Source organism: Gouania willdenowi, chromosome 21 (genome assembly GCF_900634775.1).
Source record: "Gouania willdenowi chromosome 21, fGouWil2.1, whole genome shotgun sequence".
Taxonomy (NCBI): Eukaryota; Metazoa; Chordata; class Actinopteri; order Blenniiformes; family Gobiesocidae; genus Gouania; species Gouania willdenowi.
The window spans coordinates 22777335-22907904 of record NC_041064.1 but is presented as its reverse complement, the minus strand read 5'-3'; the positions used below and the strand labels follow the sequence as shown (position 1 = coordinate 22907904).

Here is a 130570-nt window from a genome sequence, read left to right as displayed (position 1 = left end):
CACAAATTAGAAATGAAAACTCACAAAACCTTTGACAAAATACATTTATTTGTCAATATTTCATTTCAACCAACTCTCCATCATTTAGCTGTGGACATGTCTCATGTTGTAGGTGTTTGTCACAGATTTTGATGCCTTGATGACAGAGGCAGGGGGCTCCCACTTAAAACACTGTGGTCCAAGGCAGTGCTACCTTTACCTCAGCTCTTCTTGTCTGCAACAGAAAGGAGGTCATTAAAAATCTAATCATGCAAAAAATAATAAAACATCAAGTGATTTTTTGATTGAATGAATGTCTTAGCAACAGACTCAATGTCCATAGAAATACATTATTACATACACAAATAATCAAATAAGAACAGTTCAAATGAACATTAGATTAGACAAGGCATTTGTTTCATTTACTATGTATTTATGCTGATATAACCTACAACTGCAGTTCTGCTACTAGCAGGGTTCATAACACTGCTAGTAATAATAAGAGTTTTAATTATTTAAGTTATTGTCTAGCACAGACACACACATGTAGGAGTGGGCAATATGGGGAAAAAAAATCACGATCACAATACGATTTTTTTCATTCAAATCATTTAGACTATTTTAAAGTTATTTTAAAACAAACCAATTCACCTACATAAAATCATCACCCCAAAATGGAAAAAAGGAATAAAAGATCATTTAAGACAGGGTCATTTTCAAACATTTTTTTTTTTAAAATTGTATGTAAGCAATTTATCAAACTGGTTCTTATAGCCACACACAGTTTTTTATTTTTTTATTTTTATTTTTTACTTTGTTTAACTAAAGTGGTGCAGCATTAGCATTAGCAACACTTGCTACATAACAAGGCAGCATATCCTATTTGTTATTGAGGTAATACACTTGTATTAATAAAATCCACTTTAAGCAGTGTTTAAACGCCTCATTTCACACAATTTGGACAATAATATCCTTTACAAGATAAAATGTTAGTACTTTGGTTACATTAGGCCTGGGTGATATGGACCAATACTCATATCGCTATATTTTTTTCTCAAAATGGCAATAGGCGATATAAACCATTTATGTTTTTCCAATAGGTTTACAAGAAAAACAATAATGGGTCAAAGTCAGTGGAGCCACAGAGACCCTTTTATTAATCACTAGCAGCACAATAACAACATTTTGTGTCACTTTTGACTTTTTCCTTCATTAATACTGAAATGTGATTAAATTATGTAGTTTTGCTTTTTTCAGGGCAGCTCTCAGTTGCTGAAAGTCGTTTTTAAAGTAAATCACATTCAGAACACTGTCTCTTTAAGAAAGTCTAAGCTGCAGCTCTGCTACAGAGAAAGTTAGTTAGAGAAGAAAAACACATGCAGTGTTTTTTACACGAGTAAACTAACACAGCATTATAAACAGTGAACAAAATTGGGTCGTTACATACCATCTCAGACGGCTTCAGTTCTCTAGAAACACTTTCTGAAAGTATGTCAACGACCCGCCTTACGTTGCTTCTGACTGGTTCATTATCAGAATCAGAAATCAGAATCAGAAATGTTTTATTTGCCATGTACAGTTTTGAGGACAGTACAAGGAATTTGACTTGGTGGTTGGTGCACAAAACAAGCAACAAAAAGAAATAAAAGAAATAAAAACAACACAACAAAGAACAACCCAGCAACAATAATAATAATAATAATGATAAATATAAAGGATGAGGGATAAATAAAGGATAGATAGAGAATAAAGGATAAATAGGATAAATATAAATATATATATACAGTGCAGCAGGTATCAAGCTGGTGGAGGTGGTGATCGGGTGGGGGGGGGGGGGGGGGGGGGGGGGGGGTTCAGTGGGTGACTTGGGGTGTGTTCATGTGGATGGTGGCAGAGGGAAAGAAGCTGTTTTTGTGTCTGGAGGTTCTGGTCCTGATGGACCGAAACCTCCTACCAGAAGGGAGAGATTGAAACAGTTTATGACCGGGGTGGGTGGGGTCGGCCACAATCTTTCCTGCACGCCTCAAAATCCTGGAGGCGTACAGGTCCTGGAGGGAGGGCAGATTGCAGCCGATGACCTTCTCTGCAGAGTGGATGATACGCTGCAGTCTGGCCTTGTCCTTGGCCGTAGCTGCAGCGTACCAGATGGTGATGGAGGAGCAGAGGATGGACTGGATGATGGAGCTGTAGAAGTTCACCATCATCTTTGTTGGCAGACTGAACTTCTTCAGCTGCCGCAGAAAGTACATCCTCTGCTGAGCTTTTTTGATAAGGGAGCTGATGTTCAGCTCCCACTTGAGGTCCTGAGTGATGATGGTCCCCAGGAAGCAGAAGTACTCTACAGAGCTCACTGTAGAGTCTCCCAGGGTGAGGGGGGTGAGGGGGGCTGGGTTCTTCCTGAAGTCTGCTATCATCTCCACTGTCTTTAAAGCATTGAGCTCCAGGTTGTTCTGGCTGCACCAGGACACCAGCCGGTCTGTCTCCCACCTGTAGTCGGACTCGTCTCCATCAGCGATGAGACCGATGATGGTCGTGTCGTCTGCAAACTTCAGGAGTTTGACCGACTGGTGAGAGGAGGTGCAGCTGTTGGTGTACAGGGAGAAGAGCAGAGGAGAAAGAACACAGCCCTGAGGAGATCCAGTGCTGATGGTCCGGGGAGCAGAGATGGTTTTTCCCAGCTTCACGTGCTGCTTCCTGTCAGACAGGAAGTCTGTGATCCACCTGCAGGTGGAGTCTGGCACGTTCAGCTGGGAAAGCTTGTCCTGAAGGAGAGCTGGGATTATTGTATTAAAAGCAGAGCTGAAGTCCACAAACAGGATCCTGGCGTAGGAGCCTGGGGAGTCCAGGTGCTGGAGGATGAAGTGGAGAGCCAGGTTTACAGCATCGTCTACTGACCTGTTGGATCCATAGGCAAACTGCAGGGGGTCCAGGTGGGGGTCGGTGATGTCCTTGATGTGGGAGAGCATGAGGCGTTCAAAGGACTTCATGACCACAGATGTCAGAGCGATGGGTCTGTAGTCATTAAGTCCTGTGATCCTCAGCTTTTTAGGGACAGGAACGATGGTGGAGGCCTTAAAACAGGCTGGTACGGTGCATGTCTCCAGTGAGGTGTTAAAAATGTCTGTGAACACTGGAGACAGCTGATCAGCACAGTGCTTCAAGGTAGAGGGAGAGACAGAGTCCGGTCCACAAGCCTTACGGGGGTTTTGTCTCCTGAAAAGTCTATTCACATCTCTCTCTTTGATGGAGAAAGGTGTCTCTGTAGGAGGGGGGGAGGAGGGGGGGAAGATAGGGGAGAGAGCCTCTGTAGGCAGCTGGGGTGAAACTGTAGCTTTGATGTGGGGGGTGAAGGTGTTGGAGTGAGGCTGGTCAGAGGTGTGAGGGGGGTTGGAGTCAGGTCTGTCCCATTGTCTGTCAAATCTACAATAGAAGTTATTCAGACTGTTGGCCAGGCAGAGGTCGTTAGCAGCAGCAGGGGCTCTGGGCTTGTAGTTTGTAATTTGCCTGAGCCCTCTCCAGACAGAAGCCGAGTCATTTGCAGAGAACTGATGTTGTAACTTCTCTGAGTACAAACGTTTGGCTCTTCTCACCTCCTTTTCAAACGTGTACTTCGACTCTCTGTACCTGGCTCTGTCTCCACTCCTGAAAGCGACCTCTTTGTCTGCCCTCAGCCCTCTGAGCTTAGCTGTGAACCAGGGTTTGTCATTGTTATAACTCACCCTGGTCTTTGATGGAATGCAGCTGTCCTCACAGAAGCTGATGTAGGACGTCACAGCGTCTGTAAACTCATCCAGAGAACTGTTCGCAGACCTGAAAACATCCCAGTCAGTCCAGTCCAAACACTCCTGGAGTTTCTCCACTGCTTCACTGGTCCATTGTTTAGATTCCTTCACCACAGGTTTACAGAGCTTCAGCCTCTGTCTGTATGAAGGAATCAGATGGACCATCAGATGGTCCGATTGGCCCAGTGCAGCACGGGAAACGGCGTGATAAGCACTGGTTAGTGTGGTGTAACAGTGATCCAGTGTCTTCTCCTCTCTGGTCGGACATTTAATTAATTGTCTATATTTGGGGAGCTGGTGTGAGAGGTCCCCTTTATTAAAGTCACCAAGCACAATGATAAAAGAGTCCGGGTAGGTCCGCTCCATGCACAGGATCTGGTCGGCGAGTGTGCGCTGTGCCTCGCGCACATCAGCTGATGGTGGGATGTACACGCCAACCAGGATGAATGAAGCGAACTCACGGGGAGAATAGAAGGGTTTGCTGTTGATAATAAAGGATTCCAGGTGAGGAGAGCAGTGCTGGAGGATCACTGTCACGTCGTTACACCAGTTACTGTTCACATAAAAGCAGATTCCTCCACCTTTCTTCTTCCCGGTGAGCTCCGCGTCTCGGTCCGCTCTGTGAAGTTGGAAGCCGGACAGCTGCAGCGCAGAGTCCGGTACCGCTCCACACAGCCACGTTTCCGTGAAGCACAGAACAGAAGATGAGGAGAAGTCTCTGTTTCTACCTAACAGCAGCTGGAGTTCGTCCACTTTGTTACACAGTGAGCGCACGTTAGAGAGGAATATCCCCGGTAACGGTGTGCGCCGGCCGCGCTGGCGGAGGCGCACAAGCGCACCAGCTCTTTTTCCTCTCCTCCGGCGCTTCACTGCGTGAGCAAAGGTGAGCGCACCTTTGAGTAAAATGTCCAGTAAATCCACAGAGGAAGCGATGAAAGTGGGAAATAAATCTCTCGGGGTTGTTGCCCTGACATTCAAGAGCTCTTCTCTTGAATAAGAGAAGCCAGTTGCGGATTTTACAACAAAAACAAGACAAAAAAGTGCGCACCAACACACCACAGCAGCCATCCGCGGCGCCATCTTGCAAAGATTATTGTGTAATGCCTGCCATTACACAATAATGCCACAAGGAGACATGGATTGGTCTGGGATTGGTTATCTCGGTCAGTCAATCAGAGTTACTCAAGCTACAGCAAGTAATGAGGACCAAAGTTCATTATCATGAAAAAAATAAAAAGATTAATGAATGAAGAAATATAAGCATGACGAATGTCAAGTGTGGCATGTGGTGTGAGAATGCGTCAAATTGCGTGACTGTCACACTCAAAGCGTGAGGCTTGGCAGCTCTGAGAGTGGCACATGCCAAAGTTGGGTGTATCAAGAGTGACATGTGCTAGTGTGTGCTTTGCACCATCTTTAGAGATGGTTAAGCAAGTTTCTATTGTACTTTATGCTTTTGCACTCAGACAAGACCCTAAAGCTAATATGTAAAGTAGCCATTGTGTAGAGATGCTGGAGAGTCCAAGGTCACCTTTCGGCACAAGTTTGTCTTCAACCAAAGTTAGTTTTAATATTTCAAATTCTGAATATGTTGTGATAGAAATATAAAGGAATGTACACAGTTAAAGCAGTAACTGACTAAATATTTCAGTAGGTTTATTTTTCCAGTTCAATAAAATAATATGTAAATACATCGCTAAAAGCAATCAACACTAAACTATAAGTAATGTTGTGATGCATGAAGGCAGAGCTCCTTTCAAGATGCTAGAAATTAGAACCTTGGGCATTTATCTGGAGTATTTTTCCATTTTATGTGAAAGTAATTTTGGCCACTACAGTCTCATTAAATGCATCACTGGTTAATTAGTTTGAAAAAGGAGTTACGGTGGACACTAAAAAGAAGAGCGAGAGTGAAGCCTTTTGTACAGAAGGGTGAAATCTGCTGTGCCTTTCATAGACATATGAAGAGAAAATAGTAGAGAAAAAGATCCCATTGCTCAGACACAATGAAAATAAAAGCGAGCAGAAGGATTAGGTGTGTGCTTACAAGTGTGACAGAGTTTTTTGTTGTAATTAAATTGTTCTAAGTTACATCACAATGAGAGGTATCCCAAAGCCCCAGACATGCCTGTGCATTCACTTCTATCCCATCAAAGTCCAATGGAATACAATTACATTTGTGTTTGTAATGGAACAAATGTTGTTTTCTGACTATTTCACCAATAGTACATAAGTCTAGTATTGTGTTGGTCACTTTTTTACAGCCACAAAATAATGCATTCCTTCATTTATACTAAGGCTTTTCTATCCTCAACTCGATCAATGTGTGTTTGCTTCCTCTGACGCTGTTTCTCAGTTAACTAGATAACCTTAAAGTAAAGGTTCTGATCACTTTAAACCTGGAAGACCAAACACAAGCTGCAAATTTGAGATGGATACTTCAATCCAGGGCTGTCAAACTCATTTTCACCCAGGGGCCAAACACTATGGGATGTATACACAGTTCTGATAAGCATCCAAACATAAATGAAGCTTCAACACATTCATATATGGCTCCCCTGCCTCATGTCCATCTGTCTCTGCCCACTGTGTGTCTCCTTTGTGCCTTTAACAAACACTCTCATGCAGGCTGGCACGTGCTATCACAGCATGTTTTTGTCTATATTCCATCCTTCACCTATAGCCCCCTCCTCTCCTTCTTTTTCACACTGGTTTAATTGTCATTCAGGGTATGCTCCTTTGCCACGATCAATAAAAACATGAAGTACTCTGATCAGGTTTGTGATAGGAATGGATTCTCCTGCTAAGGGTGGCCTGTTGTCTCAATGATTGAAATAATCAGGCTGATTATCACATCCCTGTCTCGCCTGATTATTATTCCTTCGTTATTGCATATTTACAAGGTCAGCATGAAAGCACTGGTTTATCACACAATTTACAAAACAATGTTCCAGACCTTAATATTCCCTCTTCCACTTTGCCTAAAACCTATCAATTTTCACTTTACTGGTAAAGAAGTCTCTGTATTAGACAAGAAATGTACTAAATTGGAGCTTCGTTTCAGTTTGGCTGCTGGAGAACAAAGCCAAAACCAAAAAAAAAAACAGAAAAACGCTGTTTATCTGGTTTTTGTTTTTTCTGTGTTTCTGTTTTGGTTTTAAATCAGAAAAAACAAAACAACCACACTGTTTATTTGTTATTTTGATTTGGTTTTAAAACAGAATAACCAAAGAACGAAGGGTACACAGATTCATAATTCTATATAAACACAGCCACAAAAACAAAGTTAGCTAACATACCTTATGAAGTGGTCGCTACAGCATCTGCTCCTCCCGACACATTAGTAGGTTTAAAATCCACCTTTTACAGCGTTGTTCTGTGAGCTTTTTACATTTCTCACCCTTGTGATTGTAATCTTCGGTACTCTATAAAATCTCTTTTCCTTTTCTCGGTTAGAACGATTGGAGCAGCCGTAAAACGACACAAAATATAAGCATTTTGATGATTTCAGACGGCAGATTCTCAAGCTTCCTGCTCTCCATCTGAATTTAGTGCTCTTAGTGTACCAGCAATGTGAGTGGCGTCACGTGAATTAACAGAGCGGGCCATAGACATATACACATTGCAACAGCTCTAGGGTACGTTAGATAGCACAAACGTTAAACACTTACACCACAGTATATTATATCTATGGAGCAGACTCCCGTCCACTGTCAGTGAATGAACACATTCAGTTGATAGTCAATCAGATATCTTTGATTAATAAAAAGCTCCCCTGTAGTGGCCGGGAAGAGTGTGTGTGTGTGTGTGTTTGTGGGGGGTGCACAGTGGGTCAGCTGGGGGGCACTGCCCGCGAAATGCCCCCCCCCATGACGCCAACACTGGTTCTCAGTGATCATCAAAGCAATTTTCTTTTGCTATCCACACACTCTTGTTATTGTTTTTAGCCCAAAAATAAGAACTGCACATTACAGTAAAACACATGGCTATTTAAGCGGCTATTGTGATTGTAAGTCCGCCAAATGCTGCTTCACGGTGTGTGTTTATCACATCAGCAGGAGTGGAGTCAATCAGCTGCTTCAAACACTCACCAGAGCGTTAAGCTGCTTGGTCACTTTCTTCACTTCATCTCTACTAACTATAGGAATACTGCATTTAAGATGACAATTATTTGTTTTGTCCAACCACTGCATCGCATTGGGTCACAAACACGTCAGATCAAGTTAAAGGCGATACGAAGCGGTATAACAGGTACTAAAAATGGAACTGCTCCGGGTGCAAATCCACTGCTCCACAGGGATGGGTTAAATACAGAGAACAAATGTTGTGTATGTAGCTTTACATATTTGACAGTAAAGTATATATATATATATATATATATATTCTATATTAAACTGCAATGTTAGTTTTACTTGTGAGGTAGTTTGAGAGGGAGGAGCTCACATTCTTATAGGGTAGGATGAGCCAGGATTATCAGGAGGAGGCATTTCCACGTTGTGATGTCACATGCGAGAAAAATCCAACTAGCCCGTTTGTAGCTAACTTTTAACAAAATGTGGAATAACAAGAGCTTTTTCAACTTTGGCCCTCTGAATGAGACTAAAGGAATGTATATTACTATAGCAAAACCAATATTAGGGATGGGCGATTTTGACAAAAAATATTATCCCGGTAATTTCTGGTATTTATCACGATAACGATAAAAATCACAATAAATAAATAATATAAATAATAAATGTGAATACATCAACATTAGACACATTTAAAAAGGCTATAATAGTTGCTGACTCAAAGAGTTCATGAGCTGATATTTTATGGAATATATTAGTGCATGTGGGTCACTCTATTAGAGTTATTATATGTAATTAATTTATTTCCTCATTTGAAATAAAAACATTTTCTAAAAAAAAAGCACATGAAAAGCAAAAATAACTCCATTAGTGTTTTTACTGTTGCTGAATCTTGTTTCATTTATCTGATAATGAGTTACATAAAGTTATGATTGATAAATATTTCTCTGATTTCCTATAATTGAACCAGATCAAGCTGATGATTTAATCATTCAGTATATTTAGGTGTAAAAATCTCAATAGTTACATTAATCTAATGGGACCAGCTTTGTCTGTGAACACGTGAAATATAATTAAAAAATATTGCTTTTCACAAATTGGGACGGATTAATAGTGACATTAGTATTTATGCTAACATTTATTTTACACAACATGTGACATGTTAGTTTTTTTCCTTCCATGCAAGTGTTAAATCTGACCATAAACAAATCGGTGGCTGTCTGTGGTTTTATGACAGTAAGAAGTGTTCTTTTTATTTGGTCTGTTCCTTATTTGGAGTGGTTAGCATTAGCTCTGTGTGTCGGTGTGTTTGCTTAGCATAGTTAGCTTTAGTTGAGTTTCCAGTTCATAATTGTTGCTACAAGTTCAAATTGAGGGACAAATGGCCCGCGGCCCGCGCTAATTTCCGACATGGGAATTTATTGTTTATATCGTGGGATGACAAATTCTTACCCGTGAGAATGTTTTTGACAATAAATCATAAATGATCAAATATTGCACATTCCGAACCAATATAAAGGGATTTTTTTCATAATAGCACTCCTTTGAGATTTGTCGACCTTCGTTTTCTTTGTGTGCGTTGCAAATGTGAGATTTTAAGGGCTGATACCAATATTGGGTTTTTTAAAAGAGCTGATATCATGTGTATCTGCCGTTAACCAGTATAAGAAATGATATTATTGATATACAGAGCATATATACTGCACATGAACACTAATTCTTATAATATCCAAAATATGATTTAATATGCAAAACTCTACTAAATTAAAATAAGGAACTTTGATTGGTAACGCCATCAATATAATGACTCTAAAGTCACTGATTAAGGATGCTTTCACCCATATAGTCCGGTGGACTCTGTCACATCCTATATTTGGTTAACCTTCCTATGTATTCCAAAGGAAATCCTAAAACAATCTCCGCAGAAAAGTCATTAATAAGTCAAAATAACCCATAATCACACAATGCCACAACCTGCGCTAATGCGCTACATAAACACAGAGATGACTCCGCTCCGTCTCCACCAGTCAGCGCTCAGAGCACATCACATCACCGATAACTTACCAATAAAGATGTATAATATGTGATGATATGACAATATATACGCAGATAAAACAAAGCAGTCAAATGTGCAGCCATCGCTGATCATGTGAACAGTTTGGGGAAACAGATGAGTAAAATAAATGAATGATGTGGGAGACATACGGAAGGGAGTGAGGAAATGTGACATGTTTTTTTTTTTTGTGTGTGTGCTGATAAAGGCGACTCTGAAAATGGATGGATTGGCTTATGGATGAATTGATATGTGTGTGTTGCTGCTGGAGCACTGGGCTGTGAATGTGTGCTAATGTCTGTACCGTAACGAGAGGCACACAGCGGCAAAGCGGCTGCTGCTGCTGCGCTGTCACTGATGGAGTTGCTCCGTTACAATTGCGCTTCAATGTAAAGTTCTTTGTTTGCTTCTGGTTGCTCAAGCGAAGCATGGTGCGATCTTAACCATGTATGGTTAAAGATCGCACCATGCTTCGCTTGAGCCGAACCGAGACCTACATTTTTTAGAGGACCAGAAGTCGCTTGTTTGCGCCGCAGCAGAGTTTCAGTGACTTTTCACATATCGCAAAAAAACCGGAGTATCCGAACTTGACCGCAGTGTATCCGAGGAAGTGAAGCGTGGTGCGGTAAACGGTATTTATAGAATGCAATGTAATATACATTCAAACCAAATCAAAAAAGGCCAAACATAACCACATAGCAAACAAGTTAATACATCAACTGTACTTTTATTGATCCATTAATCAGCTGAGCTAAAGAACGATGACGATTAATGAGTGATAGCTAAAAATGGCCTGAATAAATCATCTGATGTTTGACGTTGGAGGTAAATGTTTGCATGACAACCATAATATTATGGCTTAGGGTTAAGAATTGGGGCACTTGTTGCTGCTGCGCCTCTAGTCATTGTAGTCTTTTTTAAAATTACAGGAAGATCTCCTCGGAGATATAGAATGAAAAGTGAATTCCAGTAATTGTCTATTAGGACCACCTTAGCCTACTTATCCTCAGCACGACCAGATGGTGTTCCAGGAAGCACGTATTACTGTATATTCAAACATCCTGTTTGAGGTCATACCCTCTATTTTTATCACCTTAGGTGGTCTCTTAAGGGTTCTGCTCTGATTAATCTACTGTACAAAATCAGTAAGAGCTCTAATTTGTTCAAAGAGACTGAATCCACATGATTCACCCACATCCGCTCATAGTGCCTGAGTGAACAATGTACTTTTGCTGTAATGTTGATTTTTGTGCATCGACTGTGTATCACTTCTCTTTGCTTCAGTACCTACGACGTGACTCATATAATATTTATCTCTGCAGGAAAATACGGAATCCCCATCTGAATAAAACATTATTATAACAATTGTAAGTGTACGTGCACAAGGTGAACTCGTTGCCACATTGTATTCCAGATTCTTGCTCAATGTTTCTTCTCCCTCCTCCTTTTACTTACTGCCTGATATTTCACCCACTAGCAAGTGTCTTAATGATCTTTTAGCCTGTGTTCCTAATGATACACGGTACATACTGTACCATATGTTTATGTCTCACTACAAACAGTTACTTTGACTGTCACGTGCATTCTTTAGATCAGTGTCTCTCAAAGTTTTTTGGCTCTAGTACCCCTTTCTCTTATTTCTGAATTCAAGTACCACCTTTTGTCATACTACAACATTTTGCTTAGAAAACTAAACACAACTGTAGAGCATAATGATGGAATTAACTTGAGAGAGGCATGAGATGACAGGAAATGATACCAATTATAGAAATAAATCTATTCAGAACCCACTAAATCAGTTTTTTTCAATCTTGGGGTCGGGACCCCGTGTGGGGTCACCTGGAGTTTAAATGGGGTTGCCTGAAATTTCTAAAAATAATTAAAAAAAGGTTTTGATTTTTTTTTTTCATTAAAACACAAATAAATATAAATTTAGTTAAACTAAAATGTAATAAAAACATATTTGAACTCAAACATGATTAAAAAGTATTTCTAGAAAAAAATTTTCTTTGGGGGTCACCAGAAATTCTCGATATCAAAATGGGGTCACGATCCAAAAAAGGTTAAAAACCGCTGCACTTAATACTGTTTTAGAACCACTGGTTTACGGAATCTCGTTTTGTAAATAAGCAGAAATAAACAGTATTTAGTGCAATGATTCCCAACCTTTTTTGAATCTTGACCCCATTTAGATATCAAAAATTTCTGGCGACCCCAAAAACATTTTTCAGACAACCCCATGGTTGAAAAACACTGATTTAGTGGCTCCTGAATAGATTTATTTTCATATTTTTTTTATTATTTTTGGTCATCTCACGCCTGGTGTGGGACCAAGACTGACACTTTATTTGTTATTATCCACTGTTTCTCTCTCAGAAGTAGCCCCTGTAGTGCCATTGCATACCCCTATTTGAGAAACACTGCATAGACAAGCTAGATGCTAATTTCATTAGAAGTTTAATAAAATAGGAGTCTGCAATATATGTACATATAAAAAGAAAATATCAAGATCACAAAATTCAACCCCCTGCTGTTTTCCTTCCCTCTGTCTCTGTTTATTCGCTCAGTGGTATGCTGCTCCAGACTTCAACCTGTTTGATCCATATGTCAAGCACCGCAAGCTACATCCTGAGCAGCCCTTCTACATCCTCCATCCCAGTTACATATGGCAAGTGTGGGATTTGGTTCAGAGCAACACTGAGGTGAACATCCAGCCACATCCTACTTCATCTGGCTTCCTGGGTGAGTACATGCATGAACATGTATATACAGTACAGTATATATCTCCTTACATCGAGCACACAGTGCTTCTGCAGCAACCGTCTTATCTTTCTGTTTGATTGACAGGGTTAAGGTCGAGGTTCTCATATGGTACAAACACACATGCACAAACTGAACCCTGATGGAGTGTGTTTTATCTTCAGTGAGCACAATGGCACTATCAGCATGCAGATTTGCATTACCAAGCAGCACATTTCAGCAGGAGCTGACTGAAGCTCATCTAGGCCATTTCTTTAAATCCCCACATGCTTTGTTTTTCTTCCACAATAATTTTCTTATCGCTTATTGAGTTTTTTGTAAAAGTTTTCCACGTAATCTAATGCATAGAAGTGTTTTTCCTTAATTTCTTTTATTTCTTCACCAGACAAGGAGGATAGTGATACCATCTTTCTCTGTAACACGTTAAATTTTGGCAGGTTCAGAATTTTTTGGTGTCAAATTCAATTAAATTCGATTAAACTTTATTTATGCATCACAAATTACAACAAAGTCATCTCAAAGCGCTATCAAAATATAAAATTCATAATAACAAAAAACCCCCCAACAAAATCAAGCATTGAACAAGCATTTAGCGACAGTGGGAAGAAACAACTCCCTTTTAACAGGAAGAAATCACCAGCAGAACCAGGTTCAGAGGTGGCAGCCATTTCGGAGTTATTATTATTATTATTATTATTATTATTATTATTATTATTATTATTATTATTATTATTATTATTATTATTATTATTTAATTGTACTACTACTGAAATAATGTTATTGCTATTCTTATAATTACCATTATATTCTCATATTCTTTTTTATTATTTTGTATTATAGTTAATGGTATTCTCATTGTATTATTAGTATTGCTATGTTATCATTATATTATTTTATCATTATTTAATATTGTTTATTATTAACAATATAGTCTTTTTTTAATCATATTATAGTTACTAGATTCTTATTTTTAACTTCTTTAGTAAATACGTTTCAAATTTTGAAATCACCAAAATCTAGACCAAACAAGACATGAGAGGGAGGAGCATCTGAGGGGCACGCATACTGATACTACATACTATTACTACAAAGAACTAACCCACAAACAAACTAACCTCTAACATGGTGTGGTGGTGGGAATCCAGCTGCAAAATTACTCACTCAGTGTGTTCCTGTGTTCCAGTCCCAAGCCTGTATAAATGGAGAGGGGCACCTTTAGTGTAAAACCCACCAGTTTCCTGTCTCTCTTCTCTATAGTCGTATGTACATGACATGTTTGTGTGTAATTAATTTTCCCGCTGGATTTTGTGTTTTTCCTTGCCGAGGGAGGGTCTAAAGATAGGGGATGCTCTGGTACATTTATTATTATTTTACCTAAGTCCAGCAAACAGTGGTGCAACCTTTATCTATATAGTCCCATTGAATTAAACCAGGGAAATCGCACACGCTATTTTACTTTGCACCCGCAACTATACCCCTTTATAACACTTCAGAGTATGTACACCTCTTTGTACATCCAACCTTCAAACACATACTCATTTGACCATAATTGACAACTTTACTTAAGCTCCTCCCACTATATGAATACATACTTCCGACGGGCACTGTACTAGTCGATCTATAAAATCAAACTAGGTGTGTGGGGCGAATATCTCCCCCTTATTCAACGGGTTCCAAATACCCAAAGTGCGTGCAGCTCTTATTTTGGAGTAATTTGGTGTAGCAAAACGTTAATTTTAAGATTATGGCCCTCTCAATAATGAGCACTGTATTGAGCGCGCTACTTTTGATTCCGGGTTCATGACGTCACTGTGTCGCAGTTTGTTTGGGTTTAAAAAAAAAAAGTATATATTAAAAACGTTTTTGTACTGATAAAAGTTATTTAAGTTAATATTTCACGATTAAAAACGTTTTTGTACTGATAAAAGTTATTTAAGTTAATATTTCATGGTTATTTAAATATATCCCCATGATCCCAAACTTCCTTTAAGTTGCGGATCACAGAGTCCACTTCCTAAAAAAAAAAAAAGTCCACTTCCTTTTTTTCTTTTACCGACAAGTTTCCCATTGTTTAAACCACATAACTATCCGTGTAATTGCTCACTCACGCGCTGTTTCACTAGAGTCGGTATATAACTCAACCCATTCAATACTCTATCTGGAAAACTGCAGATTCTCAGTGGTGCCGCGCATGGAAGTTAAGCTCTGAGCACTCGGTTTGAAGGTAAAGCATCTGCCGCGCGCATGCGCCTACTCCGACTTGAGACCTTTGCTAATATATCACTCACCCTTGTGCAGAACAAACGATAATCATTGTGGAGCCATGTTGTAGACCATCCACTCAAAAAAGTTATAATCCTCTGTCTGATGAAGCAGATAGTTTGTGATATGGTGCCGCTGCGCATAGTGATGGGTCTCCAGGAGGAGGAAATGAACTTTGTGATTTAAAGGAAGTTTGGGATCACGGCGATAATTTTAAATAACTATGAAATATTAACTTAAGTAACTTTTAGCCGTACAAAAACATTTTTTAATATTGACCTTTTTTGAACCCAAACAAACTGCGACACAGTGACGTCATGTGACCGGAAATAGCGCACTCAATACCGCGCTCATTACCGAGAGGGCTGTAATCTTAAAATGAACGTTTTGCAACACCAAATTACTCCGAAATAACGGATGCACACACTTGGGGTATTTGGAAGCCGTTGATTGAGTTTCAGGTCGAACTCATACCTCGTCGGGGAGATATTCTCTCCACACACACACACACACACACATGCACGTGCACACGCAGGCATTCTTTGCTTTTATAGATCGACTAGTACAGTACCCGTCAGAAGTATGTATTCATACAGTGGGAGGAGCTGAAGTAGCCAAATGAGTATGTGTTTGAAGGTTGAATGTACAAAGAGGTGTACATACTCTGTAAGCTGTAGTGTAATAAAGGGGTCTATTTGCAGGTGCAAAGTAAAATAGTGTGCAATTTCCCTGATTAAACTCTATGAAACATGCGCATGATAAATGTGTTTGTTGTTTTTTTTTTAACTAATTTAGATTTTTTTTGTTAGGTGTATTTTTCTGTAGTGTCTGTTTTTTGCAGTCGTGTATTTTTGTATCTTTCTGTTGTGTTTTTGTGCATTTTTTGTATAATTTTTGTTTTTGTTGCCATTGTAGTGTGACTCTGGAGTCATTTTGTGCATTTTTTTGTGTAAATATTTAGGTGTGTGTATTTATTGTATAAATATTTAGTTTTTTGTTGTATTTTTCTGTAATGTATGTTTTTTATGTCTATGTGGTTTTTTTTTTATTTTTTTATCTTTCAGTTGTCTTTTTGTGCATTTTTTGTTTTTGGTCGCTATTGTAGTGTGATTCTGGAGTCATTTTGTGTACTTTTGGTATAAATATTGTTTAGTTTTTTGTTTTATTTTACTCATTTGGTATATTTTTATTATAAATAAATCCCGTGTGTGTGTGTTTCAAATGGTCTATTCAGAGAGCTTCCGTGTTTGAGACACAACGATAGCATGGCGCACATGCACGCACATCAGCGACTCACATCAGACCCAATCAGTGAGACTTGAGAGCTTTGCTAGTATTTCAGTGAGAGTGCGGCTGCTCAGACGCCCCTCCCCTCTCTCCGGTCTAAACAGAGCAGGTTTCTCTGCCAATGTTTGTTTTTGCTTACTTGTGTTCTGCGTGCTGATTGGCTGGAAGGCTAGAAAAAGGGTGGGCATAAACGGAGAATGGGATTCACTTCCCACGGGTGTTGACGAGATAAATGACAGAGTAAGACTGTTCTGTTTGTGTTTTAATTGTTTGTTTTGGCTTTGGCAGGCCGCGGGCCGTAATTTGCCCACCTCTGGTCGAGAGTGTGGGTCTGGAAATAAAAGCAGTGAAATTTATTTTATTCTTTGACTGAGCCATCATTTTTAATCCTCTGGAATTGAATTTGTGACAGTCACATCGAGTAAAAAATGCTGCCAATAAAATCTACGACTTAAAAGGTGTTTTTTGATGGTAAATGCTCACGTCTTTTGTTCATTGGTGATATATGAAACATGACTGCAATTGTGAATGTAACTACTACAGCCTAGGTACTCTTTAAGGTAAAGCGCTTGTCTGACATTCTTCTTCAGTAATTATGGTTGGGAGCTAAATGTTTTCTGCCTTATATGTCATGATAATTCGGGAAGCTGCAAAGCCATTTAAAAGGTCAGGAACAGCTTTAGTAGCACACTAATGCATTTTTACGTGTTGGCTTGACATGCAATTGCTCAGATCTCATTCAAATACAATAAATAATCTGTGGAGATAAAAATCCACATGTAAATGAAATCCATGGGGGACTCCATGTACCACCGCTGGTATGACTGATGTGAGTGACTGGTGTGGATGAGTACTGGTTTCTGTTACTTCTGTAATGCACTTTGAGTCTCCTCAAAAAAGCGCTTTATAAATCCAAGCCATTATTAATATTAATATTATTATTAATAATATTTCTCACCACACTTTCAGAGATAAACTGAACCTCATGCCTCGGTCGGTCAGTGCTGGGCAGAAAGAATAGGTCTACACATTATTAGGCAGAAAGATATGAAATGGACACCAGCGAAATAAGCTACTGTACATCACTCAATTTGGGCATTTTTATGTCTCATCTTGATCCAATGAGGCCTTCATTTAAAACATTGTGCCTCAAAGTCTAAAAATAAAGGGTAAAACATCCAAATGGGATTTAAGAACTAAAGTAAACACAGGGATTCTGATTTAGACTGGACCGTTGCATGTAAAATGTCACCATAATCCTCAGAGGAGTTGCTTGGTTTTATTTTAGTTTTTCTACATAATGCTTTAGGGGCTAAAACGTAAAGATCAGCCTATTTTCGTCTCTGCTGACACAAGCATTCATCATCACCCCCATATGCTGTTGTCTGAATTGTCCCCATTATGTAAATGTATCTAATTTTAAAGGTTTAATGATGTCTCAATACAGATACTTGTATTGTGTCGGCTAGAAATGTTGCTATAGCAACCAGATAGGAACATTCCTGAATTAAGGGACATAGAACTGTGGTGGACTGTGGGAGGGGTAGGTTGTTTTGTGTGGTTGTGGCATACAGTGATTCACAGTGACACTACACTTTCAATTAGGAGCAACGTTGGCAGCTTTGCAAATACATTGGTGGTACTGTATTTACAAAGAAAAAAGATAGAAAAAAAGATTAACTATATGGGGGTCCACACGGTCATGAAATTCCTGGAAAAGTTATGGAATTTTAAAAAAACAATTTTCCAGCCTTTAAAAGTCATGGAATAATTTAATTGTTTTGAAATTGTTTTGGAAATACAGTATAGCCTATTTAATTTTAAAGTTTAAAATATATTGACCCCAAAGATGTTAAGTGTTATCTCTAAGTGAAAGTGCTGCATACTGGCAGCATCATTGAACAGGAATCGCGAGATCTCACAAATTCACGCAAATTCACTCTCCAGGTAAGTTAGTTTCCACGCCGCTGGGAGCATTAGTGGTCAGAATGGTATGTCATATTTTATATATATGTATATGTGTGAGAGTATTTCAAGACCAGCAAGATCTGCAAACTTTAAGTGCGTTCATATCAACAAATCCTGGAGCGCTTTAAACGCTGTAGGATTTGTTTTCCAGGGAAGTCAGCCTCGTTTTTGTGTGAACACACAAAGTCTAGATCAAGCATTCTCTCCCCAGTGCACAAGATGTTGTTTGTGTATGACTCACATTAAAGTTAGAAAACAATTATTATTCACTTTTAGACCCATTACTTCAAGTGCATGCATATAATGGGTTGTGTATCACTTTAAAGCAGACTGTGACTATTAAGACCTATTAAAATGAAAAAAGTAAGAACACATGCTGCATGAGTTTGAGCAGTGGTGCGAGTTTCAGTTGCAGCTCTGGAAGAGCTGGTTGAAAAGACTTACTGCAGTGTGAGATCCCAGCCACTGTTATGGTTTGAGTGGCAACCAGCAAGACTGGTTAATTAGATTTTTTAATTACTTTTTTGGCAATCCAGGCTCCATGTTTTTATCTCCAGCAGACTGGACTATTGTAATGGTCTTCTGACAGGAATCCCCCAAAAGAGCATCAAACATCTACAGCTGGTTCAGAACGCTGCAGCTAAGGTCTTAACCAGAACAAAGAGGTCAGAACACATTACTCCAGTTTTAAAGTCTTTACACTGGCTCCCAGTCAGCCTCAGAATAGATTTTAAAGTTCTGCTGCTGGTGTATAAATCTGTGAATGGGTTTGGTCCACAATACATCAGTGAGATGTTAGTCAGATATGAACCCAGCAGGTCTCTCAGATCTATGGACACAGGTCAGATAGTGGAGCCCAGAGCTCACAGTAGACATGGTGATGCAAAGAAGTGGAACAAACTCCCAGTAGAGCTGAGGGGTATTCCATAAAGCATGTTATGTTCAAACTCTGAGTATGTTCAGGCTCAAATGAGGGAAACTCTGAGTATTCCATTCCAAAAAGCGAGGTATGTTCTTCTCTGACTATGTTACCCGGGCAACATTGTCCGTGAACTAAACCTGGTCGCTGGCAGGTTTTATCAAAGAAACCCTGGGTTTCTACCTGGCTCCGCCCACCTGAACACAGTTTCTGAACGCTTTAATAGACTTTAACACTTTTCTCTGAAACACATTAGAAACATCACACACCACAGACGTGTTCACATCATTACTAATGTTGTGTTGCTTTACGTCTTTTTTTTTTTTTGTGATAATGGTAATTTTCTTTATAACATTGTAGATGTAGATGGTAAATGGACTTGGACTTGATTTTATATAGCGCTTTATCACCACACTGAAGCAGTCTCAAAGCGCTTTACACATCAGCTCATTCACCCAATCACTCTCACATTCACACACCAGTGGGACAGGACTGCCATGCAAGGCGCTAGTCAACCACTGGGAGCAACTTAGGGTTCAGTGTCTTGCCCAAGGACACTTCGACACATAGTCAGGTACTGGGATCGAACCCCCAACCTCTCGATCAAAAGACGACCCTCTACCACCTGAGCCACGGTCATTAAGTGAAAGTCACTGAGAGGTTGATCTGCATTAAAACATCTACTGACATCTGTAGTAAAGTTCTCTGGATAAAAACCAGTGGATAATATAAAGGCGGAGATGATAATTTAAATAAATCAACTTTTAAGGCTCGATTGTTGTTTTATATTGTTATACATTTAAGTCTGTAGATCATACATCTTTGAAGGTATGATGGTGCAGTGAAGCGTGACGCTGCTCTTGAAAGCGATGGGGCGTGAGTTTGCATCCCGCTTCAGTGTTTTTTTATGACATTTTTTAGGACATTGAGATGACTCTGGCGACAATATTACATTAAGAATCAATACAAATGATGTGATATGAAGCAGCAGCCACTGTCTTTATATCCAGTGTAACAGGAGGGCTCTCTATGCAGCCATCCTATGACACGTCTCCTCAGACGCACTTTATTCCTATTATTCACCGCTCGTCACTTCACTGAAGCAATAAAGTGATGAAGTGACTAAAAAAGTGTGACTAATTATGGGTGATATAAGCCACTATAGTCACTGAAGACTGAACACACCTTTAGAACAGGCTCATATTCATCAAACAACAGCTTATTTCACCCATCAGGGTGAATAAATCCCTGTCTTCCGTTTGGTTGTCATGGCAGTTTGAGTATTTTTTGATCCATTGATGATGGCTTTTTATCGCACACGTGCACGTAAGAAACCCAAGGTTTACATACTCAGGGTTGATTGACCCCTCTTCATACCAGCTGTAATGGAATCCGATACCCAGAGTTTCCCATCGCGGGGTATGTTGACCCAGAGTTTATGGATAGACTCAGAGTTTGTTAACCTGCCTTTATGGAATACCCCTCTGAAGTCAGAATCCAATGTGAACATTTTTAAATCAAAGTTAAAGACACTCTTTCTCTACTGCGTATGATTGAGAGGGAGATTTTTAATCGTTCTTGTTGAATTAATGTTTTTAATTGTTATTTATTTTATCTTTACTTTTTTCTGTTGTACTTTTTATTTATTGTAAAGCACATTGAATAGCCTTGTTTATGAAATGTGACATACAAATAAGTTTGCCTTGCCTCCTAACAGAATTCTGTATCAATGAGTACTTTTGATCCTTCTTGAAAAAAGTGGAATTGTAAACACTAGATATACGCTTGTCTATGTTCATGTCCTGAAAAAAGGATGTTGTCTTATTATTCTGTAACACCATGACGTTTCAAAACTGAAAACCAGAAAGCAGTGAAATCTCACTTCCTTATGGTCATTTATTTAATCATTAGAACAAATATGTAAGATCAGAGAGAACGTGCAATCTCTCCACTGAAAGTTTAGGGCCTCTTGGGCTGAAATCAGCAACCTTGACTTACAAGGAGGTTGCAGTGTGAAGTCCTCAGTGTTTTTATTTCTTCTTCTTCTGTCTGTTTCCTTTATTTCATTTCTTGATTTTTTTTTTTCTTTTTTGAATGATTGTTCGTCTTATAGTCTACCAATGACAACCCTCTGGGTAGCATCCTTCACCATCACATGAACAACTGCACACAGTTTTCAAACTGAGCTAAAACTGCAAAAACTAAGTGTTACAGTGCATGCTGGTAGAATCCCAGGAAGCTTACAAAATTAATGTATTTAATTGTTTTTTTTATCTGTGAAATGAAATGTGTTTTATAAAACTCACTATAGTGTCATGATTTCCAGTTTTTTTAGTTTTTGTAGGTTTGAATGCACTTCTTCAATTAACTATTAAGTTATTAATTGTATTTAATGTTAATGAATGCTTTTCAAAATAAACCAACATATAGATATATGATATAATATAAATAATAAAAAACACTGCTTTTAATCGCTAAACGGTGTGTTGTTTTTTTAAATACTTGAATCAAAAATGAAAACAAAGGGAAACCTGAATTATTTTTATGATCCCGCATTTTCAGCTGATTGCCTAATCCATGTACAGTCAGTTTTTCTTCGCCACAACAATGTTTAATCAAAATAAATTTACCCAAAAAAATACAATAAAAGCAGTCAACCAAAGTCTATTATAGCGTTTCTCTACAGCTCCAACATGCTCTGATCCTTATGTCAGGTGAGCTCCAGTCAAAGTGTCACAAAGTGCATTTGACTCAGCAGTCTTCTCAATCAATCATGCCATGAACACGTCCAGATTGTTTGCTTTATTCCAGAGTAGAATGTATTATTGATTCCTTCGATCAGCTCTTCAACTGTAGACAAATTTGACAGGCAAAACAAAACTCCTTTAAACTCTCAATTTTTCTCTTCTTCTGTCATAACAGCAGTATGAAGGACTTTTTTTGGTTGCGTGGATATTTTTTTTTTTTTAAGTGAATGTGCTACTTGCAGGAAAGAAAAAAACAATAAAAACAGGTTCATAAATTTAAAGGGTACCTGTACTAGTAACATATATAACATTAATCATGATTTTATATACAGTACCTCAAAGTACAATCCTCAGAGATGATTTGACTTCAAGTCGCTGATTTCGGTGCAGTTAACATTAGCTTCTACTAAGGCTGCAACAACGAATAGATAAAATTGTGCAGCGTTTCTGTGTTTGTGCGTGAGAGACACTTTTATTTCAGTTTAATCAGCTTAAATAGGTTTTAAATGTGCTTTATAGATAAACTGTTTAATAAAAAAATCTGATTCATTGATTAATTTATTGAACAATTAATTGATTATGAAAATAATTGTTAGTTGCAGCTCTAGCCTCTACCCGATTTTCTTTTTCATCTTTATTTAGGTTTTTGTGGCACTTTTCACCACATTTTTATTTAGTATTACGGACAACACAACGATGTGCGTATGAAGCTATTGTGAAGTTATTGTGAGCTCTTGTTGTGCATCGGAGCATGATGGAAATAATGCTGCGTGATATGTGTGAGTAGGAGAGAAAGTGGACTTCCCGGAGGACAAGCTAAGTCTGAAAGGATATTTAAGTGATATAAAAGACAAAAATGTGCTTGAGAAGTACCTGACGGCAGCACTGAATGCGTCAACAAGGCTTTTTCTATTGTTGGCTGCTCTACAAGGATCTATAAAGAAAGTTACCCAACTAAACTTCTAGCATTACACATGATCTTTTAATAGTTTGTAATTATTATTTACTGTACTACAAGGTACCCCTTAAGAGGATGAAACCACTGTGACTCTGTGAGTCCCTTCTTGCTAGTCATAAGAAAGAAGTTTCTGTGTAAATAAGATAAAAGTCAGACTTTAGCAGTTTATAGTATTTGACAGGATTTACAGCACTGTGGAAGATAACAGACCAAATGACTACATCAATTCACCAAACTACTAATAAAAGCACACATTTGCAGTTGACTATGGCACATTATCAAGTTAAAAAAATAAAAAATAAAATAATAATAATACAAATAATAATAAAAATAATAATAAGCAGGTGCTTTGTTTTGAGAAATTCTTCATTTTAAAAATGTAAAATTCTTTAAGGAACACACATTGAGCCACAACAATACGACCACTTATTGGTAGAAAATGAATCACAGTGGGACTGTCTTCCTTTCACCCATTCCCACTTTACATGTGCTACCTACCTGAGCATTCTGACATGCACAAGAATTTCAAAAGTAAACCAACCAATCTAAGGTTTTGGGGACCTCCTTATTGAGCCAATCAATCATTCTCTTACCTAAATAATTTTATGCCCAATGCTACAGCACACCCAATGGTGTAGCATAGCATAATCCTCAATAAAACAAGCAGTAGATGTTCAACTTACACAATAATAGATTGGTCCTAATGTTATGGTGTTTACGCGTATCTCTCTGGAAAAGCTTAAGTGAAAGTGCACATTGTAAATGAAATACAAGCCTATCAAATGTATAATTCTAAAACAAGTTTAATCCTCTCCTTTATAGACGGGAATTTTTAGAAATAAGAAGGGTTTATTCTCCTTAGAAAAAAAAGGGAGAAAATAAATTAAAAAAATGTGTTTTATTGGGATGATAAAATATAAACTAATCTCGCCCAAGAAAAACAGAAAAACCACCAAAAGTGATTGTGTCCTACATCAGGTTTTGGCACAAGATGTTGAATTATCACAAGGATGAGCACATTGGATGTTTACATTACATCTAACTCTGTGAACATTTAGTGTTTTTTGTGTCTCATAGATAGGCATCTCAAAAGTCAGGGGTCACCAATGTGTCCAACTTATGCTTAACCAATCACAGGAAGTTTATCCCAGTTTACAATGTGGAGAACTCAAATTTGATTGTCAATTTGTGAAATATTGATTTAAAAAAAACAAAAACAAAAAAAATCAGGGAATCACAGATTAGTATTTTTGACATGTCATTTAAGTATCTTTTAAAGAGTAACTAAACCTCTTTCTCCTGACCTGCCGCTAGGAGGGAAATCATCTTGATTGTGGGCGGGGCTCCTGCAGCAGTTAAGACACTCCCATTCTATACCATAAAATCTCCAATTAACGATCTATGCTATGCTAACTAGCTACTCATTACTCAATATACCTCTCTATTCACTCTTATCTCAATCCAACACTACTCACCACAGATTCTAGAGCCCACAGGTGCTAGTTTTTATAAAAGGGGAGGAGCTAACAGTGCTTGTATGTGATGCAAGAAAGATGGCTCCAAAATGTCACATGATCTTGTCAAAAATGACAAAATCATTGTAATAGCTGGGTTTCAACCCATAGAGGGCAGTCACTGACATTGTACAACAAAATACGCCACATTGAAATACTTTGACTAAAATGTTGAGAGTTGGACCAGGATCAATCAACAACACTACTTCATACCTAAATACATTTGTATTCAGCAGTTTTGGGGTTTAGTTACTCTTTAAGTTGGTAAAAAAAACAAAAAAAACAAAAAAAAAAAACAGCTTTGAATATCCTATATATCAGTAGAGTAATATTAATAAATAGTTTAAAGTGCTTTGTGAAGTCCAAAAGAATATTAGTGTAAAGAAAAGTATCTAGTTACTTTTGAGATGCCTGTTTCTAGAAGAAACACCTAATTCAGAAACTCAGAGGACATAAAAGGATTCTCCTTGTGAGGAACACGAGATCACACATCTAGTGAGTATCTAACAGCTGCGAGGCTTAGACCACATTCCACAGCTGCAAATGTAGCCGTGGAGCTCAGTTCACTCATGCCTCATGTTCATTCAGGGCGTGGCCTCAGGTGGGTTTGTGTTCTTGGTGCCCGCGTTGCTGGAGCCCTGGTTGAGTGTGTCCATGGAGATGTGGGCGGTGCAGGCCACGGTGTTGCTGTAGACGCGGCGGTTCAGATGAATCACTGTCGTCTTAGAGGGTATCGAGAGGTTGCCGTTCTCCGATGACCAGCGGTTGCAGTGAAACATCACCAGGAAACACCTATAAAACTGAGACAGGGAGAAGGATGACAACTCCTATCATGTCATTAAAAAGACCATACATCTTTTAGCATTAATGGAAATTCCCTAAGCTTGTTTTCCTCCCTCAGCACAAAGACGCATCCAGGAGGAACCTTATCATATGCCCTCAGTTCGGTTTAATTAGGTCATAATACTATGTGTTGATCTGTACCCCGAAGGGTACGCAATGGCCTTACAAGGGGTACTTGAGGAAGAGAGTGGAAAATTGACAAATGAAAGCAGTAAAAATAAGGGCTTTAAATGATAATCATACTAAATATTATCAGCAACTCACCAAATTACAACAAAAACACACAAAATAAGAGAAAAATACACTGAATAATAAAAATAAAAGGAAAACCACAATAAAATACACAAAATGACACCAAAAACACACGCACTAAGAGAGAAAAACACTTACTATTACCAGTAACACACAAAATGACAACAAAAACTCACAAAATGAGAGACAAATACACACTACAAAATACATGAAAATAACATACAAAAGGACATAAAAAACAACTACACAACACACACACTGAGGGAGAATACTTTAAAGAATGTCTAGTCGTACGGTTACCAAAGTAAATGTACGTAGCATCTTAGGGTTATGGTTAGGTTTAAGGTTAAGCTCTAGTCTTAGTCACCTGACCTAAAGTGGGCAATGTATGACCTATCACATGACCTAAACTGGCCAATGAGGGACACTGCGTAGAAATAGAATGTCGGTATTGATATGACAACCTATAGCCACTGCCTAATTTAAATAATACCAAAAACACACAAAAACTACAACAAAAACACACAAAATAGTGAAAAATATACTATATAATAAAAAGAACAAACAATACACACAAAATGACACAGAAAACACACAAAGTGATGATAGATATTATCTTGATTAGAAAATTAACTGATCATACAAGGTTCAGTCTTGGTCCCACATAAGGAGGGAGATCACCTATAGAAATCAATCATCAACTATAGAAATAAATCTATTCAGGAGGCACTAAATACTATTTTATTCCACTTATTTACAAAATGAGATTCTTTAGAATGAGTTTTTCACAGTATTCTGAGCAAAATGTTGTTTGTAGTTGGACATGATGGAGTACGAAGATTCAAAAGTAGGAGAAAGGGGGTTTCAGAGCTAAAAAGTGTGAGAACCACTGTGCTCAATGGATGTGATGAAATGGTCCACTAATAGTATGTCCTGCTTGTCTAGCAGAGTGTTTCCAACACCAAGAGGTTAAATTGACCTTCAAGATGATTAGTTGGAAAGATCCACCGGCTTCCTGATGGAGTTTAAGTGCACGTTCTCGCTTTTATCTCAATTACATGATGCATCGGAAGAAGTGTGTCAAAATGGTGTCTATCTTAAAGTCTCCGATCACCAAATTGAGTTTTTATTGATAAAAGTCTCACACTAGGAAATGACTTTAGTAGATTGCATGACAACAGAGGAGATGGGTAGTTTAGATGCAGGGCAACTGCCGACTCCTAATTTACTTTATTAAATTAATTTACTGAAACCACGAATAAGCTGTTATTAAGTCAGTGATACTCAACATGAGGCTCTTTAGGTCTTAATTTTAATTATTATTATATATTTATTATATTAAAACTTTAAACGAGGGAAACTTTTTAACCTCTTTTTACCTTTTTCTTCAGCCATTTTGCTACTTCCTTTGCTACGTCATTTTTTCAGATTTTAGCTCTTTCAGCCAATAAATATCCCCTTTTCCTAACTTTTGTCAATTTTTGCAAGTTCTTTTTGACACTTATCCAATTTTTGTTGATTCTCCAACCATTTTTAGCCGCTTTTCATCCAAATAAGCTACCTTTTCCCCAATAAATAACACTCTTTATTACATTTTGCCTTTTTGTTCCACACTTTTTCATTATTGTTAGCCACATTTTGCTCATTTAAGCTACCTTTTGCCATTACATACAACCTGTTTCCTCTTTTTTGTTTTTGTTTTTTTGCCACTCTTGACTACTTTTGGCCCATTTTAATCACTTTTCACTCTTTTCTTGCCACATTTTTGCCCCACCTGGGGCTCTTTGGCCCCCCCTCTTTCTGCTGGCCTGGCTGCATCTGCGAGCCCGGGGCTGTTCCTGGGTTTGCAGTGGCGGTTTTTTGCACATATACTGGTATACGATGCACTGGCACGCCTTGGGATGTGGGATAAAACTCATACTGGGCTTAACTTTAGACACGTTAATCTCAAATACCTGCTTTAGGTATAACCACTCACTCCTTCCCCCTGTCCACAGCCACCATCATTTTAGCTAAGTTTCACACTTGTCACCATACTGGCTTGATTACACAATATAATAAGCACAATATGTTCTAGAACTTCACATCTCACACTCACCCCGTAAAAAAGTATATTCTTCCCCACCCTTTCTATTTCCTACCTTGAGTCTCTCCTCCCTGCTCCCTCTCCCCCCCCCCCCCCCCCCCTCCCCCTCCTCCCCCCTCCCTCCACCTAGGTTTAACACTGCTCTCCCTTTTTATATCCTCCCTTTAATAAAATATTTCTTACCCTTCCTTAGGGAGGGCTCGTGGTGGTCACAATTAAGCAATAAAATAAACAAATTTATTTCATTGCAATAACAAAACATACTTTGCACTTCTTGTAGTTTTGACCTTTGACAGCATGAGCAGACAAGTGAAAAAAAAAAAAAAAAAAAAAAAAAAAGGAAAGGCGGCTTCCTCAAATGGCTGGCTGGGATTGGCTCGATCACCCTTCAATCAATCTAACTGGACTAATACATTTTCAACAATGAATCCCTCTGTAAAAAGTGAGGCGGATACATATCTGTTTTTATGAAAGTGCAGGTGTCACATTCCCCGCATCCCCCATGAGTGAGACGCCCCTGGTTAGATGTACAGTATTTGTCCGAAAAAGTGTGGCAACATTCAGGGCTGGTGCCCCTTAGTTACTAAATTATGATCAACTTAAATGATTTGTTTGCCTCATCCACTAATATTGGCTGTAATGGTACAAGAACACTATGAACAAGTACCAACATAAGAACAATTCTACATATTATATAAGAAAACTCATTGAACTTTAGGTTAGCAACAATCTTTAGTGATATAGCTCTTATTAAAATAATAGATACTGTATTATGTGAATAATTCCTTACTTCTGTATACGTGCAACATCTTTTGTGGATGTTTTCTATGTTGAATTGTAAAACCTGCTTCAAAATGTCTTGGAAATATTGAAAACATGCCATAATACAAATTGTGTAACACGTGCTGCAATTCTTGAAAAAAAAAATCCTATTTAAATAAAAAGATAGATTATTTAGACTATTTTAGACAGTGGTCCTCAACTACCAGGCTGTGGACTGGGACCAGCCCATAGACCATTAGAACCATGAGGCTGCGAAGAAAAAAATTGTTTTAAATAATACATTTTATTGCATTTTTATGTATGTTTTGTGATTGTTGTTATAAATTGTCTGCTTTTGCGATTGTCTCTTCTTCTTCTTTCTTGGTTATTGGCGTGTAGCAACCAAGATGAATAGGTGCATATTGCCACATGTACATGTTTTATTTCATTACTTTAAAGCTCTTATTGTTGCAGGGCCTTTATGTGCTGCATTAAGAAACATCCCCAGACAATTATAACAAACAAGTCTCTTTATCCACCCATCAATTTTCTGAGTCGCTTGTTTCTTTTTTCAGGGTCGCAGGGTTTTGTCTCTTTAATTGACTGCAGATGGTTAGACTCAAAGCAAGGCGCACAGACACTATTGAGGAGCGTATTTACTGGGCCAGAGACCCGCACACAAACCGTCCCTGATACACCACAAAAGTTTAATATTTGATGTGAAAATGAGGCCCCTGTTAACATAAAATGTCTTAATTGTGTCTCTGCTCACATTACAGGAATCATCCTGATGATGGCGCTCTGTGAGCAGGTTCATCTGTATGAATACATTCCTTCCATGAGGCAGACGAGCCTTTGCCACTACTTTGAGAAGCTTCGCCACATTGCATGTACACTGGGCAGCTACCATCCTCTCGTCTTTGAGAAGAGCCTGATCCAGCTGATCAACACGGGCCTGGAGAGCGATCTTCGGATCAAAGGGCGTGCCACTCTGCCGGGCTTCAGCACCGTTAACTGTGACTTCTGAGACATGAAATCCAAAAACTCAGACCTTTTCCGGTTGACCAAGGGAGAGGTGCAATAAAGCCCCTGCAAAGCAGGAGGCTGAAGTATCAAATTAGACCCTGAAGAAGATAAGCCATAGCCCTCCAGGGAGGGATCAACATGGAGGTTTATGAGAGAGCTTGTCTTTAATCAAAGAATGAATAAACATAGTTTACTTGACGAGAGACAGGTAGGTGCGACATTATTTTTACCGCCTTTTGACCATCGACCAGGGTTCCAACAGGTACTTGGAACAGATAACAGATGTAATTTTCCCAGGTTGCCATGTTACCACTGTTCACACACATGCAATACTAACAGTGTGTAAGACAGCTTTTACTCTTTGAAACCATGCACACTAATTTGGAACATTTATGACTAAAAACATACAATAAAAACATCTCATAAATCATAAAATCAGGACAAGAGTCTCTAAGACAAAAGAATGACAGATCTCTTTGGACTTTTGCAACGCTTGTTGTGACCGAGATTTGAACCAGCAGTCATAGGTGGCCACTTAATGGATTAACTGATAATAATTGTGCTGTCTTCCAACTAGATCCCCTTAGGTTCAGTATTTGTCCCCATAAATCATGTTAAATGAGGCTTTTGAAGTGTCTGCCTCAAATAATTTAATAAGAATATTGCTTCTAAAAGCCTAGTTTGGATTTTTTTCACACATTTCTACTGCTACTGCTTTGGGAGGACAAAAATTGTATGTATTTGCATGTATTTAGGACATGCATATTAAATTTGTAAATTATTTCTTAACAAAAAAGCTAATTTATATTGTTTTTGGTTGGTTTTTAAAAGCCACAGAAGACTAAAATATCATTTTGGGTGTACAGTCTATTTTTATCGGCAGCTCATGAACCACCAGCCTCCTTCTGTCTGATGTTTAGGTAAATCTTTACTGAATGTAATGGAACCCCCTCAATAGAATTGGTGCGCTCATGGGCGGCTCTTTGTAATTATGTAACATCCTCACCACTGCAAGCGTCTCATATTTTCTGAATCCTCTCATATCAGTCAGAAGCTTTGTGCAGCTCAGAGAGGCAGATGGTTTTAAAATGAGGAATTTGGGCCAGAAACCAGATTTCCTTTGTCTCCACATGGGATGATTTCTTCTGTTTACATGTCATCTGTGCCACAAACTGAACAGGTACAATGTGAATCATTTTTTTTGCTGCAGAAACATTGCCTCTAACAGTAGATATTAAAAAAAAGCCTGAAATGTGATCGGTTTCATTAACAATAGCCTACATCAGAAATACTGACTTCTGGCCAATGAAACACATTATTTGATTGTGTCTGATGCAGGGTAAATTATATTTTTCAATTACAATGATGTAAAAATGTTCCATGTGCAATTATAATTATGGTGATCTGGCATTTTTTCCAGTTCCACTTAAAATTACAATTATCATTTCCCCCTGAAAGGCAATTAGAATTACATTCTTAATTACTAAAGTTCAATTTAAATTAATCACAATTACCCAACCTGAAATAATTAACCCCAAAAATGTATCCTTCCTCTCGTGTTAGCTTTCTGTTAGCATCTCTAACGATAATAGGTCAGTCTGACCCATGTCTTAAATCAGCTGTAAAATACACTATAAAATATTATCTAATTTGTTTTTCATCTCTTGGTTACGATGTTAGGCTTCCTAATCAATGAAAATATTGGTATTCATATTTTTGATATGGTCATCTGAGCTTTTTAGTAGTGGGAAAACTTGATCTGAAACACATTAGGCATGTGTGAGCCATAGAACTGTAACATGGTTCCCCAGGTTTGCGCTTAATTCAATTGTAATTGACAGTTTTTAAAGAATTTCCATTCCAATTACAGTTACAAAGTCAATCATTTGAACCCAATTACAATTCAAGTACGATTACAACAACAATAGATTTTTTTCTATTAGAATTGCAATTATAATTACATCATAATTGATGTAATTATATTTTCATGCTCAAAAATACTTGAATATATGATTGATCTCTTCTTTAAATCGTATCTTTTGGAGCACATGAGACATGCAGGATTTTTGTCCTCCAGGTTCTGGAGTTCACCCTGTGTAGATAATGTTTGTAATCTGTGTCTCCATTAAACCATTTCTTAAATATTCTGAACCATCGTTGATCAAATGTACAAGCACTGCTGTTAATTACTGAGCATTTGAATCAGTTTTCTTGAGCTTAATTTAATGCTTCCACTTTGTTCAAGTGATCGTTGCATCAGTGATATTTTCCTCAAACTTCTAATGCAGAATGTGGGTGTATGCAGATTGAATAACCAGAGGCCGATGAATAATTCATTGAACGGCAGCGATACACGACAGAGGTAATTCACCACATTAATGTGAAATTGTGTTTATTGCTGTGAAAGCATTTCTCCCCCATGACGAGATATTGACGATGCAGTAATGAGCAACGATAAAGGATCTCTGCTGGAGACGCAGTGATGAACACTCATGTTTGTAATAGTTTTATGGCCTTGCCGACTCTGACAATTTGCCTTGACACATGTTGTGCAGACAAACAGGTCTAAGGTTTTATTTCCTGAAAAGACGTAGGGCCTCGTCTCCATGTATCCTGATATTTTTGACCCCCAACACACGGAGAACGTGTTTTGGCAGAGGCTGACTCGATTAGGTGCAAACATCACCTCCTATTATAAGTTTACCTCTATGATAGAAGGAGAGATTATGTGTTTGAACTGATCAGTGAAATGTTATAATCACCTCTGAATAAAGGGCACGGCCAACATTAGCAATTCATATTTACACAATTAAAATGTGATTATTTTGTTCAATAATTTCATCAAATATTTAGTTTTTGCTGTTTACGGAATGGGTTTATAAGTTGTTTTCTGTGATAAGATATGTAATAAATCCATGTTTATAAAATATCTGGATACGTGTGAGCGAGGCCAGAGTAAAGCCAGTATAGGTAGTAAATAATATAGCAATGTTTTAATGCTGAACAGGTTTCAGTGTTCTGTTTAAAACAATGAAGGTTTTCAGCTGTAAAGTGGGTTTACATTTCTGTGTTTTTGTGGTCTGTGATTGTAGCACAGTGAGTGTGCAAAGTAACATCCAGTCCCCCAGCATTCCTGTCAGAACAAGGTCCCAGTCTTGAACTGTCAGAACTGCCAGTCGACGCTATTGTCGTTATAATGTTATGTCAAGGCCTTTGTGCTTTGGGGTTTTCTTTCTCCTGCATGCTTGTGGGTCTCTTCCAGCTGCACTGCAGCTTTTAGCACTTACCTTGAAGCACTTTATTAATTGCAATGCTTTCTGGCAGCCTCATCTTTGCATCTTAAAATTGTGCCAAAGGTTACTATTTGGGGGTTTCTGTGGAGGTAAATGCAGGAGGAAGACTGGAGGTGCTTGAGTGTCTTTCTGGGATGGTCAGTGCTGATTTTGGTTTTTGCTCTTTTTGTCAAAGCCCAGTTTTATTTAGGAAAGACATTGTTGAATTGTTTGTTGGTGGTTGTGCTGCGTGGCCTCTAATCCCGGGAGATACTAAACCCGGAAACCGGAGACGTAGGCCAACGGAGACTGACTAAATTTTGCACCGTACTGCATATACAGGCTGTAATATCACCAAGTTCATCATTGTACCAGTTGTTCGATACAGTATATAATCTTTACCAGGGAGCAAATATTTATTCCTGGTTATTGTTTTCTGGAGTTTAATAGGAATTAATGTTATTTTACTATTGTGCATAGTTCCTTTTATGAACATATACTGTATGCTACATCTGAATGAGGTAATCTTTTAAATAATAATAATAAAAAATATTAAAAATACAACTGGTTTCCATGTGTTTCCAAGCAGTAGGTAAGTCGCCGGGAAATACGCCCCCCCCCCCCCACCCCCCACACTCTCTGTACCTTTGCTTTTTACTCTGCAGGCCTACTCTTTATACGTAATCTTTCTGTCTAGATGTGTACATTTCCTGCACCACACTGCCTCTGAAGGATTATTTAAATCTTCCTGTAGGATTCCTTGAAAGGGAGCAGAACAATAAGCATTGGGGGAAGTGAAGGTCATGTATTGCTCCCAGCAGCCTTAGGGTGTCCTCTTGATATTGATTTGTATGTGAAATCTTTTCTTGCCACACTTGAATGAACGTTTCTGAAAAAAAGATTCGTCTGACTCACCTGTTTGTTCATTAGTATGTAGATGAGAGGATTGATGACAGTGCTGCTCTTTGCCAGCAGTGAAGGGACCACGCTGGCCACTGGGCTGATTATGTTGGACGGACCAAATGTTGCCATCATGGCCACGACTCCGTAAGGCATCCAGCAGAGCATGTAGCAGGCTGCAGTGGTCAGGACCATGAAGAGGATGTGGTACTCTCTTCTCCTCGCTGCGGTTTTTCGAATCTTGCCAACCTGAGAATCAAGAAATGAAATTATTAATTTATTCAAGCTGTCGGCCAATGTCTACATTGTAAGTTTCAAACTCTGCGCACCGATACCTTGCAGTGATTTGTCACCTCCAAAACACTAACCAGAGGTCCAGTGGTGGAAAGTAATGAATTACATTTACTCTCATTACTGTAATTGAGTAGTTTTTTTTGTGTACTTATACTTTTATTTGATTACTTTTTAAAATCTGTAATTGTACTTTTACTTAAGCAAATTTGTTTCAAGTAACAGTACTTCGTTATATTTGAAATAGATTTCGTTACCGAGGAAAATAAATCCTGCACACGGACGGGAGTCTGGTACATTTATGCTATTGAACCTACCCTAGTGCTGTTGTTAGGATCAGCCAATAAAATGTGTATATGTCTATGGCCTGCTCTGTTGATTCACGTGATGTCACTCACATTGCCGTATCACGACAAAGTGAGAGCGCTAAATTCTGATGGAGAGCAGGAAACTTGAAAATCTGCCATGTGAAATCATCAAAATGCCCATGTTTTGTGGAGTTTCCGGCTGCTCCACTCGTTCTAACCGAGAAAAGGAAAAGAGATTTTATAGAATACTGAATATTGTCATTCACAAAGGTGAGAAATGTAAAAAGCTCACAGAACAACGCCATAAAAAGTGAATTTGAAACCTACGTCTGTGGTCGGGACGAGCAGAGTCTGCTGATGCCCGTGTCTGTAGCGTTCACTTGGTCAGAGGTATGTTAGCGAGCTAACTTTGTTTTGTGGCTGTGTTTATGTAGCATTAGGTTGTCGTTAAATGCTCATTTACTATTATTTACCACCTTTCTTTCACCTCTGCTGCACACTGTGCACATAAAGCTGAACACCCTCATGCTATTTCACTACATGTCATAAAGTACTATTCAGTAGTAGTATATATGTATGTGACAAACAAACCTCATGTATCTTTGACTATCAAGCTAATGTCGTTAAGATGTTTAGCAAGTTTGTTTGCATAATAGCCGTTACTGCTGAGGAGGTTGTGGACCCACCCGCTCAGAAGTGCGCAGATTTTGGTGGGTGGGCCGGGGGGGGTTGTGTGCGACTCAGAGCGGAGCGTTTTTGTGCCCCCCCCAAGTTTTCTCTGTTTTTTTCCTCCAAAATGAGAACAAAGAAACTGTTACTATGTTTGAAAAGTCACAAAAGAAAAGATTATTTGAATGGTTCCTGCAGAAATTGAAGTTGCAAATATTGTCTGTCCTATGCCACTTTTTTCAGGTAATTCTATAACCAACAGAATGCTATTTTAAATTTTTCATCATTTAAAAAGTGCTTAAAACACCAGAAAACATCACAATGTTGTGTTTTAAGGTATTTACTGTCAACCATATAGTAAGGAAAAGAAGAACATGATGTTTAAGAAGAATATTTCACGAAAAATTCACAACCAATTTCTTAAACAATACTTTGTTACTTCCTAGTAATGTTTGGTGTCAAAGTGTCCCATAATACATGATATTTCAAGACATGATGAAAAGATGATTTGAAGTCACGCGAGATGTTCTGTGAGTCACGTGACAGTTTGTGAAAATTCAACATGGCGGCCCGCTGCCTTGACTAGTTTACCAACTTTGTTTACTTGCACATATTAATGCTTGTTACCGTTAAATCCAAACCACCAACGAGAACCAACCATGTGCCCTCTCACCAGCCAAAGTGGAGGACCTCGAAGACTTCATCGACTGATTTTACGCTGAGTACGGGATGAAAACCGGACCTAAAATCGCGAGCACATCAGGTAAGGCTGCAAAACGCCAAAAAAAACGACTGTTCTACGGATACGTCAGATCTGGAGGCAGAGTCTCACACAGAGGTAATAAAATCTATAAATCTATAAATAAAATTAAAAATTAAAAAATAAATAATAAATAAAATCTATAAATAAGAGGCTGGGTGTGGTCGAATTACTGCACCAAGACTTTCAGGAAATGAAAACTAGCCTGGAATTTTTAAAACCCCTCACCACACACTTTATACACTTTTCTTAAACAGGAATGATCATTTCTCTCTTGTTTAAACACTCTCAAAGTTCAAACCTTCATAGATTTTAAAACATAAACCTGTTTTCAAACATACAGCACTTCAGAGTCACACAATCAGAGTCTTTGTTGATGATGACGTCAGGCCGGTCAACAAGGACAACCGGTCTGTTCACCCATTCAACCATAGAGTAGAAGCTTTGTGTGACCATTTGGAACTGTATGACATGGCCTTTATAACCGGGACCAGACTAGGAAGGATTAGGCGTGGAGGAGAATTAGCGAGGAGGTGGTATTAGCAGGTAAAAGTTCTCTCTGTAGCACTGAGCTAGGATAGCATTAGCCGCTAATCAAACTAGCTTTTTTCACTGGTGGTTTGTTAGAGGAGAAAAAAGAGAGCAGCTCCTCGCTTCAGCACGTAGTGAAACTCACCAAGTTAGATGTGTCGCTGGTGGGTGAACGTAGCATTAGTCAATCAGGACGCAGAACACAATGCGCGTTCATACGCCTTAAAAAAATACACCCAAAATTGCAAAAAAATCATCGAAAGGTGAACCGCGTTGTAGTGAGGGACTACTGTACTTAAGACAAGTATGTATTACTTTTAGATTGACATGTCTAACAAAGGCAAAAAGGGACACTAGTCAAACCTCTAGATCATGTGACTAGAGTCATCTGCAGAAGCCTCAACATGAGTGGAAAGGAACGAACACAATCAAACAAGATCTACTTCATACCCTTCGCACCAATGTTGATTAGCGCTAAAGACTGCAGTGGAAAGGTCCAGAATGTGAGTTGGGGGGACTCCAGGCCAAAGTCCCAAACTGTTAGAATTGGATTTGAGCATTTTTAAAAAGGTGCCATATCTTCACCTTGGTAGAAAAACCCAAAATGTCAAACAACATTTTACAATAAACTACCCTGAAATTAAAACAGTCAAACTTCATAACTTCATAAATGACTTATCTCATTTGTTTAAAACCAAATCAAAACAATATAATCTTCTTTATACCTCTAAAGACTTAATTAAGATACTAACAATCCAATTGTATGAAGTCACATAGATTAGCATTAATTGAAAAGCATTGCTCAGAAACAAAAATCACTGCTTCATTTCATTATTGATCTTTAGCCCAAAAGGAACGAGTTATTTTATTTCATTGAAAAAGTTCCAAAACTTACTTCAGTTAATTTAAAAAAATAATACGCCTGAGGCTTATCCAAAAATGGCAGTGTTGCCATTTTTCTAACCAGCTTAGATAAAAGAGACAACATCACTACCAGGAAACAGAATGTCACAAAATAAATCCCCTAAACAGCCTCTAAAAAGTGTGGTTTAAACTCAACAAGCCTTTATTCCAGTTTGAGTTTACCTTAAGAACATGTGCATCATAATATAATTTTTCTCAAAGATTTAGCAGGGATCTTCAAAGAATAAGTAGATTGAAAATGAGTTCAATGCAGTTTAACCAACTTGAGGCTTGATTCAGTATTTTAAACCTTGAGACAGAAATTGGAGAAAATACCCAGACACAAACAAAGTACAGTGATGCTGTCTAATACAGTAAGGAGTGCACAGAACTGCACATTGGAGAAAGTAACAAACCACTACACCCACACAGCAGAACCCACACCTCAGTGGAGAACTCTGTAAACCAGGAAAGACCATCCTTGGACAGAGGAGGGGGTTGAGACTCAATCTAACCAATCATTTATAATCCAATCATCTCCTTAGTCTCCAGATGATTTAACACCAATCTACCCGAGTCAACTGGGACTCTTTAGTACACTAATGAGTCACAGAGCTTCGGTGGTCCAGAACTGAAAAATCTTCCTTTATGAAACACCTTCCAGCAAATATTCAAGTCCTGTTGCCATCATACCACACATACGATAACCACTGTTTTATAAGATTGCCATAGCTCAAGTGGTAAACATTTAAGATTAAAATAAGGCATGTACATACATTTCAAAACTTGCTAAGGTTATTTAAACTCAAAGGACATGATTTATTTTTTTATTAGGTGAAATGTTATTTATTAAAAACCGAGCCCACCACCCTTTTCTCTGTGAGGCTACATTGCTTATAATGGCTTTATTAACAGACCCATTTCAGTATCCGGTGAGGGAAGATTAAAACAATATAACAGCTACCACAAAGCCAAAGTGTTCTAGAAATGGTGTGAGGAGCACAGAGATTAGTATCACCTGGCCTCAAGATTCTCCAGGACAGGGGTGTCAAACATAATCTAGTTCAAGAGCCAAAAAAGGGAATACAAGCAATTTCAACATTATTCTGCTTAATAAATCTATGCAAAGTAATGGAAGGTACATAATATATCCAGTCTTTAAATCTCCTTGAGTTTGTGACCAATTGTTATTTCCTTTGGGAAAATGTTGTTGAATAATTCTAATAAAAATGCAGGATTTTGAAAAAGATAAAGATTTCTTTCAACATTTTACAATTAAAAATGATTGCCATCATGTGATAAAAGCATGGGAAAACTGTACTTTCTTTGAGTTTATGTATTAGGAAGGGCTGAGATTTCTACAATTGAATTACTTGGCATTTTTGAACAATTTGTGTTTTTTCTGATTTCAACTTTATCCTGTGGGCCAAACTTTATGCTATAAGCGGCTGGATTTGGCCCCCGGACCTTGACTTTGACACTTATGCTGTTGGATCCCACAGCATTTCGAACTTTAGGCATCTACTGCCACCTTGGTGTCAGATGCCATTATTCGCATGATTAAAATTAATTATGTGCACTTTTTTGTCAATGTGATTAAATATGAATCAATTAAAGGCTTAGATTGTCTTGGTGATAAAAACACTAATACAAGGATTGGATTAGCTTCATTGAATTAGTCAGATTGTGATTTATAAAGCAATTTTAATTCATGTGGCTTAAAACACATTACTTAAATTCCATGTAATCACAGCAAATACCTGAGAGAGGAACTCCTTTTTGGCAGCAAAACAGTGCAGTTGTCAGTGCCTTGTTGAATCAAGAGGTTTTATCAACTTCCTGCCTAAAATGAATTAAGGCTGAACAAATGCATAATGAATGAACGCTGTCTTTCCAAGCAACTCTGATTCATGCATGTCTAGTCTGTTTACTGGGTGCAGATTTTCATGTTCCATCTGCATCAGTGTGCGCTGGGGCCTTGTGTCTTGGCTTTGCTAAGCTTTAACCTTCGTGTGTGTCTACTAGGGGAATTCCCAGCTCACTGGCTTCATCTGGAGAGAAAACACAGAATGATGAGTGAAAGGACATAATTCCAACCTCCTTTATTAATGCCCACACACAAGGCCATTTGATTCACATAAGTCGTGTTTTTTTCTAAAGTTTCTGAACACAAGAATGCATTTCCATAAGGTGTCGTCTAAATCTAAGAGATGTTCATGAGAAAAAGCAGAAAGAACAACACAAGGGGTCATTGCTTCAGTTTTGAAAGTCGCAAAAGTATTTTTTTTTTAAATGCTAGGTACCAGACTGCTGGGGATTCATTCCTGTTATATCCACGAACTTGCACTCTGCAGGAGCCGATGTGATGACTGCTTGCAACAAATTGTTTGTTGCGTTCAGTCTGGTCTTTGTCTCCATACTAAACCCCTTCAATCCGAGCTGATTTAGATTATAGCTACGATTACGTTTTTTGTCTGATGTAATGAAAAACAGCTTTCTGGGGTCTGTTTAATGTACATCTGCTTTAGTCAGAGTTCTTTCAGATGCAACCAGAAAATGAAAGTCAGCTGGTTTTCCCAGTTAATAAAGTTCTCATCGTGTGACACTGTTTCCTCTATTAGACACGCCTCCATTTTACTCCTAATATCTTTTAGTGCTTTCTCTAATTGATTATTGATTCCTTTATAAATATCAAGCTGGACATTTAAAGCTGATATCCGGAGTTTCTGATAAATCTATGTTTATGTATGATTCTTTTGGAATTCATAAAAATCCCTAACTAGTCTTTTACTGTGGTCTACCGCCGGTTGTCATTCATATACATTAATGTATATAAGACCCGCCTTCGTCCTATAGACCCCTATACAAATGGAAATGAGCACCATGATCGCCCAGCCAATAGGCTTCGACTTCGCGTTTTCGAGACTGTCAATCAAAGTGAAGCGGAACTGTGCACGAAAACAAGGCCAATATCGAAACTCCGGGATAGCAGCTTAAGGTTAGAGGTTTAAACAGGTTAGCATTTAGAAGTGATGTTACACATACTGTATTTAAATTAGTTTATGTTCCTGCTATCTTAGACTGCAAAGAAAGAGTAAAACCTACACAGGTCACTAATTTATCACATGGAATAAACACAGTATTAGAAAAAAGAAAAACAAGGTAGATCTTTCAGGGGCTTGAAATTCTACATAATTAGCATGTATCCATAGTTGCAAACTGTGTCTCATCGCCTGAAGGGCAGCAAAGAACAAGAATTTGATCATTTTCTATCTGATCACACACAGTGCTCTGTGATTCCTGATCAGCCCCTACAGTAGTTATAATGTAATTCTTCATATTTCAAAGCTGCTACTGTTTCATAAACTGTTAAAACCTAAAACTTAGTTTTTCTCTTTTTTTGGCAAACCAAATAACTGTAAATTGAGTCTGAAACTTAAAGGCAGCAATAGTTCACTCATGATGTTGGTAAAAGACTAGGATGAGTGAACAGTGATAGACACAGGCAAAGTTAAATCTGTAATTACTGAAATGTTTAAAGAGTCTGAAAAATGTTCGAGTTTTTGTATGAACAGTGAAAAAGGGAGATGCATCCCATAGTGGATTGGAGACATGTTCTTCCTTTAATGAGATTGTTGTGATCTTCTCTGGCTGCTTTGAGGTACAAATTGTTAGAAAGTGTGGACATGTAGTTGTTAGTGGTGGCTTATTTGGTTGTTTCACAGAGGTTTATATAAATGTATGATGTCGCTTGATTCCATGTTTAATTTCCATTTTTATAACATCTTATTATGCAGATGAGAGATGCTGATTGAAAGTGAATGATTGGGAACTGTTGTTAGCAAATGGGTACATTTATGCACTTTAATCAGCACTAATTGCCAGTTGTTTACGTAAAAAATGAGAACTGAAAGTTTGGAAGTAACTTCCTGTGCAAACGTTGTGAGAAATAAAAATAATCTAGGCGTGTAAATATCTGCACGATACATCAACTTTCATCCTTACGCACAATTATTTTGTGGGAAACTAGTGCCGCCGGCGGTGAGGAGGCATTTATACGCTGTGAATGACGTTGCAGGGTTAGGGAAAGGTTTTAGGAGACTTCCTAAAGGAGTTAGGTAAAGGGGATTACGTAGTTTTGACAATCAGATGCACTTCCACTAGGTGACGTAATAATCCAAGGCCGGTGAAGGTTAGTGACTTCTGTCTACACATTTCCGAAAATGGCCAACTAAAGGCGCATTTATAACACTTTCTGATGATATAATCTGAAAAATCACAAGGTTTTAATGTAAATCAAAGGAAAAGAGGCTACCAGGTTACGAGGAACAAAAGTGAAACTAAAGGAACGTCACATTGAAAATGGTTGCTCACACTCATCTTCCACTCACAAATCAGAATTCATTCAAAATAAGTACGATTCTATGCAATTATTACATTTATGCAAGATATAGGCCTACATAACAATGTAGGCATACAAATGTACAACTGCACAAAGCATTCCTAGGTGAATGAAATACATTGAAAAAAACATAATGTAGCTAAAAAAAAACCTTTTTCTTGAATAACTCTTGATATAACTTGAGTGCTCTTTTTTCATTAGTTTCAATGAACACTCGGATGAGCGGGTCCCGTTAAATCAGGGGTGGGGAACCTCCAGCCTCCGGGCCCTATATGGCCCGCGAGACCATTTATAATCGGCCCGTAAAGCAATAAAAAAATATTTTACACATGAAAAAAATGAAAAAAATTAGGAGAAAAACATAAAGCCCTTAGTTTTCTGAGATAAAACAGACGGATATGAATGTCTGAGTCAACGTCAGGGTCAGTGTATTTAGCATGTGATGCAGGTGCACAGCACACAGGAGTGGTTGACACGGACAACAAGTGAAAACCATGGCGACTCTGAAAAGAAGGAAGGTGGATGCAGAATGGAAAAATAGACAAATTCTTTGTTGATGTGAAAGGCAAGCCAGTGTGCCTAGTTTTTGGCAATGCGCTGGCAGTAATGAAAAAGGCAAATTTGAAGCACCACTACAGCTCGAAACATGCTAAACTCGGGGAGTTGACAGGACAAATGGATAAAATTAAAGCTCTTTGTCGCAGTTTGAATGCTCAACAAGCAGCTTTCACACGACCACAAACTGACGGAGAGAATATTAAGCGTGCAAGTTTAGTGGTGAGTGAATTAATAGCCACAAAGCTGAAGCCTAATGCTGAAGGAGAGTTTGTGAAAGAGTGCCTTGTGGCCGTCGAGGAGCTGCTTGCGCTTGACAAAGTTAATTTGTTTCTAAGCGTCGGCTTGTCTCGAAGAACCGTAGCAGACAGGATTACTGCTAGAAACCAAAATATTGAAAAAACAATATTTCAACAAAAGAGGAGTTGCTGTCTTTACAAGTCAAGCATGAGGATTTATTTAATCAAGTTATCATGGCCATGAACAATTTTGAACTTCCCTTGAAAAAAGCATCGCTACTGATGGAGCACCTGTAATGGTTGCCGCACAAAAAGGATTGAATGCATTAGTCAAACTAGAAATGAGGCGTCTGAGTCTGGATCCAAGTGATTTAGTTGTTTGCCACTGTATCATACACCAAGAGAGTCTGTGTGCACGTTCCCTGAAGCTTAACAATGTGATGACAACCATCAGTTCAATGAGCTTCTCAGTGAGCTTGAGTCAAAGTATGGTGATCTGGTTTATCACTGTCAAGTGCAATGGCTGAGTCGTGCAGTTTTATACACTGCAGAAAGAAGTCAGAAACTTCATGGAGATAAAGCGGAAGCCTGTCATGGAGCTCAGTGATGACAGGTTCCTTAGTGATCTTGCATTCATGGTGGACATCACCAAGCACCTGTCAGAGCTAAAAATCAAGCTGCAAGGTCCCAACCAACTCATCAGCTCTCTGCTTTACAATGTGAAATCATTTGAAGTTACTGTAAGTTAAAGCTGTGGCAAGGACAACTGGAAAGAGGGAACACTGTGCACTCTGATGTGAAAGCTGAATACGCTGGTGAGTGTACAAAACTCATTCAGGCATTTAATGAGAGGTTTTATGATGTAAAAAATATACAAAAGAAGCTGGACATGTTTGCTACGCCGTTTAATGTAGAAGCATCTGATGTGCCAGAAAACCTCCAAATGGAAAGAATTGAACTACAAAACAAAACAATAGCAATTTCAAAGCGAAGTACAATAACCTCTCTCTGCTAGACTTTAACAAACTGTATGTTTCTGCTGAGGATGTTCCTATCCTGAGGAGACATGCCTTGAAGTTTGCATCTCTGTTTGGAACAATGTACCACTGTGAACAGTTCTATTCAAAACTGACACTAGCAAAGACTCGATTCCGCTCAAGCAGTTTCACATGCATAGAAATGCAGCATTCATGGGGCGTAGTGACAGAGTGGTTATATATTTTTTGTTTGTTTATTTTGCATTTTTATCTATTAGGGCTGGGCGATATGGACTAAAACTCGTAGCTCAATATTTTTTCCACAATGGCAATATACGATATTTTTAAAGTCTGACCAAAAAGACAAGTTTTTGCTGATGCAAAATGCCACACAGGCACATTTATTAACAAACAGCTACACATTATATGCCACTTTTGGCTTTTTCTCCTATAGGCACGTGTGAGTGAGTTCAGTGGTGTGACTTGTTTAGGGAAAGGTCTGGTTTAGGACACACTCAGAAATCTATTAAACTGAGCTTTTCATGCTGTTCTGATAAGTAGTGAAAGCAACTCCTAAAACAAGTTTTTGAATACAACATAAGCTACAACATATATATATATATATATAGGCAATATTGTCATTTTCCATATCGCCCAAAATAGAAAACTTGATATATCTTGAATGTCGATATATTGCCCAACCCTACTATCTATGCGTGTTCATAATAGTGTGGCCCTCGAAGGCCTTTTTACAGAAAATAAAAATGTTCCTTGATTTGAAAAAGGTTCCCCACCCTTGCTTTAAATGTTGTTACCGCAAGGAATTGTGGGTCAGCATTATCTGGTCTCCTTTGGTAAAGGATGCATCAGTGTTTCCTAGGATAAAGGAGGTTATAAAGAAAGCATTAAGCACTTTCCTTAGCTTTTAGAGAATTGGAACCCTCCTTATCATGGCCACCACTCAAACACTTCTGAGGGTTAAGGAAAAGTGGATAGGAGGGACTATTTGGATGCAGCCCATGAGTCCAGTGAATTTTAACTAGGAACAACTGGCAGTGTGGCCCCAACCTGTAGCAGAAACGCTCAGACGTCGCTATGTCTCTTTACTCTTGGCCTCCACCTTCAGATTACACCACTTTCCTTCACCCCTGCCACTTTTTGCTTTGTGAATCTCACACAATTAAAAATTTTGTCACTAACTTGTTTTTTTAATAGATACAAATAAATAAAACTATGTTCATGGCCTTCATCACCCCCAGCACACATGCTTCATTCTGAATGTCCTTTTCCTTGTTTTTCCTGCCATGATCAAACGTAAAATGGCATTGAATAACAGGCTCATTTAGATGCAAAAATAAAAATCTTTGTGAGCTCCTTTACATGACGTCCATAAGACCAAATTCTCTGAAATCCACATCCAAACATCATATTCACTGATTCATCTTTATTCAAACATCCTGATTTCATATACTGTATGTTCTCTGTGTTTGTTAATAGGTTTGTAGTTAGCATTAAGTCAGTTAGTAGAATCTGATTATTGTTAATCATTTATTGTGTACTTTTCTCCTTTGATAATAAATCCATAAAACTTATAAAACTGATAATTGATATTAATCTGAGTAAACCGTGTCCAACCTCAGCAACATAAATAATAGAACTTAAGTATGAGACTTATAACATTACAAGGTTGTTGCACTTCCTCTTTAAGGTCAAACAAATAACACATAAGTGCACATACAGTATATGCAACAGAAATATTGTGCAGGGCTCGAGACTGCAACCAAATTGGTTGCATATGCAACTATTTTTTTAGTGTGTGCGGGTAAATTTCATCTGGTCGCATCTGTGCGAGTGCGCAGGGTGACCTCATTTTGAAAATCCAAAAGGAAGAAACTTCCTCGTCCTCTGAGTCTTCCTCCTGTGAATCAGGGTCCGACATGGACACTACACACGCTGCCATGTCCCCAAACACACAGCTGCTGCGCATACATGATTCCACACCAAAGAGCAGGACCTCATTAGAATCAGCATCAAGGGGCCAGAACTGATGGACTATGATGCCAGGCCAGATGTTCAGCTGTAGTTCTCCCAGCGCAGGGATCTGCAGCCTGCAGCTCTGGAGCCTAATGTGGCTCTTTGACTTTTATGCAATGGCTCCCAATAGCTTTAAAAAAAAAACCGATTGAAATAAATAGTAATTTTCTTACAGAGGCTATTAATGATTAATGACAAATAAAATCAAGATACAACAATTTGTTAACCTAAAAATAAACCACATTGTGCAATGACTCAGCCACCTTCCTACTTCACCTCCTGCAACATCCACAGACCATTTCCACTTTCCTGCACCTGTGGCTAACCTTAAGTTTTAAATCCCTGGTAAGATAACTAAACCAACAAAAACACTGTTGTAAAAACATTAATTTAACTGCCAACATGCTGGTTAAATATGCATGCCTTATGCGTGGCAAGAAATTAGCAATTAACATGTGTTGACCACATGATCATGCGTTATCAAATTCCAGTTACTTTTTGTAGCCTAAAAAAAAAACTTATTTACATAACATTGTGTTCATGTAAACTGAGATGCATAAGAATTTGAAGATGCAAGATAGTGTTTTTAAACAGTTTTTATGTTGCCATTTACATGATCAATAAAATCAAGTCAAATTAAATCAAACATTATTCTATATAATTTTAATTGTATATAATTTAAGACTGTATTGTCTTCATTGAGAAGGTATTTTTTTGGCTACAGGAAAACTTTAATCCAGGGGAGATGAGGTTAAATGGTTCCTTGTAGAGTAAAGGTTGCAGACCCCTGAACAGGGGAAGAGGGTTAGGAGACCCCACTATAAGAGCTGGACCCTCTGAATTGAATTCCATGGGGTGAAGCAATGCTGATGCTAAGTTGGTTATGCTACTGTTTACTTAATTCGACCAAATTCTGTGCTGGAGAGACCACCTGAGAAAGTTAGTCCCACCACTGGAAAAGTTTGTGTAGAGCCCTGTTGGGTAAGGTGAGCTTGGCCACTGACAGAGAGGGAGCCTTGCAAATTATCTATCTATTGCAAAAACAGCTTTCAAGCTTCAAGTGCAGTGTGATGGTGTTGGAATTCAGTGTGATGACCAAGACCGCTCCATTCATTGGGATTAAACCAACCTCATAAAACAAGACCACTGATAAGAAGCTTAGGGTTGGACAGAGGCTAAGACATAATAATCCTCTGTTCCCAGTAATAATCTGATCTCAATCAGTTTAGTACAAAACCATTTAATTTCTTCAGACCAATCACTGTGAAACTCATCTTCATTAACAAGCAGATAATGGAGAAATGAATGACCACAGTCACGCTGTGTGAAGGCCCAAATAATTCAGGCTTTTGGATTTTATTAGAAATCTTTAAGCCATGAAAGGCAAGAGCAATTTATTTGTGTAGCACATTTGTTTGTTTTTGCAGAGCACATTAACAGGTGTAAGAAGACTACTGCGCTTCCCAAGACACATCAGTTATTGAGATTTACCCATTGAAAATGTATATAGTACCTATGCAGCCTTGGTGTGAGAGTTAACCCACAAACTGGGGAAAACTGGTACAATGTTGATGTTAAAAAACATTGCAAGAATAAATTCCACGAGTCATTACCCAGCATCATGATGCATAACAATTGGTTTATATTTTGTGTTTTCTACACAGCTGCCCGTGGCTACTCTTCCATCAGTAATTAAATACATGCAACCGAACAATAGCCTGGAAAACAAAATAAATATTGTTTAGGTCAGAACTCTCTATATATGTGTGAAATTATTCTATTCTCAAATCAATCTATCACTTCAAGATAGAAAGGAACCTGAATGTGGCAAAAAAAATACAAAATTTACTAAACACAGCAGATAACAAAGGGCATTTACAAAGGCAAATACTAAAATTGTATCAAATGTACCATTATATGTACTTCTTCATTATTATTATATGTTAATGTTATTAAACATTTAATGGCTGAAAATAAAATTCAAATGTAAACAGATAATAACCATCCTCATAAAACAAAATATCAATCCTTCTTCAAAGCAGTGTATTACAGATGTGCTGTAATCTATAATGTACTAAATCAAGTTTCTAAATACAACTGTTATGCTGAAGCACAACAATAAGCTCAAAAACAAAACCAATCAACTGTAGCTTCTTTATCTTCACAAGCTGCTTCATGAATGAAGAAAACATCAAAATAAGTCAGAACATCTGCTATGTGATGGGAGCTTAACTTTTCTCACATTTGCTATCGAAGGTCAACACTATATGTAGTGGAATATTTTTACCACAGCTACTGTATCTATGTTTTATTCTTGCAATAAAACAAACATTTATTTTATTGCTTAATTGTGACCATTGAAAGCCCTCCCTAAGGAAGAATAAGAAACACTTTATTAGAGGAAAATATTTAAAAAGAGAGGTCAGTGTTACACCTGGGTGAGGGGGCAAGGAACAGGGAAGAGGGAGTTAGAGTGGACATTAGAAGGCGAGATTGACATTGAGCTATTTTGGTTGTGTTGAAGGTCAGAGCAGAGATCGTAACTTTTCTCTGTCTTACTCAGAAGACTAACAAATGAAGAGCTTGTGTTTGCTTCTGTGTGAAACAGCAAGGATAAAAACAAAAAGAATGGTTTACAACTGCGACTTGGTTCCCATCGTTCATGTTCATGAGGTAGTCAAAAGTTTTGGTTCGTTCGTAAACATCACAACTCTACATAACAGTTTTTTGATCAAATTTGATACTCTAACGAACAAAATTTTATTAAATATTTAAGAACTAACCAATAATCAATGGAAGTAATTGGTTCATTTGTAATTCTAATCAAATTTAAGCTCTTTTTAAACCAACTTTTTATCTCTGCCACAACATATTCCTCTCTCCTTCAGCGTTTATTACAATCAAGTAAGAAAATTAGGTGATGGGGTCATTTTGCGAAATTTAGAACAACCAATAGTTACTTTCCATACTGAGGAGTTGGCAACACTGCTATTTGCTAGTACCATAGTTAGTTGTAAAATGGCGGTTAACAATAATAACTTTTATTTGAAAGAAAATGGTTTAATTCCACCCAAGCCAAATACCTTTTTAGGTTTTTTGAGTAGAAAGTGTATTTTTTTTTCTAAATGTTATATCATTGAATGTGCGTCCGCTGTGTGTTAGCGAGCTCTGAGATGAACTGATGGGCTGTTCAAAGCGTACCCTGCATTAGCCTATTAGTTATAGAATGATGGGTAGACTATCTCCTACCTGACTTTTGTTTACTTTCTATGTTGAATGCAAGCATAAAGGTACAGTCTAGCAATTAACAGCTGACCACAATAAATAAATACTATTTGTACCAATTCTACCTTTGTGGTCAATCTGCTATAGCTATCTTATATTTGTTGTTACTAGGCTGCTCAGAATGGGTGTTGAGGATGTCACCATTTACGGTCAAGAAACTTGCTGCAATTCACTTGATGACACTGTGTATCTTTGGGTTGTTTACGGCTCAGTGGTGGAAAAAAGGGTGAGACAAGAGAAATACACAACTATAACATCACATTTCACTCTCACCTTAAAACAGTCGACTCTTCCCCACCCATTGCATTTTCCTACCCAAACTCCCTCTTCACTGTTCCCTTCCCCCTCACCTAGATGTAACACTGCCCTCTCTTTTTATATTCTCCATTTAATAGTTTTGTTTAAGTTTTTCTTACCCTTCCTTGGGGAGGGCTGGTGAAGGTCATAATTATGCAATAAAACAAATACATGTTTTTAACTGCAATAACAAAACATGCATAGCTGTCATAAAAAGATTGCACTTCATGTAGTGTTGACCTCAGACAGCATGTGCAGACAAGGTAAGAAAAGAGCGACAGGTGTGACACTGTTGATAAAAGCCATAGATCAAGTGTTAAACGGCTCTGATGGTGGTTAGTTAAGGTGCATGGGACTGGATTATTAAAGGAGAATGCATTAGAAGAACTGGGCACTAGAAAAAATCACTAGAAAAAATATAGCAACAAAGTTGTATGAACTGAGATACATGTATTAAAATCTGAAAAATAATTCACACCAATTTAACATTTTCACCTCAAACTGTGGACAAAGGTGAGGTTTTAAGTTAGAGAGCATAATAGCCAGAAAGCAGGACCAGAGCAACTCCAAGCCTGTTGCTTGTTCACAGGATTATAAATACTTCCCGAACATATAAATATTTAGATATGTAGTCAGACAAAATGGGACTAGCTCTGTCTGTGATCACTTACTATAGATTTGTTACCTTCTTTCAAAAGGCACGTCCCAGAAAAAGAAAGCTTTCCCCAAAGAGATGCAGTAGAAAGAAGCGGTAGCTTTGCTGACACCAGTTCTTCTTTTCCTTTAGATGAATGGGTTCTTTTTAACGGAGGTATCAAATATATTCTTAGAGTGAGCTGAGGAAGGAAGCTGGAGGTATGAATTTCTATTTTTAACACACAAAAGTATCAAAGCTTTAACTGTTGCTGTGTTGAAGAGAGAATGTCAAAGGTTTGTGGCTGTGGAATATGATTATAGTAAAAAAAGTCTCTCAGTTGGCTTGTATTCAGGGAAGAATCTCTCACATTGGTTTAAAAATCCATGCAAATAACTATCTGGGGGTATGGGGTGATGAATTCCACAGACAGGCAGTAAAGAAAATAAATGGCCAAAGAAATTGGGACATCAAACTCTGACTCAAAGTGGTCATTTACTGGTATCCGGGAATGGTATTTCCATGCTACAATGTCAGAAGAGGGTTGTTTACCAAACCACAATGGTAAGATAAGGAAGACTTGATGATGCCCAGCTAAGCTTATTTTTCTCTCTCGAATTTGAATGCATATTATTAGGCAACTGATTTTTCTTGGACAAAATATAGATTTAACAAGCTCTAAAAGTTTTTTAAAAAGCACACAACATTTTTGAGATTGTTAAGTTGTTGGGGCAAGATCACCAAACTGTTAAATATTTTGTTGCAAGTAGTGACCAGGGTCACAAGACGAAAACATGCAAAAGCAAATGCCAATTTTTTTTAGAAGAAGAATCAAATATGAAGCTACCAAGAAACATTATCCACCAGTGCTGGAAGACAGGAACCTGACCACCACTAAACAAGACACATAAGTTACGTAACATGACGACTGGGCCAGAAACTATCTAGACACGTTTTTCAAAGGTTTAATGGACAGACAAGAGACACTTGACGGAGCAGATGGATAAGTAAAAAGGTCTCCAATTCAATTCAGACATCACTAATGTAGAGGTGGAGTACCTGTATGGGCTGCTAAGGACCGAACCCTACTTGGATTTAGGAGTGTGACGATACCTTGATACGACGATATATCGCAATATTTTTTCTGCACAATCGATTATCGATATGCTCCCGCTAAGTATGGATTTTTTTTATTTATTTATTTTTTTTTTTTCAAAACCTTTTCTGCTTTTTTACTAAAATGTGCAGGTACGTCTTCACAGAAATGTTTTCACAGTTTGTTGAAGGAACCAATATATTGTTTACTGGAATATTGCACTATACTGGTGTCACTGGTAAGAAAGACCATATTTTTTATTTATAGAAAGCACTATTGGAGATACTTATTCGTTTACATTGGTATGTTGACAGTTATTTACAAAAATGTTGCACTAAAATAGTGTCACTGTTCATAGGACACTTTTCAATTTATTGTCTTTCAGAGATATAAAAAAATTGTATTTTTTCACTTAATCTTTTTTTTCTTGTTATGTCATAGATTATCGTAGATTGATTTCTGACCAATATATCAATAATCGCAGTATCGTCATATCGTGAGATAATCGTTATCGTGAGCTTTGTGCCATGTATCGTATCGTATCGTGAGGTACCCAGAGTTTCCTCTCTACCAGCCTCTGGGGTCCTGCATTTGAGTCCAGCTTTCTGTGCCAGTGTGACACTATTCCTCAGATCACCATATTTTCTAACCTCTAATCTAACATAAATTTAGTCTTTACGCCTATTCTGGGTTTATCTGCTTTGTGAGTCTCTTATTTTGTTGTTTATCATCCATTATTTTTGCCTGATGATTTTAATGTTGATTAAATGAGGTGTATATGTGATCAGCTAACTGAATAATTTATTTTATTTTATTCTATTTGGATGGTAAACCAATAAATCTACCAGTTAAACTAATAATGAACTTTTAATGACTAGCTCATTGTTCACGCTTCCTTTATAATCGTTCAGGACAACGTGTTCTCCACAGATGTAGGAAATCTAGTAACAAGATGCAGATATAATCAGCCATATTTACATCTTTCCTTGGAGTTACTTTGAAATATTTGTGAATAATAATGTCATGTCCAAGTGAAATTTCACATATTCAAAGCAAAACTTGTAAAAATCAGTAACATTATTACGACTTCATGAGACATTAACACAGTACTTTCTTAATAAAGAAAGACATCTTTCAAAGGAAAAAAATCCAGGAAGCTTTTTTTTGTTACTTGTTATTTTGGGATTAAACTGGATTTACTATCAGAAAAAAATGCTACAGTCTCACATAGCTGTCCATTTTCCCTTGTCTTTGTAAGTATCACTGTCTTCATGTGCATTGTAGTTGTTTTATTAATTTGCTTTAGTGGTGAACCAAGTAGTGCTGCATGTATGTCACTTAGAAAGTCCTTAGTTCATATAAAATTGGGGTCCTTTTTGTGTTGGATTTTCAATTTACTTGAGCTAGTGTTGTTTGTCAAGTTATTTGTTGGTATCTAGTTTTGGTTTTAAGTATTTGTTTGTCACTGTGAGTTTAGGATTCCTGTTTGTTTGAACAGACCCTGTCTTCTCAGCATGTGTGTGTTGAGTATGTGTGAATACACCCTCTCATTCCTGCCTCCATCCAGGTGGACCTATCCACTGATTGCCTTCCTCCAGTATTTAAAGGTGTGGTTGCTGGATCGGCCAATTAATCCTAAAGCATTGAGCTATTAAGGCTCCTGGCATATGGAACAAGTATCCGGTTTGGTTTCTGGAGGCCAGTAGCTATTCCCAACACTTTTAAAGTTAAACTTCAATTTACTTCTTGTGAGCATACTTCAGACTAGCTACGATATGTTATTTCATCCCTTTTTTCTTCTTGTCTTCTCCCTCCTGATTGAGTCTGAGGTAGTGGTCAGGATACGAGACCACACCAACCCCAGCTGTTTGTTGTGTCTGATGCAGTCACATAGCCAACTTCTTCCTTACACTAACTCGCATAAGCAAAAAATGTGTTGCTTATTTGCTGCTTAATCTCATCTCTTGGGATCAAATTGAGCATGTCATATTCATGTCATTATGGGATCATTTGTTTCTTAAACCTTGCTGCTCAGCATTCCTTAGGAGCAAGGTTCAAGAACTCAATAAGACAAAGGGGGTTGAGTTGAGAAAACTATTTGAGCAATATGTGAGAATTAGGATGAACAAGAGATCTCAATATTATCTGCCTCTGATCGCAAGTATGTCTTTCTTACTTTAAAGGGCAATTTAAAGAGAATAGCATGAGATGACTTTGAGTCTTTCATGAGACAACATAGAGAAGTATGAGCCTTAAAATTATTATTGTGTTGAATGTCACTCCACATCTCTTAAATGTCTAATTTAAACTATATCTGAGCCATATTTAAGATATACATTTTTTTTTCCAGAATTAGAAATGTGCACCTTCTGCTTCATTTCCCCTTTGTTTGGGGATTTAGAGTGAGGTGCAGCCTCAGGCTTAAGTAAACTCTCCACTATGAGGTTTTCCTGCTGTCCACATTCTCTCCCTCTCTATCACCACTTGAAATTACTCTGTCCATATTTGTATTATTTGGCAAAACAAAATATCTCCAAAAGGGTTTTAAACCAATAATTGAAAACTGCTCTCTAGTAATGTGGACAGGCATGTGTCTTTCCTGGCTGTATCGGCAAAAGTTTGCGGTGCTGAGGAGCCTTTTATGCTGCACTGAGCATTCTCTCCAACTACATTCTTTCAAAATGTAAATTTTGATGCTTTAACCATGTTTTTCTCTCTTGTAGCCAGTGATTTCCTGTTTCTCTTCCTTCTTTCTCCAGGTATCCTGGCATTGGAGCTAATGGTTCCTGATCTGTGGTATACAGTTTAACCAGCTTGTGATACTCTGAAGTTCTTTCTCTTTTTCGTGTTCTGTTCTCTTACCCCTGTCCACTAAACCTAAACCAGTCGAGCAGGTGGCTGCCAGCTGTGTCCGGTTTTGCTGGAGTTTTATTTCTATTAAAAAGAGGATTTTCCTCTCCATCGGGGTCTACGGCTTGCCCATGTAGAAATGTTGTGTTTTTGCATCCATTGGTATTATGATTTGTGCCCTAGCTTTACTTTTATTTGGCGAGTTGTAAATAAAATGTAATTGATTTCAATCACTGTCGTTTCCTGATTTCCCCCAACCGGAGCTGTCTGTGTGCATTTGTTTTTGATAAGTTTCTCTTCAGTATATTTTATCATTGTTTGGTTTGTACTTCCTTGGCTTTGGTTTACACTTGTCTGAGGACTCTCCACTACAACTCCCCACCACTCCAACACAGAGATAATAAGATAATGTGTATCAGCTCTATGAGTGTTTTTTATTTTCTTGCTCAGAATAAAATAGACAAATGCAAGTCTTGAGCTTTTAGTTTGTTGTTGCTTCACAGCAGGAAAGCATACGTATTGCAACCTGTTGGTTGGAGAAACATTGCACAAAGCTTCCACGTGAGTATTTTTGGCGACATTAAGACACAGACACATGCATTCTGACATTTCCATACCTGTTTGACCGCCCAAAGCAACCTCCCATAGCAATAGATCATCACCAGGATTGGTAGACCCAGGCAAAAAATGAAGAGGCAGATGATGTAGGCATGTGACTGGGCACTTCTAACCGTCCAGGAAACAGAGCAGCTGGTCCCAGCCCCCTCTATGCCATAGCTGCTCCAGCCCAGTAGAGGAGGCACTGTCCAGAATAAGGAGTAAAGCCAGGAGCCCATAACTGCTAGCAGGGGTTTACGGTAATCAGGCCCCCGCTTGTTGTACACTGTAAGAGTGCTGTAGCGGTCATAGGAGAGGATCACCAGTGAGATCAGAGATACAATACCTGAAAAACAACACAGAGACACCTGTAAGACTATGTAACATAAAATTAAATTTAAATAACTTCAACAGACCTTAATTTAACCTTAATGTAAAAGTGAAAATGGTATTTCTGAGACTGTTTACAGTATTGTTTTGTGTGAGTGTTACAATATTGTTTTATGTTACTTGTGTATTGAGTGAATCTCAATTTTAAATGTTTAGGTATTAAAAGACAAAGTTATTGCAGGATTTTAGCTAATGTCGTGTCAAACTGAAACATTGCAATGCCAAGCAATTCATTTGAATACTAATACTACACATTAACAGATACAATAGAGAAGTTATGAAGTTAGGGGTGTGTGAAAGGTAATTGTTTCTCCCATTTCAATTTTTCTGCATATACATAATGACAAATTAGAATCGATTACAGCTTTTTGCTATTACACAACAAAGGTTATTGTTAGAATTGATTTATTGTTACCCATTGGCTCACATTTAGTACCAAACAAAACTGTTTGTGTGTTTTGTCTAGAGGTACGTTATAGATTCACTAGCGCCAAATATAGATATTTATTTCTTTAATTATTTTATAATTCCCTTTATACAAAAGATAAGTATTACGCCCTCTAAAATCCACGTTAACGGAATCGCGGACAAAATCAAATGGACAGAATCGGCATGAGATGTGTCACCACGAGGCAAGGAACGTTTTTTTTTATGGGGATATGTTTCTGGGCAGCGCTTTCTGAGGTGCACCGCCCTCCTCCTCCTGTCTTGGTTGCATTAAACACCACCTAAACCATCTAAAACCCTGTCTAAACTGCCAAAAAACTACGCAAATCATCAACGACCCCTAAATAAAGAGCCGACCAGTGCCTGCTTAACTTTGCTGTGTCTGTAAAACTCTGTCTGAGCAGCAACACTATGAGCAGCTTCACCTGCTCAGAGCATTTGAACAACATCTCATCGGAGCTTCAGAAGATACGTGGGAAAAGTTGGTGTAGACGAGACCATCGATGCACTGACTGAAATGTTTATTTTTCATATGCAGTAAAATTCCAAAGTTTTCATAAAACAAGTTAATTCTGCTTGTGAAGCAGCACTGATACGTGTCCATGTTTACAGAGAACTTGATTAATACTAGCAATGAAATGAGTTTTTTCAGCACTCATTTTGTTATTAATGATTAAAAGCTAATTTGCACAAACATCATCAATATTTTGGTGAATCATTATTTTGTATCAGTCTTCCCTTAAAGACTTAAACATAACACAAGGACATGTGACTAGTTGTGGTCAGTGTGTGTTAAGAAGAGTCACTGTGCAGTATACACTTTGTTTTACTTGGCTGTCATTCATGTGAAATTGATTGACAATGTTTTTTAATTCCTGTTAAATGGATTCAGTGCATTCAATACATTCTGAATTTCTTCAGTGACAAATATTGTAATGTATCGTGGACAATTTTTTCCAAGATATATCGAATATCGCTATATCGCGATAATATTGCCAGCCTCTCTGAAATAAAATCATGGATTTCCTCAAACTCAACGGCAATAAATCTGAAATCATCATCATTAGTCCTAAATCTATCCTCCCCTCCGCTCAGAATTTAACACTTCCTATCGATGGTCACATGTTCACCCCCTCACCGCAGATCAGAAATCTTGGAATCATTTTCAACCCTACACTCTCTTTCCAGTCCCGACATCCACCAAATCAGCCTTCTTCCACCTTCAAAACATTGCCCGCCTTCGACCCACCCTCTCTAAACCTGCCGCAGTAACTCTAATCCATGCCTTCATTTCCTCCAGACACAATTACTGCAACAGCCTCCTCTCTGGTCTTCCCTCCACCCACCTACAAAAACTCCAACATGTACTAAACTGGCTCTCCACAAACAGCGTATCCACTTTAAGATCCTACTCATCACCTACAAATCCCTTAATAACCTGACCCCTCCATACCTCTCTGACCTACCAGCTCTCTCGCACCCTCCGATCCTTTCACTCCAACCTCCTCACTCCCATCTTCAAATCCAAGGGGGATAGAGCCTTCCCCCTACCCTCTGGAACTCTCTCCCCCCAAACATCCTTGCCACTAACTCACTACCATCTTTCAAAACACATTTTTGCTATAAACAAACAATAAGCCACAAAAGATCATTAACTTCCGTTACAATTGAGAAGAGTATAAAACCTGCATTAATGTTTCATATTTAAAGTCAAAACATGTTCAGTGCTTTCTAAAGTCATGCAAATGTTGTGACTGTTGGGTCCCACACCACTAGCTAAGAAAAGTTTAAGAATCTGTCAGTTTGTTTAAAATACATTTTTAAAATGTAGCTTAAATACACATTTAAGATACAGGGCGACCGTGGCTCAGGTGGTAGTGGGTCGTCTTCTGATCGAGAGGTTGGGAGTTTGATCCCAGTACCTGACTATGTGTCGAAGTGTCCTTGGGCAAGACACTGAACCCTAAGTTGCTCCCAGTGGTTGACTAGCGCCTTGCATAGCAGTCCTGTCCCACTGGTGTGTGAATGTGAGAGTGATTGGGTGAATGAGCTGATGTGTAAAGTGCTTTGAGACTGCTTCAGTGTGGTGATAAAGCGCTATATAAAATATATAAAAAGTCCATTTACCATTTACACTAATTAATGAAGGTAATTCAAATCGATTCACTCTGCCATTGATGAAAGTACCATTAGGTGTCATCGTCTTTCTCTGCTTTGCCTCTAGAGCTCAATCATTCAGATGATGCGCTGGGGATGTATGACATTGTCAACCAGGGTCTGATGTGAAGTAAGACTTTCAGTCAGTCCGCGCCTGAACCTTTTTTCACTACTACTCACGCACCCACTAATTACATACAGAGTAATTAAATGTAAATGCATCTGTGTGTTTCATCAATAACTCTTATCTGTGACATCCACAAGTTCTCAGATTTGTTAAGATATCATAAGGTTTCTTAAGGACTTAAAAATGAAACTGACTTTTGAAACAAATGTAATGTTTTTCATAGTGTTTTTATATTTTCAAAAATGACCTCCCATTACTCGTTACAGTTTCTATCCTTCTTATACTGTATGCTCTACAGCAGGGGTGTCAAATTCATTTCAGTTCAGGGGCCAAATGAAGAACAGTTTGATCTCAAGTGGGCCACAGATTTATGTGCCCTAGTTTGCATTTTTACATATACATAAAAAACTAAATATGTAAGAAACCAACAATATCCAAGCAATACGTGACAGATATCAGTTCCAATAGGATCTTTACTTTAAATTTCCTAGATTTTGTGACCTATTTCTATTTATTTAAGGGAAATATTATGTAATATTTTTTTTTTTAAAAATTGAAGGATTTTGGAAGAATTTAGATTTTTTTTCAACTGTTTAACATTAAAAATGAATGCAATCATGTGAGTCCCTGCAAATATTGTTGAGTTTCATTCACGCAGTAATTCAAATTTTCTCTGTCATTTTTACTTTTTTCCTGCGGGCTGAATTGGATGCTCCAAAGGGCCGGATGTGACATGTGCTCTACAGCAATGGTGCTCAAATCTGGTCCTGAAGAGCCGCAATCCAGCATGTTTTTGATGCGTCCTTGCTCCAACACACTACATCTCAATCTAATACTTGTATCATCACGCAGCTCAACAGAAATCCTGATAACAAGCTATGATTTTATGATCTAAAACATGCTTCAGGACTGGACTCACCCTGATAATAGATAATAGAGGACTGGATTCTCTTCGATCCATACAGGATGAAAGACTGTTTTCAAGTTTTGGAAAATAAATGAGACAATATTGCTTATCAGTTCCATCCACAATTTGTGTGATTGTTGCGGCCTAAAATGGCTGAAAATTGCAGCAAAAATTGTGATATGTTAAGGCAAGGCAAGGCAAGGCAAGGCAAATTTATTTATATAGCGCATTTCATACTCAAGGCAACTCAATGTGCTTTACATGATAAAACATTCAATTGTTTAAAATCAATAAGAACATTTAAATCAATAAGAACATTTAAAATCACAAGGCTTTACTGTTATCCATAACTTTGCATATACTGGTCAATTTGACAAAAAAAAAAAAAAATCTAATTGCATTTAAATTATTTCATAACAATACAGAAAAGGCTACAGCAACATGATAAAAATAATTTCCATCACATTTTAAATGTTTTCAGTGAAGAGAATATTGAACAGAGAATAAGTGGTTTGCAAAAAAATAGTTCTAAAATAAATAAATGGTGCTTGTCCTGTAAGAATCTCAAAGCAGGATTGCCAGTCTTTGAAATGGTAATGCTAACTGCAGTGCAGGTAACAACCCCATCATCAAAGATGTGTTTAAAAAAAACAGCATCTTTTTTATATAAATATGTGATCCAATAAAAACATATTATTGGCTGTCAAAAACTGATTAGTTTACATACTAAAGATTATTATGCGTATACTCTCTTATCTCTCAATTTATCTGATATTGACTTTTTATAAAATATAGGATTTTCTAACTAATTTACACATTTGAACCAGGTTACGCACACACACGCCCACACTTCACAGACAAGCGCTCCTTTTAGGTGCCGATAATAGATTTAACTGTCACTGCTTCAATTGGTCACTTGTTGTGACTGTGATCTTTGCATCTCTGCCATTCTCTGAAGCAGCATGTTGTATTGTAGAAAAGTGCCTTTCAAGCGATGACGTTTGTTTGTGTTTTAACACAAACAACATAATTTACCTCCACTTTCACGTACAACACATCAGGAAACTGACTGGCTTGTTGTTTGGCTGTGGCATCCGTTGGTAAATGAGAGCATTTTGACAACTAAAAATCAAGTGTGTAGACGTACGTGATGACGTACCAGGGCGGAAGGATCTGGTCTTAGTCAAGATTTACATACACGCACAGAGTTCCCAGTAACAGCTAAATTTGCATCGATAGTTTTTCTGCAGGGACTGACTCATGTACTTTTATAGTACACTTATGGTGAAATGCTAGTTGTTGTCTTGATAAGAATTAGGATTATAGAAAAAATTATAATCATGATTGTTTTAGTCCTAATTGAAATCACGATTATTCAAACAATTATTTGTCAACCAAAAAGTTATTCATTTATTTTTCAAAACAATGTAAAATATATTCTTTAAAAAAATAAAATCCTCCAAACACTAAAATCAAGCATGTTCACTTTTGCACAAAACAAAATATGCATTAAAAAAAATATGATTTGAATGCAAATAAATAAAGAGATCCAAAGTATTGATTCAAATATCATTCAAGTGTGTTCCCCTTTGTAAACAAATGCAGTGCACTGCAACTGAACAGCTACGCACACCTATAAATTGTCTATCATTTAAATAACAAAAAATAATTTAAAGGGAACTGCAATTTATGAAGTCAAGTATGTTCACTGTAGTACGAAACACCGTAAAGCAGGGTTCTACCGGGAATTTTTCACAGCACAGGGGGAAATGTAGACATTTTTAACTCTCTGAGGGCCAAATTTAGTGAAGTAAAGCTAAAGGTTTAAAGGACTGATTCCAAGACGCACTTTTTAAATTTAAATGAGGTATTATGTGGGACCTGCAGTAATATTGGAACACACACGCGTGAATGACACGCACGTGCGCGCGCACACGCACACAAACACCCAGAGGACGCACACACACTACAAGCTTCAAAGATTCAAAGTGTTTATTGTCATGTGCACAGTAAAGAAACATGTTTCCCTGTACAATGACATTTTTATTTTGCTCACCACACTGGATGCCACAAAAAACAAAAACAAACAAAGAAAACAAATAAAAATAAAAAGTATAGTAACAATAATTATAATAATTTAAAAAGTAATACAGATAAATTTGTACAAGGTAGAAAATATAGAAAAGTCAAATATAAAGTGTGCTTTGTGGATAGTGAAAAGAGTTTTTGGGTGAGCATGTGGGGAATGACTGTTGAAGGCTGAGCTGTAGTCGATACAGAGCATCCTGATGTAGGAGTCTTTACTCTCCAGGTGAGAGACGGAAGTCCATCGCTCTGCAGGAGAGAAAAATTACAACGTCGGGGGCCCCTACGCTCAACAGCGCTGGCAAGAACCCTGGTAAAGTATATTCTTTGAACACTTAAGAATAAGTGTAACTTGATAAAAAAAAAAAAAGTGCGCTCACTTTTGTAAACAAATGCAATAATGCATTAGAAGTGTATTCGTTAGAATTTGACTTAATTACCAAGCGTTTTTTCCTGTGTTTCTCCTGTCATGTCTCAAGAACGCTAGCAATAACTTTCCTCGTGTTAGCCTGCAGGCTAGCTTTAGCTTTAGCTTTGAGAGGGCCGGGGAGGAGGAGCTTGCATGCGCGTGAATTAAACAACTCAAAGTTAGTATTAAGAATCGTTTTTTTCTCATGTGTGCCAAGCTTTATTCTTTATAGATATCCTAAATCGTGGAAGTTTGTTTTATTTGCTGAATAAAATGTATATTATTATTATTTTATGAATAATTGTTTTCTCGATTGTTATTTTTGTAATCATTGAGTATAATCAACATCGTAATCAAATTTTAATTAACTGCACAGCCTTAATAAGACTTTTCTGTTAGGGTTATAAATCTCTGGAGGTGAAATTTTCATTGTTCATGCAGTGATATTATCCTTCCTGCTCGTCATCACTGCTTTATTTTACTATATTGTTTTACTATGTTGTTTCAGAAGTGCAGTTTCATTTTTCCTAGCATCAATGGGTAAATGAGCTCATGTTTCAGACACGGAGGCTCACTGTGTTCTTAACTGTGGAGCCTTAGGATGGTTCTGTTATGTTCCTGAGCCGGTTTCCCCTTTCATTCATCTCATGCTATGACGGACAAACCTGAAACCTGAACAGATGCATTATTTAATGCACATATCCTCATCTGTCGACACATAATGCACTCAGGAAACTGTCTGAAGGCGTTTTTAATGGTACAGACAACAGTTTAGCTCTTGGGGCTGAATCTGATATCTGATAATAAAGGCTCAGGAACAACCTACCGGTAGTTGTTGGTAGATTGTGTCATATTCCAACTGGTGAATGGATTATTTTTCCAATGTATGGTTGTCGGATTTTTTTTTCCAACCCTTTAACATGACATAAACTAAACCTAACTTTTTTTTGTCATGACATCATCTTCATATCACACATTTCTGGCAACCTTACAGACTTGATTTCTCTAAAATGTGTTTTTTGATCATGTTTGTTATACTGTGTTAAAATACAAAGTGACAATATGTGCCAGCTCAGATATGTTTATACTTCTTTTTACTTGAACAAGATTTATATTAAGGAAAGTGAAAACAGTTGTCCAATAATGTATAGGGTGGATTGAAAAATAATAATTATTATGTTTCTTTACCTCCTTACAACTATTTCTGTGATATTATTTTCACTTTTGTTTTGTATATTTGTATTATTTTGTATTTATTCTATTATAGTTCTATTATGGTTTTTCTATTTTGATTCTTTTATACTATTATTCTTTTACTCTATTTATTCTTTAGGGCTTAACCGGGAACTTGGGGACGTTATTTCATTATGTACATACATGTTCATGCACATAATGAATTATGTATTGTTTTTTTAACTGTACAAAATAATTAAAACAAATAAATTGATACATTTAAAAAAAAAAAAAAAGTAAAATAAAAATGTAATTGTAATCAGTAATTCTTTGTATTTTATAATTACCAGACACAACCCCAAGGTTGAAAAACACTGCTCTAATAATTTTCCTTCTCCTTTACTTCATCAGAGACTGTCAGAGCTGTAACCATGCTGGTGGATCACTGGAAACAAGCAGAGGACCCTGCTTGTCCCCAGTTACCATTACATGGCCTGGGCATTTTTGCTTGCTATAATTGAATTAATAATTTGAAATACATCAGTCTGACATTTTACAGTAGTCAGACTCCATTTTTGTAGCAAACCAGACCTTACTAAAAGGGCAAGCACTGGCCTCTAGAGGGAACCTCTTGACCCGCCTGTCACTGCGAATATACTCTAATTTTAGCTTCTGACCTTTTCTCATTTTGTCTTATTAACCGAGTCATGTTGTTAGCAGCGTGTGCTATTAACAACAACAAGCAGGCTGGTGACAACTCCTCTCTTTTTTGTGCTGTGTTTAAAATGGGTAATTGAATGGCAACATCTAAGGGTCAAAGATGCTAAGAAAAAAGGTCCGCACAACTGCGTGGTTAGCTCCCAATTTCAGTTTTAATTTACACCAAAAATGTGACGTTTCGGGCTGACCGCCCTTCATCAGACATGAGTTGCAGCCTTTAGGCAGTCCTGTTTTTATAGTGTGCATGATTGAACAGGGTAGTCACATAATATATGTTAGCGTTAGTGAATGGACATTAATCTTGCATATATTTACAGTCGCCATGTGTACTACCTGTAACTTTATACACTATATATATATAAATATATACTTCACATATATACAAAAATATACTATATGTATTATGTACCAGTTATGTTGTCTCTTTTCTGGTGGACCATCACTGCATTGTTCATGTTTATTTTGTAATTCACTCTTCTGTATTTGTAACTGTGGTCACTACAACATATTAAGATTAGTCTAGGACACACCTACATAACAAAGTACAATACCTCTATACAATATTATGGGTACCCTGATGTTTGTATGACCATGAATGTAAAATTGTATCCTAAGAATGTTATATTTGTAATTAGCATAAACATTTTTTTAAATATATATAGTATAATTTTGTACATATGTAGTGTATATTTTTGTATATATGTAGTGTATATTTTTGTATATATATATATATATATATATATATATATATATATATATATATATATATATATATATATATATATATATACAGTATATAGTGTATAAAGTTAGTACACATGGCGACTGTAAATATATGCAAGATTAATGTCCATTCACTAACGCTAACATATATTATGTGACTACCCTGTTCAATCATGCACACTATAAAAACAGGTGTGCCTAAAGGCTGCAACTCATGTCTGATGAAGGGCGGTCAGCCAGAAACGTCACATTTTTGGTGTAAATTAAAACTGAAATTGGGAGCTAACCACGCAGTTGTGCGGACCTTTTTTCTTAGCATCTCTGGACCTTTTGATCCAGCACACTGCCTCAAAAGAAAGGGAAGTGCGTGTTTTTGATTGTGCAACATCTAAGGGTCACACATGGTGCAAGTACAGGTACCAGAGGAGGAGATATATTAAAGAAAAAAATTAAAGTGGCTTATATTACTAGATGATTACATTTTAAGAGGATTTTAAGAGGAAAATTTTCAAGTTTAATGAAATGCGGTTGAGGAAGGTGTAGGTCCCATTCTGACATACAACCCAATGCTGTATTTATGTGATGTCAGAGATGGAATAATTACAAGTCCTTGAATTTTAATTAGCATTCACATGAACCTCTGAGGTGCAATTATGCTCCAATGAACTCAACATGTTTCTTAATAATACAGTATATCCATTCATCTACTATGCCTCAAAACACAAAATGAAGAAAATCAAAGATTCTCTAAAATGTGTTTAGTAAAAAAGAGACCATATTGAACTTTAAATTGTACAGAACATAAACAAAGTACCAATGTTTGAAAGAGTCCATAAGATAAAAATAAAAACAAATAGTCTGACTGGTGTTCATGTGAATGTTTCACAATCGGATAAGTATTTAAAAAACATTTAGTATTTATTAGAATTGAGATCTTGTGACTTGTGGGCGTTCTGCTGGGTCCTGTCTTTAGCTGGGGGGTACACCCTTGACAGGGCACCGGTTCATTCCAGGGCAAGCACAAATAGATACACAATCACTCACACACCACATTCACTGTGGCGTGAGCCTATTAATGCACAGGCGCAGTGTGTTGTTGGCTTTTTGACGGCAAGTCGTAACGTTGTTATTAAAGACACGAGTTACCTGGTACACACTTGAGCGCCTCCCGTCTCTTATATCTATACTGTAGACTAAGAAATACTACATAATGTCAGAAGTAAAAGCTTGTTGAGTGAGATAAATTTCCTGTGCTGTCGGATAAAGCCCGGCGGAGTCCAGGATGGCAAAGTTTTCGGCTCAGGAGCTGTTCAACTTTGCGAGGCTGGAAGAGTGGCCCAACTGGAAGCAGCATTTTTTCAAGGTAACGTGTAGCCACAAAGCTAAATAAAGAGCCAGCCGAGGTGCAGGTGTGCGCGCTGATATAAGCGGAGCAGATTTACAAGTCGTTTACTGTGCACAGGAGTGTCGACAGGTACGGCTATGACTATGTGCTGGAGCAGTTTGACAGACATTATTGCCCAAACATAACTTCATTTCCGAGTGGGCCCAGTTCCATTTACAGACTCAAAAGGCGGGTGAGACAGCGGAGCAGTATATTAGGCACCTGTATGAGCTTGCTGCACATTGTGATTTATTTGAGAAGGAGGAGGAAATACGCGACAAGCTCGTAGTGGGAATGAGAGACAAACACTTTTCCCTGAAATTACAGATGACCAGTGACTTAACGTTAATGAAGGCTGCGAACATGGCCAGACATTCTGAGCTCGTGAAGCTGCAGAACAGTGATATGGCGATGCGGCGGGACAAGTCGATGAGGTGAAAACAAAGACTTTCAAAAGTAAGTAGACACACAATAAGGACAATGAAAGCAGGAGTTGTGGCCGATGTGGACGCAGGCATGAGAGAGACAAATGTCCAGCTAAAGATAAAGAATGTAATAAATGCCACAAACTTGGACATTTTGCAATCAAATGCAGAACAAAGCAAGTCCAGGAACTAATTGATGACATAGGTAGCTTGTTCCTTCGCTCACTAGAAGAAAGTGCTACTGCTAACGACACACTAACAGTGGATGAGCTCATCACTGATACAGAATCAGCTTGGCGCACCACGTTAGTAATACGTAAGACCGCAGTTAAATCGATCCTGGTGCAGATACCAGGAGTCTTACCTTGTCACATTGGTGACAAGGTACGACTCAAGACAGATATAGAAAAAACATGGACACAGACTGGAGTAATCCAGGCTTCAAGCCATACTCCACGATCATTTGTAGTGAGGACGCCACACGGAGAGGTGACGAGAAACCGCAGACACTTGCAGCTTGTCAACAACAAACAGACTGGAGAAACGTTAGCCTCTGCTGGACAGCAGCAACATCAGTCCGGGTCCCAGGAGTCCCGTACCTGTCGACACAGGTGTGACATCATCACCCAGTGTTGTGACAACACAATCAGGGCGCGTTGTGAAGCCCGCAGTACATTTTAGCTAGGAAAGAACGTGGTGCAATGCGGGGCAGAATAATCCCCTACCCATTTTATCAGGGTGTGGTAGTCCACCCACTACCCTGCAGAATAGATTTTGTGGTTATAATATTTTACTGTTAAAGTTATATAATAGAAAAGAGTAATAAGGCATGATGCTTACTTCTAGGGGCATGTTTAACTGACATCGTTAAGTTAGTGAATCTAAAGTATGTTGTTTAATGTTACCCATTTATTTAAGGGAAAGATATGGCGTGAGCCTATTGACGCGCAGTGTGTTGTTGGCTGCTTGACAGCACATCATAACATTGTAAATAAAGACACGAATTACCTGGTACACGCATGAGTGCCTCCAGTCTCTTATATCTATACTTTAGACCAAGAAACACCACATTCACAACTCTGGATAATGGGAGGAAACCTGAGGACCCAGAGAAAATCCACAGAAAGAAAAGAAAAAAAATTGATGATTTTCAATTGGTTCATGGCATTCCTGAGTTTGGGAATGGCTGCATTAGAGGGTAATTCTTATACACCCAGTAAAAAAAGCAATCTGATAAATGCAAAACCATGAAATGTAAAAGTTTATCGCGGTTCCACACTTACCATCAACGATAGATCTTGTGACATTTTAATAACATGATATATTCTCTAATATATCATCCCACCCTTACTAAGAAGTGATTTCAAAAGCATAAGTTATATAGGTGTTTGTTAAAGAAACTAAAGCAATGCAGCACAAAGGAAACAACTCAGTGTTCTCAGCAAACTCACAAAAAAGGGCAATTATTTGAAAAATTACCACTTTTCTGATTACCTTTAGTTAAATACTAAACTTGTTCGTGTATTGCATAAAAAGTAGGCGACATAATTTACTAATTCTTTCTCTATTCGAATTGTGAGCAGATGATGTCACCCCTCTGCATGAAAAAACTCCTTGCACCCTTTCTTTATTCTGGTGACGTAACATTTCACACCCATATGTTAACCACCATTAGTCATACTAGATAGCTACCATAACTAATTTTAGAAGAAGTAGCATAAATATAGACTCTTTTAACCACAGCAATTTGTGAAGGAGTTGCGTCATAGCCTATGCACAAACCAATAATCATGTCCCAGCTGTAGGAGTAGGAGTATTATTTTTTTTTTTTGCCACAGAACGATTTTCTTTTGCTGCCAGAGTGGGTCCAGATATAAAAGGAGCAATTATTAGAGATTTTCTATTATCATCCTTGATAAAGTACTTCAAGAAAATGGTCACATAATCTTTCTTTAACAGAGACAGATCTGTTTGTACCAGGGACATCAAGCCATTACACACAAATCTATTGAATGTGTCTATGCAGGTATTAAACCATATTCAAAATCCCTTTAAAAAGAACTAGATTTGTTTGCTCAGGCTCATTCCAATATAAACATGTAGCAGTTTGACAATTTCTTCTCAGCCTTTAATTTATCCATCCATCCCATACCTGTCAAGTTTTGGATTTGAAAATAAGGGAAATTTTCTGGCGCCCACTACGAGCCGTCCCAGCCGAGCTCGAGTATCCCTTATATTTTAAGATAAGTGTACAAAAAAATCTAAAATACCCACTTGTCAAGCACTTACTAAATACAATTATGTGATTAGCAACTGGTTGGTCGACCTTTATTAACTCATTCAGTGCCAGCCATTTTCAGATTTTCTACCCCCTCAGTGCCGTTCCTCCAACTTTCTCTCCCGTCAGTCTGCACACACTTCCTCTTCCTCCCGGACATGCAGAGTGTCACTGCTGGCCCCGTTTTTTTATTGTTTTATCTCACCAATGGCAGCTGGTTTATTTGTGCTGCCAAGCGCTCATGGAGTGCCGTGAGTTTCTTAAGCCAGTGTATCATGTCAGGGCCTGGTGCTGTCCAGTTTTTCATACCTGAGGCTGCCTGCCTTTCCAGTACTGTTCAGTTTCCAGCCTTGGTGGGTCTGCTCTGTTTCCAATGCTTCAGGTATGGGCATCTTCAGGTATGGGTATGGGCATCTGGCTGTATCTTTTGGGTACTTGCTTTTTCCTTGCACCTTTCTCCGTGCTGCCTTGATGTTAGCCTCCAGCCTTCTTTTCCATGGTGGGTATTTCATCTCATGGTTACTCTTACGATAGCCAAGCATCTCTAGGATCACTGCTGATGTGGAGTATATCAGCTCATTGGTTTCAGTGATGGTTGATGTAGGAATTGCTCTCAGAGCTGCATTCACATCTTCTAGGAGACTTTCTGACGGTACTTCTCTTAGCCTCTGTAATTGGCTTCGGGGTTGCCTGCTTTGACATGATCTTATTTTTCAGGTCAGTCGCTGCCTTGTTCAGCATGATTGCACTTATTGGGGCTTCGTACCCAGCACCTGACGCAGACCTTGTTTGGCCGGGCGACGTCTGAGCCGGCATGTCATTCATTTCATTTTCATTGTATGAGGTAGGCAGTAGCGTAAAGGGTCTTGCCTAAGGACCCACACTGGGAGCCCATTTCCCCAACAGGGATTCGAGCTAGCCAGTTGCATATCAATATATATATATATATATATATATATATATATATATATATATATATATATATATATATATATATATATATATATATATATATACAGTATATACAGTATATATATATATATGTTAGGGCTGGGCGATATATCGAGATTCATGATGTATGGAGTTTTCTATTTTGGCGATATAGAAAACTATACTATTTCATATATTATATATATATGTATATATATATACATCATGAATCTCGATATATCGCCCAGCCCAAATTCCTAGATTGTAAAACAGCCTAAATAAAAACATAAATGGGTATATGAAACACATGTGTTTATTTAATATATTTACAGTCAACACATTGCATATTTATTTCACATTGCTTGTCTTCAAGTTAGACATTAACACTTTATTTTCATTATATATTTTCTTTTAATTTCTCATGCTCACTCATGTGGTTCTCTGGTATTCACTAATGATTTATTAGACACATTTATTGCAGACTTTACATCTTTTAAAACTTTTTGAAAGGAGTATATTTGTGGCGCTTGATTTTTCATGGTGACTTACGTGGTTCCTTCCTCTGTGGGGAACGTTAAAATCTCAGTTACTAATCTAACAGAACGTTTAACTGTGTCCCATCCTGCTGCTCTTTCGGAAGGTGAACTCTCTGTCCCATTTCACAACGTATTTACATGAGTTTTTTTTTTTGCCAGAACGTCTTCATTCATCATCTCTTTTCTGAGTTGTTTCTGGATTTCTGGCCGCTATCGGCACTAATCTCGCGAGAACTGCCACCTGAAATGGCCTGAGTGACAGTTCTCGCGAGGCTAGTGATGGCGTTCAGTTTAGTAAGGCAACTTTTAATTATTATTACATTAAAATACGGGATAATTACTGGAAAATACTAATACGGGAAGATGGCGGGAAAGAGGGGTAAAATACGGGAGTTTCCCAGCTTAAACGGGATACTTAACAGGTATGATCCATCCATTTTCTGACCCGCTGGTTCCTTTTCTCAGCGTCGCAGGGGTCTGCTGGTGCCTATCTCCAGCTCTCATTGGGCATTAGGCAGGGGAACAGCCTGGAAAGGGTGCCAGTCCATTGCAGGGCAACACACCGACAAACAACCACTTTTATGGGCGGAGGTTTGTGCCACTAGAAAGTGAATGTGAATAGATAATATTGAATTTTAAAGTAACAACTTTAAATTTAATTTACTGTTTTGAAACTGTATTGGTATCTTGAAATTTTATTTTTTCCTGTTGAAAAAAATTCTAAATATTTCTGCTTCTCAAATTCAGATTCACTACAATTCAATTCAATTTCACTACATTGAGACACACTTTCATTCCGCGAGGTTGAGCAATCAATCACTGATTCATGTGTTATGGCAATTATTATATTCATCATCATATCGTCAAATGTGTGTTCATGTGAACAACTTGTCATGTTTTAATACATGATGACTGCATTACTCTTTGTACTTTTGAACAGCTGAGTCATGTTAGATTAAACAGTACAGATCGTACTGTATCTACAGTGCAACTCACAGTCTCTGCTGGCCAAACTCAGGAGGTTTTTCCTAGTACTAAACTGTGCTCCCCAAAGGGAACTCAGTTTAGGACCTGCCTTTCTTCCCCCTTTCCCCTCCTTTCCCACTTTTCATCTAAACATGACGGCGCCGCAGATGGCTGCCTCGGTGTGTTGTTGCGTGTGTCCTTTGCACCAACTGCCAAGTTAAATTCCTTGTGCTGTTTTTAAACTGTACTTGGCGAATAAAATCTTTTGTGATTCTGATTCTGATTCTGAACCTTGCAGTAGTAAGTTCTATGTGCTAAACACAAGCCAACGCATGGCATGTGCTAGTCCTGTTTCTCCTGAAAAGTATTTTTTGCTGCAGAAATGTTCAGATTTGTTTGCTCTATCCACACCTGCCTGTTGTTTTTCTCATTTTTCTCTGAGGTGGTTTATTTACTCCCCTTTATCCTCTAAACTCAACCGCGAAAACACAAATAACTGCTCCCTATCAAGACTGCTTTGTCTCTTCTTGTTTATTTCCTCCCCCTTGCTGTTCACAGAAATGGACAATTTGCTGGGATTCTCTCATTTCATTGTGCTAATATGAATAAGAATTGTAACCTTAAATTATGGAGGCACAAAAGAAAATGGAACTAATTTAATGAATGCTCGGTTACTATTTAATTAGCTGAGGTGGATGACTCACAACATAGAATGGAAATAAAGGACACTGTATCATTCAGATTATACGTATATGGAATATTTAATGTGTTTTCACCCACCTTGAACAAAAACATGGAAGTCATTTGCTGCAACTGATTGTTTCTGTATTTCACTCCTTAGCTGCCCTGACCAGTCAATGGTTTTTATTATTGGTTGCTGTGGTATCTAGCAGCAAGATGTAGTGAACAGATGCCTTGACACTATAGAAGTTGTCCAATCCAGAACAAACATTGAAAAGCAGGCGAAGGCAGCAATGAAGGGGAATGGAGTCGACAAATACTCGTTGATCCTAGATGATCCGATTCATATCCTGTATCAGGTTTGTGACGCGCTACCTTCAGGGAGATGTTGCTGAGCAGGCAAATGCAAAATTAATCACTACACGGTCTCATTCCTTCCTACATACATTTGTCTGCAGAAAAAGAAGAAGAAAAAAAAACAGCCAATCATTTTAATAAGATTTTCAAAATATTAAACTTTTTATCCAATTTCCAATTTTGGTTTTCGTAAGTTTTTTTTTTTCATTGTAAGGTGCAAATTTAATGTGTGATTCACTGTATGTTTGTTGAATTTATTGTACTTCAGAATTTTATATTTTGATAGCGCTCCTACACAGTATATATAAAGTTGAATTGAATTGAATTGAACTACTGCAGGCAGATGAGTAAAATGTCAACAGTAAATTAAAGTGTGTTCTGATTCTGACTGAACAGACTGTTGAACTGCATCTTTAATCGCCCCAATGGATATGAATGACCTAATAGGACATGTGATCAGCTTAAGCATTTAAACCTTAAATTTAAATATTTTAAAGAGTTCAAAGATGGCCTTTCAATCTGGAGGAAGCACAAAAAGATGTGTGGCAAATAGTATTTACCTTCAGGGCTATAAATTAACACCCGCCAACCCACCAAATGCGGGTAAAAATTAACTTTGGCGGGTAACATTACAGCGTTACTAGCCATTTAGGCTAGTTAAGAATGAAACAAATACTACTGCGTCTGTTTGAATCGGCAGACTACAGAAACAATGCGGCAAGTCAGTGTTGCCATATTGGGCTTTTTTCCGCCAATAAATGTTGGGGTTTTTGTTTGTGTTTAGACTTTAAAATGTAATGTGTATCTGGCAACACTGCTGGTTGTACTAATCCTACATTTCCCATGAACACTATGTCGTGACATATCATACAACAATTGGCTACGTGCTTACGTTAGCGTGATTTTCATGATTTCGGAGCAGCGCAAAACAAACAATAGGAGCAAAAATTAAGTTGTGAAATTAGTTAGAAAAAACCTGAACTGTTGAAAAACCTGAACTGCAAAAAAGGAAGGCTGCTGCCGACACAGGGGAAATGAAGATGAAAAAGAAATTGAGGAATTTTAATACTAAATGGATGTCAGGTCGTGAGTGGCTGGAATTCAACCATTTGTTCACCTTTAAAATGTGCACATACATTTTGTGGGGAGTGGGATTTGTTTACATTTGAAGTAGTGATGAACCGATTCATCGGCCGGCCGATTTAATCGGCTGATTTTTGCGTGTTTTATGTGTATCAGCATCGGCCGATGCGCGCTGCTGCGTTCGCCGATCCACTTTATATGCAGAGCGGCTGCCACAGGCTGCTCCGTGTTGCTGGAGACAGAGGCTGCAAGGTGCTGAGCCCCTCCTTCCACTAGCAGAGAGTGAAGGAAGCTCTTCAATTCCAAAGGCAAGTTTTAAACTTTGAAAGCAACTTAGTTGACGTTGTTCTGTGGTTCCACGTGTTGTTATCGCAGTAGTATTTAACCAGCAGCTAGCTGGATGGTTGGCGTGTGTGTCTCTCTCCCTCCCTCTCTGCTTCTCAAGGTTTTAAAAACTCAACGCAGAGTGAGAAGCAGTTTACTATTTGTTTGAATATTTATTCCTGTTAATGTTGATGCAATTTACAACAGAAACTTGAACAGTTTGTTGCTTAATGCGCATCTGACGTTATTTTCTTCAGCTAATTTATGTTCTGGGGTTGTGTTGGAATGGACTATTATTCATGATTTCTTTTTGTGTTTAATATTATAATTTTAAATCTTTATACTCAGTAATCCTGTTCATAAAATATATATTCAGTCAGGCCAACTTTTGTTAAAGCTATTCTCAGGACAAGGACGAACAGTTCTCTTTCATAATATTTCATGAGATGTCTCACTCCATTTTTTACTTGCTCTTGTTCTACATCACCTGTTTATGTCATTTGTTAAATATTTTTTACTTGGTGTCGTTCTACCTCACCTTTTTTTTATTTTCAATAAATGTTCCCTTTTTTAAATTGAGACTTGTCGCATTTGTTATCATCATTGTGTAATTTTTCTAATGTAAATTGAGGGAGCAAAAGCAGTATCGGCTCCAAATATCGGATCAAGAAAATCAGCAGTCATTGGCTAAGGCTGATGGAAAAAAAATTGGTATCGGCATCGGCCCTAAAAAATCTATATCGGTCAATCCCTAATTTAAAGAGCATGCATGTTAATAAAACATTTTTTCTCTACAGTACATGTAATTCTTAGTACTGATTAGTGATTACTTCTATTCTTTATAACTTCAGTGTTCCAAGGATCCAATTTTCGTCTGAGTTAAGTTTGTTTATTAACTTATGAGAATATACTTTGTAAAAGGTTCCCTTCTCCGACAAACCCAAAGTTCCATATTGTAGCATTGTTACAACATTGTTTTTAAATTAAATGTTTATATTTTTTTCTACCATTTTAATGTATTTCTGCAATTAACTAAAATAAAAACAATTTAAAGAAACAAAAACGCGTAATCTGTTCTGTGGCACTCATAATGTAGTTTATTTTTGCTGGGGAAAAAATGTGGCTGGTGGAAAATCTGGTTGGCTGGTAACTTTAAGAATCTACTAGCCGTGCTGGCTGGTGATCTAAAAAGTTTATTTAAAGCCCTTTTTACCTTTAATGGAAACCAATGTTCATTTCTTCTTAATGTTAAAAGTTAATGTTGCTGTACTTCACAAAAGTTCCTGAATTTAAAAAAAACAACAACTACCAAGTCAAAGAACAGTTGTCAGATTTGTAGTTCCAAGGTTAAGAGAGTAATAATAATGTGCCACTCATCATCCTCTCTGTAGGTTAATTTATTTCAAGTGTTAATAGGGTTCTGTTTTCAACAGATTTAATATGCATTATATTTGAAATGGAAACAAATCCCATTTGATCACCAAGAGAAAAAAAAAATTATACTCGACAAAATAAAATGTATTGCTAATATTAAAAACTTCTAACTCAACAGTTACATAAATTATTAACAAGTAATAATGTAAAAGAACACCAGCTAAATTAGGTTAAAAAAAGTGAGTTAAATAAGATGTGCAATCTCATTTCAAGATGAAGAAACATCTTAGAGAAATGTGAATGAAGCACACTGATTCTTCCTGTTCAAGTTGTCTTTGTACATAAGATGAAAAAGGAGGCAAAACATTGCCTGAAGAAAGTGTACCTTCAATAAGGTATCATTTGATTCAATGAATTTAATCATTCGAACTTGTTCTCATTTTGAAAGCCTCAGGGTGATAAGATTTGAAATGAACAATTTTGATTTAAATGAGCAATAACACAGAGGTCAGAAAAAGTACAGTGGAAGTGTCCAGACATCACTGCTATGTCCTAACATGTAAAATAACATCAGTCAAAAACATCACATTAATTCAAATGAATAATCCTAAAATTTACAGATTCATCTTCATAAAAAGTAAAGCTTTGATGTCATTAGTTAGTTCATCTTCTGGCCCTGCAATTATAATGTATTAAAGTTCAGGGGCCAAATATGGACCACTTTAAGCATAAAGCTGCAGTTTGTAGAATACACTCTTTGCTTCATTTTGAAACTAAAACCGAAACTCAACCTCCCATACCGGTGTCTTTTGTGAATGCTCTTAGGGTACCAATGTATGGACTTTATCTTGTGTTAGTGGAGAGTCTTCTCTTGTTTTAGAGACTCTACATGAATGCACGTATCACTCTGTAGTTACTGCCCTGAACAGAGGATGCTGCCGTCAGCCCCTCCCCGCCAGAGACCTTACAGAGGGGGCTGTGATTTCAGCTGTTGCTCAACGCAGAGTAACAACCATCACTCCACATTCAGACTGTAAAATGAATTCACCTTGAATAAGCTTCCCTTAGGTTTACATGCAATGTATCCCGTCTGTTATCACTCTCCCTCTGACACCAGTGTGTGGGGCGGACCCCGCACAGTCACAGTGGTCTGCAAGGATGCAAAGCGCTCCATTCCTCCCAAGTATGTTTGTGCCTTTAAACTGTTGCTTCTCCACCTTAATCTGCCTTTTTCAACTTGATTTGCCGTGTAACTGTTGTGCCTAATGACGCGATGAAGACTTCTCCTGGATCGCTATCATTGCACTTGGCCCGTGAACACGCCTGACTTCAGTCGAGCAGCCAATAGCAATGCACAAAACAGCTCAGGGAGCACAAGTGTTGGTAGAAAGATCTCTGATTGGCTGAAATCCAGTGTCACGCTCCTGGATTAATAAATGTAATTTACAGGCAGAGATTTTCCTCATGTGCTGGGATTAGACCGTCATGAGACAGGTTGGTTTTACCCTAATAATGTGTTGTTGCAATAGGAACTGGAAAACTGAGCTCTGCAAATATTGTGGATTGTAATTGAATTTGTGTATTTAGAGGGGCGGAGATATCTACAACTGAATCAGTTGGTAATTTACAAAATGTTTCATGTTTTTCTATCATTTTTACTTTCTCAATGTTGACATTTTAGTCAACCTATCCTGCCTTTTTTTGGACAATAAGACAAAACTGGAATGTGAAGAGAAAATGTACACAAGCACAGGAAGAACATTTTATAATATCCATCTTGGAGTTAAAACCCTCAATGTGAAATTAATTTAGATTAATCATTTAGCTCTTCTTGCTGGCTAAATGAAAAAGATGAAAAATGATTTCTCTCCAAGGAGCAGTATTTAGCTACAAGCAGGTATGATGGAAAATCAAAGGCATCCATTATTCAAAAACAGCTTCAACAACCCACTGTCTCTAATCCCTACTTTAGTGCACAAATCAAATCCTATGTAATTAATTGAGTGAGTGAACAAGGAAACTATTTGAACAGCGTCCGTCTGGGACATTTGTTTCACTTGACTGGACAGAACACTTGCACAATCTAACCACACCCTCTGATGTGATTTGGTTCAAATGCAACAACCCTATTATTTAACTGTCACACAATTTTGCTGCTTCCAAATACACACAAAGCTATCAGGCTTTGGCAACAGTAGCTGAAAATACATTATTGGTTTAAGAGTGCCATTATAGACAATTGTGGGCTTTTCAGGCATACATTAACTTTTGGCCCTTCGTCACCACTTTGCCAAAGCTATCAGCATGATAATTAAAAATCTTTGTGATCCAAAACCCCTTTAGAAATCCATGTACTGAGTTTATTGAATGTGCGAAAGCATGTCTGATGTGGGTTGTTTGCTTGAGCATGAAAGGAATGCTAAAGCTACTCGCCCTAATGGCACATCTCTGCTCTGTTGAATATCGCTCTCACTTTCACAGATTTCTTTAGATTTATATGCTTTCTTAAGAATTGTGCAGTTCAGTGAGTTGTCGCATCAGCCCTCTAAAATAGATATGTAAGGTTGAAGCCTTGTGAACCTTGTGAATCCTATCAAAGCATCCAATGCGTTACAAAGATTTTAGAAAAAACTTTGACTATGAGAGAAATCCTGATGCTGGTATTTTGCAACTGAATGCTAAACCTAAGAGGATTCTTTTGTGATCAACAGGGGCACGTTTTAGTGATATTTGAGTGTTTCTTCGAAATTCAGTTCTTTCCATTACCAGTATTTATTGAGCTATATCGATTTTGCGAATTTCCAAGGGTAATGGAAACACAGCTATTGAGAGGAACTGAGGGTTCAGTGTCTTGCCCAATGACACATGGGGAGGTAAGACCTTGGAATGAAACCCACAACCTCTCAATCAGAAGACAAACCTACTACTACCTGAGCCACAACTGCCTAAAGGGAAAAACAACTTAAATTGAAAAAAGTTAGATATATAACTGTAAGAAGATTGGAGGCATCCGCCCGTCTGAACTGCCACACCAGTGTTTGTTCCTCTCCTCAGAGTTGCATCCAATCAGCAAGACTGATTGTGACAGTGAAAAATACAAAACAATATATACTTAAAGCTGCAGTATGTCATCTGGTGAAAACTCCAAGATAATATTTCAGCATATTATAATTTCCTCCACCAAAGAGGTAATGTTTTTAGCAGTTTTTGTCTGTCCGTCTGTCTGGGGATGTTTGTTAGCAGGATATCGCAACAAATTGAAATTAAATTTGGTGAGCTGATAGACAATGTCAAAAGGAAAAAAAGTTTTATTTTGAAGATGATCCGGAATGTACTGTAGATACAGTACCTCTAAACTTGGCGGAGGTTTGCGCTCTCTGAGTGCTCTTGTTAAAAGTGTTCTAAGAGTACACTGGACCTCTGAGCCTTCTCTTGACTCTGTGTTTAAGCTTAAAAACTTTTCCAGCCAATCAGAGATCTTTTAACAAACCAAGTGTTCCATGAGGTCTTTTGTGAAGATAGTGAAGGTGCAATGGTACACGTTCTGGCAGGAAAAGTCCCCATCGCGGCATAAATCACAATGGCTTACACAGCAAAGCAAGATAAAAAAGGAAGATTGACGTAGAGTAGCATATCCATGGTGGAGAGAACATGCACAATTCTTTTGCAGTCTGGATGTGGAGTGGTATGCGTCTCCTCTTCGTACAAACTCAAAATAATGTCAAGTCTTCCCTTGGCCTGGGTGGCCTGGGTGGCCTGGGTGGCGTTTTTAGATGCCTCTCCAGGTCCACTGTCATGGAGTCGTGTCCATGAACCATTGTTTTCCCATGTATTTAACCTTCTCTACCTGTACTTCTACATCCTGTCCCTCTGACTGGTTGTGTACTCACAGTTGAACACACATTAATATCTGTGAACCACCTGACACAATTAAAATTGGTGAGACAATCAAGCAATATGCATTATCATCACATGTAGATATTTTACTTCCTTATCGCAATATTGACATTGGCTGTCCCACCTAAATTGCAGTTGTCTTAATAAATGTGGCCGTGAGCTGACATTTCTAAGCCTGCACCAAGCCTGGGAAATCTATAATAGATTTTTAACATGCATTGGTATCGATCCCTTGGGGAAAGATTAGCACTATAAAGACAGAAAGGGACTGCAGAAATCAATGGTAAACCCTATTTTATACTATTAGTGTGTTGATCCAATTTGTATTGCTGTTGCAACATCTTCAAATGGTTGAATTTTCTTTTGAACTTACTGAAAAGCAGCAAGTTTGTGAAAATATATGTACCAGTAATTTTTTTGTGTGAATTTCTTAAAGAGGTTCAACTTCTTTTTGAACGAATCAGTTCAGAGTTGTCGCACAGCCGTGTCCGACATGTTTTTTTTTTTTTTCCAAGAGTGTTTGATGAGACATGTTATCAGATTTTCCTCTTAAGATAGTTTGAGTATAGAAGCTTTGAGACAGCATCCTAACACATTGACTTAACTGCAGTTTCAATTTAATGTGAAAAAAGACAGAAGGCCAGGGAGCAGACAAGTGCTTGAGCAATACAATTAAATCCAATGAACAACCTGAAGATGGAGGATGTTCAGCTCGTGGGTACTAATAAAGGAAGCTTTTCAGAACCAATAAAATGGACTGGGGGAGGAACACTGGCTCCCTCTACAGGAAGGGCCAAAGCTGCCTCTATGTTCTGAGATGGCTGAGGTCCTTTACGTAGATCCTCTATGCTGTGGTTTTCTGGGGGAGCAGACTGAGGTTCGCAGACGCCAACAGACTCATCCGCAGGGCGAGTGACGTTGTGGGGATAAAAATGGACTTTCTGTCAGTGGTGACAGAGAGGAGGAGCCTGTCTAAGGTGAAGGCCATCTTGGTCAATGAGTCCCACCCACTCCATGATGTGCTGGTCAGTCACAGAAGCACCTTCAGCACCAGGCTGATCCAACCATGGTGCTCCACAGAACGCCACAGACATCATTCCTGCCTGTGGCGATCAAACTGTATAATTCATCACTGTAACGTCACAGCTTGATTGTTGTACATATCTGTATCATATTTGTATATTTTTGTAAATATCTATCATATGTGTAGTAGTATTATTTATCCTACTTTATTTTTTACTACTGTAACGTGTGTGTATCTGATCCCTATTTTTAACAGTCTTTTACTTAATTATACACTTATTTAACGTTTATTCTTTCTTTCGTCTTTGTTAAACGTTTTTATTATTTTATTTGTGATTTTTTTTTTCTGTGGCTGTAACAAAAGCAATTTCCCCCTGCGATTAATAAAGGAATTCTTATTCTGATTCTGATTTTCAGTGTTGCGATAAGAAGCGTTGGTTACATATTTAGAGCTGTAAAAATAAACAAAGTACTTTTAATGACTAATTTGGAGAATGATACATGGGGTTTTATACTGACCCAGCTGAGTCTGACACTGATGTCATTGACTTGTGTGCAGTTAATAATAATGGCCAATAATGAAGTGTGTTCTTAGCTGTTGCTGTGCACAGTGCGAGTTTATTATCGACATAAGTGAGAAGAACACATTTCACCACCTTTTTTCAGGTGTTAGGTCTGATGATGTGCTTGCCATTCTCTTTAGCCAGTCCTTCCTTCTGCCTCTTTCAGCTGATCACGTAAATCAAACCGAGATTCAGGTGGAGAGGGGGAGTGAGAGGATTAAAAAGGCTCAGGGACAGAAAGAAAGAAAGGAGGGGGGCTGGCACACCCACTAGAAAAGGCTAAGCGTCACTTTTACTTATTTTAAATAGGTTCTTTTATGGTTCAATCGTCTTATTCAAGCTGTGGACGAAGCTGAACATTGTCTGAAGCTGTGACGAGCAGTGATACATCACGCACCGCTACTTCATTAAGACCAAACACCCACCCAACAAAGTGAACCAAGTTCCTCCATCAGATCCACCCAAAGTTTCCACAAACACAGTGACGATGCTCTACTAAAGCGTGCAAAGCTAACCCACCGACGCATAAGACTAGAGGTAACGCTAACCACTTAATGAAAGGAAGAGACTAGTAAAAAGCACACAGCTTAATATCATCAAGCCATAAAGGGCCACAAATTTACTTATGATCAGATTTAACACTTTTATGGAAAAATAAAGTAAACTATTGTAGTTATTATTGCTTTTCATGTGCTTTTTATTTATTTTTTTGGAAAATAATTTTATTATAAATGAGGAAATAAAGAACTTGCATACAATAACACAAATGGAGTGACCCCTATGCACAAACATGTTTCATAAAATATCAGCCCATGAGTCAGCAGCTATTGTAGCTTTTTTTAATATGTAAATGCTTTATTACTGAAGCAGATTCTAGTGTTAATGTATTCAAATTAATTTGTAAGAAACCTGTTTACACCTTAAGTTGGGAATTGCTTTATTTATTTATTGTTTTTATTTGTCGTAATTTGCCCCAAGCCAAATTTAAAATATTGTAGCAACATAGAGCAAATAATTGTTCAATTAGTCATCCGATTAGTCGATGACTATAGTCGACTATTAAAATAGTCGTTAGTTGCAGCCTCAGACTCTACACTATCGTACTAGCATTGAGATGGCAGCAAGCAAAAACAAACGTAACCGATAAATAATGTAAATACAGTACACTGACTAAAATGAAATATCTATCGATCCTCTGAGTTTCCTGGTTCTACCCCTTGGCCATGTTTGCCCGTTTTTATTTATGGTAATTTTTTTTTACTTTTAAATGTGACCAGCAATGGCTTCTTTTCAGATTCACTAGGATTTAACTTAAGTGAAAACAATTGATATTATTTATTTTAATTGTAATTTTTTTGGTGTTTGTTAAAACCGTATTTCAAAATTGTGCATTTTTGTAAGACTCTACATTTAAGTATCGATAATAAATGGCTTATAACAACACATAATAGTCATAATTTCAAAATTCCTCGCAACTTTAAAAAAATTTTTTTACAAAAACATGGTGGGCCGCCGGTGGGCTTCTCTACCACCAGGTTCAGCAAGTTTTCTGGGGGAAACCCTGATTGTCATTGATTGAGTTCTGGGTGTGGTGGCCAACATGGTGGTTATCCTAAGGCACTCTCCCTTCTTTTATTCAAGTTAGTTAGACTGTCCAGTCCTTTTTATAAGATTGTTTTGATTGGATGTTATTACCTGTGTACTTTTGAATTAAGCAAACTCCTGGTCTTGCTTCTTTACTTTTTGGCTCCAACATAGAAGACCTGACACAAACAGTTCGTGTCGGTCGAGTGTTTATTTGACTTTTTCCTTGAAGACAAGAGATGTACTGATTTTTCATTTCCGATATGATACCTATATTGCAGCCTTGCGTATCGGCCGATACCGATATTGATTCCAAAACAATATCAGCACGGGTCATGCATACTTTTATCACTTATTTTGTAGTGTGGATTGTTAGAAAAGGCTTGATAAAGTGATGTTACTCAAACAAAGAACAATAGTCAGCAATAGATTACTTTGTTGGAGTTTGAACCACAGTCACCTATTGGATAGAAGTTTTATAGGAGCTGTGATTTTAGATGCAGTTAGATAAAATCCGATATTCGTTTTCTGGCTGATATTGGACCGATATCCGATATTGAATCGGGACACATCGATAGAAGACCACATAATAAATACTATTTTCACTTTGATTTTGATTATAGTTTTGAAGCAGCAGCTCAGGAATAAAATACTGCTTCACTTTTGTCAGCTGAGGAGAAGAGAGATAGAGTACTAAAGAAGGGAGGCAGAAGACTGTACTTTGGCCAATCAAAGCCAAAGGTTAGTGCAACGGCTGCTCTATCTTCACTCTACAGGATGTTGAGTGGAAGAAGAGTCATTTGTGAAGCTGTGTCATATGCCTATGTCCGTGAATGTCCATCCATTCTTTCCATTATATTCATATCTTCCAAGGCTTCCTTTTAAAAAAATAGTCTTGCTCGAGTCCAACGCTTGCTTTGGGTGGCCATCCTGTATTATTTGCTCGCCAGCACGGAATATATGTGTCATAGCAACAAGACATATGAACGAGCATGCATAGAATGACCAGAATGAACGCATACATGAAGAATTATTCAATTCAGGTTGATATTCAGAAAAAAACAGCCACCTATTTCGGATTTAAGTTTAACTTGGAATGGTCATTTTCATACAGAATTAGGTGTTTAAAAGGTCATGTTTTATCTTTTTAAAGAGGATTTAATTTGTATTCTGAGATCTGAATTAAAGAACAATAAAAGCTTCCCTGTAAACGTAACCATTGTATCTCTAAGATAGGATTAACTGGAAACATTACCAGGCTGATTGATAGGCGGAATGACCAATCACACCACTCACCCAACCACTGCAAACAAATGCTAAAAACAGAGCACACCTCCACTCTCACTGAAACAGTGTGCCCCTGGTGGTTAAATAAAGACATTGCAGTTAATTCTATTACTTTCTCATTCCTGGCAAATTCACCCGGCGGCCCAGATTGGAACCTTTGGCGGGCCGTTCTGGCCCACGGGCCATATGTTAGACACTCCTGGTTTATACCATGTTACACCCAAAACAAGACCAACTTACGACAAGAGGGAGAAAGCATGTCCAGGGTGCAAATGGGGGGGTTCTCCTAACTACCAGGAGCACAAGGCTGAACCTGTATGGTTAAAAATCAGTCAGAGAAGCCGAAACAACATAATGCACGGCGGAGAAAATACAATTTCTTTTCAGTGATTGTGAAGATTACGATTACAGGGAATCAAACCCGCACATTTTCCGTCTGAGAAGCAGGGACAATAAACTCTGCGCAACCAAATAATATAAACCTGGAATTGTAATCCCAGTTCAAGAGCCACTTAAAGTCTTAAAGTCAATTTGATACTACTAAGATAAACACCTGATGTTATATTTCTAATCCTAATAGTGCAGGGTATTTTGCTTGACATAGTGTATAGATACACAAACGTTCAAGAAGCAAATGCAAAACTGTCATTTTAGAATAGTGGATGGATTGTATTTTTTTCTTGCTTGCCTGTGTAGATAAGCTATCATATTTGATCTCTGATAATCTCTTCATCATAAACCATCCACGTGCTAAAAGGCTCACCATACAAGCAAGTTTTCTTTTTAAATGTGCTACAATACAAAGTACGACATATAACAAAAGGGTTGTATGCTGGTGAAATTGACATGGTTTTCTTATCCACTGACTTTCCTCATTTGAGGCAGATGGGCTGTTATTCTAAGTTTAAGATCTCTGTTTCTTCCTATTCAAGAATTGTCCTTGCCAAATGCCTACTCACAAAGGACTGTTTATAATTTTTTTGCAGCTATATGCAACTGTGTAGTATTTGATGATGGAAAACAAATAAAGTAAAACTGTAGCCGTTGGTGGCGCAACAGTTAAGGAAGCAGGTTTGTAATTGGAGGGTCACCGATTCGTCGCTTTGTATAAAAGTGTCTGCTAAATGAAATTGTAATATATAATGGAACACATTCAAACCGCTATATTAAACAGAGCGATAACATTATGCTATTCTGACAATCAAAAGAGACATTTTGTGTACCAAGCTCTGAAAAAGTTAAATTATAATGCAAATCACTGAAGAAAAAAGTGCCTGTGCTGTGTAATAATGACTTTATCCTTATCGAAATCAAAGAAAATTGAATCATTTCAAAGGTGTAAATGAACGACAATAATACATACTGTGTAATAATCAGTATTGAAAACATGTCCCTTAAAAGCCAATCTGATCTAATTATATAAGGTTTTCTGCCCAGACTGAACCTGATTTGCATCCATCAGCAGCTGGGTGTCATGTTCTGACAACCTGCAATCCTAATCTTGGAAATAGCTAAAGAGGATAACTGATCTGTCAAGTGGTAAGAATCTTGATTAAAGAAACTATATATATATAATAATAAATCAAATTCACTGAAGAGATATCCTTTATTCTTGGTCAACTAAGTCTGTTACCATGGCCATGCTCTAAGCAGGACATCTTGATCTTCTACATTTTGCTGGAGAGTCTCCATTTTGCACCACTATTAAATGGTTTTCACATTTCACCCAAAAAGGACACACCAGGGTTGGAAGGAAATCTGTGGCCGTGGGAATATTTTGAAACTAAACATATTTGTTTTCTTTATCCAAACAAGTAGCACGTTATGATCTTATTCAACATTTTCACCTGAGCTGTCATGGACACACGTTGGAAGTAGTTATTTATTTACAAAGATTAGGATAATCTGAGTGAATCATAACTGCTGTCATTTTCATCTATGTATGATAGGGATGTAACAATTCACTCAACTCCCAATACGATTCCATTCACTGGGTTCATGATACAATTCTCTCACGATTTATTTTACAAAATGGGACTGTAGACAAATGATGCCTGAAAAATATTCCTTTATTTTTTGGGGGAAAATACTGTAGTATTTTCCTTTTATTTTTCATTGTCAAAAGAATTCCTTGATAAACTATTCAAAACAATGCAATTTAACTAAAAATGAATCTTGAATGAAATAAATAAAGGAATAATACAAAGAAGCCTATTCATTTAAATTCTGGTTCTATAGTAAACAATGCAAAACTGCAAAATAGTTATTTTTCTTTTTAATAAAACAACTGAAAATGTATTTTTTGCCTTAACAATTGGACTTGAAAAAAAAAAAAAAAAACAGTCATTGCACTGTATTTACGTCAGATATTTGTTTGGACCAGCAGAGGGTGCTGGTAACCCAGTGGTCGGCTGGCATGCAGAAATTCTTGCAGTGAAGAAGAGATGCTATCCGCTAGCAGACAGAGCTAATAGAAAAACGTGACTCTTACAGATATTCACGTACAGATATTATTTCGGTGCTAAAGGGGTAAGGAATCATTTATGAACATGTTTAAAAGTAGAAGGCGGCCAGAAAGAAAGTAGTAGCAGATTCCGCCCGCCACCAACACTTCTGGACAAGAGAAGGATAAATATATTTAGCCCTCTGCTGTTTAAAAAAAGTACTGCAATTCAATTTTCACAGCAACGATGTGATACCTTTGAATCAATTTTTAACTGCCTTACGATTAATCGTTACATCCCTAGTCATTTCAGATGTCACAATAATAATAAATAAATAGTCGCAGCAGGAGCACTGTTGGAGTCTAGCTGAGACATATTGACTCATAAGATGAAATAGTCAGAAACCTTTTGTACAGGGCTCTATGAGTCATCTGTGGCAGTGATGGCATCACTTGACCACCAACCTTGACCTTAACTGTGAGATGTTGAGCAAGTCTCTTAACCCTGACAGCTTATGTTGTACCTTGCTTTGGATAAGAGCATCTACTAAATTGAATTGTAATCTTGTATTCTGTATAGATCTCGAGAGGATGATTTGGATTTTCCACCGACAATCGACAGCAGGGATGTCCAAACTTTTTTTTTTACGGGGGACCAAAACGGGAAACTAAGGCGAAGGACCGGGCCCCAAAATATACATGTACAATACATATGGATATATTACTTCTGTTTTGAGTATTTTTGCTTTAATCTCATGTCTTGGACTGATCTTTTCAGTTTTTAGCTCAATCTCCCTATCTTTCATTCTCATCCTGTTCTTCTTGTCCCAGTTCCGTTCCGCGCCCATTTGGTTTGCCCAATTGCTGTTTGCTTTCACTGGACATGCAAGTGAAACAGTGAAATGTCGTGTGTGTAGAGGTGCACCAGTAAATAGACGCACACAGACATTGACCAATATGCGCTTGGTAAAGAGCGGACTTGGAAGACAAGGAGCAGAAATTCTTGGACATCAGTGAGTAGGGAGAATGTGCATCTGTTTTGCGCAGGAATAACTATTTGAAGTGGTTTTATCAATCTGCACATTTGGCGCACTTTATTATATTTCCACATTGCAAATATCTTTCCAGTTTTCTATACCACAGGTCTTTGTTCCTTACCATTCTGCACGTCTCGAACCAGGTCAGTTTACCAGCTGATAAGGATCAGATAATGATTGGCTCAATTTTTCCTGATCACCTGATCCATAAGATTTGGTGAAAATCGTGCCTGATGAAATTCAGACATAACAAGTTTCACATGTTTTCTTTTTATTAGTTTTGTTAGTTTGATAACCTGCCCTGCTCATGGCAACTCAGCCTTAAGTTAGAACAAGGAAATGCAGTACAAATACACCTTTTATCTTTGCCATCCAATAGGTTTTTTAAATCTTTGCAATGGGCCCGCGGTCCACAGTTTGGACACCCCTGCTCTATTTATTCCTATCACTGTGAAGACACATGGAGAATAAATGCAGAGGAGTGGAAAGTATATATTCCCACTGCTGTCAGCAGCTTTTAAAAAAACATTGGGGATCTGAAGTTTCATGAGTAATGCTAGAGGTGTCTTTTTTTAAAAAGGGACTCAAACTCAATCAGAGCTGTATAAACTATACTTAGGAAAGTTTGAAATTGGATTATTTATTCCAAAAAGAATAAAATAATAGTTGTATTCAAAATGTCAGACATAAAATAATAAAACTGCAATAAAAACATGTTTTATCTACTCATGGTACATAAAGTAATATTATTAATTTACTTTATGAAATAAATTATTATGTTATTACTGAAAATAAGCTAATTAACGCAAACACTTAACATTCATTAGAATCTTGAAATAATTTTAATGAAGGAAATATTATTATTATTATTATTTTAATTTTTTTTTTTTTTTTTTTTTTTTTTAATTTCATTTTTTTTTTATTTTCTTATGCCATGCTTGTTTTTACCTGTGTCTTTTTCCTTTTAATATCGTATTCAAAATAGATAATTACTTTGTCAAAGAAACGATAATTGTTATGATACAAAATACATAAATAATAGATAAAGGGAACAATTAAAAGCACATTTATATAGTTTTCTTGTAAGCGCAGTGCTGGGACATTAAAATAAAGGAACATGGCTATATTTTGAATAAAGAAAAGCTTACCAAAGCAGGAGTTGATGAAGCCGTACCAGCTGCACCCGCTGCGCCCCAGCAGCCACCTTCCACGGATGCTGGACGCGAAGCTGAGCGTGGTTCCGAACAGACACACCAGCATGTCGCTCACACTGATGTTCAGCAGCATCATGTTCACCGGCGTGCGCAACTTCTTGAATTTACAAAACAGCAGTAAGACAACGAGGTTGTTGAGGAAACCGAAAGTCATTATGAAGCCCAGCACCACGGACAGCACCACGAAGCCCGCCGGGGAGAGCTTCGCAGACCCGGCCGGAGCGTCCAGCAGCTCTCGGTCATCGCTCAGGTTCAAGCTGTAGTTCAGACTAGTCTGACCAGAAAACATGCTGCGGTCCATTCATCTGAGTCTCTCGGAAGCCGGATTGATGGATGGGTTTGGTCACATTACTCCGCTTGAAAGTTTATCACACAAAACAGCCTTTTTGTAGGAACTGCGCGCTTCGTGGCACGCGTAAAGACGCACATTACTCCACAGGTTTGAGAGGGTTTACGCAAGACGAGCCAAGGGGAATGGGAACCAAAGAGCCACCTTTTACCTACCACATTATTTTATTGTCACACTGAGCCGCTTGATAAGTGCTCACACGGTTCCTTTTTTTATCTCAGCCTTGGATGGTCAGACACATCCAGGTTAGATCCGTTTCAGTCAGAGATGGTGTAATCCAGACAGTTGCGTAAAGTAGCGCCCAGCCGCCTTTTATAAAGCAGGGCGAGTCCTGCGTCACAAGGGCCGGAATGCTCGGGGCCACGTGTGCGCGTGTAAAGAAAAAAAAAAACGTGTGCGCGCGCGCGTGTGTGTGTGTGTGACCGCGAGAGGGAGAGAGAAAGTGTGCTTCAAATGTTTAGCGTTTGTGCGGTGGCAACAGGGTTTTTTTTTTTTTTCCCAGTACAGTGTTTCTCAAATGGGGTGTGTGATGACCTACAGGGGGTACTTGAGAGAGAGTTGATAAAAACAATGAAAGTATATCTATACAGGAGCCATTACATCAGTGTTTTTCAACCTTGGGGTCGGGACCCCATGTGAGGTTGCCTGGAGTTTTAATGGGGTCACCTGAAATTTCTGAAAAATTCAAATAGATTTTTTAATTTTTAAAATTATCATTCTTTTTTATTATTTATTAAAACAACAGACAATCTTAAACAACTGTATTTTTATACTTTCACTTTGTAAAATATAAATCTTGTTCAACTAAAATGCAGTAAAAATATAAAATAAAATACTGTTTCTTTCTGCTTTTTTACAAAATGAGATTCTTTAAAATGTGTGTTATCAATCGTGCATTCCATCATTATGTTCAATACTTGTTTGTAATTTGTTTTCTAAGAAAAACGTTGTTGTCGGACAAAGGGGGGGTACTTGGGTTCAGAAATAAGAGAAAGGGGGTACCTGAGCCAAAGAAGTTTGAGAGTATGCTTGGTCATATCATAAAAAAATGCCATCACCACATCACAGACAATATGTTCCCTTGCCAGACATCAAGGAAGGAAGCACTTTGAATGCCTTATCCATCCCTGAATTGCACCCACAGCAATTTCCTCACATGCTTCTTCTATAGCCTGCAGAAGAAGCATGCGCACAAAGGGCTTCCGGTAGCATACCTTCCACCGCCATGCTGAAAAGAACTCTTCTAGGTGTTCAGAAATGGTATGGTGGGAGGAATTGCATGAGAAATGGTGGGTGGTCAGCAAACCAGTTTTGGACTGGGGCTACACAATGAACGCTTGCGTCCCACAATACAACGTACAGGTTTCTTTGATTGTCTGAATCATTCATATGCTCTGGTGGTATAAGAATGTTGCAGGGTCTGTCCAGAAATGTGAAACTATGGGCTATGTTGTATAGTCCAATTGGTTGGCATGACGGTGGAGGACACCATTCATATTGGAAATGGCAACACACGTTGTGATGTTCACCATGTTGTCCAGGAACATCTAATGACTCTGTGGCCAATGATGTTTCTTACCCTTCTTCTGGTCTTTGATGGGTTGATCTTAGCCTCATCGATAAAGATGAACTCATGTGGGATTGCATGAGCATCCATTTCCAGTACGGCCTGAAAACAAAGAACAAAAATCAGTCGATATGGTGTTGTCCAGTACACTATTAAACAATGTGTGTAGTGTACTGCAGTCAATATTGTACTTACATCCACATGTGCTGGTCTGAGCTCTTTGTTTTTGTGATAGTTTCTCTCAAAAGGCACCATATAAAGTGATTTAGTTTCACCTGAGAATACGAACTAATTTTAACAGACTGACTCGTTGAATGTTGGTGAATATGGTGTCTTTGAATTTCTTGTAATTTCATGTTTTTTCCAAAACCCAGTTTTCAATGGCAGCTTCCTGTCAGTAGTGGTGCCAGGATTTAGATTGTGGGTGGGGCCCCCAAAAAACTGGATGGGCCAGTTATTAATAGCTTATATTAATAACTATTAATAATTTAAAAAAACAAAAACTTTAAAACTTTATGAAAACAAGTTTCCATTTCAGTTCTTTTCTGCGAGACTGATGCTGCATTCAAGGCAGCTCTGAACTCTCTGTTTCTCTCTGGTGAAAATTCAGAAAAATTACATCACAGGCAATACTTTTTGTGTGATTAAAGCTCTTCTTGTGCTGAATGGCAACAATATGTAGCATATTTCAGCAACAAGGCATGCAAAGTGATTCACTTAAGGCTTTAAAAACATGACAGAAATCAAGTGAAAAAGCTATTCAATTTAAAAAAAATAAATAAATAAATCAGCTCATTTAAAATCTAAAGGAAGTAACACAAAGCCTGTATTAAAATGCTTTTAATGACTGTTTTACCGCCGACATGTGGTTCTGCACAGTGCCATTGTTATTGTGGGGCATCAGACAAATGATTTTAGAGAAAGTCCGACTTTCTGTAGGAGCTCCGACTTCAGGTGGCGTTCCCGGTAGATTAAACACGCTGCATGACGACAGTGACTTCCTGGTGACGATTATGGTTGCCTGAAGAGTCCACATGTGGCGTGCAAGCTGCTGATTAGCTGAAAAGCTTTCGCTCAAAGCTTTCCTTGCCTTTGGTTTGGATGAACAGTCTCTGCTAAATCGTGTTTCGTGCATCGTGTAGTATACATGGGGTCACGAGAAGCAACTAACACCTCACGTCCAGCTCCCAATCAGCAATCGTAGGGTCGTAAGGAAATCAAACACGTTTGAAATCCTGGTCGCTCTTCGTGAAGGTATCACTGTTGAAGCAATGCCACGGACCGGCTTACCTGAAACTCACACTGTGCATTCGTGAACATCAGAGGACCGCTGTAAAATTGACGGACTGTACTGCCCACGTCTGTCCATCCAGCTCCTGGTCCATCGCATCACCGTCTTTTCTTTTTCAAAGCTCTTTTTGCTGAGATTTGCGAGTGTCTCTCCACCTTCGGGTTCTTCTACTTCTGTTTAATGACAACGCTTCTTCTTCTTCTTCTTCTTCTTCTTCTTCTTCTTCTTCTTCTTCTTCTTCTTCTTCTTCTTCTTCTTCTTCGTACGTTGCATTTCAAACAAGATCCCGACGTGTCGTGTATGGACGTACAGCGTGAGCTGTCAGATCATGTCAGAGTGTCGGTCCGTATAGTGTGAGAATATGAATCGTGAGCTGCGCACATTCGGACTCTGCAAATAAGTCGTACAGTTTGAGCTGGAGCTGAGCACGATTGAAAAAAATCGCACAGTGTCTGCGTGCCTTAAGGTTGCTCTGATTTCATTTGAAAGTTGTGTCTTCTTTGTCCATAAACTCTAAACCAGCTCTACCCCTACATCTCTCTCTTCCTCCCCCTCTCATTCTCACCCTCCCTCTTCCTTTCTCTGCAACATTTTCCACTGTGTTGTGAAAAAAAAAAAGGTGGTGACCTGTTTTAAATACTTCCTGAGTGAAGTGGTAACAATGAACCATTGCGGTGTTTGGCCAATTAGCTCATGCAGTGTCATTTTGAACAGCAGTGTTTCCAAAAGTAAAATGTGTGACTTTATGTCAAATCGTAGCATCTTATGCAGAAAACCATGTTCAGTGCATTTAAAAAGGGACATTTTGAATAGCATTTTGAATGTGTGTGAAGCAGAAAATGTGTTTAAAGCTTTGGAGACTTGAGAAGAGGTTTTGCTCTGTGTGTATGTTTAAATAATTGTGTTCTACATGTGGATAAATAAAACAAACTATTAACTATAGTAGTAGCTACAGTATTACAGGTGGGTAAAATTCTTGTGGAACTAACTTTTTCACTAGTAGAACTTGGGTAGATATAAATTAATCAACTATGTTAATCATACACACTACATCAACACACTGATATAGTCAATACATGAGCCTCAAAGACATTTGTTACAATTTGGGATCAAATGTTTAACCAGTCATCAACCATGTAGAGAAGTAATGTTTTGGTATGAATGCCCGGGGTTTGAGTCCCGGTCTGCTGATTTTCCATGAGGTTTTATTTTTTGTTCTTTTATTGTTTTTATATTAGTCTTGCCTTTCTGTGTTCTATGGGTGTAGGCTCCTCTCTGTGTTTAAAGCCACTCCCTGTATTGCAGGTATATATGGTTTGGTAAAAATACATGCTTAGAACATGTATTTGCAGATTTTTCCTCTGCTTTTAATACAATGCAACCACACATTTTAATCGAACGTTTATCATCCAATTTTAACCTCCCTGAGCAGATTTTACTGTTGCAGAAAGAAGATAACTGTGTGTGGGTTTTACCTTTGAACAGACAGACAGACACAGACAGAGGCAGACATTGATAGAGATCAGTGACGTGCCGTGACCACTAGGGCTGGGTAGGCACGTTGCAAATCGAGACCACCAATGACAATTTCATGTTTCTGCTGTCAAGTGTTAATTCAATTCAAATCAATTTTATTTGTAAAAAGCAATTTCCAACAAAGTCATCTCAATGCGCTTATCAAAATATAAAATTCACAATAAGAAAGAAAAAACCCAATAAGATCCACATGAACAAGCATTTAGCCATCTAACAAAATCAACATCATAAACACCATTAAAGAAACATAAACAATTATTTAATATAGCCTCCATACTCTCCCAACAAGATATATCTCATGACACGGCAGCACATCTGTTGTTTGTGTTGGAAACACTGAAACACCGAGAAAATGACAACTTAGAACAGCCTCAGTGAGGAGCATCCACAAAGCCAATCCTTCCTTGTGTACCTTTCACTGTGGAAAATACGAACAATGTTCTAACCTTATCTTTGCTGAAGCTTTGGTAACTCAGGTGTTGGTCTCCCATCTTTTAAAAGCTGTCGTTTTTCCTCAAAACAAAGTTTCTCTATCATCTCTAGTGCTGTCATCCTGACTGTAGTGTTATCCCGCCCACTAGCTAGAGAACGTAGCAGCAGCGGTCACGTGATATCAATTCACTAATGTGCTATGAACTTACGTATAGCATTTAGCATAGCGCAGTTACGTGCAAAGGCAGATCTCTACGCTGTCTTTACGCGTAAATGGATGTCATATTGGGGACCTTACTGCGCATGCGCAAACACGTAAAATCACGCAATGGGAACGGAGGCAGAAGAGCGATGTGCCTTTGGGAGGGGGCGTGGCCTCCCTCTGCCTTACAGCGGAGCGAAAAAAAAAAAAAAAAAGACTGTGCAGCTGTTCCAGGAAATAGCTCTGTTTAGTAATTTGGGCTATGAAACGCACAAAATGCGGACACTTTCAAACTTATAGGTACTGTAGGCACTGCCTACCTTGCCTACCCTGACGGCACGTCACTGATAGAGATGCAAAGAGACACAGACATGGAGGAAGACAGACGTCTTCCTCTACCACCTGCATGTGGGCCTTAGTCTACTAAACTGTAACTGAAATAAACCTCGTTGAAATAGTATTACTCTAGTCATCTGTCCTCGGAACTGTTCAATTAAAAGATCTGAGAAGAAGGTAGAGAAAACCTTACACTTTTAAACCTTTTTACTGACAGAGCTCAACAGGTTTTAGTCAATAGCCAATTTTCAGAGGGTGTCCCCTCCACCACTGATTTACCCCAGGGCCGTGTCCTCTCGCCTCTGCTATGCATTATGTATACGGAGTCGTGCAGAGCCAGCTAGGAGGGCAGATATCTGATCAAGTTCTCTGACGACAGTGCTCTGCTGTCTCTCTTGCAGGGCCCTGAAGCAGGCCATGGTAGTACTCTGTCTGACTTCATCACATGGTGTGGTAACAATTATTTGGACCTGAATGTAACGAAAACTAAAGAAATGATTCTTGACTTCAGGAAAAACCCACCAAAGCACGATGCCAGCATCACTAATTGTGAAAAGGTTGAAATTGTGGACACCTACAAATACCTGGACACAATATTTGACTCCAACCTCAAATTTGACAAAAACACAGAGGCTATTGCAAAAAAAGGCCAACAGCACATCTAGCTGCTGCGTAAACTGAATGTTTTTAATGTATCTAAACCTATTTTATGTGCTTTGTTTCATTCTTTTATTGAGAGTCTTTTAACCTTTTCATTCATGTGTTGGATTTATGGGTTGTCAGTGAAAGACAAAAATAGTCTGTCAGATTCTGTTTACTCTTGTGGTCCACTTTTAGTTTTTCTGTGTCTTGGTTTATTCTGTTTTTGAGTCTGGCCTCCTGTGTTAGCTCTTGTCTTTGTGTTTCAGGTATTCCTGCTCGTGGCTCCACCCCCCCAGTGATGTCAGTGTTTGAGTTGTGACTAATTAGTTGAACCCAGGTAAGGCCCATTCCCAATCAGGCCTCCCTCACTATTTAGCGGAGTCTCTGGTCACTGTGTGATTGCTGGATCATTGTATTGTCGACCCTCCTTGTGTCCTGCTGTGTTTGCGCCCTGGTTTTCCTTGTGCCATGTTGGATTTAGTTTTTTTGAGTTTTGGAATAAACGTGGACTGATTCCGAGAACGCTACGCCTGCATTTCGCCCCATCTCTCTCTACATTTGGGTCCACACCAGCACGTGACACTGTTCCCCAGTGTAAAAACTTGTGCCAGGATCATGTGTGTGTAGATTCTTGATTTGCGCTCTCTATGGAGCAGGCAGGTGCTCCAAAAAGCAGTAAACATCATTGGCCATCCACATCATGTTGTTAAGGAGAGGTTTGCCCTGATACCCTCTGGGGGGGTGCTATCTCACTCCCAGCAGGAAGACAAAAAGATACGCAAACTATTTTATTCCGCCATCAAGCTTTTAAATACTAGTGAGAGGGCCAAATGAGATGTGTCTCACATACTGTTTTTTTTAGGGTTGAATCTATTTTTATTTATTTATTGCTCTATATCAGAGGGTTGCCAGTTCAAACCTCACCTGGGCCATCACTGGGATGTTGAGCAAGTCCCTTAACCCCGACAGCTCACCAGGCGCCGCAAAATGGCTGCCGACTGCTCCCCAGGGATGGGTTAAAATGCAGGACACATTTCATATATGTGTAACAACATATATATGATCAATAAAGGCAAAAAGCCCAATTTAATATCGCAGTTTTGTAACTGCTGTAGCTCCTTCATGGCTGTTCTGTTTTTCTCCTGCACAGCGACTGACTGACGAGATAAAATGTGGATATGTGTGTGATGTTCTGTCCCTTGCTGCAACCCAACCCACTACTGCGAACTGAATTGCTCCTCGGGGATAAATAAAGTATTCTGAATCTGTATAAGTTAACATATAAATTGGTATGTATACAAATTTTACCCCCACTCACAACCTCCTTTCTCCGCAAATGGTATTACAGTAACAATCTTAGATGGAGCCTTTTCTTAGAAAATATATTTTTCAAGATTCAATAAATTGCTAATATAACACTTGGTGAATGGATCAAAGAAAAAATTCTGTCATTGGGAAATGAATGAAAATGAAACCACTTTTATCATCTTAAAAATCTAGCCAAATTTTGAACAATTTAAGCCTTTTTTGGGGTTTATTTTTACTCTTTTTCTGCAACTACATTAAACTTGCCATATTCATCACTTTTTCTCGCCATATTTTTGCTCTTTTAACATTACTCCAATTTCTGCCACTTCTCCATCAAATGTATCCCTTTTCTGCACATTTTTCTACTTTCAAGACATTTTTGGCACTTATAGACCCTTTCCACCACTTTTCTGACCTAATGTTGCATATGTTGACCAATTACTGTCACTTTTAACCTCTTCACCATATTTAATGTTTGTTTTTGCCAATTTAACCACATTCACAATTTCCACCAGTGACAAACTTATATCATGTGTTGAATGTGGGAATAAAATATTTCAGCTTGTGGTCAATCAATGATAAACAGATATTTAATTTTGTAACGGTACAGTAGGAATCCCAACTTGCTCTCCTCGGTTAGGCAGAACTATTGTTCTGCACATTGTTTTGTTTTGTCAGGAGGGGAAGCTCATAGTGTACGGAGTACGTAGTTCTGCCCCTGGTGATGTTCATCCAGGAAGTGTCAAACATAAAGGAAGATAAAATGTGTATTCTTCTTATATCTTCTGATAAGGTTCTCAACTCCCGAGATTTACCAATAAACCTCAACCAGGGAAGCAAAATCAACAGCATGTTTTTTTTTTTTAGATTGCCGCTGAGCACACTTACAGCTATTACACAGGAAGTTGCACATATCTCTTGTGTACAGGCATAGGAAGTAAAGGATAAAGATAATGAAAGAAAAGGAAACTCTTTCTAAAGATAAGCATTGTAAAGACTATTATATGAAGAACAACAATCCTCCTTTCCCCCTCTGGGTATGGTGTGTTTGTCTTCCTCTAGTTCTAGTCTTATACAAGAGGCTTGAGAGTGTGATGGTTCTACACTGTATCTTATTGGACTGGACGCCATAATCATATAATAGCAAAAGAAAATATTTTCAGATACTTTTTGTTGGTTATTTGTTGTTCAAAATATGTATTTTTAAAAAAGGTTTAATTCCCATGTTTGTCAACATAGCAATGATATTTTTGTTAACTTTAGATGAAGGTCTTAATGAACTCTTTTCTTGTTGTTTTCATCATTAACATGTGATCTAGATAACAGTTTCCAGTATGTGTGTATGTTATTGATAAGTTCCCGATGTGCGTGTATTGATAACAGCCAGGTCAGCTGAAGCAGCACTGGGCAATTTTTCCCCATATGTATGAGACAGATAAGAGTCGACAACCCACTCGGACCTCCGATACACTCAGTTTTACTGACACACTCTTCTCAAAGGAATGGGTCAACCAGCCAGCCTAAAAACTCATATATTGAGCATTTCCAATGAACTGAGGCCCGAATGGCATATAGTGACCTTAACTTTATCAGTAAACTGTATAAAGAAATGTGTGAGTTACTGATAATTATTTTTCCAATGTAGTTCAGCTTTCTGATGAAGGTATGATATAATACATGGACTCAATATTCGAAATAACAACATGAGTTGCTTTTTCCCCCTTCATTTTTCTTAGAAGAAAATTTAGCATCGTGTTAGTTCAAGCAGGCACAGAAGTCGAGCTAGCCAGCGTAATGAACTGACAGTAGCCATCTCCTAATTCAGTTAATCATCCAGCTGACCATGTTCCATGCTTTCCATTGGTTAGAGTTAGTCACAGCGCTGTATTTAAACCACTACAACACGCCTACTTCCGCAAGCTCTCAACATCTTGCTCTTTTTCTACTCACCCTGCTGATTATCATGTTGACTTCAGCCCATGATGATGATCATGGCAGGCCAACTGCATCCCGGGGTCAGTGCAATCATCTGGAAAGGAGGAAGCTATCTCCGATGACAGCATGGCAGTGAGGCTGGGGGTTATGCTGACGACCGCTCTCTCTGCTTATGCCTTTCCTAGTAGGTCATGGAAGAGCGAGGGGGAGCTCCCTTTGCTTTGGGCTTTCCACGCAGCTGCTGGAATAGCAGAGAGGTCTTAGAACATAGCCTTACCGCCAAATCTAAAATGCATGCTGATAAGCAATTTGACTGTAGTGATCCTGACTGAAATTAAGCATCGCGTTAATTCAGGCAGGCACAGAAGTCAAGCTAGCCAGCCTGATGAGCTGACAGTAGTCATCCCCTAATTCAGTTAATCATCCAGCTGACCATGTTCTATGCTTCCCATTGGTTAAAGTTAGTCACGGCGCTGTACTTAAACCACTGCAACAAGCCTACTTTTGCACGCTTCGTCCTGAAATGCCTCACAACCCAGCCCCACCCCAGCTCCTCCTCTTCTGTCTAATTAAACAGTGTCTCCTGTTGTCATCGAAAAGTCTGTGCTTCTGTTCCAGGGGGTCATGCTGACCTCTCTCTCTGTATATGTCTTTCCATGTAGCTCATGGAAGAGCATGGGGGAGCTCCCTTTGCTTCCACACAGCTGCTGGAATGGCAGAGAGGTCCTAGAACAGAGCCTTACAGCCAAGTTGAAAATGCAAGCTAATAAACAATTTGACTAAAGTGATTCTGACTGACATAGCCATGTATCTTATACTGGCAGTTTTAGGGAATCGCTTTCCTCTTGGATTGTCTATTTATCTAGAACTGAGATAACTTCGAACTAGCAGACATTTCTACAGCAGTCATTTAGCCGAAAGAGTTACTATCAATTCATCTATCAATTCCTTTTTTAAGGCAGGTGAGTATATTTGGTATCTTCCGGAGACATTTATTGATAATATTGTGACTATATGATTTCTCGCCATCACTCAACAGAGACAAAACTTCCCTTCCAAAAGTTTGCACACTGCTATAGGGACATTTTCCTGTGATGTGACCATAAATCAAAAGTGTTAAAGTGTAGCCTTCTCAGACAAAACGTCATCTTGCCTAAATGCCAGTCATGAAAATAGATTGATTGATGGCCCCCTAAAGGCAGTGCAAAAAAAGGAAGAAAAATAAATAAAAATAAGTAAATAAAAATCTGCTTCCTATATTCCGCACTTTGTGGGAACAGCCAGTTCACAAATAATAACATTAAAATAATGACAATTTAATATTGTAGCCAATGGAGCTAGAGCAGATTAGATGGTTTGTGATGCACTTTTGAACGGTAAGATGTTATTAATATTGTTATTATTATTATTATTATTATTATTATTATTATTATTATTATTATTATTATTATTATTATTATTATCAGGCTAGCGTATCTAAAACAATTAACGTGTGCATTAAGGCATGTTAGTGGATTATCCCCCGCAAAACTAGTATACATTTTTATTTAATTTTTTTGTATTTTCATTTTTTATTACTATTATTATTGTCATTTTTTGTCATTGTGACATACACTGCTGTTGTTTTCATGTTCAAAAGAAAAAGAAAAAAAAAATTCTAAATTCTTCTTGGAAAATTAAGGGATCATTAGCAGATACACAGCATTTACTTCACACAGTTTTATCTACCCACATAGGCTACATACAGTATCTTCTTTTTAATCAAACAATAAGCTTTTCAATTGTGTATTATGTGGAAAAAGTGCAAATGAAGTGTTTGAATATGATCGCCTCACATTTTTTTTTTATTGTTATAATCCAGATTTTACTTTTATTGCTCCTGCGGACCTTGGCTATCCATTTCTTTCTCCTCTCTGGTTAGGTTGGGAAACCGTAAATTTTCACTGCTTTTTCAGAACGAGTGGAACATCCCCATACAGCACAGCAAACTGCATGACAAGTTATTCATGTTTCTGACTTTGTTAGACATTTATTTAATGAATTCATCTTGGTACATAAGTGTATTGTATAAAATTTAATGTCTATTTTTATATATGTATGAACATAAATATGTTTTCAATGTGTCCTGTCTGGATGTGGTGTTTTTAATGACCCCCTTTTTTTTTTTTAAGAAAATTAAAGAAAATTCAAAGCAATACATCCTGTATACAATACATATTAATAAATTTTGTCGGTGGGGGGCCTTGGGGGCGGTGGCGCAGTGCGCTGGCTCCTCGGCTTCTAGGTGCTTTCTCGGGTGTGTATGTGGGGGGTGGTGGCTGCCTCTCGGCTTGGTGTCTTGGGGGCGTCTGGGGGGCTGTTCGGCCGGGGGGGGTTGCCTGGGCTCGCTGGCCCCTGCTCTTTCGGCTATTCTGGCTGCGTCCTCGAGTCCGGGTCAGCGATTGGGTTTACAGTTGCAGTTTCTTGCACATATATCGGTCTACGATGCACTAGCATGCCTTGGACTGTGGGATAAAATTTGGAGTGGGCTTAACTTTAGACACGTTGATCCCAAATACCTGTTTCAGGTATTACCACTCACTCCTTCCCTCTGCCCACAGCCACCACCATTATAGTTAAGCCTCACGCCTACAACTTCACATCTCACTTTACAGTAATCAACTCTTCCCCACCCTTCCATTTCTCTTCCTTGAATCGCTCCTCCCTGCTGTCTTCCCCCTCCACCTCCCCCCCACCCCCTCACCTAGGTGTAACACTGCCCTCTATTTTTATATTCTCCCTTTAATAAAGTGTTTCTTACCCTTCCTTAGGGAGGGCTGGTCATGGTCACAATTATGCAATAAAATAATGCAATTTATTTAATTGCAATAACAAAAAAATAAAAAATTAAATGCATTGCTGTCTAAAAAAAGATTGCACTTCTTGTAGTGTTGACCTTTGACAGCATGTGCAGACAAGTAAAAAAAATTCTCGAGATTGCCCATAGTGGGAATGAATGGGAGTGTGTGTGTGGTAGTCAATATGTGTATGATGTTCTGCGATGGCCTGGCACCCTGCCCAGGGTGTACCCCCGTCTAGCGCAGATGACAGCTGGGAAAGGCACCAGCGCACCCCTACAACCCTGAAAAGAAGTAAGGGGTTGGAAAATGTATGGATGGATGGTTCACCGAACTTAATTGTTTCCTGGTAAATCTACGTGCTTGTTTTCACACAGGCCCCTTTGCCCCTTGATGCACAACATGCTCTTTTGTCAAAGTTTTTTTGTTTTTTTTGGTGGGGGGCTGGGGGTGGGTGGGTGCAGGGGAGGTAAGCATGTGTAGAGAAAGTAAGTCTCTGTGGCCCAAAATAATAATTAAAGCTAAAGTTATAATTCAGATATATGCTCGGCTCGGTCGGTCACATGTTCCACGTGGCCCTCACATGCCCTTTAGCTAAATGCTAGCTACTCTGCTGCTACAGGCTGTCACTTCACTGCTAGGCTAGAAACAACTTGGTCCGGTCTAGACTCCATAGTGCAGGTTTTACTACTGTGTATGTGCAAGGTGTATTCTTTAATTCCGATTGACGAAGGGAGGTGAAGATCATCCTTTGTGTGTGCGCACACGTGTATGTTGGTGTGTGTGCGTCCGCCGCCTTTTGTTTCTTCATGATTCTTTTGTCACGTGCAAAGTGCGTCATAGAGAAAAAATAACACTGTAACTTACTGACAGTAAAATTATACTTGTCAGTGAGTTTCAGTGTTTTTCTTGTTTCAAGAGGCAATGAGACACAAGCAGTTATTTTACTGTATAACACTACATAATGTACATGCACAAATTATTAGTTATAGAATTATTATTATTATTATAGTATCAACACAACACTAATTATTAGAAGCTCTTGAATTGTGATTTTTTTCAACCTCTCATTTAATTAATCAGCACTTGTTCTAAGGGTCCAATATTATACAAATTTCACTTTTCTAACAGTAATAACTGACAGAGGATAATTGGAGCATAGGTTTGTGCTCTCTGAGTGCTCTTGTAAATGATTTCAGACAGTATGCAACCCATGCAAAATAAAAACTTGGAGAGATAATCCCACTGACACACACTGAGTTCCTTATTATCTGCTGTGCCATCACACAAAGGTGTAAAACTGTTGGAGTTTTCCTAAAATGACCCCAAACACCCTGAATGTTGTACTGCACTTGTAGAGTTTTTAAAAAAAAAAAAAAATCTTTATTAATTCTTACAATGTAACAGATGCAGGTATGTTATTAGACTTTGGGAGAAAACACATGCATAAAAACTCAGGGAGAACATGTGAAGGCTATTCAGAATGGCCTTGCCCTCAGTGAAATAAAACCTATTATCTACCTGCTGTTAGGCAGCATTACTGTCCTTAGCACCTAGCAGCCCTCAATTTAATTCAAATCAATAACCTCTATCCATATATTGTCTCTACTGACCATATCATTGTGGGATGTCTGCATAAAAAGACAGCAATCATGTATCACATGCACCTTTGATGGCCTCCAAGTTCTCAGCACTGCATTTAACTTTTACAGCAGTGATAGGCATGCAATGCAAAGTGTTTCCTCCACTGAGAGTGAATCTGTGCTCAATGTCTTGCCCAAGGACATTATACATATGGACTGGAAGAGCAAGGATTGAAATGGTTGCATCTGGGACTGAAGGTACTTCCTACTTTGCCCCCTGAGCCAGAGCTGTCCTCAGGCGTAGAGTGTGTATTTATATCATCTGGACAGCTTTACTAATTAGCCTACGCTAGCAAAGCAATGCTGTGTCCGTTTTTCAGAATCAGAATCAGAAAAAACTTCAATCATCCCCGTAGGGCAATTAGAAAGGCAAAGAGTGGGATATAATGAGAGAAAATTGATAATAATAATAATAATAATAATAATAATAATAATAATAATAATAATAATAATAATAATAATAATACACACCCATGCAGAAAGATAATGAGGTGAGGTAAACTGAATAACAAGATGCATGAATGATAAAGTATGCTTATGTATAAGAAAAAATTAAATGATGATATATATCATATATGTAAACAGATTTTTACTCTGAGTAGATGTAAACGAGTGATTTTAGTCCTGAGTCTCACCACTGTATATGTGCTGCCCTCTCAGCAGTGTTGTGTGAATTTGACTAACTGAGCTGTTTGTTCATGTAGACGCTGTAGTTTCATTTTCCAAAAAAGCAGGCCTTGAAACAAGGGTCATTTCTCAATCTGTGTACTTGTCCGGACTTGTGTGCTCGTGGACACGTGAAACGTCATCACGCGCGGCCCAAGTCCTGTTACAATTCAAAGTCCTCCTCTCAGCAAGTCCACTGTAAAACCCCGGATGAGAACTTGCTCCGCCCATTTTACCGAGCATGTATCAGTGGAGACTTGTGCATACTCCGCCAGCTATATTTCCCAGCATGCACTTCGAACACGCGCATGATTTCAAAGATGACGACGGAGGAGGATAAGCCTCACGTGTACGCTACAAAAAATACATTGACCAGATTACCTAGGGACTGTCAATATATTAAACAAAACACATACACACATTTGTTGTATTTATTTTTTATAATTTTTTTTTTTGAATTTGTCACCAAATGTTTTATTGGTTTACAAAATCATTAATATTTACAACAATAACATCTACTCAATGATACATATATTTTTTGATGTTTACAGTGGATCATACATACTCCACACTGTTGTGCACAACGATGTCAAGAAGTATGCGAAGTCTGCGCTTGCGCACTCTGCGAGTCCGTTCTCCAAGTTTGCTCCCACGAGTCCGTACCCAGGAGTTCACACGTACATAGTATGCAAACTGTACTCAGAATTGAGAAATGGCCAAGCTGTTGTTTTCACTCATCATTTATTCATTTTTTTTCTTTACTGAACCCTAAAGAGCATATGTCTATAAGTAATGCTTACATTTTATTTTAAACTTACCCAAGATGGATTGCTGAAAATGTTCAGAGTTGTGAGGAAAACTTTAAAGAAAAAAGAAAACGAGAGCAATGCTAATGCGTTAGTCAGTCAATGGCGTTTTCCATGTTCCTATCTTCCTTCTTGCCTTTTCTGGTTGGCCTACGATGGCACCACGCAGAGTCCCCTCGGTCCGCTCTGGGTATCCATATCCTTATTTCCTCCGATAGAGTATCGGGGGTAAACGGCGCTGGGCTGTGACCATGCTGCTGTAGAAGCAGCTGTTCCCTTGTGTTTAAGAGCCTTGTTGTTAGTCCGAATATGGAAAATGTAAAAAAAAAAAAACAAGGTGTGCAGAGCTGCCAGCAAACACAAAGAAAGGTAAGAAAGTAATAACAATATTTTTTAAATATATATAAGCCACTCAGAGGTCAACAGCAGGAGCAGTGACCCGGCACACATCCTCTGTAAAATGCAGAATGCATAGAATAGACAAATATTTCTCAGGTTGAAAAATAGCTCAAGATGAGAAGGTTACCGCATTGATTCCCCTCCCCAGCAAATGCTGATGTCTGCCATATGTATTATAATATTTTAATAGCTCTAATCCAGCCTTCAAGATGGTTAACCTTTATCTATCATGATCATCGTCTGAGTGGAGGCCCCCAAAATAACCTATGAAGAAACAGGATGGGTTCAATTTTGAATTAGCCTCTTAGAGGACACGTCCTTTGTATCAATAATCTATCAAGTTGTACCTGTGTAAAGGCTGGGCTCTGAATGGGGCTCCACTGGGTATTATAATGTGATTAGACCAGTTTAGTGAATGCTCTTGATTTGTATTAGTGCCATATAGACTAGTATCCAGAAAGTAAAACCTTTTGTAAAATGAATAACCTTTTGACCACCTTTCGATATTGTTTTGGTTCCCTAGAAACCATGACGTGGTTGATGCAAGTTCATTATGTTGATATGGCAGTTATGGCTCGTACCGTATGTATCCATGTGTTTTCATTAATATTCTTCTGGATACTCCCAAAAGTGTCCCCGGACATGCCACTATTTTACATTCTGCTGTGGTACGCACAACCAGGGGTGGACTGGCCATCTAGCTAAAATCTGAAAAAAGTGTCAGAACTTTTGAAAATAGGACAAAGGAAGCTGCAAACGGCCAAAGAATATAGGTAAAAAGGGGTTAAAAAGTTTCCGCTGTTAAGGTTTTCTGGGGGAATAATAATGTTGAGTAGTGACGTGCTGTGACCACTAGGGTTGGGTAGGCACGTTGCAAATCAAGACCACCAATGGTTACGTCCAAAGACAGCGTAGAGAGCTGCCTTTGGAGGTAAATGGTTTTTGGGGAACTGACTGCGCATGCGCAAACATGTAAAAACATGCTATGGGGCCAGAGGAAGAGCTGCAATGTGCTTTTTGGGAGGGGGTGTGGCCTCCTCCTGCCTTACAGCGAAGTGAGACTGTGCAGCGTCTCTGCCGTACCAGGAAATAGTGATGTTTAGTTATTTGGGCTATGAAAAGCACAAACTGCTGACACTTTCAAACTTATAGGTACTGTAGGCTATCGGAAATTGAAAAATTAATAATAACTATACTATAAATAAAAATATCAATTCACCCTTGGGTAGGCACTGCCTACCTTGCCTACCCTGACTGCACGTCACTGATGTTGAGTATCACTGACTTAATAACAGCTTCTGCGTGGTGTCGCTGATAATGTAGTGTGCTGGTCTGGACAAAAAAAGCCAGGGCTGAATTTTTGTCTCATTTTCAGCCTAGTTTAAAGAGCCATAACCTCACTCCTGAATCTGACGATGCATATTTCCAATGGAGGCCAGTTTTTTAAATTATTTTTTGTTAAATAGTAACTAAACCCCTTCTTTCTCCTGACCTGCCACTAGGAGGGAAATGCTACTCATTTCTCAATATACCTTTATTCACCCTTCTATCAATCCAACCTACTCACCGCAGATTGTAGAGCCCACAGCTGCTAGTTTTTTTTATAAAAGGGGCGGGGCTAACAGTGCTTATTTGTGATGCAACATGGTCCCAAAACATCACATGATCTTGTTCTCAGCCAATAGAAAAAACCAATTGTAATAGCCTGGTTTCAACCAATAGAGGGCAGTCACTCTGACATTTTACAACAAAATATGACAAATTTATTTGTATTCAGCAGAAAAAAATGGTTTTTGGGTTTAGATACTCTTTAAGATTTGATTTTGTTGTTTGACAAAAAAAATAATGCATTTTGTAAGAGTTTGAGTCATCTTGGCTTTGTATCTTTTTTTATTCAGGAAAGAGAGTATGGTCAACAAAAACTATGATGAAAATTGTTCGTCGGCAAAAAATAACAATGGCAACAACAGGTGTTTTTCCTCTCCTAATTACCTCTCACTATTTAAAGGAGTGTTTGGACACAGAGTGGCTGTTGACTTGTCTGTGGGCTCTTATGTTGTTCAGTTTTAATTAGTATTTTTGGGATTTGTGTTTGATCATCGTTATTTAGTACTTTGTCGTTTGTTTTTGCTTTTTAATCAAATTGATTACATGTTTGCATCTACTGTCGTAATCATACCTCCTCCTTCTTTGCATCTAGATCCTTTGCTGCAACATCACAAAAACATTTTTTTTTTTTTAAATCGGACCACATACAGTGTAAATACTAATATAGTTCACTGCACAAACAATAGCCATATATGTACATTAAACAACAAAGGCAGTTCACGTCGCCCGGATTGGCGCTACCGGGGCCCCACCTTGGAGCCAGGCCCGGGGTTGGGGCTCGAGTGTGAGCGCCTGGTGGCCGGGGCTTTGCCCACGGGCCCCGGCCGGGCAGAGCCCGAAAGGACGACGTGGGCCCGCTCTCCCGTAGGCCCACCACCCGCAGGAGGGATCACATGAGGCCGGTGCAATGTGGATCGGGCAGTCGTCCAGGGCAGGGGCCTTGGCGATCTGATCCCCGGCTGCAGAAGCTAGTGTTAGGGACGTGGAATGTCACCTCTCTGGCGGGGAAGGAGCCTGAGCTTGTGTGCGAGGTGGAGAAGTTTGGACTAGATATAGTCGGTCTCACCTCGACACATAACAAGGGCTCTGGAACCAGCCTTCTCGACAGGGGTTGGACTCTCTTCTACTCTGGAGTCGCCAATGGTGAGAGGCGCCGGGCCGGGGTGGCTATACTTCTTGTCCCCCGACTTAGTGCCTGTATGTTGGAGTTTACCCCGGTAGACGAGAGGGTAGGACGGATCATGACTGTTGTTTGTTCCTATAGGCCAAACAGCAGCTCGGAGTATCCACCCTTCTTGGATTCCTTAGAGGGAGTACTGGAGAGTGCTCCTTCTGGGGATTCCCTCATTCTGCTGGGGGACTTCAACGCTCACGTTGGCAGCGACAGTGAGACCTGGAGGGGCTTGATTGGGAAGAACGGCCCCCCTGATCGGAACCCGAGCGGTGTTTTGTTGTTGGACTTCTGTGCTCGTCACAGATTGTCCATAACAAACACCATGTTCAAACATAAGGGTGTCCATATGTGCACTTGGCACCAGGACACCCTAGGCCGCAGTTCGATGATTGACTTCGTAGTTGTGTCATCAGACTTGCGGCCGCATGTCTTGGACACTCGGGTAAAGAGAGGGGCGGAGCTGTCAACTGATCACCACCCGGTGGTGAGTTGGCTCCGATGGCGGGGGAGGATGCCGGTTAGTGAGGGTCTGTTGGGAACGCCTGGCAGAGTCTCCCGTCAGAAGGAGCTTCAACTCCCACCTCCGGGAAAATTTCAACCATGTCTCGGAGGAGGTGGGGGACATTGAGTCCGAGTGGGCCATGTTCCGTGCCTCTGTTGCTGAGGCGGCTGATCGGCGCTGTGGCCGCAAGGTAGTCGGTGCCTGTCGTGGCGGCAATACCCGAACCCGTTGGTGGACACCGGGGGTGAGGGATGCCGTCAAGCTGAAGAAGGAGTCCTACCGGGCCTTTTTGGCCTGTGGGACTCCGGAGGCAGCAGACAGGTACCAACAGGCCAAGCGGAGTGCAGCCACGGCAGTCGCCGAGGCAAAAGCCCGGACATGAGAGGAGTTTGGTGAGGCCATGAAGAACAACTTCCGGACGGCTTAGAAGAGATTCTGGACCACCATCCGGCGTCTCAGGGGGGGGAAGCAGGGCACCGTCAACACTATGTATGGTGCGGATGGTGCACTGCTGACCTCGACTCGAGACGTTGTGGATCAGTGGGGGGAATCCCACCGACACGCCTTCCAATCAGGAAGCAGGGCCCAGGGACCCGAGAGTGGGCTCTCCTATCTCTGGGGCTGAGGTTGTTGAGGTGGTTAAAAAGCTCCTCGGTGACAGGGCTCCGGGGGTGGATGAGATCCGCCCGGAATTCCTCAAGGCCCTGGATGTTGTGGGGCTGTCATGGCTGACACGACTCTGCAACATCGCGTGGACATCGGGGGCAGTGCCTCTGGATTGGCAGACCGGGGTGGTGGTCCCCCATTTTAAGAAGGGGGACCGAAGGGTGTGTTCCAATTATAGAGGGATCACACTCCTCAGCCTCCCCGGTAAGGTCTATTCAGGGGTACTGGAGAGGAGGGTCCGCCGGATAGTTGAACCTCGGATTCAGGAGGAGCAATGTGGTTTTCGTCCTGGCCGTGGAACTGTGGACCAGCTCTACACCCTCAGCAGGGTCCTTGAGGGGTCATGGGATTTTGCCCAACCAGTCCACATGTGTTCTGTGGACCTGGAAAAGGCATTTGAACGTGTCCCTCAGGGATTCCTGTGGGGGGTCCTCCGGGAGTATGGGGTATCGAACCTCCTGATAGGAGCTGTTCGTTCCCTGTATGACAGGAGTCAGAGTCTGGTCCGCATTGCCGGCAGTAAGTCAAAATCGTTTCCGGTGAGGGTTGGACTCCGCCAGGGCTTCCCTTTGTCACCAATTCTGTTCATAACTTTTATGGACAGAATTTCTAGGCGCAGTCAGGGCGTTGAGAAGGTCCGGTTCGGGGGCCTCAGTATTGCATCACTGCTTTTTGCAGATGATGTGGTCCTGTTGGCTCCAACATACCGTGACCTTCAACTCTCACTGGATCGGTTCGCAGCCGAGTGTGAAGCGGCCGGAATGAGAATCAGCACCTCCAAATCCGAGTCCATGGTTCTCGACCGGAAAAAGGTGGAGTGCCTTCTCCGGGTTGGAGATGAGGTTCTGCCCCAGGTGGAGGAGTTCAAGTACCTCGGAGTCTTGTTCACGAGTGAGGGAAGGATGGAGCGAGAGATCGACAGGCGGATTGGTGCGGCGTCTGCAGTGATGCAGAGTCTGCACCGGTCCGTCACTGTAAAAAGGGAGCTGAGCCAAAAAGCGAAGCTCTCAATTTACAGGTCGGTCTACGTTCCAACCCTCACCTATGGTCATGAACTTTGGGTCATGACCGAAAGAACAAGATCACGGGTACAAGGGGCCGAAATGAGTTTCCTCCGAAGGGTGGCTGGGCTCTCCCTTAGAGATAGGGTGAGAAGCTCAGTCATTCGGGAGGGGCTCAAAGTAGAGTCGCTGCTCCTCCGCATCGAGAAGAGCCAGATGAGGTGGCTCGGGCACCTAATTAGGATGCCCCGTCCCTCCGGAAGGAGGCCCCAGGGAAGACCCAGGACACGCTGGAGAGACTATGTCTCTCGGCTGGCCTGGGAACGTCTCGGGGTCCCCCCGGAAGAGCTGGAGGAAGTGGCCGGGGAGAGGGAAGTCTGGGCCTCCCTACTGAGGATGCTACCCCCGCGACCGAAACGGCTAAGCGGGAGAAGATGGATGCACAAACAATATTACATAATGGAAAATTATTTTCAAATATCACTTGAATGCACCTGGTGGTAACAAAATGTTCTTTCATCAGACATACCTGGCTTTCAAATGGCAGAAGTCATCGATTATTTTGTCACAGCAAGCAGCTGTCGCCTATTAGCCACTTAGCGAGCAGGAGGTACAATTATCTCAGTACATAATATTGTAATAGCAGGAACTGTTACTATTTGACTTTTTGATTGAGACAAGGAAAAATGCTAAAAAGATAAATAAAGAAAAAAGAGCCAAAATGTGCTTCAAGTATTTGTTTTTTATTCATTATTTATTATTTAGAAAGTCAGTTATTACCCACATTACTGTAAATATTGAGACTAAAATCATTTTTTAAAATGAATATATATATGTGTGTGTGTGTGTGTGTGTGTGTGTGTGTGTGTGTGTGTGTGTGTGTGTGTGTGTGTGTGTGTGTGTGTGCACTCAGGGCCATGGAGATACCTTTTTCATTTCAACCACCTCTCCTCCCAAGGAATCTCTGGAGAATGAACAATGATACTCTGATGCACAAAGCAAACACAAAACAAACACAGCAGCATTGTATACTTTTACCTTTTTCTCTAAACACAACACATGTTTAAAGGTCCCATATTATACTGCTTTTCATACCATTTAACATTTAACAAGTCTCAGTAGCCCAACAAAATGGAATTTGATGTGTATTGCCCCAAATGCATCCGTACTTCCTAAATTTCAGCGGTCTCAGAAATAGGCTGTTTGTGAGTGTATTTCTGGGTACGCAAATGAGCTGTGTCTGGCCACGCCCACTTCACATCCCGGTCTGGGAGAGGAACGATTACAAGCCTACATTCATAATCTTATGGTGATATGGAGTTATTCTTCTTATGATGTCATAAACGGAGCAAACTCAGACTTGCATGTGTGAGCACACATTTCACATATAGTGGAGCAAACAAGGGATGAAAGAATCATTCATTCTCACTTTTAGAGTGAGGCGTGTACGTACCAAAAGTATTCATTCCTAATGTGTTCACCTTCTGACAGACTGTTGATGCATGTGTTATCTTGTGGCTTGCGTAGGCCAATGACTCCCGCAGTCTCAATATGAAAAAAGCAAGTTTAAAAAAATGCATTGCAATTGCAATTAAATTTAATAATGGTAAGGAAAAAAATTACACCCTGGAAGGCGCCAGTCCATCGCAGGGCAACACACACAGACAACCACCCACAGTCACTCCTATGAGAAATTTAAGGACAGAGAACATATGTCTTTGGATTGTCGGAGGAAGCTGGAGCACCCAGAAAAAACCAAAGCAACACAGCGAGAACATGCAAACTCCACACCAAAAAGATTTGTGCGTCCACCCCAGGCTTTGAAACCAGGACCTTCTTGCTGTGAGGCGGATTTGCTAAGCACCAATTATGTCATAATTGAAATAAATAGAGTAAAAGTCTTTTTGGCATCTTTTTTTATTACATCAGGTTATAGGATAAAGATCAGATAGTTTGACAGTTGTAGAAGCTGTTGGAAAAGTTTTGGTGATGAGCAAGAACCAGCAGTGACTTTATCAGACTTTTGGCTCAGAGTGGATGATGGAGGCAGGGATCAAGAGAAGCCTGACATGTTCATGGACTGTATGTGTTTGTCTGCCTCAGTGACGGCGACCTCTCCGGGGTGTATTGAAGAGATATTTGACAATCTTTGACAATGTGTAATCTTCCTCTTCTTTTAAAATGCTGTTTTGTTTGTGTTTTCCGAAACAACATTCTTTGGTCTCTTTTGTTAAAGTAGCTTCAGATTGAAACAAAGTCCTCTGTGTGTTGACATGTATTGTGTTCATGACTAGGTTTCTTGTTTTGTCTCCTTCCAGCTTTTGTATACCGTCTTTTACTAATTGGGCTGTGTGTGTGTGTGTTTGTGACTGTTTGTGCACTTTGTGTTCCTGCTGTCTGACTCATTTTTCGTTGGTTGACCTGTCTACGACCTCACAGCCGAGTCGTGCCTCTGCTCAGCAGTGCTGCTGTTAGGCTGTAGGCTGTGGCCTTATTGCAGCATTATTCTTTGATGAATCTGAGGCCTGAAAGGGCATCTACACATATGTGACCTTTCAGAAGCAGCAACAGGTCCTCCCTGCTTATGTGCAGGCTAAACAATTTTCACAGCCATTCTCAGACAAGTCCGTATAAAGCTTATTGTATTGTTTCACATGATTTAAAATAATAATTAATTAAATATTATCAAAACTTCAGCTTCTTTTTTCTTTGATTTCTCTTTACAGATTCAATGCTGCAGGATTTAAAATATAATTTTCACATTTACTTAATATTTACTTTTTCTTGCTAAGCATGCTCTTATATGTAACTGGCCGAGGTGTAAAGAGTACTGATATTTTCTAGTAGAAGTAGAAGTACTGTTACTTGATTGGAATTGTACTCAAGTACAAATACAAGTAAGTCATACATAAAATACTCAAGTACATGTAAAAAGTTGCTCAATTAAATAGTATTCAAATAGTATTCAAAGTAAATACTTTCACCAACACGTTTTTTGTTGGTAATAACAGTAAACATCTCATGTATAAACTTAAAAAGGAAGAGACCACATTTTTCACAATTGGATTTGGAACCTAATTCATATTCCACAAAGACATCTCTATAAAATAAAAGGTTTGTCGAAATGTACAATTCTTAAAAAAAATTAAATAAAATGACACCAATGAATTCAATTCAAAATAAATAAAAAATGATCAGGCTCTAAGTATAACTACATTTATGAACTCTAAAACAGTGCTGTGCCAATAGCCATGTGGGCAACATAATAAATAGTCTGAAACCACAACTTGAACTGAAGAAAGTTGCTTATAAGCCAAGAGGTCTACTTGGTGGACATTTAGATATTAGAAACATCTTGCCCAAGTGTGACCAAGTTCATCGTCTATTAAGTTACTCAAACCTGGACTTTTTGTGTTGTACCAGGCTACAATATCTTTAGTAACGACCGGGTGGGATATTAGGTTGGAGGGGTAATATTTTATGAAAGGGAACACTTAAAGTACAAACAGATAGAATGGGTCTGTGTACCCAACCATGAATGTTTTGGTCTTAAAATGGCTCTCCACAAATGTTGATAATGCTGATTCGGATGTATAGACCTCCATCAGCCTCTAATGCTTTCTATGCAGAGCTTCAGGCTCTACTTAAGGAATGTGATATGAAACATGAAGTTATCTTGCTTGGAGATTTAAATATTATCTGGCTTGACAAACCGAATCGGAGGCAGTTATAATCATTATTAACTAATTTTAACTTCAACTGACTACTTCCTTTGAAACATGCATAGATCTTGTCTTTTCCAATAAGTGTGAGAGAATTCAAAATAAGTTCAATATGATCACAGGTCTGTCAGACCATAACTTCATTCTTTTCTCAAGAAAGCTATCTAAAATAGATTTTATTGTACTAAGAAAACAATATCAGAGCAGATGAGAGTACCGAGGAGGGAGATTCCAAATTTGACACAGGCACTAAACAATATCAATTGGGATAATTACCTCACCCATAATCATGTTAGTGACAACTGTAATGTATTCATGACTGTTATCCAAGACAGTGTCTGCATTTACTAAAGCAAAACCATCAAAAAAGAATCACCTCCCGTGGTTGAATGAAACTATATGGACATTACTGAAAAAACGAGATCATGCTCTTAAAATATCACATAAAACAAAGAGGGTGAATGACAGACAGACATTTACTTTTCTTAGAAATAAAGTGGTGAAGGAAATTCTTCTTTTATTAATATAATTAGTACTGCAACAGGAAATGCTAAAGAGATCTGAATAAATATTTTTTAAAACTGACGGGAAGTAGTATAGTGCACAGAGAAATTAGGGAGCTACAGCTAGAGGAGAAAGTCATCCATTTATTTATTTTTTTATTTATTTATTCAGTTTATTTCCGACATGGTTACATTCACTTTTTTTTTTTTACATTTTTTTTTTTTTTTTTTTTTTTTGTACATGTCGAAAAAGGAGACGAGAGAAGCAGTTTGCTTATCTGGGTCCCGTCCCCTGTTTTACCATCGCAAATTTACATGGGTTTACATGTCTCTCTGGTCAAACATTCTTGAGTTGTTCTGAACAGTCCTTTTTTGTGTATTCTCATCTGTAGTCAGTGTTGTCTTTTTTTTTTTATTTTTTTTTATTCCATGATCCAAGGGACATTGCAACAACTTTGAATGATTACTTTATAGACTCAGTTAAAGAACTGCCTCAAAGCAACTGCCCCCAGATAGAATACCACCCACTAATACCACTGAACACCAACAAAACCCTTTCTTAATTGTGCGTAGTCACAAGTCGCGTGGCCTCAAAAGTTATAAAGCCAAAGATGCATTTTGTCTGGATGTAACATTTCTAAAATATCACAAAGAACCTCTCATAGCACCCTTAACTACTATTATACATCAGTCTTTAAGTCAGGTAATCCTGCAATGACCAGCAACTCCAGACCGATAAGCACACTTCCAGTAGTCTCCAAAGTCATGGAAAAAATAGTAGCAGAGCAAATTTTAGATTTTTTTAACAATAGTCCACATAGGAAACATCATTCTACTGAGACGGCGGTTTGCTTTTTTCTGGAAAACATAAAATCAAAGCTGGATGTCATTGGTGCTGTTTTCATTGATCTCAGAAAAGCGTTTGACACCATTAACCACCAGATTTTGTTGAACAAACTGTCTAACTTAACTTCTCTCCAAGTACTCTGAATTGGATTGAATCATACATATTTGCAAGATTACAGTGTGTTAGGATACAGAACGGGAAGTCAACATCTCGTAACAACAATCTTGGGGTACCGCAGGAGTCAGTGTTTGGTCCATTGTTTTCCCGTTTGTTTATAAATTATCTGCCAAGTTGTTGTCCCTCGAATGTCACCTACCAAATGTATACCGATGATGTTGTTCTGTATGTCCAAGAACTGACAGATGCTATGACAAATGTGTATAACTGGCTTAAGAAATCCCAACTATACTTGAACATATCCAAGACTGTAAAATACTGACAGTGATGTATTGAGTATTGTGCACTTAAAATAGCACTTTATATTTACTGTGCAATCTGGCAATCTGCAGTATAATTACGCACCTAACACTTTAACACTTCAGCACTCCGCACTTTAATCAGCTCTTCGATATCTAATTTTAGCATTTAACACTAGTGAAATATGTATGGTTCCCTGATCCTTGGCCTGTATGTTGCATGATCCACTACTGTTACATTGTTCTTGCTTTCTTTTTTATATTCTGTCCTATTGTGTTTTCAAGGACACGTTTTCTCTCTGTAATTACTCCTCCTGCTCATACTGGCCATGAAGGTAAACTGTTTTACTTGTTGTTACTGTTGTTTGATTGATTTTATTTTCTTATGTTGTTGACATCAACCTGCCGAAGGGATGGAAATTAGAAGTTAGCTATAATCTTGTATATTTACATGTATATGTTCATTCATATGTATTGTCCCTGTTTTAAATAAAATAAACTCAAACTCAAACTTTAGTCGGAAATAGAACGACTAAGAAGATATGGATAATGTTCAATGTACCTTCAAAACCAAGTCTGATTGGTTTCAGTGATGTGATGTAATTGATTGTTGTCTGGTCATTTGATTTTTTTGTTTTTTTCACAATGTCCGTTGATCATTTTAAAACAAAAAAATAATAATTTACTCACTATGGTTGGGTCTTTTAAAAAGTACATGTAAAATTACCGATTTAGAAATATACTCAAAAAAGTGCAAGTACTCATAAAAGCAACTCAATTACAGAAACGTGAGTACTTTTAATATGTTACTTTTACCTCTGGTGCCCAGTTACAATAAAACCAAAAAAGATATTGTCTTGTCTGCTATGCACTTCCAATATGGCAGTTTTTGCATCTTCCGTAGAAATTTGAAGTTGTGCCCAAACATCCAAATAACATATTATGCTAATAATAGTCTCTTGCCTCAGGCTTGTTGCTCTGCCAATTGCTTGTATTAAGACCTTATATTGAAGCAGCTGACAGCAAATCAAGTTGTCCAAGCTGAGAACAGACTGTGAGTACTGTGGTCATGTCGCTTGGACGATTAACAAATCCACTGTTGCTTATGTGTTCCAGACACATTGTAACATGCATAATAGTTTGATCTTTGTATGCCGACAAGCAGAACGGAAAGTTGAGCAGTTCTCAACTCACACACCAGAATGATTCTAGAAATGCAGGGGTGATGAATGGATGAGGCTCTTCTTTGTCACATTCCATTCAACTACAGTAACATCTTTTGCAATTAATTTGATTAACTTTTTATTTCAAATATGTGACATGAATGGAAGACATGTATCGATGTAGCCAAGGTGTAGATTTTTTTTTTTTTTTTAATACATGAAAATGTCTTAAAATGTTTTTCAGTGCATTTGTTTTTTGTTAAGGTGATGCAATGTTTCGATTTTTAAAATGTTGTATTATGACACCAATACACTTTTGGTTTTTTAATAAACTGAATTTCTAAAATACCCGTAGGGGTGAATTATAATTGTAATTTATCATTAATTACAATCATTACGTAATTATAATTGTGATCGTAATTTTAAAAATCTGTTGCCGTTGTAATCGCAATTGAATTGTAATGGAGTTCACATATTAAAATATACAAACATATTAATAGCAATATATTCATTGATAAGGAAGCCTCAAAAGATAATGAAGAAATGAAAAACAAATTAGATTATAGATAATATTTTCTGTGTGTATTTTACTGCTGATTTACAGTAAGACATGGGTCAAAATTGACCCGCTATCATTGGAGATGCTAACAGAAAGCTAACACAAGAGGAAGATTACGTTTTATGGGGTTATTTATTTCAGACCAGTAATTGAGACTAGTTTCATTTGAACTTTAGTAATTAGGAACATATTATAAATTGACTTACAGAGGAAAAATTATAATTTTAATTTTAATTGGAAAAATGCCGAGCACCATAATTGAGTTGTAATTGAACATGGACAGCTGAAGACGTAATAGTAATTGAAAAATATAATTGACCCCAACCCTGCCCTCCTGTGTTATACTTATTTTTTCAGATTCAAACAGAATCATCTTTTCTATTAAACTCCATTAGTTCAAAAAAGTTTTGCCACTGATTTAACAAGAACTAACTAAAACTCAACTATGATGGTACTGTCGATATCATGGTAACAGTGTGTATCTGTAAATGATCTGTTTTGAAGTGATTGGCAAATAAAGTAAGTTTCAAAATAACATTTTTACACCTTCAGCTCAGTGAAATACAAGTGAAGAACAACTTGTCTCCTCCAGGAACACCATGAACAGAGTGTGATTGTGTCACTATCAACAAAACAAGACATTCAGTCACCCAGGTATAATTTTAAACGTGTGACTCCATGTCATCCAGCAGGCCAAAGTAAACTGTTCCTTATTTGGACCTCATATATATCCACAGCCCACAGGTTGGACACCACTGTCACGGATCTTGGAGGAAGTGTCAGGCTGTTCAATCGAGGGACGAACAAATCGCTCCTCTGTGTTTCTCGCTTCAGCTGAGGCGATCAAACTCGGGTATATTTATATACTTTGTTCATTTAAAGCTAACGGAGCTGCGTTATTACTGATCTTTAGCTCTTAAATACGCGAAGACGCCACAGATGTTTTTAACAACTGTGAATTTATAATGCGTTCAGTAGCTCGGGTAGCCTGTTGTTGCTAACGTGAAGCTAACGACTAGCCTGGTAGGACACTAAACAGTTGGGGCATTGTGTACAAATAGCCTCATCTTTAAAGTTTTGCGCTAATAACCGCACCGGTCGCTGTGGTTATTATAACAGAGGTGTTAGTGTGATGCACAAAACGCCGATGAGGGGTTCGATGTATCGTTAATGTTGACATTAAACCGTGGGGCTACCGAGCCACGTAAACCTCCTGTGTTTGCTGTTGACGTAGCAGAAGCCCAGGAGCGGCTTTCAAAATGCTGACCCTGGTCCTGGTCCTGGTTCTGGTCCGGTCGTACTGAGCGGATGATGAAGCGGATCGTCTGGCTGGTATCAGGTTTAAACAGGAGAATGATGAAGCTGCTCATCGCCCTCGCTTTGTTTGCCTACATTGCCTGTAAGTACAGCTTTCATCACCCTGTTGCATTCTATCATTTAATACTAACACTTGTCAGACAAAATGTTTATTCTAGTTGTTACACAATATGGAACCGTATCCAAGGTGATGCCCTACTTTCACATTTCATACTACACAGCACCTCAGTCACTGTCAAACCATAAAAAAACATCATCACAGGCTGTAATGTAAGATAACAATACTTTCATTATCATATGTTTTATACAAACTGACTCACATTTGGACTTTTTTTCTGTTCCGTTTCTAAATATTTGCAATCTAGTTAATACTCAATAGGTCTGTCAGAATATTTCAATTTTTTATTTATAAAATCCATCACCAAGTAAAGAAGGGAATATGGGTATATTTTCAACAATGTTAAATAGATTCTAAGTCCAACAAAAGCTCTAGTAAATTCATGCATCGCCTTGTTGGCAACTACAGGTGTTTTGACATTTTAAGTCTTTAAATTTACATAGCAGGAAATTATTTAGTTATTTTATTTAATATGAAATCGAAATGTTTTCATCTATATGTAAGCATTGGATCTAATTCTTAGCTATCCAATGAACATCTCTAAAAAAAAAAGAAAAAAATGTGTATTAAGAGTCAAATTTAAAAAAACAGGTATTTATTTCCACAGCCCTGAGTTAAAGTTTGGTCTTTTGGTGTAAAACTGATCTCTGAGTAACTGATGATTAAAACCTGCTTAGAAACAATCTCCTTGTGTGTAGGGCTGGGCGATATGGATTAAAACTCAGAATATGATATCTTTTCTCAAAAAGATATACGATATAAATAGTGATATTTTTTTTAACTCAATAAAGTCTTTCCAGAAAGACAATTCATGGTTGAATTTGCTGATGCAAAATGCCAGAACGACACATTTATTAACAAACAGCTGCACAATATGTACCACTTTTGGCTTTTTCTCCTATAAGGACAGCACGTGTGAGTGAGTTCTGTAGTGTGGATTGTTTAGGGGAAGGTCTGGGTTATCTTACTGTGCTTTTAATGCTGCACTGAGAAGAAGTCATTTCAAAAAAATACAAAATAAGTTATAAAAGTAAAATTCAAAGATTCAAAGTGTTTATTGTCATGTGCGCAGTAAAGAAACATGTTTCCCTGTACAATGAAGTTTCTATTTTGCTCACCACACTGGATGCCATAAAAACAAAAACAAATAAAGAGAAAAGTATAGTAACAATAATTATAATAATTTAAAAAGTAATGAATATAAATATGTACAATGTAGAAAAGATAGAAAAGTCAAACATAAAGTGTGCATAGTGAAATATATCCAGTACTATTGGCTGCTGAGGAGTCTGATAGCAGAAGGAAAATATTTCATATTTTTCATATATTTCAATAGAAATATTAATGTAATGGGCCTACTTGTGGGTGTATTGTTTTAAACTGATTGATCAGTCACAACAAAAAGTAACCACTGGAGTTATGCTCTGCAAAATGAACAATGTTGAGCACTTATTCACTTTTTGCTGGTAAAACCAATCACATCCCTCAGATTTTTGTTTTCAATTGAGAAAAAAAAAAAAAAAAAAATCAAGCAGTTTTTTTTAAACAAAAGTAGTTTTTAGTTGATAAAGATGTTCAAAACGAGACCTCAAAGCAAAAACAAACAAAAAAAGGATTCCCTATCTGATGAATGTTTTTATAAAGTAGCACCAGTTTAGAAATATTCAAATTCAGGTTTTTAATGCTGGTTCAAACAGGTCATCTGGGAGTTTTCCTAAAATAAATATTTACCAAAGAAACGTTGTGTGCATGGGAGGATGGTTTGGTTTTATATTATTATTGTTATATTTTGGAGATTTGACCTTCAGAAAGCTTTGTATGCATTCATCATTTTGCTATTTCATTAACAAGTTTCTTTTCTCCTTTTTTTCAGCTGTCTGGGGAACATATACTAACATGAGGTGGGGTAATATATATTTTTCTTTTTATAACTCATGTACCTGCTGTAATTCTTGTCTTGATTAGTTTAGGATGCTCACTATCTTCCTGTTCGTATCCTGTTATCTTCATGGGGACAATAGCTTTTAAATATTGGTGCAAATCTATGTTCTAAAAAGATAGAAACGTAGACGTAAACCAAGAAATACAGGCAGTTTGCCCACAAGGCATACTACATATTTTGCCTTTCATAATAGCAGCTTTGGATATAGGCCAAACGCTTATAATGAACTTTGGTTACAGTATATTATTACAGTTTACAACCTTTGGGCTGAGCAATTTGAGATATATCAAAATTTCTGTCTTATGCAATGTAGAAAATTCTGAGCACTAATGTCAATCCTCTGATTATCCCTAATTCCATTTCAGAGTTTAACCTTTCCTGTTTTGTTTTTGTTTCTTACTGATTTCTTCAATTGCATATCATTACTAGCTGTTGAACTTGCTGAAATTGTCTCAATCATGCATAATAGGGTTAATTTAGTTCAGTTTTTATAATTATTCAATGTATATGCTTCAAATCAGCAGAAGGGATAGGGAGATTTGAAATTTCTGCCTTGTCTATGCATCCAACCACCCATTTACATGGAAAAATTGTGTGTAAATGTGTGTTATGGTTTCCAAATGCATGTTTTCTGTCTGTTTTTCTATCAGGATTTAAATTGCATATTGCCCTTTTTAGACAAAAAAAAAAAAAAAAAAGAAAAGGAATGTGATTTTTGGTAAAAATCACCCAGCCTCAACAATATAAAATCTGTGCTGAAACTAACATATTTGTTAACATAATTGAGTATTAGCAGCAATCACTACTTTGACTATCATGCAGAATGGTGTGCTTATTATATTGTAGCACCTCTCAGAAACAAAGTAGATGATGCTGGGTAAAGTATGATAATATTTACACAAATTTGAAAATAGACAACTGTTGAGTGGGATATATCAGCTGCTAAACATGTTATGAAATGTAGAAACTATAGGAGAAAAATAATTTGGGGTTTAACTTCATCACTAGGTAATTAGGCCAGTTTATCAAAAATTACACTTGTATTTTGTCAAGTTGGCTAAAAAAAGGCAATGGCTGACTTTTCTTTTAGATTTAGGCAGAGTTCCAACTCACCCTCGGCCCAGTAATCTATTGGCAGTTGTGGTCAGTGACTTCCTGGTTAATAAAAATGATACAAGAGATGGGTGAAAAATTTAGTCTTCAATGCATCAATTATTCCTGCACAACCTTACAACCCTACGACTAGCACTTCTGCTGTTGAGCTGCTCCTTCTAGTATTAGTACTCTACTGATGGAAAGACACTTAGCCCTTGAGCACTGACACTTAGGCCCCTATTTTCATTGTGCAGCACAGTCCGCACGGTGCACCTAGAGGCCGAGTTGTGTAAATTATTAAAATTGTGGTCAGAAGGCGTGTTCTCAGAGCAGAGAGGTGGGATACATTTGCGCTTAGGATTGGAGGCACCTAATTCAGCTGGATCAAACTTCATTATTCAGGGCTTTGGTTCAGTAAGATAAACGCGCCTGAGAGCAGAGCTGGAAAGGGACCCGGCCAGGTGGTGTTCAACACAGTTAAAGCTCATTAAGCTATCAAAGACAAACACGGAGGTAGACTGTGTGTCCTTGCAACTGGCTGTGTGCCCCGTGGCACTGTGAGTTTTGTGCCACTGTGTGTACATCGTCTGTGAGCTCATATTCTCTGTGCTGTGTAGCGTGCGGTGCGCGCTGTAGAGCTGTTAGAGAAGGCAGCTCTGTGTGTTGCAGTGAGTGCAACGTGGGTTGTCGGTGTGAGCAACTGTAGATCGGCGCGCTTCTTTCTGCCTGTCCGAAGCACGGTGGTGCTAAGAATCTTGACTCTAAAGCAATAATCACTCTCATGCACTGTGAGCTTTTACGCACAGCCTGCTGATTATTTTGAATCTGTGAACATCAGCGAAGAGGGAAAGTTTTGCTTGGACGCCTGAAATAAATAAGCCGATAAAACGTAACCTTCCTCTTGTGTTAGCTTTCTGTTAGCATCTCTTATGGTAATGGGTCAGTTTGATGCATGTCTTAATTTAGCTGTAAAATACACAAAAAACGTTATCTTTCTAATTTGTTTGTCATCTATTGGTTACCTTGTTAGGCTTCCAAATCAATATTGGTGTTAATAATCTTGGTTTGGGCGTCTGAACGTTTTGTCTCTGTATACTCCTATATATTTTAGGGGTAAAATGATCTTCGAGAGAACAAACAGGAAAGCTTGATCTGAAACATATTTAACATGGTTCACCTGGTTTGTGTTTGATGATATATATTACATTATAATTGACAGTTTTTATAGTAGTTACAGTGGTGTGAAAAAGTGTTTGCCCCCTTCCTGATTTCTTACTTTTTTGCATGTTTTCCACACTTATATCTTTCAGATCAACATACAAATGTAAACATGAATCAAAGATAACACAAGTAAACACACAATACGGTTTTAAATGAAGGGTACTATTAATGAGGAAGAAAAAAATCCAAAGCTACATGGCCCTGTGTGAAAAAGTGTTTGCCCACCAGCTCCTTTAAAAACATAACTGTGGTTGATCACACCTGAGTTCAATAACTGTAGCCACACCCAGGCGTGATCACTGCACACCTGTTCCCAATCTAGAAATCCCTTAAATAGGACGTACCTGACAAAGTTAAGTAGACCAAAAGATCCTCAAAAGCTATAGACATCATGCCGAGATCCAAAGACATTCAGGAACAAATGAGAAAAAACTTTATTATTATTATTATTTATCAGTGTGGAAAAGGTTATAAGCCATTTCAAAAGCTTTGGGATTCCAGCGAACCACAGTGAGAGCCATTATCCACAAATGGAGAATACACGGAACAGTGGTGAACTTTCTCAAAATTACCCCAAGAGCGCAGCGACGACTCATCCGAGAGGTCACAAAAGACCCCACAACAACATCCAGGGCTCTACACTAACTTTTCCAGTGGTGGCACTGGTGCGACCAAGCACAGAATTTGGTCGCACCCTTTTTTGGAACCTGGGGGGCATGCTGATGAATAGTTGACTTAACTAGCATACCGTAGTTTTGTATGATGTAAAGATTGACAATGACTTGAGATATGCTCTCTGTGGGACGTGACGAAGCGCTCAACCGCTCCGTATAAAATAATGTCACCCCATACACACTCGCATGGATGCGACCAGATAAAATTTTCACTCGCACACATTGAAAATATACTCGCATATACGACCATTTTGGTCGCAGTCTCGAACCCTGACATCTTAATCAATGCAGGCATCACTTGCCCCGGTTAAGGTCAGTGTTCATGACTCCACCATATGAAAGAGACTGGGCAAAAATGGCCTGAATGGCAGAGTTCCAAGACCAAAACCACTGCTAAGCAAAAAGAACATTAAGGCTCTTCTCTTTTTTGCCAGAAAACATCTTCATGATCCTCAAGACTTTTGGGAAAATATTCTGTGGACTGAGGAGACAAAAGTTGAACTTTTTGGAAGGTCCGCCTTCGATTTCGTCTGGTGTAAAAGTAACACTGCATTTCAGAAAAAGAACATCATACCAACAGTAAACTACGGTGGTGCCAGTGTGATGGTCTGGGGCTGTTTTGTTGCTTAAGGAGCTGGAAAACTTGCTGTGATAAATGGAAGCATGAATTCTGCTGTCTACCAAAAAATTCTGAAGGAGAATGTCCGGCCATCTGTTTGTGACCTCAAGCTGAAGTGAACTTGGTTTCTACAGCAGGACAATGATCCAAAACACACCAGCAAGTCCACCTCTGATGGCTGAAGAAAAACAAAATGGAGTGGCCTAGTCAAAGTCCAGACCTCAATCCTATTGAGATGCTGTGGCATGACCTTAAAAAGGCGGTCCATGCTGGAAAACCCTCCATAGTGGCTGAATTACAACAATTCTGCAAAGATGAGTGGGCCATAATTCTTCTACAGCGTTGTAAAAGACTCATTGCAAGTTATTGCAAACACTTGATTGCAGTAGTTGCTGCTAAGGGTGGCCCAACCAGTTATTAGGTTTTGGAGGCAAACACTTTTTCACACAGGGCCATGTAGCTTTGGATTGTTTTTTTCCTCGTTAATAAAACCCTTCATTTAAAAACTGCGTTTTATGTTTACTTGTGTTATCTTTGACTAATGTTTAAATTTGTTTGATGATCTGAAACATTTAAGCGTGGAAAACACAAAAAAATAAGAAATCAGGAAAGGGGATAACACTTTTTCACACCACTGTACATGCCAAATACAATTACAAACTCAATTTTCTGAACTCAATTACAATTCAATTACAACAGTAACTTAAAACGTAATTGCATCCCCTGGTGCCTTATGCGGCTTGGGGTGTGGTCGTCCTCCCTGGGCGGGCTGCTCCTGGTGCTGCATCCGTTCCGGGTCCTTCCGGCCTGGGGTCGGGCCCCTGCTGGCTCTGGGCTCGCCGGCGGGTGCCCGCTGGCTGCCTGTTCGGCGCGGCTCTGGTCGTCTGCTGGGCGTGGGCTTCGGCTCCTCCGCTGGGGCCTCGGGCAGGGAGTTCTCTGGGCCCTCCCCTCGGGGGGTTGGGCGCGGGGGTGGGGTGGGGGGGTGGGAGGGCCGATGGGGTGGGGGGTCTGGGGGTTGGGGGTGGGATCGGTGGCGTGGTGCGCTGGGTCCTTGGCTCCTTGGGGCTTTCTCGGGTGTGTATGGGGGGGGCGATGGCTGCCTCTCGGCTTGGGATCTTGGGGGCGTTCGGGGGGCTGCTTGGCCGTGGGGTGGTCGCCGGGGGCCCTTAGGCTGCCTGCTCTTGCTGCTGGCCTGACTGCTTCTTCGGGCCCGGGGGCGGCTCTTGGGTTTTGCAGTGGTGGTTCTTGGAAATACATTTGTCATGGATGCACTGGCCTTGGGCTGTGGGATAACACTCATACTGGGCTCAACCTTAGACACGTTGTTCCCAAATACCTGTTTTATGGAATTTCCACTCACCTCTTCCTCTGTTCACAGCCACCACCATTATTCCTAAACCGCACACTGGTCACCAAACTGGCTTGACAACACAACAATAAGCACAATATACACAACCACAATTTCACAACGCATCACTTAAAACCTAACAACTATTCCCCACCCATTCTATATCCTATCTTGTATCCCTCTTCCCTGTTAACTTCCCCACCCCCCTCCAACCCCTCACCTTGGTGTAACACTGCCCTCTCTCTTTTACATCCTCCCTTTAATAAAGTATTTCTTACCCTTCCCTAGGGAGGGCTGGTGACGGTCACAATTATGCAATGAAATAAATAAATTTATTTAATTGCAATAATAAAATATGCATTGCTGTTAAAAGATTGCACTTCTTGTAGTGTTAACCTTCGACAGCATGTGCAGACAAGGTAAAAAAAAAAAAAAAAAAACGTAATTGCATCATAACTGTAATTAAAGGTCCCATATGCTATTTTTCACCCATCTCCATTTGTTCTAAGAACCCCAAAAACATAGTATTTGAGGTTTATTTTCCCAAACTCACTTGTTCTCCAGAGTTTTAGCCTCTGAAAACTCACTTTGTGAGCAACTCTACACAAACAGGCTGACTTGCGGCCTACTTATGCATATTCATGAGTGGGTGTGTCTATAGACGGGACACTGACTTCCTCCTCCCTGCACGATGACGTAGGGCCAGTGGATGGCCCGCCCACCTCCCATCCACTTCGTAGCTGAGCTCATGCTGCTTTATGAATATGAGACAGAGCGCGAGGGCGGGGCGTTCGCTGGTACATACAAAGACTGCAGAAAATACATGTTTACATGTCAATCACGGCAGACATCTTCCTGGAAGCGCGTCATCAAATTGGAGCGAGGTGTTTGGGCTCGCCCTGCAGTAAGAAAGGAGCAAATCACCCTCTAACTAACGACTGAGGGAATCAATGAAAAAACACTTTGGGCATGTGTATGAAGCTCAAAAAGCACTTTTATCATGTTTAAAGCACAGAAAAGTCCATTTAGCGTAACATGAGCCCTTTAATGACCCATTGCGCAATTTCATTTAGCCCCAACCCTGCAGCCTGTTCAATGTTTTGTCAAACTGGTTGTCTATTTATAGTAATAGCTTATGAACTGATTAAGCTATTTTTCTTTCTCTACTTGCCAAGAAGACATTGATTCTCTTTAAAGACAGGGGAGCTAGCAAAGCTATACCTCTTTAAACACACTTCAACCATAGCTTTAATTCTTCCTCCCCACCTTGAGACTGCAAGTATTTTGTACATCTTTTGAGCAGCAATTTATGTATGAGCAAAGCAGCCCATTTTTTTCTAATGCTCATCTTTTTCACTGCTGCATTCATATTAGCTGCATTGTCTAGAGCAGCAGTTCTCAAACATTTTTGGTCCAAGTACCCATTTTCTCTTACTTTTGAATCCAAGTACCCCCTTATGTCTGACTACAATATTTTACTCAGAATTCTGTGAAAAAACAACTATAGAGCAGAATAGATGTATTTCTATAAGGTCATCTCCTTCCTGATGTGGGACCAAGACTGACCTTTGTATTTTCAGTCCATTTTCTAATCAAGATAATTTCTATCATCATTTTGTGTTTTTTGTGTCATTTTCTGGATTTTGTTGTTGTTTGTCTGTTCTTTTTATTATTCAGTATATTTTTCTCTTATGTGTTTTTGTTGTCCTTTTGTGAGTTGCTGGTAATAATCAGTGTGATTATCAGTTTTAACTAAAAATAATCATAAAGCTTCATATTTGTAATGCTTTCATTTGGTAATTTTCCTCTCTCTCTCTCAAGTACCCCCTGTAGTGCCATCACGTACCCCCATTTGAGAAACACCAGTCTAGAGTGATGCCAACAACTTTTTTAAAACAAATTAATCAAGAATATCTCCTCAGCTATTACCCTCCCTGTTTGCTGTGTAGACTGCCCTGGTATGCAGGATTTTCTCCTTCATGACACCCTCTCTCACAAAGTGGATTGAAACGGTCAAGTTTCTGTGCCATCTTGGTCTAGCCATCTACGGTCACAGCCACTTCCCTGATGCCTTGCAATTCTCTCTTCATATTTCCCTTAGCAACTGCAACTGCATATCATACATGTATGGGCAACACAAAACATCAATGATATCATGCTTGTGTTATTGTTTATTATAAAAGCCAATAAAACACCATCTAAACTAAGAGATAATGTAGGCTAAACATGTCAACAATACCCAAGAGATTACTTGTTTCCACCATGAGTCCTCCACTGTTGGAAAACAGCAATTGCCTCGGAGCACTCATCTTGTTCTTCCTTTGACATTTATACTTTTTCTGCCAGTGTAACCGTATTTTTTGAACTGGTTTAACAACACACACTGTTCATTACACAGATGCATGTGAACCTCGTCTGTGGGCGTAAACAGAAACTTATTTTTCTTGCATTGTGTAACATTACAGCCATTCAAAGGCAGCAGTTTTAGATCTTGATTAACTTTCAGCCACTGAAACTCAACATCGTAAGACAAGGCATTTTTTAATACCAATTAGTGTCGGACCATTAAAGAACCAAAGTTAAGTACCCAGCCCTGGTACGCATGTAATTGTAACTCGATAAGCTTGGCTCATTTACTACATTACCCTGGCATTAGATTCATAAACAGGGGTAGGTAGGCATTACCTTTTATGTAAAGCTGCTTTGTAATGGAAGCTCATACCATGGCTCCAGCTTCTCCAATAGGTAGTGAAACCCATGTGTTGTCCTCTTGATTTTTGCCCTCCTCCATCATAGTATTAGCCCCCTTTTCCCCAAGATTCAATGAGACATTGTTTTTGAATTTTGCAACTTTATTGTCTAAACAACAAAAGATAGAGCAACATTATATACTACAGTTATGTTATATCACTGCAGAGACGTCCATGTCTGCATTACAATGCATCTCATAAATCAGTGTTTCTTAACCTGGATTCCATCAAACCTCAGGTTTGTTGAGTCAGTCTCAAGTGTTCAGAAGGGTTCAAGACACAGTAAAAATGTGTTACACAAAATAAATATCCATTATTAACTCATTTAATAAAAGATTAATTACAATAACAATGACTAAGAAAGCAAAAATAATTTGGCCCAGGCAAGTGTGTCTGAATAAAATTAAAACCTTTCTTTTTTGAAGAAGAAGAAGAAGAAATCACATTTGAAAAGGTTTGGTGAATGCACTGATACAGATTGCAGGGTTCAGTACCTCCAATTAGGTTGAGAACCACTGAATTTCCACACAATCAAGTGTAAGATTGGCCTAGAAAGCATAAACAATGTTTACCAAGCCGTTTAATTGATGGTTCAGGATCCCTTCTTTCTTTTGTAATATACTTTGTTGTTTAACATGTACACTTTTATGGTAGTTTTTTCAGTAGATGATGGTCCTGGTGATCTCAGTTAAGGGCAGTATAGCCATCCTAATGCAACACAGACACAACTAGAATATTTGTATTTCCTGAAGAAAATGCTAGTGAGGATGCAGCTGCTACCCTGCGTTGCAATAGCAATAACCTAGCAATAGCATTAGCCTAGCATTAACACTAACCTAGCATTCGCCTAGCATTAACACTAACGTAACATTAGCATTAGCCTAGCAATAGCAATAACATAGCATTAGCATTCGCCTAGCAAACGCTTAAAATGTGGCTATGACAAATCCAGAGTCCAACCTTCTTGTTCTCCTTCGTTAGGAACACTGACCTGTTTATCTGTTTGTTGTTGCGTTTAGAACACATACATTTAACAGCGTTCTCGCGCTATTATATAAACATTGTGAGAACTGCTCTGTCTTGTGAAGTCACAGTCGTTCAACTGGAGTGCACCGCGTCGCACTCAAAACGCAACCGGTGTGAATTACCGGACGGCGGACAGCGGTGAAAAACCGGATCGGTGCCGTGGCACAGCGGAGACGTATCCAGTAGAAACCCCGGGTTAGTCGACCAAAAAAAATAAAAAATAAAAAAGGAGAAAGAATGAGCAGGTGCAGAGGAGGACGAGGAGAATGGAAAAGAGACAAATATTTTGTTTTAGTTTTTTGGGTGCTGATGTGCTTTTAATTACAGACCATTTATGATATGAACCATATTCCAGCTTTGACCAGAAGAACCCGACAAAGCAAAAATGAAACCTACAGGTCCGACAGACATTAGCAGGTATTTATATCAGAGCCCGACCTGAAACCGACAATTAAAACCTCTTTTTTCCTCATACAAATGTTTTACATTTGTTTTAGTGGTAAGCCTGCTTTTATTAATGAACTATTGATGTCAACATCAGATCAGCGTACGGGGAAACCAGCACATCAAACACAGGTGCGCAGTGTGCCCTGCTGCGCCAGAAACAGCAGTGGATCCATTTACATCCACGTATCAAATATAAGGCTAATCCATGTTCTTGTGCAGAAAAAGGACTGATTTAACAGTGGATGCTTGTGTTTGTTCCCTCTCTGCTCTATTTTTTGCAGCGCAGCACGTACTTACGCAGAGCTGTTGCTGGACATAGAATCATGTTTAGGTATTAAATACATTATATTGATATTTAATCCTTATCACCTAAGTGCATTGCATTTTTTTATTTATTATTTATTTTACGCTATTGAAACTGATACCGTTGCTGATCGACCAATGAAATGACCACAACGGCATCGACCAATTAGTCGACAAAAACCAGTTCACGTTTTAGATGTGTTCAGCAGGAGGTTTTTTTCTTTACTCCACTGAACAACATTTTCAGTTTCTGCTCTGTAAGATGAATCATCATTCTCAGTGATGAGACCAATAATGGTGGTATCATCAGCATATTTGATGATCAATTGGAGTCAGAAGAAGCCACACAATCATAGGTGTACAAAGTAAAAAGCAAAGGACTCAAAATGCACCCCTGAGGAGATCCAGTTCTCACAAACACTTTGTGAGAAAGACAGTCATAGATTTTTACTCTCTGTGATCTGCCAGTTAAAAAGCTATAAATCCACTTGCACATAGCATCACTCAGACCCAGAGACATGAGTTTTTCAACCAGTTTACCTGGGACAAGAGAATTAAATGCAGAGCTGTAATCAATGAACAACATTCTCGCGTGAGATTTAGCATTGTCCAAATGTAGGTATACAGAGCTCAAAGCAAAGGAGATTGCATCCTCCAACGCTCCTGTTTTCTCTGTACACAAACTTGAGAGGATCGAAACACGCAGGGATCAGGCTCTTAATGAAGTCCAGTACAAGCCGACTATCTCTGGTAGAAGTGTAGTACACCAACACTAGTAGTGTTGTGTATTTGTTTGGTTCCCAATAAAAAAAAGACAAACAAAAAAACACGGTATCTGGTACCAGTTGTAATGGCTATAAATGTGAAGTCAATTGGAGTTGTGCCGGTACTAGGGCTGCTCAATCGAAATTACAATTTCGAAATTATAAAGCTTGGCACACACATGTAATTAATACAAACTTTGAGTTGTTTAATCCACCCACATGCAAGCTCCTCCCCTTCGTCCTGCCCCTCTCAAAGCCAAAGCGAGCCTGCATGCCAGCACGAGGAAAGTTGTTGCTAGTGGTCTTGAAACATGGCAGGAGAAATACAGCAAAAACGTAAACAAGTGGCAAGTCAATTTATCTGATATGGGAACACTTTGGGTTTGATGAAGAAGACCTAGAGCAAAGACACATCACGTGCAAGAAGTGTTTCATTTTGTGCAAAAGTGAACATACCTGATTTTATTTATGTTTAAAGAATATGTTTTATGCTTTTTTGTTCAAAAAATAAATAACTTTTTGGTTGACAAATAATCGCTTGAATAATCGTGATTTAAATTATGACTAAAATAATCGTGATCATTTTTTCTATAATCGAGCAGCCCTAGCCGATACCATGATATGCTGGGGTGTCCAAACCCGGTCCTCGGGGGCCACTAATCGAGCAGATTTTACATATCTCTCTGTCCAACACACCTGAATCTGAAGTGTCATCAAGCATCTCTGCAGAAAGTCTTACGAGATGCTCAGCTGTGTTGGAGCAGGGAGACAGACACATGGAACCTGGTGGATTAGTGGACCTTGAGCTCAGGGTTTGGCCACCCATGTTGTAGAAATGCAACATATAAAGGCAGTGTGGAAAAGTATTTCCATTGATAATTTTGTAAGGCAAAAATCAAGTATTCACCACTTGTTTTTGACATCTCTTCAATGTCTTCATTTCTTTGAGCTTTTTTTGAAACCCTCATCTGACTGCAGTTCCCACATACCAGAGCAGTTACAGCCTTTATTTCCCCCTGCTAATCCCAAACCATCTCAGCTGTATTAAGGTCGGGTAATTAGGGAGGCCGATCCTCTGATGTAGCACTTCATTAGTTTCTTCCATTGAACACCCTGTCAAAACAATTGTGTTAAGACTCATTTTCCCCACACCAAAAAAGAAAAGGGTCTAATTTAGTGACCACGGGATGCAACACATTACTGTAGAATGTTGACAGTTGTAATGGTTATGTGTTGCCTTGAAATCAGAATAAATGTCCTCCGCTGTCACACGGAATCCTCCCCACCTTGCCATCACGCAGTAGAAAACATATATGCAGAAAACACAGCTGTTCATCCTGCCCTGCCCAAAGCAATCCACTTTCCTTCCTCATCCTCCCTCTTTAGTGCTTTCTCTGCACCAATTAAATCACAAACACCTGATGCAGTTTTCTCTTAACAGTTGGTGTCATTAATATCCATCTTTGATAGAAACACATTCAATATTTAAATACATTCTCTTTTTAAAGGACTTACCAGCAAGTAACCTAACCTTCATTTCATTTCATTTTATTTATTTTTTTTTCATGGTAATGCAACATAAATTGGTACAGCAATCCAGCAAACACAACAATAATACATTCCATGAAAAGAAGAACAGGAGTAGGATGAAGAAAAAATCTTATAAACTCCTACCCCATTCTTAACAAAAATGTTACAAATTAGATGCCAAAAGATAACAATAGCCCAGAACAGATGTAATCAACTTTTGATTTTAACAATTTTCACTTTGTTATTATTTTTTATATTTTATTTCTCAATTATTATAAATGATTTTGGTAAAACAACAGTTGTTGTAAATTTAACAATTTTCACATTCATCTTTATACAAGTTAAGTATGTGTTGTTTATACTTATATTTGAATTGAAGAATATTTGAACAACATTTTAGATCATTTTCTAGAGAGTTCCATTGTATCACACCAGATACTGAGACACACATTTTTTTAACCTTCTAATCAGAATTCAGAGCATCCTCTGTTTAAAATCATCACAAGTGGTATAATGATTTTTTTTTTACCCTGCTCTGAATATGATGTTAATCAAAATGAGCTTGTTCACCTCCTAATGTTCTGTATTTTGATTATTGCTTTGCTGATTAACCTTAATTGTTCATGCTTCTGTCAGTGTCTTTGTCCATGTGTGAGCAACAAAATGATCAGCTTATGTTAAGTAGGGGTTTTATTCCGGCAAGGATTTTCAGGAAATTTTTTTTATCTCCCTTCATGTTTCGACTGCCAGTCTTTGTTCGAGCAGTTCTGCTGATCGCCTTTGATGGTTCCTTTGAAGTTTCACATGACTTCCATGTAAAGATTCCATAGTTCCATTAGTTCTGTAACATGTCGGGAGATAAACATATCCTGAAAAACCTTGTCTGAATAAACAAAGCCACAACTTCACATACT

At 38.6% G+C, this 130570-nt stretch overlaps 2 protein-coding genes across 4 annotated transcripts in view; one reads left to right on the top strand and one right to left on the bottom strand.

The window, feature by feature from the left end:
- Positions 1-24665: 24665 nt before the first annotated feature.
- On the bottom strand, positions 24666-87007 carry tmtops2b (teleost multiple tissue opsin 2b). The gene is made up of 4 exons (XM_028436037.1): positions 86327-87007; positions 53889-54214; positions 33456-33689; positions 24666-25099 (listed from the first exon to the last, which is right to left on the bottom strand). Exons 1-4 carry the CDS (start codon positions 86691-86693, stop codon positions 24884-24886), a joined length of 1143 nt encoding a protein of 380 aa, XP_028291838.1. The 5' UTR covers positions 86694-87007; the 3' UTR covers positions 24666-24883.
- A 28214-nt stretch (positions 87008-115221) lies between these two features.
- The window catches only part of uxs1 (UDP-glucuronate decarboxylase 1), a 66481-nt gene continuing 51132 nt past the window's right edge, over positions 115222-130570 (top strand). The window contains exons 1-3 of one of the 3 annotated variants that reach the window (XM_028435560.1): positions 115222-115355; positions 115737-115901; positions 117811-117838. In XM_028435560.1, the coding sequence (XP_028291361.1) occupies positions 115811-115901; positions 117811-117838 (119 nt within the window). In that variant the 5' untranslated portion in view covers positions 115222-115355; positions 115737-115810. Of the gene's footprint in view, positions 115356-115736; positions 115902-117810; positions 117844-130570 lie in introns of those variants that run through there. The other 2 variants (XM_028435562.1, XM_028435563.1) reach the window with 2 other exon arrangements.

Excerpts from the sequence above, each read along its gene's own strand:
- tmtops2b (XM_028436037.1), bottom strand. The coding sequence starts at position 86,693 with ATGGACCGCAGCATGTTTTCTGGTCAGACTAGTCTGAACTACAGCTTG. Across the intron at positions 54,215-86,326 it reads CTTCATCAACTCCTGCTTTG|GTATTGTATCTCTGATCTCA; the intron begins GTAAGCTTTTCT and ends GTTGTTTTTCAG. Across the intron at positions 33,690-53,888 it reads TGCTTTGGGCGGTCAAACAG|GTTGGCAAGATTCGAAAAAC; the intron begins GTATGGAAATGT and ends CTTGATTCTCAG.